Source organism: Stegodyphus dumicola, chromosome 7 (genome assembly GCF_044657685.1).
Source record: "Stegodyphus dumicola isolate Sdum_Otavi_A_Nest chromosome 7, ASM4465768v1".
Classification (NCBI taxonomy): Eukaryota; Metazoa; Arthropoda; class Arachnida; order Araneae; family Eresidae; genus Stegodyphus; species Stegodyphus dumicola.
In genome coordinates this window covers 7,320,351-7,442,246 of record NC_140774.1, presented here as the reverse complement: position 1 = coordinate 7,442,246, position 121,896 = coordinate 7,320,351, and the positions used below count along the sequence as shown (strand labels likewise).

General features: G+C 33.3%; 1 protein-coding gene across 1 annotated transcript; it reads left to right on the top strand.

Annotated features, from left to right (window-relative positions):
* The first annotated feature begins 213 nt into the window (after positions 1-213).
* LOC118192377 (acetoacetyl-CoA synthetase-like) lies at positions 214-59,304 on the top strand. Its single transcript, XM_085819855.1, has 18 exons — positions 214-351; positions 3,927-4,043; positions 10,998-11,101; positions 11,867-11,984; positions 15,799-15,909; positions 19,630-19,727; positions 23,625-23,739; positions 26,600-26,681; positions 27,004-27,157; positions 29,428-29,505; positions 31,490-31,682; positions 33,869-33,991; positions 38,821-38,934; positions 42,577-42,702; positions 50,369-50,438; positions 51,216-51,274; positions 52,957-53,159; positions 58,889-59,304. The coding sequence occupies exons 1-18, from the start codon at positions 342-344 to the stop codon at positions 59,027-59,029; spliced, it is 2,016 nt and encodes a 671-aa protein (XP_085675981.1). The 5' UTR covers positions 214-341; the 3' UTR covers positions 59,030-59,304.
* The last annotated feature ends 62,592 nt before the right edge of the window (positions 59,305-121,896 follow it).

The window sequence follows — 121,896 nt, the reverse complement described above, 5'->3', positions numbered from 1 at the left end:
TTGATAGAATTTAGACAATATAAATGCCATATGTAATAAAATGAAGTCAATGATTTTTATGTGGTCAAATTCTTCCGTGATGGAATTTATTTTCTACTGATATACTTGACGTCCTTGAAAACGCAGACTTTTCTTTCTGGATGTTTCATCGCAATTGTTCTTATTTATATCAGTTGCTATCAGTATCATCGTTGTTTTGGTTAAACAGTCTTTGTTAACGTAACGTATCCAACTTGATAGTTTTATCTGATATTGCTGCTGTTTGATCCCAAAACACTGAAATGAGTTAAACGCATTGTTTCTCCGATTAATACTTTTGTCACTTTGCCGGAAAGGAGACCATGGAGAAAGGTGAGTAAAACTCATTTAAAATGATATAGATAGATTTGTGCGCAGTGGTAATCGATGAAAAGAAATAGAAAGGGAATAAAAGGCACAGATTATTGCGGGAAATGTTTTTTTTTTTTGTTATTATTCATTCTGTGTTTTATTAAGTTCCCTGCAAAGACTTTATTTCTGTCGTCTCACGTCATGATAATACAGAAACATACTTTAAAAGAGATATGTGGTTCTAAATAATCTTTCATTAGTAAGTCCCTCCCCATTCTCTAATGAATCGAATAAGCGTACTTATGGATCTCGCTACGACGTGAATTCTATGGGAATGAGAAGGGGAGAATTAAAAACAAAAGATAAATCCAACTTTAAAGTTTTATGTATAATTTGAAATTTGGTAGTAAGATTAAACAAAAATTAAACAAAATTAAATAATAAATAAATAACATTAAATAAAGATTAAGCGAATGTGGATCAGTTATTTTACTATTTTATTTTAGAACATAAACTTTGCGCAACAATGAGCAGCATAGTTAACACAATAAGTCAGGTCATAAAATTAGATAAATCGTCTGAAATCTCGCTGTTTGTACTAGCGTCTAAGAGCTTCGGATAAAGTTAGTGAGTAAAATATCTCAAATTTATTAATACATATGAAATTCAGGTAAATTATGGACATTATTAGTTTTTCGAAACAGAAATTTTGAAAACGTAGTTGTGCCCTCGCCGGGATTCGAAACACACTTCCATTTATTAATCGGATGTGATAATCACTTGCACTATGTAATCATTCCTTGATTCTGCCAAACTTAAGCAGAGTTGTGGAGAAGTACGAGACCCAGTCGGTGAGGAAGTATCGTCTATAATTGTTCCGTTCGGTAGCAATGGGCATAATAATAAGCGATAAAAGTGAGAAATCACCGGCATTCTCATCAGGATTCTAACCGCAGATCTGTCAGCTGCTTTAAGCAGTATAACGGTTTGTGATGCTAATGGTTGTATCGTTGGGTTTGAGCTCAAACCACGGAGAACGCTTAGATATTTTATGTATGTAGTGTCTGTGTTGCATTTAAATTGTGGACTAGCCGAAATTTCTCTGGAGAGGTATGTTGGTAGGATAAAGAGAAGTGGGAGAGTTTCATATCCGACCCCAAGGGCAGGGGAGATTTTATATTTGAATTCGATTTAACACTTGGCTCCTAGACAGTTGAAAAATTTCTCAGAAAGTTTTAATAAAATAATAGAATAGCATTCTGGAGAATACATCTAAGCCGTTTATTTCATTTAATATTATATATATATATATATATATATATCAGTGTGATCCAATATAAGATCGATGAGAATAAGATACGCATCGGCAAATAAAACTCGTTACTAACAGAATATGCACTTATTTTAGATAATTTTGAATCATTTTAAATTGAAAATCGTCCTCAGTTCACCCGCATTCATATACGCATGCATCAATATTTATGCACTCGCAGATTTATCGAAAAGTATCGAAAGAAATTAAACAGATATCCTGAGTCTTGACTGTCAATACATCGTCTTTCTCAAAGAACCTCTACTTGGTGTGAGATAAAGATAAAATAAAATATTTTAAGTGCTGTCACTGCGAAAATTACAGAAAACATATGTGTGAGCGTCTTCCATTAAATTTAAAATCACGATGGATTCAAAAGCAGATTTATACATTTTTTGTTATTTCACCTATACTCGTACTGGTCGGAATTATTTTCGGGTAGTTTGCGCTTAATCTATTTACTTTAAATGTATTACCACGAATGTATTTAAGACACTTGCGTGTTGTTGACTAATTATGTATTACATATCTCAAGTAAAATTAATTTCATTACTAAAATTATTATCGAATGCAAAATTAAGCAAACAACTTTGTTTTGATCCATATTTTAGCTTCTGAAACATTCACAAAGCGTTTTCCTCTGAGAAATTGAATTTGCTTGAAGAGCTTTCATGTTTACATTTTGTAAACATGCACATTATTTGAATGCAGCTCTTCTCAACGCTTTCAGTACTTTTAATAGCTTAACTTCCCCCTTTTTGTGTGTGTATGCCGAACGGCGGACGACCACTGGTAATCACTGAACACTACGACCAACGTTGAAAATCCAGCAAATGGGCTTCCTGCTGGAGAGTTTCATGGTTTTCTCTATACGTAATGGTGGCCGAGTGCCAAAGTCGCTGAGCAAAGGCATGGCCTGGGTTAGATTCTAGGCAAACGGACTGGCTACGTAGGCGTTTTTGTTATTTTCCCCATGTGTAACGTGTATACGAGGCAGCTTCCCTTAGAAAGTTCTCTTTCAAGGCATCCCTTCCCTTAAGCATATAGCTCTGGCGTGATTTTTCATAATTAAATAAATCAAACAAAATCCTAGTATATCTGTACCTCATCCAGTGTTACCACAAATTTTCATTTGCCAGCAGCTAGGTGTTGGTATTTAATTTTCAACAACAACAATTTTTTGCTTTTTCTTTCCGAAATATTCTTTGGCAAAATCAGATAAACTTACGTTTAAAATTTTTTTTAAATTTCAAATGAAATTTTTTTAAACTTCAAAGAATGATTTTACAGACAGGGCCAAAAGAGATTCCTTTACGAAGCAATGGATTTTTGATTCTGCGAAATTTCTTTCAGGATCAGAGACTTCATTCTTTGATATTTACCTACGTTCGAATAGTCTTAGGATGAGGTTTTGCAGCCATTATTTCATTTTGACTTCAGTTAGACACTTTTCCATTTCAAATTTAATACACTAAAAATAACTTCCTCTGAAATGCAATAAATTTTGGTACCGCTTTACAATTTGCTGATGTGAATATTTTCCCGGGGAAAGTGCATTAATGTAAACTTCGAGCCATATATTAATTTTAGGAGCCATCTCCAAAATAATTCTCTTTCCCTGTATTCCACTCAAAACAAAAATGTAGCAGACGATTAATACTGAAAACGCCAAATTTTTATCTTAAAATACTAAAGGGAAAATTATGCTTATACAGGAAGAAATACCTTTTGTAGTAGGTGATATAACTTACAAAAACCATTGTCAGAGAGTACAAACTTTTGATCTCCCTCATCGTACGTAATATATTTATGAGTTGCAATAATGTCCTGAATATTCAGAACAATTTTCATGTAGGTGTAATATAAATTATAACATAATTAAATAAAAAATCTAATTTTTCATAATGAGATATAAGTATACATTATTAAACAGTATACGTTTATTACTTTGAAATCGCACAATTTGTTAAGCAACTATAGTCGCAATTTAAAAGGTTAAATTATTTCATTGTGTATGCCAGTTCTTTGAAAGCTGACTAGTTTTTAGGCTGCTGGATGATTGGATGATAAATGCTATGGTAGTATAACATAATGCAACGTAACGGAACGTGACTAAACTTAAAAAATTCAAATATATGCTTTCCTAGCATAAAAATGTAAATGTTTATCAAAATGTAATGTATTGTCATCTTTATCAATATACAAAGCATTGTGATATCCTATTTTGTTTAATTTCTCACCATAATATTTTAGTAATAATAATTTTTATGCTTATTTCTTATAGAAAACCATCCAAAACAAATGAGATCTCGACCACCTATTTTGTGGAACAAGAAAGTGCCAGATACAGAACTTGAAAAATTTAAGAAAATCGTTGAAAAGAAGTACAATCTACATTTTGGTAAGATATATGCGAATAAAGAAAATGTAAAAAACTGACATTGGTAACTGCAGAATATCTACACGCTGTTTAAAGAGTGCAATCTTAAAACAATTTTCATTTCTTACGTATGTCTGGCAGTTTGAATATTTTTTAATTAGAAAGAGTTACGAGATTTTGATTATTTATACTTCAAAATACCTGAAATATTATTTTCACAAAAAGTCAAAAATCGCATTTTTGGTTTTCTCTCTAATACGTAAAAGAAAAAGGAGGACGAAAATGCTTATTTATTTAACTTAACTATAATATAAAATGCAAATATTTCCGATCTAATGTAACTGTAATATAAAATGCAAACATTTTTCATGTAATGTTGCTATAATATAAAATTCAAAAATAAAGTATAGTCATCCAAGCAATGTGGGGTGAAACTAAAAGAATTTAATGTTTTCAATGCTTAGGCGTTTTATACAATGGTAATGTTTTTCCAAAACCCAGCTTTCAAGTTTCCGCGTTCTTCATTTTTCTTCGATAAAACCTTTGATTATCACTTGTGTCACAGATTGCATTTCATCAGGCAATTCTTCGGTAGGTACAATGGAACCTCGATTATCCAAGGTAACTGTGACCGTTATCACCAAAGATAATCAGAAGCTCCCTAAGTCATTCCAGGTTTTATTTTGACGAGATTTTTTGAAACTGGGTTATCATTTTTAGAATCTCTTTTATCAATGAACGGGAAGATTTTACTAACAAATAATCTATACTAAATTTAACCTTCCAGCGGGCGCGCCTTCTGCACCAACAAGAAAGGTCGCGCGTATTTATTAGATACGCTATTATAAAAAATAAATTTTCCAGAGCAAAAATATTAAAATTAGCTTGTAAATAGTTAAATGTTAATAAGTACAATTGAGTTAAACAATATTAACTCTTAATTAAGGAAAATAAAATAAGTATAAAGGAAAAAAACAATATAAAAACAATACTTATCAAACTAACTTGAAAGTAAAACAAAATTAAACTGCGAATATTTCAATTGAACTTTTATATTTTTAATTAGTAAGTGAAAAAACACATTAAATATTACAAAACAAATCAATTTCATAGTCACTTCATTGCATCGGTGCAGTCTGAACAAATATGTTTACAGTGCTCTAGACAAATGAATTTTAAACAAATCTCACAGATGAACCTCGTAATTCCAGTATGCTTGTCATTTTGGCAGGGTTTGCATCTTTTTTTCCCTGAAGTCATTTCTTCAACAACAGCTAATTCTGCTTTTCGTTTCAACAATTTAAATTTCAGCTCACTTTGAAGAGAGTTAGGGATTCTTCTTTCAACGTTTTCCTTCACAAGAGCATTTGTTAGCTTTCGCAGATATTATCTTCTAAGTAATTTTTCACTATTATTCGTTGAATGAATTATGTAGCTGTTGATTGCTGCTATATTCAGCATAGGGAAGAAAACTACAAGAGTCCATACCTCCTTTGGTACGATTGTAAAATGTGATAATCTCAGGCTTTTTTTGGTCTTGGGTATTTTCATCTATTGCTACGTCATCATGAAGATTTGAAATCAATATGACGTTTCTATAACGTTTGGGTACATAGGAGAGAAGTGTCATATTTTTTCTTAATCCAAAAAGACTCGTATTGGGTTCCCGAGTTTTCGCCAGCTTGAACTGATCCGGAATTTGAGGTTTATTGTTTTTCAAAGTACCTACAAATGACAATTTTTTTTCATCTATTTCTCGTACTAACTCAAAACTTGAAAACCAGTTGTCTGTGGTTACATTTCTTCCAGTGTTATCAATAGGTTCTGTCAACCTTTTTACAACATCTTGTGGTTTGTTGCTTACGTAAAAAGACAATCTGGCTGCGCTCCAGCATAAATGTCCATATTGTATGTGTAAACCATACGAGCGTCTACCATGGCATAAATTTTTATGCCATATTTGTTCGGTTTTTTTGGGAATGTATTGAATGACACCATCTCAAAATCCTTCTAGTTTCTCATCGGTTGTGACAATAGCACTTCTGGCAATTAGAGACAAACTTTTCAAAAATGTTTCTTATTGGAGCCAAGCGGTCGACTTCTCTTCGTTCTGCTCTTGTGTTTATGTCATCATACCGTAAAGCTCTTAGTAAAAACAAAACACTCTTCAAGTTCATTACTACTTTAAATTCCTCCATTCTCCACAGTTCCTCAAGATTCCAGAACTCTGTTACCATGATAAATACCAGCTAAGTAAAGTAAGCCAAAAAAAGCTTATTTCTGCCCATTCGTTTCTATACTGTCCCTTATACGAGAATAATTAGACTTCACAGAAGAAATAAACTTATTCGTATCTTCAGCGATGATTTCTATCAAACTATCAGTAAAGAGGCATTTCGATATATCCAAAATATCTGTTAGATATTTAGCTTCACCGATAACTCCAGAAATATGAACACATATGTTACGAGGCGCTCGTTTAGTTTTCTTTTTATGCCATGTCCAAGAATCGATGACTTTTCTGTTTTATGAACTATATACATTTCGGAAGAATTATCATCATTATTTCCCTCTTCAGAATTGCCCTCTGCACTTATCTCCGATTCTAAATCACCTTTTTTTTGAAATTCGCTCTTCTTCATCTGTAATGCTTTCATCTAAAATAATGTCCTCATCGTCATCCCTGTCACATAAAGGCATATTTCTTATAATCTCAAGATCCTTCGGATCATTCATGTCGAGTATTTTACTTTTATTCGCCATAACTGAAAAGAAAAGAACAAAAATATGGTCGCGCGTATGTGACGCATACAGTGCTTCTATTTTATCATGAAAAGAAATTATGCACACAAATTATACAAAATTATAAGATTTAGATGCAAAAGAATAAAGATTTTCTATAATAAAAAAGGAAATTAGATATAGCAAAAACTTACTTCAACGGTCGCGCGTATTTCTGGAATACAAATAGTAAATCTGCAGACTCGCGTTAACCCCTCGAAATCCAGCAGACGACTGAAAGAAGGGCGAACGAAGAGGAGAGAATAGCCAAGAACACGCGGTCATAGCGCCTTCTGGTCTACGAAAAAAATGCGAAATTAAAATCTAGTGTATGTCACACATACGCGCTCCCGCTGGAAGGTTAATTTTGTGATAAAAATGTGAAAATTGGAATACACAACTTGTATCAAAATGTATGCAAACTTTGAAATTTTCAAATTTCTTACATGCATTTTAAATAAGATAATTTTATTTTGATGATGTATGGTAACACTTTTGTGACAGTTCTATAATTCTATCAGCTGTAGTAGGGCCGTTCTCTGTTTTTCCACATAAACTAAATTAGGTGATGCAATGAACCAGGCGAATTCTCGTACAGGCGTGAATAAATACCAGCAGAGGAGAAAGGTGAAAGTAACCCCTTATTAAATTCAAAAATAGTTAACAGAAAGGCACGATCTTGGTGCCTTACAACAGTACCGTCAAACTTGCGGTGTGATGATAATCCGAAATTGCCAAGAAGCTTACTAGCGTAACAGCGAAACAACAACAAAACGTGTGCTGGCTAGCGAAAACATGCTCTGAATAAACTCAGAGATTCACCCTTTTAAATACAACTTTAAATTTACATCCTGGTGAGAAAATATGAGGAGAAGTTGAGAAGTTTAGTAAAAGTATCAAACTTATAGCAAATTTGTTATGCAAAATAATCGAAACCCTACACAGCTACTTCACGATACTGCCGCTTTTTGATAAATAAGAGATCCGACATCGTTGCATTTAGTTGCAAGTTTAGCTCAATGCTTTAGGACCTATTATTCACCAAGTGGTGAAATAGCTGAAAACTGGTAGTTCGAGCCGGGTTTAAATCTTGGCAAACGGGCTAACTAAATGGTTAAATGCATGGAAGGTTTCATGGTTATTCTCATATGTGATGTTTATGTTATCCAATTTCTTTAGAGACTTCTACGAAAGTGCCATTCCCTTTAGGTACAGTGTTCTCATATGCCTTGCGATAGTGCAAAATAAATCAAGATTTTTATCATTGCCTAATTTTTACATTTTTTTATTTTATCGTCATTCTGAGCATTACTGCAAATTTTATTTTTCTCCAGGTTTACAATGATGGACAAAAATGAAAGCGCAACTGGCATTTTTTCAAAAAATGGGGAAAACATTTTTCAAATCATTACTTTTATGAAACATATATTATTTATGTTTTTTTAAGATATTATAAAGTTAACGACAAAATATTAAACTAAAATTAAAATTAATAGATTTGCAAACATAAACAGAACATTTCAATTCATCAGAATGAAGGACAAAAGTGAAAACTTAATGTTGAAATTATCAGAATAAAATGCAGTCAATACTTTGTGGTAAATCCTTTGTTTTTCATAACTGCCTTGAGTTTATTTGTCATGGAGTTCATCAACTACTTCCTTGTTAAGAAGAATCTTTTTCCATTCATCTACGAGAAGCTCTTTCACACTCACTATATCGTGGTTCTTTACTCCGTTGTCAAGTTATTTTTATAAATATTCGATGGGAATTAAGTCAGTGGATTGAGCTGGACGATTGAGAATGTGGGCGTATGATAGAGCAACCACAGGCGGACAATATACAATACTGCATGCCGGGTGTTATTTCCTGTTGCCAGGAGAATGTATTGCATAAATGAAGCTTACGGCCGCTTTGGTGAAGATTATGTTCAAAGATATTCAATTAGGCAATGCTCTGTCAATGTGTCATCAATGAACTCAATGTTGCAGAAAGCTATACTCAACACGCAGCCTCAAACGCGTACACTTTTGCTCCCATGTTTTTACTGTTATTTGAATATGCTTTTCTTGTAGATCAATTTTCGGTTGTATTCAAACTATATCCTTTCCATTGCAACGAATAAACAAGATCTGCTTTCATTGGAAAACAATACAATCGACCATTACCTTTATTTAAATGCTCTCTTGGAAAACAAGCATGTTCTTCTTCGATTAGTTTTTCTAATTTGTGGTTTTATCCTGGCTATCCTATATTTGTAACAGGTCCGATAAAGAAACCGGGTATTGATTTTTTGTTAAATTTCTTTGTTAAAATCTTTGAGTGTTGTCGCGTTAGCATATGAAGAACGTTTTGGTTTCACACACAATGCTGATAGATTTTCGCTCAACTCTACGGGTCAACTTTTTTTTGTGTTGTCAATTTTTGATCCGTTTACCACACTGTCAGACGATCTGAAACTTGTTATCACAGTTCTGACTTTGTACCAATTCCTAAACACTGTTTCACCAATTTCTGTCAGTGATTTAATCTTACTATATAAGCAAATAATTATTTTCTTTAATAAATCGTAATTCCTATACGCTTACCAGCCATTTTAAATTTTGCACCAACTAAGCAGAAATAGTCAAGTCTGCTTCAGATAAAAACAAAACTGTTACCTGTCTCAGAGCACTCAGATTGGTGTCTACAGAATGACACAATAAAACTTAATTTGCAAAAAACTCAACACCGCGCTTTCACTTTCATCCTTCATTTTGATGGGTTAAAAATGTTTCGTTTACTTTTGCAAACTTATTCACTTAACTTTGATTTGACATTTTGTGGTTGTAGTTGTAATGTTCTAAAGCTTATATAAATAATATATGTTTTGGTAAAAGTAATGCTTTTAAATAGGTTTCCCGTTTTACAAGAAAATGCAAAAAATATCTTCCCTTACATATTTTATGCCGCGAATTACTTTTTCATCTCTCACAATTTGAAAATTTTTAACCTTTCCGAATCGTCATAATTTTATCCTCCGAAACAAGTCTACGAATTACCTATGAGTTAAAGTTGCTTTCATTTTTAACACATGAAGGCCAATTTGTTACATCAATGAACAATAGGAAGGATATTAAACGACCCATGACACATAGCAGGGTCAAAATCACGGAAATCTGCCGAATATAAATGATATTTGTTTTGTTCTTTCTAACATTACTGCATTTTACTGAAATGTTTCTTTACATAGATTGCTGGCTCGGTTAGCAGAAGCCTCGGTTGATAGAAACACGATCAATAGATATTCTACTAGGTAAATCATACACTGTCAAAATTAACCAAATTTATGGCTCAATAAATTTGCGTGAGAAGATATGGTTCTCTTAGACAATAAATATATTTTATTCTTCCCGGTGATTAGCACAGCCACCATATATTTGGGCACTATTTCGAATTGTGAAAAAGGCATGAATTTTGTAAATGTATAGTTTTTACGGTACCAAGAAACTTCAAATCCGTCAAACCGAAAGTCGCTTCAGGAATTGAGTTTTACCAAGTCTTATTCTTCCCTATAAAGTGCCAAGGATTTGCTCCACAGTAGACTCTCTCTTTTTTTTAGGTAGGATGAATTCGAAAACTTAACCTGGCGTATGGTCAATTCGAAAAAATTAACAACATACAATAATAAGCAATGTAACAAGTTGGATGGAAATTAAATTGGGATATAATGGTGTTAAATTTGGCTACGATGGATTATGGACTTGATCTAGCTTATGGTCAATCACAGCAAAAATAACAACATACATTAGTGAGCATTTTAACAGATACAATGGTAATAAATTTGGTTAGGATGACTCCGCGGACATGATGTAGATTATGGTCAATCAGAATAAAAGTAACAACGTATATTAATGAGTATGGGAACAAGCTAGACGGCAGCGAAACCGTTATAAAAGTTTAGATGATTTTAAATTTGTATTCTTACACATAAATAAAACTATAATCTTCTCAATATTTCACCATCTGAGCTTTTAATTCTGTTAAATCATATTAGATCTTCTAACATTCTATAGTATTAACTAAAATTCTTATTACTGAATTATCTGTATTGTTCTTCATTGTAAAGGTTATTTAATTCTTTCTTTTAACCGCAGAGTAACGATTTTACTCCATGTTATTAAGTACAGTAATAAATTATGGGTTATATTACAGATTCTTATTGGGATCTCCATAAATGGTCTGTAGAAAATTACGCCAGTTTGTGGGAAGAAATATGGAATTACTTCGGCGTTGTGGTATCCAAAACTTATGACAAGGTATTGATATGTTTCCTACGTTACGTGCATATTTAATCATTTATCTCTTAAAAATAAACCATTGAATGATTTTATGCTAACAACCGTTTACCTTTAAGCAGTTATAATTACTTTCAGATAATTATATTGCGCTTTACACATTTTATTTCCTTTCAAAGGTTATGCATAAAATCAACACATTTTTTCCTGTGGTTTTGACAACTAATAGAAGAAAGGATAATTTTACCGACTACGGATACGGTATATTACGATATATTATGAAAGGCACGCAACATGCGTTTTTTATAATTCATCCTATTTCAATTCCTTTCCATATATGAAATTGGTTTTAGAGAGTAATGTAACACAGAAACATTTTGAAACTTAAGAAAAGTAAACTTAATCATAATTTTAATATATTTTAAATGTCCTCTTTGTGAATTTTTCATTAGTGCAGCAAAGTGATTTTTAATTTTATTTTTATTGCGTGCAATTACGCAAATTTATGATCAATATCACTAATTGAAAGCGCAAGGATATAGAGAAAGATTAAAATAAATCTCTGAAAAAAATGTGTTATCGGATATAACTCTGTATCATATATTGCTTTTGAAGCATTTTTACCAGTCGTAATGTTCTAACTTACTTTTATTACACATTCCTTAATTACAGTTAGCCAATTATAATAAAAACGTAATTAAAAAACAAAAATTCTATAAAGCTACCTGTCAAACGCACGTTTCCCCTTCCTCTTCAAAGGCATAAATATTGTTATTTTCATTTTAGGTTGTGGTTAAAACTGGTGATGGATTTCTGGATTACGATTGGTTCCCAGGCGCAAAGCTTAATTTTGCTGAAAATCTCATGCGGATAAGAGATGACAGAATTGCAATCATTTGTGTCGGTAATTTGACTAATAATTTGCATTATATGATTAATATAACAAGTGATAAGAAATAGTTTTCAGTATGTAATTTCAATGAAAATTGCATTATAAAGAATGTGTTGAATTTTTGACGGTAAAAGTCTTCCCATTTAGGATCACGAATACATGATGATGAGAAATTATAAGGAAAGCGAAATGAATAAACATTCCATCATTACTTATTTTAAATCTTTCATTTTTTTTTACTTTCTCTTATGATAAAATGTTTTGAAACATTTCTCAAAAAATGAAATAGACCTTTTCTCGGAAACTTTTGCTTTATTCAAAATTCCCCAAGGATAATAAAACCATTCTTTAGTGCTTTTTCAATTATGCATATCTGTTTTCGTTAATTTTCTGCTTTTCTTACATCTATAGGTTGTGTTTAGAACTGTTTATGACGGTTTTTTATAATTTAAATCCGCATATTTTTGCCTATTAATTTCTCTTCTTCATTATTAGAGGTCTATATATTTTGAAATGCAAATATATATATATTTTATTTCGCTATTTTTTAAAGTTATCTTTTATTATTATACACTGGCTTTTGTTTATTATGGTTTACCGTCTTTCAGAGCATTTGAATCTGTTTCCAAGCTGTTATGAAATAGGTTATGTAACTATTAATATACGGAAAGAATTTTGATTAAAGTTGTGGAACAGTTCTCTGTTTTCTCGTTCCAAATGTTAAAAAATATTACAAATATATCATTTTAAATATTAATTTTATTCTTGTAACCTGAATATTCCGTTACAGGTTTTGTAGATACTGCAAAAATCTGAATTTATAATGCTATCCGCAGCAGAAGTTCCGATTTTTAAACTTCCGAAAGAATGTGAAGTTTTCTTCTTTAATAAAAAATATACTTCTCTTATCAAGCAAACAGTTTAAACTAACAATGAAAATTTGATTTTCAGTTTTTGTTTGTTGAGTTCTGTTTATCTCTGCTTCAATTCCAAGTTCACGATATGTAGATTTTGCTATATTTCTAAAATAAAATGTTCTTTGATTGAGTTTTATTAAATGAATTTTGGAAGACCTAGAATTCAAGGAAAAGGCTGTTGTACAAAGGTGTTTAAGAGACACATGTCCTTAACCTTGGCCTTTTTTGGAGTAGGTCAATATCATTTGAACGAAATTACTATATTACAAACAATTTAGTGTCAGCTAAAATTTCTAGAAGAATCTCTTGCAAACAAAATACGTTATCTTATCGAACTGACAACGTATATTTGATAAGAATTTTCCTGGTTCGTTTAAGGTGTATTTCATACTCCTCTATGTTATTGCGCAACAAGTGTATCAGCATGAATTCCGGTAGTTGCAACAGATAATATTCTGTTACCAGCTTAACAATTTCTCTGGAAAAAAAAAACAAACAAACATAAAATTAAAAAACTGAAAGACAAGTGTTATTGGAATAATGAAATTCTGTATGGTTTGTAAACCTGCTTCTCTTCCCTTTATATTCGCAAATAAAATTTAGATATATAGAAGGCCATTTCAACCATTTAAACAAATAACTTTAAAGAAATTTATATTACGTAACATAGATCAGTATTGATCTTCTAAAATGCAAGAGTAATATCTTTTAAACTAATGCCGGCAACAAATGCAGATTAATATCTCTCAATAAATCAAAATAAATTTTTGAACAATATACAGTTTATTTGAAATTTTTATGAACTTTAGAAGCCAATAAAGACACAAGTGGACAATAAATTCAGATACTGCCGAATATAGCTACCCAGTTAACCGTTGTCCTCTTAAATGCTCACTGAAGGGACGAAAAATATACTTAATCGAAGACAATATTCAAGAAACAGCCAAAATACCTCCCAAATACAACATTAACAGGAAAACATCGTAGCCTAAAGGAATTCTACTACCGTACCAAAGAGTATAGAATTGCAAAGGATTTGACGAACAACACTGGGAATTCTGTTTTGATGTTTTTGACTGTATTTCTGTTTTGATGCTTTTGATTGTATTTCTGTTTTAATCTTTTAACTGTATTTTTGTTTGTATGTGCGTGCTGCGTTAACCATGAGACCGATTATTATCGGCCAGGGGGGTTGCAGCACAGTCGTATATTACATTGCAACATTAACAGCCTCTTTCCAGTAGTGCGAGGAAGATCCATTTGCCAAACATTATTCTAAATACCGTAATATTATATCTGGAACGCTAAAACAAAGTCCTCTGCAGGAGGAAGCTAGGAGTATAAGCACTAAGGCACACCGACGTAGGGTACAATTCACGCCACTAATCGTGTCTATAATCTTCATTCCACCAAACCCACAGAAACAAAATTCATCGCCATTTTGTTTGTCTATTTCATCTGTTGTGATAAGCATATTGTAAATAATTACAGACGTGGTCTACAAAAAATATAGCATCTCTTAATTGAAGATTTAGCTCTTAGCTAAGAGCCGATTTTGAACCTTCTCACATATTTCTCTAGCGTTTAAACTCTCAGAAACATTTTTAATAACAAATATAACATGTATGCATAAGCTGAAAAATTTCGGCTATATGAAATTTTTCGTCACACCCTATACTAGTTTGAGTTGTCGCTTATGTTCTTTTATTCTGCAGTTTTCTCTCCATTATTTTCCGAATGGATGCTGAAGATGAATTGGTACTTACTTTCAGTTTGCATAAAGTCCATAAAAACGTTTTTAAGAGAAATTCACATTAATGATATTGGTCAAGTTTTAAGGTATGTCTCCCTAGCGTGCCTTCGTGGTGTAGTGGTTCTGCACACTGGACCGGTATTCCAGAGGTCCGTGGTTCGATTCCCGGCGAAGGCGATTGCTCATTTTGCATCTTTCCTGCTTCTAATTAATCCTAATGTCTCTAAAGTGGCGCTCGAACTAAAAGGGTGTTGGATGATGATTTTCCTCACCCAGGATTTGGTGATTGTGTCCCCTAAAACCCCCAGTCGCCTTTTTAAAAAAGGGGAGCATATAAGATATTTCTCCCGCCTTCCAGCGTGCCTTCGTGGTGTAGTGGTTCTGTACGCTGGACCGGTATTCCAGAGGTCCCTGGTTCGATTCCCGGCAAAGGGCAATTGATCATTTTTCATCATGCCTGCTTTCAATTAATCCTAATGTCTCTATAAAATTTGCTTGCAAACATTGTTGTTTATTACCATTTATCACATATTTTCCTCATATCTAATCATGCTTGGTCTTCCGTTATTAACAGTACATTCTTTTCGTTTTTAATACCCATTTAACTTAAGTAACTAAATGAAATTTCTTTTCAGATTAAACTGCTTGGAAATGCGTATAAATTTTAGTATTTATGTTTCTGTTAATTTTATAAGGATTACAAATATTTCTTGCATGTGTTTAATTGCTTTCCCGCTACTATTTATATTTTTCAAACTGTAGTTCTGTAGCTTGACTGTAGTTCAATCTGCAGAATATGAAGGGAGACTTATTATAGTTTAAAAGAAAATAAAGCAACCTTTGTTCTACACTGAGAGTAAAAACTTACATTTCATTTTTGCGTACCAGCAAGAAGAAAAGGAATGCATTAAGCTGCCGAGATACAGAAAGCTTCAGAATCAAAGGTCACATTCTTGGGAAAATGTATTTAGAGATTTTATTTCAATGCTTTTACATATATTTTACAAGTTGCTTAAATTCTTATGAATTTGTTAAAAAGAATAAACAATATTGTTATTATCGTTCGGATCCAATAAATTATCAAATTATAAGTTTTACATTTTCAATTTTGAATATTGCTATTTTTATCACAATTATTGATCTTTGCTTTTTTCAGATGAGACTGGTTTTGAAGAGACAGTCACGTACGCTCAAATGTTTGAAGAGGCCAAGCTGTATACTGCAGCGTTCAAAAATCTTGGCTTACAGAAAGGCGACACACTTGCTTGTAAGTAAGAATAAAATGTAAAGCAAAAGTTAAGGAGTATATCAACGACGGGACATGGCCCATAAATGAGCTATTTATTTCGTTTCGGCTTTCGGAATCGTTCGTATGTGCAGGGGTTAGAGACACTGACCATTATATTTTTGACAGTCCAGAAACTAGTCCTTATCATCACAGCATTCCACAACTGAAAACAAACATGTATGTGCAAATAATTATCTCCTGCAACACGTACACGCTCAATACGTATCCAGAAATGCACTGAAATAGCTCTTAGAATCTCCAATTGGCTAAATAACTAAATGGAATTCTGCTGTAGCTAAGGGTAGTAAAAGGAAATATGATGAAATTGAAAAATTGCATAATATGCATATTTTTTCAAGATACACTAAAACCCGGCTTAACTCTGTTTCGTTTAGCGCTGTTTCGATTTAACGCTCTTTTATTTGAATTGTGCGAATTTCCGAAATTGCATGCAGCGTTACGCTTCCCGATTTTCGAAGCACTTTATCTGTGTTTCTTCTTTTCTGCGGTGTTATACGAATGTATTTTTATCGTTTCCAACATTTGTTGACGTTATTGTAAGTATAAATTTATATAATATAATCATTGCTATAGTGAAAAATATTATGATTTTTAGTTTTTATCATGGGCGATAATAAAGAACACGAAAATAAAGCAACAAGAAAAAGCATTTCATTAGAAACTAAAATGCAAGTGATTAGAAGATTAGATACTGGTGAACGTCATTCTCAAATTAGTGCTGCATTGAATTTGGCAACTTCAACAATAAGGATTATTCTTAAGAATAAAGAGAAAATACTGTCATCGGCAACTGAAACTACGACAAGCTCTGCAACTAGAATTACCCGGTCTAAAAATAATACAATAGAGGAAATGGAAAAACGACTTTCTGTATGGATTGACGACGAAATTCAACTCAATATACCATTAAGCCAATCTATTATAATGGAAAAAGCAAGAAGAATTTTTAATTGCATTCAGGTTGAGGCAAGTGACACAAGTGAAACTTTCGTTGCAAGTCGAGGACGGTTTAATGGATTTAAACATCGAAATAATCTCCATAACATACAGATTAAAGGAGAAGCAGCAAGTGGTGATTCGAAAGCGGCGGCTGAATTCCCAGCTACAATTAAAAACAATAAGTGAACGAGGAAACTGTCCTCCAGAATTGGTTTTTAGTGTTGATGAAACAGGCCTATTTTGGAAAAAAAATGCCGAACTCTTCTATCCCGGGAAGAAAAACTTGCACCAGGATTTAAAGCTTCAAAAGATCGCTTAACACTTCTACTGGGTGGTGATGCAAGCGGAGATTTCAAATTAAAACCACTACTTGTTTACCATTCCAAAGACCCAAAAGCAATGAAAGGAATATCCAAATCAACTTTACCTGTAATTTGGGAGTCTAATAAAAAATCATGGATAACTATGAAAATTTTAAAGAATTGATTCACTGAATATGTTTGCCCGTCTGTTAAACGCTATTGCGAAACTGAAAAACTTGAATCAAGAACACGTTTTTTAAATTTATAATGCTCCAACCCATCCAACGAATTTATCTGACTTAATAACATGCATTCCAGTCGAAGTGATTTTCTTGCCGCCTAACATAACTGCCTTAATCCAACCAATGGATCAAGACGTTATATCAAATTTAAAGGCTTATTACCTGCGGTGAACATTTAGACAGATGTCTGAAAAACAGACGGAGAAGAGAAAAAATCAATAAGAGAGTTTGGGAAAAATTACAATATTATAAATGCTGTAGAAAACATAAACTTTTCTTGGAATGAGGTAACAGAAAAATATTTGAAAGGGGTGTGGAAGGAGATCTAAACAAGGGCGTCGATATGAATGAAATAATGGAAGAAATAGCGGAATTAGCGAAACAAACCGGTTTAGATAAGATAAATGTGGAAGATGTCGAAGAAATAGTACAAGAAACAGCAACAAGTCTTTCAGTCTTTCTAATGAAGAGCTCAAGAAATTAGCGGACTAAGAAGAACACAAAAACATTGAAAGTAGTGATTTGAAGAAGAGCAAAAAGGATTTTTAACAGCGTTTCTAAAAACCAGTTTGACCATTATAACAAAAATTATAGACCAGTTTATTGAAAATGACCCAAATTTTGACAGGAGTTCCAATTTTGACCCAAATTTTGACAGGCAAGACCGGGTGTTATGGATGCCTTATACACTTACTAACAACTTCTTACAGAGCGCAAAAGGAAAACGCAAATTACATTAGATACCTTCTTGATAAAAAGGCAGAAAATTGGAAATACAGAAGAGATTGAATGATCTGAAACGTAAACATACTTCGAATTTTATTTTATATTATTTGTATATTCGTTTATTATGCTTCTATATTTGTAAGAAATAAATTTTTGTTTTATTGTTATAAAAAACGTAATAATAAATTTAATGGGAATATCACTATTTATTTCGAAAAAAATTGCTTTTTTGTGTTTCTGACTTACTTTATTTCACTTTTCTTTTATTTTTCCACGACCTAACACTTTCTCATTGAGCATTTCTCCGTAATGGCAGAATCCATAGTTTATTTAGCAGTTCTATGGCCAAGAGCGTTACCCAGTCCGCACAATGACAAATGACATTACAAAATCCGCTATAAAGGGGCAACTCTTTGGTTTAGGGCTAGGAGTCTAGCTCCACTAAGCATTACAGTGAATGATCTATAGTGGAATAGCTGAATTCCCTATATTTGCATTGTTTTAAATATTTATCCCAGTCTTGTGAGAATCGATGCTACTTCTCGTACGCAATAACGTGTATTATCAGAACAAAAATATAATTACTTTTAATATTCTGCCAAGATAATGTTAACATCGAAACATTTGTAATATATGATGTAAAGCTAATGAAATCATCTTTCTTCTGTTATTTTCCATTACGCCACGTTTTCAACATCTCAATAATTCCTATTTGGTTCCCTATAACTTTCATTTCATGCAAATGGATGTTTCAGAATTTTCAATCAGTATATTAACTCTACAGTTTCCTATAATTACTTACAGTTTTGTAACTACTACAGTATAAACTTACAGTTCCTATTGCCTTTAACTTACAGCCGATGGATAAAAAAAATCTTGTTCATAATTTATTTTTATTACAAAAATTATATTAATAGCAGCATTCGTTTCGTAGCATAAATGACAAAAAATGTTGTCTTTTGCCTTGGCAGATATTGTCTTATCTCGTAGTCAAGATTATTTTTAATTATGAGAAAAGCATTACTAAATTATGCGAAATGAACAAAAAGGAAATTTAGTCGATAACATAAATGACTATCTGATTATCTACTTGTGAATTATTACAATAGTGCAAAAAATTTGGAAAGTTTCTAAAATGCATATGATTTTCAGAATTTTCAGATAAATTAACTACCTCAAAAACGAGAGAATACGTAAGAATTCCTTGAACAGAAAACGACAGTGATTTAGAAGAATTTATTCTTGAACCTAAAAAACACTTAACATTTCAAGAAAACTGACGAATATTTACGCCTTTGAATCTAGAACGAATAATAATAATAATAAAAAAAAAAAAACTTTATGTATGCAAGCAAATTTAAATTATTTAATGAATTAATACTGCAATATTATCAAAGAAATAAAAATATTTTATTGTTTTTATATGTTAAGGTACAAAAAATGCTAAAAGATATCCAAAACTTTTACAGGTTACATGTCTAACAGAAAAGAAGCTGTCTTTGCCATGCTGGCAGCAACGAGCATCGGGGCTATCTGGGGTGGACCACAGCCTTACTTTGGAGGACGAGTAAGTAATGTGCTACTACAATTCCATTAGTGAAATGCCATAATATATTTTACGAGCTCGTTTTCCTTTAAACAATCCAGTTTATTTACCACTCTGAAGTTATGCTCGCAAGCATTTCGCAATTAGAAAACACTGAAAAATCATTTTTCTTTGATGAATGTCTTTCAGGTAGACAAAACACAAAATGGCAAGAATATGTTCTCTCTATTCAATATAATCTGATTAATGTATAGTTTTAATTCAGCTATCTCTTTCTCTCGTGCTTTTATTTCTAAGACCGATCTCTCAGACTTTTCAGTTTAGATAAGAAACACTGTTTAGAGCTGATTGCATGTAAATTTTTACATTTACCTTTGTTACTTTTCTTTGTGTATTCAAAATGCGAATGTTATGATTATTCTGCATATAAAACATGTAAAAGTTGCATGAAACATATAAAAGTAAACTTTAAATCTCAGCAACACTTTTCGTGTATATCTTATGAAAAAAAAACTTTCTTTTCCCTTATTTATGCACCATCTCTATAAAAGGACCTATGAGACCTTTTTTTTAAAAAAAACTGTCTTGAGTACAATTCCAATTACAAAAATGCTCTAAACGACGATCTTATATTGCTTCATTTTAAAAGCAAAACATTTTATATTTTAATTTTTGGTTAAAATGTAAGTTCTATTAAATATAAAGACCAGACAGCCGAACAAAAAATTTGACATTCGTAATATTTAGAAAAGTGATTTAACTTCAAAAAGTATCACAATGTCAATTTCTTTCGTATTCCCTAATTCATTTCTCTATTATCGATGTCTGCAGTCAATGATTGCGAAATTAGACGTAGCATAAGGCCCTTTGTTACGAATATATATAAAATATTTTGGTTTCCTGCACAATGACGAAAGACCAAGAATTTCGATAGTTTAAATGCAATCAATATGCATGCAGGAAAATAAAAGTATTTCCTAGAAAGGAATTCATAAGCAGATTCATTTATGCAAGTGTGATTTTGCGAAAGATCAGTTCTTCATTTTATGTATACTTTTATGGAAGTGTTTTTGAACAAACAGAACAGGATCGCGAATGAAATCGGGTTATGGAAATCCATTACTAAATAGCGCATATACACTCCTCAAAAGTGAAATTGCAACACCAAGAAAGAATGCTCGTAGCATCATGCAGATTGCAGGATCGAGAGTTGTGAGATAGATATGCAAATGATTAAAAAAATAGACACATAAAATCATTATAAACCAATTTATTTAGTATCTAATGTGCCCACCTTGGGCAGTGATGCAGGCCGCAATCCGGCCAAGCATGCTATCAATGAGTTCAACCAAGCCACATCAACTGCTGTACGCAGATCATCCAGGGTTTGCGGCCGTGGTCCTCGGTAAATGTCAAGTCCAGTGACATCCCACAGATGTTCGATGAGATTCAGATTTGGAGTGGCTGCAGGCCAGGGTAGGATGTCAGATCCTGTCAGGCTGTTAAGAGTACGCGGTACGACATGCCTCTTGGCACTGTCTTATTGAAATACCGTGTTGGATGCGCCATGCAACCAGAACAGAGTAACAGGCTCCACAACTTGCGTGATGTAGCGGTCCGCTGTCAAACTGCCGTTTATGTGTACCAGGGGCGTCTTGTGATCAAACATTATGCCACCCCGAACCATAACCCGGGCAGGACCGGTATGACACTCGACAAAATTGGCTGTTTCGTAGCGTTCTGTACAGAAACGAGATTCATCCGTGACCAAAACCCAATGCCATTCGATGGTCCACGCACTATGACGCTGACACCACACCGGGCGTCTAGTCTTGTGTTCAGAAGTCAATGGTACTTTTGTAGCTGGTACCCGTGAACGTAAGTGTATTTCATGCAATCTGTTACGAATAGTTTGGGTGGACACAGATCCATTTGCTCGTGGAAGCAACCGGCTTCGGACGTCATGTGACGTGGAGTAAGGGTCTGCAATATTTGACCGCCGAATACGCCGGTCTATGCTCTCTGACGTGCACCTGTGCGCACCATTTTCTCTTCGATGTGTACGCACACCTTCCTGAATCCATTGTGTGACACAGCGTTGGATGGTACTCACATTGTGCCCAACACGGTTGGCTATTGTGCGCAGGGACAAACCAAGCTCATGGAGTTCAATAATAAGGTCACGTTTCCAGGTCGTTAACTGATGGTATTGAGCCGATTGAGCTCGGCGACGTCTCAGAGACATTTTCTGTGCTTCTTCTAAAGTCTCCAATGCTCCGTAAACCTTCAGATGCTGTTTATAAGAAGAGAAAGTGGCTGACTTTTATAGCCCGCATTTGCATACCACGTGATCCAATGTGTGCGCAACTTTTATCATTTGCATATCCACCTCAAAACTCTTGCTTCTGTAATTTGCATGACGCTACGCGCATTCTTTCTTGGTGTTGCAATTTCACTTTTGAGGAGTATAATATAATTGCAAATATAGGGGCATTACTTTTCTCGTTTGATTTATTACGAGATATTTAAAAGGAAATCAACATTTAGCTACATATAAAATATTCTAAGCAGTGTCAATATATATTGTTGTATACTGTTAATGTTTAGAGAATGAACGTCGCGTCCACAAAAGTTCTTACAAGGCCGCTATTTTCGCTGCTTATAGACATATAATTCTAGTTGGAGAAATGTTTTAAATGACGCAAAGATTCATATTTTTCCATTTTTAAATTTAAAGAAAATTTTCTTTGCAAAATACGAAATAAAGTTTTACACGTTCCTCCGTTCCCTATACTTAGGTATTGTAGCTATACTTAGATATCCTATACTTAAACAGAGCTGGCTAAGAAGTATAAGAGCGCTACGCGAGTGCCAGAAGCTCTCTCTCTAATATTTAAAAACCTCAGCTTAAATACTCTCAAAGCTAATTTGCATTCTGGTCAGAGTACAGAGAGAAGCTATAGTAAAGATCAAAATCATAATAAATATTTAATTAACATAAGAATCTCACAATCATTCTATCAGAAATATTAATGCTGTATTATTATCAGAAATACAAGAATCATACATCAGAAATTGTATTAATGCTGAAATATTAATTCTGCCAGAAATATCAACAGCATTAATATTTCTGACAAAATGATTACATTATTCGCCGATAATTTGTAGAGAAAAATAAAAATATACTAACGTGTTATTTTGTGTTATTTTTGACCATTTAATAGCATAGAATAACACAATCTACTTCACATACGAATTCAAGTCCAGAACGAAAAACCTCACATCACTAAACTTAAATATCAGTATTTATAATTGATATTTTAATCTTTGAAGAAAAACTCTAAAATAAAAATCCGTCTCTTATCTGTACAGGGTAGCATTATTATAAACTGAATAAGGTGCACTAAAAAAATTGCACTGATTATTACGCTTGCTTTTCTTTTCAATAGAGGTGTGCCTACAATACAGATCTTTTTAATAAGAAATCTAATATTACATGCAAATAAGCACCTTACCAGTCATTGATATGGCATAAAACTGTAAATAAAAGAAATACGAATACATTTGCTTAATTTGCATCGAATGCATCATGAAACATATCTTTCATTTTTTAGTTGCTTTAGAGATCTATTTACTAACTTAATTTTAAAAAACTATAATTTAACGTAATTGATTTAATCTAACAGTGTTTACATGCTAATTTAATTTAATAATATCACAATTAAACGGTATGAAGGATTGACTTTCAAATTATAATTGGAATTTCAAACGAAATTGAAAGAAATATATAGAGAAGTAGAACAATATGATAGTTTGTATTTGAAAACTTGAATGGAAAGTAAATTAGCAAATGTCAATTTTAGATATAACTAGCTTGTTTAAAAAAATTCCTTTTGTGTGTCTTTGTCTGAATTTTAGGTTGCATCAAATATCATTACAAAAATGGAAGCAAAGTTTCTAATCACTGTGGATCATCATCAAGACAATGGAAACAGTTATAATATCATGGAAAATTTACCAGTTATAGTCAAGAGTAAGTAATACGTGAACTCAAATATTGCTTTCAAAATAAATTGAATTTAATTCAAAATAAATTGAACTCAAATATTGCCTGATAAAATTTGCAGTTTGGAATTGGTAATAATTTAGTTTCTGAAAAAATATTGAAATGCATTTAATTTCCTTGCGTCGTAAACTTATTTTCTTCATTAAAAATATTTTATCTAAAGGTGTAAGATGAGTATCTTTGGAATGGAAAGGATACTTTAAAATCTGTAAATGGCTGAGTGTTTAAACTGCTGAATCTTGGTGTAATATGGGTTGTATTTATTACAGAACAAGATCACTACTATATGGGTGCTTCCAACGTCTTCTCTGACCCACCAGCGTCCGAGCGGTAAAGTTGCTGAACACTGGTAGCTCGGTTCGAAATTCGAAACACGCAAACTGGCTGGCTGCTTGTACTGATGGGAATTTTCGCGATTTTCGCCATGTTTAATCTGGATACGAGCCGGTCTACATTAGAAAGTCCTCCACGAAGATGTCCATTTCCTTAGGCAGAAAGCCCTAGAGGCTTTACAAGTAAGCCAAAGCCAAGCCATTGCCTTCTTTTGGGTAACACATACGCTACTCAGTTTTTTAAAATGTTCTGCACTAAACAAGCGTGTTTATTTAATTTAACATAATTTAAAGTGGGAGCTACATTCTTGATTTCTTATAGATATTTAAGTTAAATGTTTCGCCGGTTAATTTAAAAGTTATGAAAATAGTATGACTGCAGATGGAAAAAATATGCAGATATGACGGTAGTTACCTATTATCGCTACAAAGTTGGCACAGTTTGGCGAATTCTATTAATTTAATAATTACTTTTAGTGTAAATCCTATACATTACATTACATTAATACATACATACGTACGTATGTACATACATGCATACATACATACATATGTAAATACGAAAGTACGTATTCTACGTTTTAACTGTATATTTATTCGAAAAGATAGAGAGCAAACCTAGTTACAAAGGGGATTTTTTTTTTTTTTTTTTTTTTTTTTGTTTTTTTTTTTGTGGTTGAAAATTCGTAGCAATCGCCTTGAGAAAGAATTCGAAGCATTGTTCCTTTAGCGATTTTGTTCGAAAATGCTTGCAGAAATCTCACCTCTCTTCTTTTATAGAAAAATCTTACAGGCACAAGTTTTGAGATCGAATTTAAAACAAAAAAAATAATCAGAAGTTTTCCATAAAAATCTTTGGAACTTCGAACACAGCAAAAAGGATGCATATAAAAATGGCGACTTTGGAATGTGAATATTTGACATGTGCCAATTCATGGCTGCCTGATTAATTATTATGCGCATAATTACGAGCGTTCGGTGTATTCTGAAGTTTGGCGACTTCTATTAATGTGGTTACGATAATACATAAGTATCTATGTGACATATTAAACTTTATATAGCCGAACACACAAAGACCTTAAATTGATAAAATTTTGCTTTAATGCGTTTAAAAGTAAGAAGTTATAAATCATCATGTGTGGAATTTCCTGAGATATAAATAATTAATAATGTCAATGGGCCAACTACAACCTTAATAATAAATTCTATTTCTTCAAAGTTATATATTGCTCAAAAAACAGCATAAACTTTGCTTTTGCTTCCTAAATGTGGAATATGTTAAATTTCCGTGAATATCATATACTGAAAAATGAGCTAAGACAGCGAATTCGCTTTCGAAAATCTCAGCGAATTTTATCCAAAACATTTTAATGCTTTAACTCACTGGTATATTAAATGTTTTGCATATTGAATTTTGTTTTTTCGTAGATCAAATATACGGCTGGATTTTTATGTTTCTCAAATTTTATTACCCACAGAGTTCTTTTGACTTCCAGAATTTATAACCTTATTTCAAGAGCTTTATGATTAGAAGTCATGTCTGAGAGAAGTATCTGAGGTATTGAAATCGACGCCTGCCTTTTATGAATATCTTTTATATTCAGTTCCAAGTCTTAAACTGAATTATTTATTAGAGGAGAAGTTATAAAAATGAAAATTATAAGGCTTTATGACTAAGAATCGTTTGAAATTTATTTACGTGCAATCCTAAACAGATATATGAACATTTGGTGTTATTTATTTGATTATGGCAAAGCAAAGTAGGGCTATCTGCGTAGGGAAAGAATGCTTTCTTGGATGACTTTCTAAGATAAATTGCCTGGCATACACGTTTCAAATTAGGGAAAACCTCGAAAGCGTCCATGCAGCCAGCGCACTCTCCGGGATACGAACCCCTGACCGAACTTTTTGATACTTTGTTGGTTACTCTGGCATCCAGCGGGAGATACACTACTCCTGCTCTTTCCAGATTCCTGAATGAGTTCTCTTAGACTTCTGATGTATGTAAAAGTCCAAAGATGAAGTTTTTCCAGTTGAGGTAGCTATGTAAAAGAAAAAGAGAAGTGAAGCTCTGAGCTTCGGTGATCAGCAAGCTATATCTGGGACAGCTGCAGAAGGACTGGCCGAGAACACATGAAGACCTGACAGAACTACCAGTGTTCAGTAACTTTATAGCTTAGTCACTGGTGGGCGGTATATGAAAGCACTGCGCCACCACAATGGATATATTATAAGAAAAGCAGGCACGATTTTGTTTTCTTATCGTTGCAAAATGTATATTAGTTAACAGAAGCAAATTTTCAGCTTGGTGTTGGTAGGTGTAATTATTTACTCTATACTTCAAACAATCACAAAGTTTCAGTTGCTCACTTTTATTATCTGGGAAATGATGCTTTAAATTTTATCTAATTTCTGAAAGCCTATTTGTTGTATTTAAAGGTTAATAAATATTTATTAATTATCAGTTCGTTAAAAGCCATTTTTAATTTTTTCAGACTGTCCAAGGCTAGAGAAGATAATCATTATTCCTTCCAAAGAAGAAACAGTAGCCAATGGTATTTCACATATCAAAAACGGGTAACCTTTTATTTGTCATTTTTTTCTAGACTATGGTAAGATTTATATGTTGTACATATAAAAATATAAAAAAGCCTATAAATCGCTTAAGATTTTCAACAACAAATTTATCATAATAAATCTTCTCTTTTGACAATTAAATTTTCTAACTCCTTTGCCTTCAAACATAAAGGGAAACAATTGTAAAATTCTTTGACAAGTTTGCATTAAATTTTCTATTCAGCGCAACAAAACTGAAATAATACCCCATTGTATCCTATATAACTTTTTGATATTTTCTGTTTATGACAGTAATGGATATTTATCTCCTTTTTTTCCACAGTATATTTCTAGATGAATTTCTGGATAGTGGTCGAAATCCAGATGGTAGCATTCCAGATATACTATTCGAACAACTTCCCTTTGGCCACCCAACAGTTTTAAATTTTACTTCTGGTACCACTGGCGATCCGAAAGGAGTAGTGCATTCAGCAGGGGTATCACTAAATATATTTGGTATTCCATTATGTAATTTCCATAAAGCTGTAAGCTAGTGGTCTCAATCTGAATTCCTGAGGCACCCCAAGCACTTTTATGTGACTCTCGAATATATTTTTCGTATATTAATTTGCATTTTTGTGACAAGAATTTGAAGAAAACGTTTCAGATTTTAATCCAATTTACATCAGCTTCATTACTAAAATCGCTCTGTCAGCAATATTTAAAATCCAGAAATGAAGCTTGAGGTTAGAAACTACTCAAAACTCAGGAGAAGGGTTAAAGGTACCCTTTATTAAACTCTATAAATTCACAATGCGTCGACTTGACGCTAACATACTACGCCTCACGCGGGCGGTAACTAAAATAACAAGAACTAAACTAAAAACTCGAAGATACAAGTTGCATTACTTCACGCGATCTACCTAATTTAAATATTCTGGCAGATTAGGGGAATGGAGTCTTATAGAAAGAACGTAAAATTAAATTAAATTGGTTATTTAAAATAAATATAAATCCTTACAAGCTAATTAATTTTACTGTGATATAAATCTCATTCAAAAATATGAAGATAAAAATTTGCTTAAATTTTATTATTACTTATCAAAAAATAAATAATTTATTTTGCGAATTTTTACAATAAGAGTCATCACTTTTTTAGGAGTGTGTATACATGTCAACAGATTTTTGTCATATAAGTCTGCGAAAACGAAACGGGTGAGGAAGATACTTTTTGATAATTTTCCTCCAAGGTTATAAACTTTGTGAAAATCGAAATGCCATGAGGTGTTGTAATAAAAAATGTAGTATAAAAACAAAGAAATTTATAATTCTTTGCGTACAAATACGCATTATTTTCGTTGTGCTTTATAGAAAATTGTAACGAATAACAGAAAGGGAATAAGTTGTTATTTTTTATTCACAGGTTTCGTCAATTCAGGGAAATTTTGTATATTTCTTTCTAGTGTAAATTAACAATAAGTTATTTAGTGGTTAATGCTATATAATTCAATTATATGAATAAATATGAAATTGGAGATTTTAATTTTAGTTATCAAGAAGTTTGAATTACAAATTGAGACCAATAAAAATTTCTTTCAAGTAAATAAGTAAAAAAAAATTCTTCCTAGTTATTTTTTTAATTTAGCTAAAAATTCTATTTCATTAATAATTTTTTTTATTGTTGCCTTTGGTCAGATACTTTCGGGTGGTGTATTTGGCCCGCGGGCAATTTGAGTTTGAGATCACTGCTGAAATCTGTAGAATATGCAAAAGTAAAATTTCCTTGTATAATTATTTGTACAATATTAGAGTATAATATAATATTAGATTATTGTAATATTATTATAATATTATTATATTATAATGTAATGTTATTATTATGTACAATATTAGATTAGTCACTAGAGGAAGCATTTATGAAATACTGAATTGCTGCAATCTATAGAATATTCAAAAGTATAATTTCTCTGCATAATTGTATTGTAACCAATACTAGAAACTTACTCATTCATGCAATCACGAAAGGAAGCATATATCGATTACTGAAGCATATAACGAAACATATATCGATACAATCTGTGAGTTTTTGGTGGCAAATTTCCTGGTCAGTTGAGCGAGGAGAATTTTTCGACGATTCAAACTACAACAAAAATGTATTGTCAAAGAACAGTATAAATCTGGATGAGTACAAGGGCTGAAAAAAGTTATATTTAGGCATTATGTGAACTCTTCAAAATTAATAGTACACTTTTCCTTATTTATATTTATTTAACAGAATAATAATGCATATATTAATGAGCATGTAAATAGGTAGGATTTATTAAATAACATAACGTGAAATTTATAAATACAATTATAGCTACCTTTATAACTCTAATGTTTAGACTATTCAAGTAGCAATAACTAACGTTACTTCTTCATTACCGCCGACTTAACGGCCTAATGCCGATCAGTTTGCACCCACATTATCGCATTTCCCAGTGCGTGCTTTTGAAATGCAAGTGGTTAGCACGTTCAATTAGCAAAGTGCAAGATTCATTGGTTGAATCTCGACGAGGATATGGTAGAATTTCCCTATTTTCTGGTTGCAAATAATCTAATAGCCTCTAATCAGATGGGAATGGCAAAAGGATAATAGTTAAGTTGTTCCGTCTATGAGCATGTTGCCAGGTATTATCTGTTGTTCTGTGCTACGCGAAGTAATATTTTAGCGTAAAATAATTTCAGATTTACTACTTCTTCCTAATACATACTTATTTTTTTTCAGACATTAATAACTCATTTTGAAAACATCGGTTTTAACTACAACTTGAAGAGTGGTGACGCCCTTTTCCAGTGGTGTCCGGTAATCATATTTTATAGTATTTCTTTTAGTAACTTCAGAATAATATTAAAAAATTAAATAGATCAGGCAACAATCAACAAATACATAAAGTTATAAACCTGGCAATACTCAGTTATTAAATCTAAACATTTTGTTTATCATTTATTATTTGAATTGGAACCACAGTTTTAAATATGGAGCTCTTGCCTAACTTGAAAAAATTAAAAAAATTAAGTAATGAATGTAATGTCAGAGCTGTAGCATTTACAAAGAGGTATTGGGATTATTCAATTATGGGAAAGCACACTAGGGCTATCTGCCTGAAGGGAGGGATGCCTTCGTGGAAGACTTTCTAAGGGAAATTGGCTCGTATACACGTTACACACGGGGGAAACCACGAAAACGCCCATGCAGCCAGCCTGTTCGCGGGATTTGAACCTCGGACCGAACTACCAGTGTTCAACGTCTTTAACTCTCGGCTGCTGGTGGGACATTTACAAAGAGGAACTGTAGGATTAAATAATAGTGTAATTTTAAGCATTTTAATGTAAATTTTTCATACAAAACGTAAAAAGGTTTGACTGTCATGATGTGTGTTATTGACACAGGACACATATCATGTTATGAGAAGTATGCCATTAACGAAATGTTAATGAAAAGCACACAGTTGTAGGAAATATTAAAAAGCAAAGCTAAAAATAATGTGAATAACAATAAGAAGCTGCGTTTTCATTTGAAGGACACAACGCATAATGGAGAAAATATGCAGGTGTTAAAATTGTCAGATTGTTGAAAATTGTTGCTAGCCTAAAATATGAATGCAAATATAACTGAGTTCTATATAAATATAACTGAGTTCATAATCAAAAATATTCCAAAATAATACGATGCAAATTCAAAGGATAACGGGAAAATGTTAATTAAATAATTATTATACCTGAACTTAAACGGACCATCTGCTTGATTCGGGTTCAAATCCTGATGAAAGAAATGGTTGTGTGGGAATTTCCGTGGCTTTCACCGTGTGTCACATTTTCTATTAAAAAGGACTCCATGAAAGTACCTATCTTAGTAGGCAAATAGCTATAACATGCCCACCAGTGCTTCAGCGGTAAAAGCTGCTGACTACTAGTAGGTTGATCCTGGTCTTGAGCCCTGATGAACAGGCTGGCTGCGTGGCCGTTTTCCATGTGTAACGTTGTTACAAAGCAGTTTCCCTTATAACGTCCTCCACCGGGTCATCTCTTCCTTGCCATAAAGTGCCTAAGAAATGTATTAAATAAATAGCATAACTCTAAGAGGCCTTTGTCATAATCTAACAAGAATACTGGCATATGTAAAAGTAAATAGTGCGGTAATTTGGTAAAATAATGAGGGGTAGCAAAACGAAAATAGAATTATTTTGATAGTTTTTAATGTAATAAAAATGAGTGGCTATTTAATTTGTGGGTTTAATACCCTATGTAACAATCTTTAATATTTTAAATTTTCTGTGCTATAATGTACAGTGAACTTCACTATGTTTCACGTTATATTGGAGACAACGAAGATAAGAGTAGGGGTGTATGGGCGGCTTCCCAGAGCACTAAATTTAACGGGTTGCGAAATATGTTTAGAATTATTTAAAATAAGTTATTCTCCTAGAGCTAAAATTAGGTGCCAGACGGACAATAGCTTCATGCTGCGCTGATCGTAGATGAAATGAAAAGTCATTCATTGATGTTTGTACTTGTTTAAATGATTGAAAATATGAATGAAAACAATGTTTTATTAATGTTTTGCACAATCAATTTTTAAATTATTAAGAAGCCTCTATAATTTAATTTTTCTAAATTTCGAGAAAGAATCCTTTCAATATCCCATTCTGCAATAAAATCCATGTTTGATCTCAAATATTGCATTGTTAATTTATAAATCTTTCTTTTTCCCCATTAAATATCACTGTGTTGCATATGTATTATATTAACATGAATGTAATCAAAATTTATTCTTTTATGCACATCAGGTTGGTTGGTCAATGTGGGACTGCTTCATTCCAAGCCTAGCATTAGGTATAAAGTTAGTTTTGTACTGTGGCAGCCCATTTTGGGTGAGAGATGGAATCAACGTATGGGATTTAATTGCCAAATACAAAGTGAATTACTGTCCATTTTTACCCAGTATGCTGGATAAATTAGAAAAATTTCAAATTTTACCAAGTAAGTCAGTATTCATTGCTTGGTAAGTTTTTGTTCCTTATTCCCGTAAGTTAATGTATCATTAATAGAAAATTTAAACCTATTCCATGCACAGCTGTCAAAGACATTCAGAATATTCCTTTATGCTTTTAAGAAAATCACGAAAATAATTTTGATTGAACTGTTATATGTAGGTGCAAATCACATTAAATAATGAATCAAACTTTGCAGGCAATAAATTTGCATACAGGCAGCACTCGACAACATTTTCTTATATACATAGGTACATTTTTTGCTAGGAACGCTCATGTGAATACATTAATGCGCATGTAAAGAAGGTGAGGTATAAATTAGGGTTCCTTAATTACATTGTTAACTGCCCAGGAGACTGTACAACTGGAAACGCATATATGCGAGAAACTCCTTTTAAAACCACAAAATGGGTCATAAATGCGACACACTCAACAAATAAAGATATTTCGAATCTATCATAACACGGCTCAAATAATTATTTTGAGTGAAATACACTCGCCAATTTGATAAAGCGAGAAAAATATACTTTCGTCATCAACTCTTTTTCACTGATGTTAAAGTTTTCTAAGCAAAAGAAATGTATCTCTCAGCTTAGTTATTTCAATATAGGTGACAGGTGACGGAGGACGGGGACGCCTGCTGTTTAACAGGGGTAAGCTGGCATATGTCCCACGCCCTCCACTATCCAGATGCAACAATTCCCTGGAGCCGCACAAGGTCGCACCGGGAGCTAATTGATACTTCATTCAGATTAAACATGGCCATACAGGGGCGACATTGTGCTACATTGAATTTTGATGTACATTTGTGAGTGGGGTAGTCTTGTTTTTGCATTAAACAAAGCATAAACACGCATGAAATATACACATAAAAAGAAGAATACATAAACACTAAAAACATCTATAGCACTTAAAGACCTAAAACATTTTTAAACATTTAGTTATTTCAATATAAATAAATAATAATAGTTAATCTTTTTTCTACTTTGAAAGCATGAATAATTTTAAAAGAATTGCGAATAACATTTTCAATTTAATGGTGACCAAAAGCCAACGTTTATGCATATATCTTTCTGTCGAAAATTGTTTCACAGGTTTGTTCTGCAATGGAAAAGATCCCATATTTCTTACTGTTATCTTATCATTGAAGAATCTGATGTCTTTGCTTGACCAAGAGGCCATGAGCAAGTTCTGAGGGAAGTTTCTTCTGGCTAGGATTAAGAAACTATTGAGAATCCTCTGATGAAATGAAAATAAAACTCACTTTTTTTGCAAAGGAAATTTATTTAATTAGAGCTGGGAAGAGGTTTAGGCCACAGGTAAGCAGTGGCTCTATGATTATTCTCCATTATCATTACCATTATAATGATAATGGACGAATTGTACGAACTAATGTTTGAAATTTAACTTAAAGAAGCAGCTCATGTTTGGACTTGCACGTGTTTTTTTTTTTCTGATGCACTAGGCGCATAGCGTTGTGTGTTTGTGTGAGTCGGAACCGCCACGCACAGATGATCTTCAAGCCGGATAATTCGCACACAAATAATCGAGAATACACTGTACTTGATTATGATAACTAAGAAGCTTGGATTATTTGATTATAATAATTATCAGAAGGCCTATTTGTCTACGGCAATTACATTCTAGGCATCACTAGCCCATATCTAGGTTACATTTAAAGAAAATGGGACCACTGCGCAACGGTTCTCTGTCATAAAGATGCAGGCACCCTTATACAAGTTGATAACTGTTTGAAAAGAACGGTCATAAGAGTATCCCCCCCGCAATAAAAGGCTGATGGATATCAATTTCCAACTTATTAAAGGCAAAAAAGAAAAAAAAAATAAATAAATAAAATAAAATACGGGCACCTTTTTTTCTGCGTCACCACTATGCAAATGAAGTATTAGTTCTTTGTTCCCGATTTACAAGGAAACGCAGCTTCTGCTTGCACATTGATACCTCAGCACTAAGGTACTTTCACTTCCGTGAAGGTTGGCGTGTTCAAGTAAGAAAATAAACTTCATAAGTGTAGGAGCACCATTATGCCTCAGCACGATGATTTATCTTTCCAAACACTGCCCATGTGTCAACACTAATTTAAACATTGCTGACTTTTATTTGTGAATGTATTTTATAATCAATAAGGAGACTGTAGCATTCATATCTTTCTAGGCCCAGGTTCTAATTTAGAATGTTTGAAAGCAGTGCTTATGGGAGGAAGTCCGGTCAAAGTTCAGAATCTCAAGTTTGTCCAAAGAGTAGCTGGCGAGGATACGTTCGTCGGTATTTTATACGGTAAGCATAATTAAATATATTATTGTATAATCCTACATATGTATTATTTATATCTGAATTACTCATAAAGTTTATTCATGAATATGTAGGCTATATCAAGCAACATAATTTTGCATTCAAATATTACATAATTTTCTTTATATCGTTTACAAGTTTATCTTCCAAATTCCAAAACTATAAATTGTGTATTAGTTATTGCGACTTTTGAAAAGTAGCGATATAGCGATACTTTTATTTATTATGATAAACTTATGTACAGTGGCAACGGAAGCATAATCTTATTTAAAAGCGGTAAAAAACCCGTACAAATTTTACATAATTGAAAATGGAATCTCATTTAAAATAAAATATACCGGTACTTCCTTTTTATTACAGCTTCCATTATATAGATACCACCAACATACATCGCAAACTGTCACTAAATGATTGGCAGTCCTAACTATGGTCTCTATTATTCTGTACACAACGAGAATAGGGTTGAAGTTTTGGGCGCAGTTCATTAACAATGCCGGGGATGCCACTCTATACTACGAAAGCTACTATTACCAATATACACTCATGTCCATAAATTAAGGATAATGCAAAATCAGGCAAAGGAAGAGTTAGAAGCAAAACAAATTTGACTTATTTGTAAAGCGTATTTATTAAACAAAAGGTAAAAAGCAAAAAAAAAAAAAAAGATGCTATATGTCTGATATTATTAAAAAAATTAGCGATTTTTTCTACATGGAACAAATTACAAAAAAAAAAAAAAAAAAAAAACCCTATTTACAAAAACCCAATATTACATGGTTGGTATGATTGTTAATACATTGTATGTCTCCCAGACGATGAAATATAGTCCGTACAACGCCTAGGTATGCTGAGTATCAAATTATCGATCTGATCTTGGGGGATATTACACCATTCAAAAAGCAATGCTCTCTGAAGTTCCGGTAGACATGTAGGAGGAGGTTGACGGGCTGCTACTCGTCGGCCAAGCATGTCCCACACGTGCTCTACTGGATTCATGTCCAGTGAGAATGCTGGCCAGTCCATACCGGTGATATCCTCCGATTGAAGGCATTCGCTTACGATGTTTGCACGGTGAGGACGGGCGTTATCATCCATAAACACAAATTGTACGCCCATGGCGCCCCAAAACAAACGTACATGTTGTTACACAATGACGTCCCGATAGATTTGGCTTGTAATGGTTCCAATTTGAACATGCAGGTCAGTTCTGGAACCCAGAATAATTCCACCCCAAACGAGCACTCCTGCACCACCGTAACGGTGTCGTCCAATGATGTTTTCTTGGTGCTAACGGGTACCTGGAGCTCTCCATATGAAAATCTGGCGAGAATCAGACTGCAAGCTAAACCTGGACTCGTCGGAAAACATCACACAAGACCACTGTTGCGATGTCCACTATGCATGCTCTCTACTCCAGGCTAACCGCAGGAGACAGTGAGTTTCAGTAAGTGGAACTCATCTAACATGTCTACGAGCATATAGACCAATTTGCCCTAAGCGTCTGTACACGGTCTGCCGTGAAATTGTCGTACCAGTGGCTGAAGAGAGCTGACGAGACAGGTCTGAGGCTGTGCTCCGCCTGTTTCTTTTGGCAGTAACTGCCAAATAGCGGTCCTCATTTGGCGTTGTAACTCTGAAGCGACCTGTGCTGTAACGTCTACTCACATTACCATCATCTTGGAATCGTTGCCAAAGCCTGGAGATGACACTCTGGGCAATTCCAAGTTCGTCTGATACTTCCAGTTGGGTACGGCCACATTACAGACGGCCGATAATTCTATCACATAAAAAATCATCCAAATGCGTCCTCTGTATCATAACTATTCGGTTATTGCACTGAAATGCTTATAAAGCGCCTGCGAACAATTTTACTTCTTTGCCTGTATTCCTTATATATCACTCTCTTACACTCTCGTCATTGTGACGTACCATCGGTGTCATCTGGTTACTTCCTGAAATTTGCATATGATTCTTGAAGATGCGTGTAGTGATTTTACAGGTGATATATTTATTTTAGAGTTCGATTTCCGCGTGACTCCGAATTATCCTTAATTTATGGACATGAGTGTAAAAGCCAATAGCTAGGCAAGATCTTGTGCTTAAAATATATATACTCCTAAGGGCGGATCTCTTATTGTCCCTGGGAGCTGTTGTTCTGGATTGGAGAAGGCGTGAGACAAACACCTGCTTATGTTAGACATTAAGTGACCCCGTCCCCAGTCTATTAACAAGGGAGATAATATAGGTTTATAGGCGAAAGTTTATGGGTCCCTAGGCACACGTCCTAGGGAAGAAAAAAATATTTCGCTACTAAAAGTAGTTGCGAAGGTATGGCAACCACAAACTGTATGCGAGATGTAAACAAGCTTCTCGTCTCCATTCTTTAATTAAAACTTAATGGTAATTTGTGCTATCTACGTAACAGGATCATAATAATAAAGAAGCTCCAATCTGGCATTTAATATGGATTTTTTAAAATTTCGAAATGAATAATTAACTATTTTCAGATTGTTGAAAACAATATAATTAGAGAACGTAATTTTGTCCAATTAAGAAAGATTAAGCACAAATACTCGGTTTTCGTTTGAACTGCGTTCTTAGTTGTCGAATTAAGGCGATTGGTTTAGACGCTGAATGCAATAATAAGCGTGGAAAAACAATCTAAATCAATTAATTCATTCGGAAGTATAGTGGCGAATCCTGCAGAAGAAGTGATGGAGTTAATGGTATTAATTATGCAATTAAATTACTAATTACTACACTCAAAGAAAAGGAAATTCTTGGGTACTAGCAAATTATTCCATAAAGTAAACTCTTTTTAGTCCTAAGGGACTTTGTTGCTGAAGGACTATTGTTCTCGTTTAGCGATTTTGCGTTGGTTCATTATAAATGTCCGTTTCACTTTTCAAACTGTTGCCACCAAATGTTAGAGAGTCCTGCATTATATTTGAAGAAATTAAATAAATATTTGAAGAAATCTGCATAAATGTAAGTATATTTCTCGCACTGTGATATAAAACAACGGTACATAGGGCCATCGAATTTTGAATGACGTAATCCTACTGCGAATATGGGCATGTGGAAGCCCAAATTAGAAATTTGGAATTTGTTTTTTATCGATTTCACATTTTGTAAAACTTTAACGAATTTTTGATTAACAACTCAAGTATTTCAAAGCAAGCAATGGCAACGTCGTACGGAAAAAACATTTTTATCTCCAGCGCGTGAGACTGCTTATCGGAAATTCTAAAGGGTATGCTCAAATTAAAACTATTTTGCGATGTTGCTCTTCAACTGAATTTTATCGTTTTATCGAAGAACGTGATATTTAATAAATAAAGGTAACAGGCAAAATGTTAAAAAATCTGATGTGTACACCACATGACTTCCTTGCACAGAATATTAAATTATATGCATTTTTTCTTGCATTTCATTTAAACTTATTGGATTAAATTAAATATACTTCGTCGACAGCGCATAAACCACAATAGAATAAATGAACTCTTTAAAATTCACTATATTTGTTTACCATAGCGACACTCTGGCTCTACGTTCACTTAATAACGTTATATTTTGTCCATATTATAGCTCAGAATGCATATAAATTTGTATCATTTGAAGAATTATCTAATCGTTGCCACATGCTCTATTCAAATACTAAAATAAATCTAAAACGATATATAAAAGAAATTAAGCAAACAAAACAAAAAAGAAACAGTTTTTCGCAGACGATTCAGTATTTCTCATTCAGTTACTCCAGTTCTCACTTTCCGATAAGGCAAAAACACATAAAAACTCAAAATATCTATATTAAAAATTACGAAGTAAATCTGAAACACTTATTTGCTCGAATAAATTCCAGAATGGACTAAGCATAATTTAATTCGTAATATAAAAGGAGGCGTTATCTGTGTTGCTTAGTTTCTCTAGATTGGCAACAAATCCGCTTTTTGTCAAGTTTGAAATGTAAACAAACATGTCCGCCATCGCAAAATCCATTAGGCTTAGCTGCACTTAAACAACTTTTAAACTGTTGATAACTCCACAGATATTGCATATTTAGATTTACTAAAGGCATAAAAACCTTAACCATAAGATAGGAACAGCATAATTCAATCATTTTTTAAAGCAAAAAATGCACAATTTACAAACATATAAAGAAACTGAGCTCACTGAACCGAGTAACAGAGTGGATAAATAAGATATATATATATATATATATATATATATATATATATGTAATAATAAAAGCACAAGGAAAAGCCGGAACACTGTGGATGCGTGATTAGATCCATATTGAAGAAGAATTTTGATTGCGTAGTATTTAAAGAACTTGGCAGTCGAGGCAGTTTTAATTCCATTTTTATTTCCAACTGATATTTGTGGCCACAATCACTTGGCACTCTAGTCGTGCCTTTCCACAGAAGATTTTCATTTTTGATATTGTTGAGATAGAAAGCAAGCCAGCGAAATTACATCTTAGCACAGCACAGAACAAAAGCTGAAGTGCATCGTTATGCAAGATGGAGGCACGCGAAGAGGAAAGTTTTGGTTTACAAGGACAGTTTCAGTTCCCAATGATTACGTCATCAGAGCTGCGCCGATCATAGAGTGATCTAGAAATGACGCAATGCAAAGAAGTTATTACAATTTTAGAATAGAGAGGAAGAATTTATGTTTATAGTTATATTATGATTCTGATTCATATATTTTTATCTTACATATATATATATATAATGTCAAATGATCCTGACCTAATATGAAACCATTTCTATGGCAGTTATCGCTAATGGAAAACATCTGGTATATTTTAGGAGCTACTGAAACATTTGGATGTTTCACAGGGGCCGACATGAATTTGCCTGTTTACGCTGGAGAACTTCAAGTGCCTGCTCTTGGAATGGATGTTCGTGTAGTTGATGAGAATGGTAAGCTTCTGTTCAGTTGGTAAATTCTCTCTCTCTATATATATATACAGTGGCTAAAAGAATTGAGAATACATCGTACTTGTTAAATCTAACTTTCAATATAAATAACACATTACCAAGAAGCGGAAACATGTTTTTATTTTTACTCATAAGATTTGATTTAGTTTAAAGTAAAAATAAAGAACAATCAAAGAAAAAAATTCCTAAAATGAAAACCTTTTCAGAAGCATTTTAAATACAGCAATAAAAATAAATTTTATTGGTGTATTTTATATACACCAATAAAAAAAACCTGTTAACTACCACTATATTTTTTCTACGTGCCTATTATTTTAATCTAATGTTGCGTAATCTTACCTTAAATCTTTTCGCTTTTGTGATGAAGTTTGTTATATGAATTGAAAGCCACACTTTTAAACAGAAAATGGTTCCTCGAAGAGAAAGCAGTATTGGTGTAAGGAATTCATACTAAGGTTGACTAAAAAAGGTAATAGATAAAATTGTTGGTAGGTAATAGATAAAAGGTGAAATAGATCAAATTGTTGATAGAAATCACATGTGTGTCCAGAAAATAATTTTAATATTTTACAATTATTTTACAATTATTTCTAATTAAGTGATTGAAAATAAAGGCGGAAGTGGAAGAAAAGGTACTCTGAGTAATGACCTCCTAAGGAAAATTTTGTAAGATATCAAGATTGATCCTAAAGAAAGTGCAGTCAAACTTGCTGCAGAAACTTCTCAAATTATTGGCAGAAGTGTAAGTGCTGAAACTGTGCGAAATTTAATTAGACAAGCTGGATGTAAAAGTTAGAAAGAAACTATGCATAAGCTTGCAAACTGAGAAAAAGCGTTTGGAGCTTGCAAAAACTCATCAATTGAAGACGAATGAATTTTGGAAGAAAGTTGAATTTACTTTCATCTGTAAATATATTATATTTACTGATGAAAGTAAATTCAACATTTTATGCAGTGACAGTCGTCGCACCATGTGGAGAAAGCCCAACACCGCTTTGCATCCAAACAATTTACGTCCTACAGTTAAACATGCTCCGTCATAGTTTGGAATTGTGTGGCTTCAACTGGGACAGAAAATTTAGTTTTTATAGATGGCATTATTAATCATATGGTTTACTTGGATATATTCAGCAATAATATAAAAGAAAGTGCTAAAAAGTTAGATTTAAATGGAAATTTCACATTCCAGCACTAAAATGACCCTAAACACATGGCAAGTAACGTCAAAGTGTGTTGTCGTTTTTCATTGGAAACAGCAGTTACACACATTAACGCAGTCCCCAGACCTCAATATCATAGAAAACTGTGGGTCACACTCAAAATAGAGGTCTAAAAACACAAAATAAAAAACAAAAGGCACTTCAAGCAAGTGTTGCAAGAAAAATAGGATAAAATATTTTTGTATACGACCAAAAGGTTGGTCGAATAAGTACAACGATGTTCGGAAGAGATTATAAAAGTTAAAGAACATGCAAAAAAATATTGACAATTTTTATGGGACATATCACAAAAATTCCATTGGTGTATTCTTAATTTTTTGAAGCAAGAATTTGCATAAGTTTATTTAAAATGCTTCTGAATTTTTCATTTAAAAATGTTTCGGTTGATTGTTCTTTATTTTCACTTTAAACTAAACAAAACTAAACTATTTGTTATGAGTAAAAATAAAAACGTGCTTACGCTTCTTGGTCATATGCTACTTATGTTGAAAGTTAGGTTTATCAAGTAAGAGTAAGATGTATTCTCAATTGTTCGAGCCACTGTATGTATACTATACACTTTGATACACAAAAGTCCTTACCCGCCTTTACTTTCGCAACCGTTGGTCGTAGCCATATACTTCAAATTACAAAAGTATTTTAAATGACGCGAAGATTTATGTTTTAGCATTTTTTTAAACTTAATGAAATCAGTTTTATAAAAATTAGGAAATCTAACGTCTTACACTTTTCTCCAAGAATCTTTCTTATTAGCTATAAAGCAAGCACAAAAGGTTTCCGCTTAAGCAAATAGTTCTCGTGTGCTTGGTAGTATTCAAGTAACCTAAACTATTATTTTCATTGATGTCGTTTTGTTCCATTGCCTAATCATTGCCGCTGTCAATTACGTTGTTAAAAGACTGTGAGGAAGACATTTTGCTAGAACGAAAAGTAAAACCATGATGATGATTAATTTACTGTTTTGGTGACGATTGTTGGATCCACGTTGAAAATTTTCTAGCAGCATAAGAATTTCAAAAATATTTCTCACCAAACTTTTTACAGCAGAACTTTAGTGTTTTGTAGGTATGGTATAAAATTAATTTTGAATGAGAATCATCGTTATAAACTAGTGTTGTCATTTTGCATAATAATAATAATAATAATAATAATAATAATAATAATAATAATAATAATAATAATAATAATAATAATAATAATAATAAAATGAAAAACATTTAGTTTTAATTATCCTAAAAATTGTTCGAAGAATATTATTGTAGTTTTTAATATGTCGAAACCGAAACTGCTTTTCTTTAAGACATGTCTTGTGGGATAATTCCTTTGTTCTAATGAGCTTAAAACAGAAAAGATTTGCATAATTTATAACAGCATAACGGTATATGAGAGAGCGGATTATATATAATAAGTGGAATTTATAAAAGTGTAATGGTATATAAGGCAGTTGAATATGTAATAAGGGGAATATATAGGAGTATAGCGGTTATATAAGAGAGAAGAATATAGTATAATAAGCGTAATATATAAAAATATAGCGGCATGTAAGAAAGCGGAATATACATATAAAATACAGAATATACTATAAGAGCATAACCGAATGTAAGACAGTGAAATCTATAAGAGTACAACGTTATATAAGATAACGGAATATATAAGAGTATAGAGGTATATAAGGACAAGGGATTTAAATATATAATAAGCGGATTATATTAACTAATGTTTCTGAAGATATCATAAAAAGCTCTTCCTGAATATAACATTTTGACGAGTTTGCAGAGTCATTAGGTTATATCGATTCTGATACGTGAAAACTATGCAATGCCTTCACCGGTACTCGAACTCCGGACCTTCGGAATACGCGTCTTTTATGCTTCCAGTTAATAGACGCGTAGAGAATGACATGTGGAAAGGACGGAGAAAATATCTTATAAACTTAATAAGGACATTTATATACTTCCTAAAAGAATATCAGCAGATTTCACTTGCAATTAATATTTAATAAGGATATACAGTTTAGAATATAATGTGTATAACTGTTTTAATACTTAGGAAATTCCTTTTTTCAGCAGTCATATGAAAAATGTTATTAAAACAGCGTTAATCCAAAACCGGTCTTACTTTTGGTCAATTGTTAAGGTTGCTTTCTGGTGTATTTTAAGTACATAAAATCCTAGATTTATTTCTAAATAAGTGTAAAACGGAAACCCTTATGCGGTATTCACATCAAAATGGAGGGATTTTAATTTATTGTCTTATTTTTACATACATTTTAAAATTTTTTTTAACTAACTTTTAGCTAACCGGTTATTACAAATTTGCTTTTTTGCCTTAAGATTATGTGTATAAGAGTTGAATAACTTTTACGAATTGAAATTATACGAGATTTTTAAACTTTTCTTCCTAGGTCAGACCATAACTGGTAAGAAGGGCGAAATAATATTTACAACGCCATTTCCAGGTTTTCCTCTTTACTTGTGGAAGGATATCAATAATAACCTCATAAAGGAAATATATCTCTCTAAGTATCCAGGTAAAATAACATTTTAAATTCAGTTGTTGAAGTTTAATAGATTTCTCAATGTTGAAATTGATGATTTATGCCTAACAAGCAGTTTTTGAATTTTAAATAATTTGAATGTCCGTCATACATAATATTAGTTTTTCTTCTTAAAAAGAATTTAAGTTTTCCTTTTTTCTAAACATTCCGATGGAAAATGTTATAGAAAGACATGACAAGTAAGACTTTTGTTTTGAATTGGCTGGGCCTTTTATTAATAGCCTTGCGCCACTACAAGGGCTGAAACTGGTGGCCATTTCATTATGGAAGCACTTAATAAGTGGCCACCGTTGTCTCCTATGAAGTGAACAGTTGCAAACATGCCTTTCCCGGGATTTGAATCCGGGACCATCGCTATGACAGTCAGGGTCAGTAACCACCATACCAGCTGGACGGCAAATAAAACTGACTGCAAGAAAACGGACTTTGATTGATGTTGATTTTAGCAGAAGCGCTTTTATTCGACACAGTTATAGCCGATATTCATGAATCGTTGAAAGCACTTGTGTTAGAACAATATCTCTGTCAATTAATACTAGTTTTTATACACTGAACGTTCCCATACTTTGCTCTGAGAAGATAGTCAAACTTGAAGTCGAATCAAGTTGAGCGTCTTCTTATATATTAAAACAAGGTCTGTGTTGTTGTACCTTTATGTTTCCTTAATCAAAGTATATGCTGACATTACTAATCTAAACAATTCAGACTTTACCTGAGGAACAGTCTTATTGTATTTCTATCTCTCCAGCTATCGTGCTATTTGAAAGCCATTTATTTGCACTCTTACTCATAGAACTAAGCGCATCGCCTTCCAAATGGCAAATGTTTTAGAGTACAAAACGTCTAGGAAAGTTTAAAAAGAGCAAACAAATAAAATAATTAATATTTACGAACTGAATCATATATAAAAATTAGATTCCTTCCCGTGGAATATTTTTCAAAAACAAAAATGTTCCAGGACAAATTTTGTTAAGCAAATACATGGTTTCGTCAAATTTCGAAACGCAAATACATGATTTTGACTAATAAAAATTGCAGATTTTGCGTTAAAAATGGATACATATGGCATTAGAATATATTCATTAGTTTTTCGTCTTAGTTTTATGTAACTTCGCTAAATTCTTGATAAGCGAGTTTAGTATCTGCAAAGATGGATATAAAATTAAAAACTATTTATGTGTTATCCTATCACATTTTGAAAGAAATGATAAAGTTTTGGTACCAGCTTTAACGGAGCAACATTCACTTTTTCTAATTTCAAAAGTAAGGTGTGCAATAATCCTTGACCCCCCCCCAAAATGGCGCGTTAATAGTCACGATAGATAACTTGATCTTTGAAAAGGGATAAATAATGGCAATGTATAAAACACATATTTATTTAGTTTTTTAAATGATATATACTGAACTTGTACCTGTTGTCATTCTAACTAAATAAACAGCTGTCTGTACTACTAACTTCCACAAGAGAAATTACCGCAGGTTAATGCCAATAATTCCATTATAAATTCACGTGAACATTATAAAACTTAGCAGCCTTTTTAACAGATTTAAACATCATCCCATCTTTGGAAGCAAGCCTTAGTAGACCGTTAGCTATCGCAGCTTTTGCAGGATTGCTGGAATTCAACCGATGTAAAAGTGCGTAACATTCGATATCTTCATTTCTACTACATAAAAACAGAATTGGAAAAAAAAAAAAAAAAAAAAAAAACTATTATAATATTTAGACAGAAAATTTTATCGGTCACCATAGAAAATTTGAATATCTGATAAGCAAACTTGTTTCAGAAATTATTTTTATGTTACTGCCCGTTCACTTATTGAATGATCATGGAAGGAAGGAATTGAGGTCTTGACGAAGATACCTACAGACATGCACATTCCATGTCCTTAAGAAAGTAAAACCGCTCGTTTGAAGAACTGCAAATAATTCATTGAGGTCTGCATTGACGCCCTAAAAATGGTTAATAGTTCTGGTGTACACAGAAATAATAGTGTCTATCCGCCATAGACAGAAAAACTGAAGACATCCTGGATAACTACAACTGTAGCCTGACCGGAACTAATATTAGAAACTACCGACATTCCATAACAGTACTGCCGGACTTTTGAGACGATAAATAATGCAGAATACTTGTTAGCATTGTTGCCATTGTCATCTAGTAGAGTGTGTTACGACCATCATGAAAGTGCAAATAAAAGAGAGATAGGGTTTTAAAGACGATGCTCATTCGTATCTACATTTATGTCTTCCAAGGTGATGCAGAAGCCTGATGCTGTAGACGATATTGAAGAACACCATATAAAAAAACCTGTTGTTGCTCAACATACTTTAAGCTGAGGCATCAACATGCTTAAATTCTTGAGCTGAAGTACTTCCATAATAGCAATGCGCGCATGAAATCTCATTCAGTGCTCTAAAAGGGCCATTGCAATTTTCTCTACTTTCTATGGATTACATACTCGCATCACTGCAACACGATGTAGTTCTGTGCAATCTGAGTACCAATTTCTTGAACAGAAATCCCATATCTTGCAACCCGAGTACCGATTTCTTGAACATAAATCCCATATCTTGATATGTCATGATTCTCCGGCTATCAGAACTACTGGTGCGGCTGCCGTTTTCTTTCACGACGCACTATTTTAATTCTTCGGTTCACTTAAAAATCTTTCTTTGTTTGTTCTTTTCGTTTCAAAACTCCCAAAATTATAAACGTTTTATCTATACTCATGTGCAAAACTAAGAGAAATTGCCCATTATGTCGAATTTCTGAAAAACTAATGGAGAAATTTTAATGAAATTTGTTATGAATCTACATTTAAAACAGAAAGTGTTGTACCATTCAAAAGTAATTTTATGTACGGATGACTATTAGTGAAAATCATTGTGAAGGGGTGTCCAAAATGCACTTCGTGATATCGAACTGAAAAAGAATATGATATGGGGTATGGTCTCCACTCTTAGCCAGACAGGCAGAGCAGCGTGACGGTATACTCGACAGGAGGCAGTCGAGGAGACCTTCGGGTAGTCGATCCCACTTCTGCAAAAAGGCAATTTTCAACTCTGGGATGGTCCTCTGAGGGGGACGGCGAGATGAAATTGTCCTGCCAAAACATGTTCTGTAGGGTAAGGTCATGAGATCTGGTTGGCTAATCCATGCGGCGAATATCCTCACTTCCCACGTAATCGTCGACCAGCTGAACCCAATGTAGACGATTATTGTCATCCATTAACAGGAACCTAGGACCAACTGTGCGCCTGAAAACTCGAACATAAGACTCTATCTTCCCTATATCTCATAGTTAGAGTTTGGAACGAGCTTAGCCTCGAGCTTGATACTCGATAAATTTTGGTCATTTTCGAGTACTCGATACTCGAATCAACGCCCGACCGGCTTTCGAGCTTTGTACATACAAAATGTTTTACGTTCTATATTTTATTTTTAATTTATTTGTTAACATATTACTTAAGAATTCTAGAAGACATTTTATTGGTGTCATAAAACTGCTCCTTTTTAAATACATAAAAACTAAAACTTTTTTAATTGTATTAGGGATAAGTAAAGCTAAAGAATAAAAGGATTATAAATATAAACAGTAAAATAATGCTTTTATCAGTACTTTTACCTGAACAGTGTTGAAACTTATTTTGGTAAAGAGATGAATTTGTTGCCTCCTACAGTATATACAGTACAGTACATAAAAATGCAAGGATTTTTAATCTTTACCGATAGAAACAATATACTTTTAATTTTAAGTAGTAACGTGTATGTAATATTAAACAATGATTTTCTTAGTATCATTAAAAAAACAAAATTACAAATTGTTGAACATTGAAAAGGCCGTGTTTCGCAAAACAAACATTTATTACAGAGTAATACGCAAACAAATACACACAGAGACATGATCAGAAATACAGAGATACAAGCAGATCATGTTTTAATAAATCATAAACAAATAGAACGGGATTAAGCTTCGGAATACTTCGGACCTGACAGAAAGCTAATGCATCGGACGTGACAGAAAACTATACTTCCTTTTAACCAACAAGAATGCGATTACTAATATCGCAACACAAATTTAGTCGAAATTTTAACAATATTTCGCTAAAAATGGTTAATATTATTGGAGGTACAGCCGTGAATACAGGCATATTCTAGAATAGTATTTTCTATTTTTTTCTAGAATTAATAGTAATCATGCCGAAAAACAAAAGATCAACCGTTTGGAGTCATTTCGCCAAGGCAGACCAAAATTATGCAGGCTGCAGTGAATGCAATAAAAAAATTTCCATTTTAAATGGAAATACGTCAACAATGCGTCGTCATCTAAGCAGCGTTCGTAACATTGACGTTGACAAAGCAAAGGTACCAGCTAAAAACACAAAAACTTTGGATAATTTCGAATCAAAACATCAATTGAAGAGATTGTTGCAAAAATGGCTGCAGTAGATGGTTTATCAATTCGTCAAATCACTCAGTCAGAGTTTATTCGACAAACATTGGCCTTAAGGCATATGAAGCTTCCAGCCAACGAAAAATCTGTAATGGCTCTTGTTCATAACCATATGGAAACTGTGAAACAAAAAAAAAATGATATTAAAAAAGATATTGCCTAATCAAAGAAATTCTCCATTACCATGGATGAATGGACCAGCATCGGTAACCGGAGATTCCTGAATGTAAATCTGCATACTTTCTTCCAAAAAAGCATCAATCTTGGACTGGTAAGAATTTTTGGAAGTTGCGATGCAAAAAAAAAAAAAAAAAAAAAAAACTTGTAGAAGAGCACCTTGAATATTTCGGCCTATCATTTAAGCACGATATTGTATTGTACTGGGGATGGAGCAAGTGTTATGATCAAGTTCGGAAAAGACTCACCTGCTTTTTATCAGACATATCCTGCGCATACCTTGCATTTGGCTGTTACAAAATCCTTTTATAGAGAAAAATCAGGGACAGAGGAAAGTTCATTAGAGACTGATGATTTTAATGATGTTGATAATGGTTTCAGCATTAATGAAACTGAATTACAGAATGAATCGTTCAAGGAAAACATAAATATTGTGAGACAAGTCGTAATTGTTTTCAAAAATTCTATTGTGCGTTCAGATTTGTTCAAGTCTAAAAATTGAGAAAAATCACAGATAGAGCAACAACTCTCTCTGAATTGTAAAACCAAATGGAATTCAATGCTGAAATTGCTTGAAACATTTGTAAAATTGTATGACGTTACAAAGGATGTACTCATTGAACTTGGATTTGAACGTCTTTTAACAAATTTAAACCTGGAAATAATAAAATCGATAGTCTTGGCGTTAAAACCAATTGAAGTGGCAGATAACGCTATGAGTGAAAAACAAGCCACTGTACGAACAGCATATATTTCTATCAATTTTATGCGAGAGAAGTTAACTGAACAAGAATCTGAAATAAGTAGTTCTCTTTCTGAGAATATCGATTTTTACATCAATAGCAGGATCAACAAAAACATCATAGATTTGATGAATTCACTAAACAACTTAAAATAAAACGCCATCAAAAGCTTCTATAGAACTAGCAGCTGCTTTGATAAAGCATTTATTTCCGTCACCAGATTCATCACCAAATTCATCAAATGAAAAATCAAGCAGTGAAGCAGAAACAAATACCAAAGTTGGTGCTTCTGCCCTTTGAAGAGAGAAGCAGAAACAGCTACCAAAGTTGGTGCTTCTCTTGAAGAACAACTTAGAGTACTATTAGAAGCTCCAACTGGCAAATTACCGGAAGGTGACCGCTTTAAAAAAATCAAGTTAAGAACTTACTTTGCCAAAAAGTAATGATGAATTGATTGTAAATTTAAAGCGGTTACTTGAAGCTATTTACAGTATAAAACCAACGTCGATTAATTCTGAGAGGGCGTTTTCCGTGGCCAACAATTTTTGCACCAAAATTAGTTTGAAGCTATCAGATTAATCACTAGATGCACTGGTGTTTTTAAAATATTTTTGCATTAATATAAATGCATAAATAAATGTATAAGTAAAGAAAAAGTTTCTTTTAAATTTCTAAAAAATATTTTAATTATAAGTCTATTATAAGTCTTTTGGTAATGCAAGTATGTCAACTTCAAATGCTCGAAAGCCCGAAAAAACAATCAAGCTCGAGCTCGAGTTTAACCGAGCTTCAAATCATCGAGCTTTATCAAGCCCTACTCATAGTAGTGAGGGAGCCTTAATCTCATATTAGCACATACAGGATTGTGCAGCTGTCCAACATAGTGTCTGAACTAACTCTTACACTTCCAACGCTGCACTGATCTTTTCCTTGATGAGGGAAGGGTCATATCGTGTTCCAGATTCTCTCCAGATACAGGAATGCCGAGAATAAGTGTCCAGACTGAATCTAAACTCCTCTACAAAAAGCACAGTGTTTCATTGAAGTCTGGTCCAAGGCACATGTTATCTGCACTATGCTAAGCGTGCTCGTTTATGGTCTGGATTAAACGGAACGCAAACAGCGGGTCTTCTGGCGATACAGCCCGATCTCATGTAGTCTTTCGTCAACTATAGACCATGATTCAATATATAGCTCATGTGAGAGCTTTGAAACTGTACCAGTGCTGTGTCGCCTCGCTGAAAGTGCCAAGTAACGATTCTCATTCGCTGTTGTAGACCTTGGTTGATCTACGCCAGGTCTTCTCGATATGAATCCAGTGTCCTGAATATGTTTACACAAACTGCAGATATTACATTGAGCTCCGTAGTCACCTGCGCTTGTTATTGGCCTTATTCTACATCTTCTGGCATCCGTACGTTTGTGAATACTCATTTTGCCTGATATTTTATAAAATTTACCTACCTGTTGTGAGAAACACGGCAAATGTCGTGGAAGAATGCGTGAGCAAAAATCGCCGAAAAACTCTCATGCACTTTTACACCTCCACAATCACAGCTCCGCAGACACACTTGTGTACGCTTACACGTTCGACTCTTAATATTAGTATAATTCTTTGGCGGCATAATTTTAGTTTAATATCTTTCGTTTAATAGACATAATTTGCAAATTCTCTTAATTTTGTGCACGGGTATATCTTGCACGGTTTCCAGTTCTGAAATGAATGATTTTTTTAACCAGTTTAAGTCATAACCCAGTCAGTTTTAAACCAGTTTAAGTCATAACCCAGTCAGTTTTAAACCAATTTAAGTCATAACCCAGTCACAATTTCATCAAGAATATTTTTATATTATAAAGCTTTCCTTAGTATTCCCTTTCTAGGATAAATGTTAAATGCAGGATAAATGTCTCTTGCAGACGGCTCTCGTTAAAATGTAAATTTTCTATATATCTGCTAACCGTTACCAACCGACTAAAACTATCATAATTAGTAAGCCTATCGATTTGGTTTCTTTCTAAAATTTATATCGTAGGTCTGTGACCAGTATTCTCAATGTCCCCAATGAGAATTTCGTACAAATTACTTTTTTACATGTTAATTGATCATCTAAATGTTCCAGGCAGGAAAGCAAAATAAAAAGGATTATTAATACAAAATTAGAAGCAGGCTGTCTCCTTCCTTCCCAAAAATTCTTTATTCTGCCTAGGATTTTGGAATTCAGTCCTTCCTATCATAGAATGAATATTCTCTTTTCTTTCAGGTGCCTGGTGTCAGCATGATGAAGGTTGGATAAATCCAGAAACGAAGGGACTGCTCGTGATTGGAAGAAGGTGAATCCTATGTTTATAATATCGCTTGATGCAACACAAAAGTTTTAATTAATTGTTTCGATTTAGAGGTGAATTCTACTCAGTTTGAATTCGTCTGTTTAACCTAAACATAATTGTTAGAGTTAAGTAAACTGAAATATTTGACGTGAAGTATTAAGTTTCAAAGAAAGTTAAAATTCACTCAAGGTAATAATGTTAGCGATTTTATTTCATTTTAAATATATGTTAAACTGATTTAAAAGCAATTTTTTTAGAAAACATTAAGTGCCTCCATTTTAAAACTGACATAAATGTTCAATTTAAATTATATTTTTGAAATTCTAAATGCAGTAATTACACATTTTAAAGTGGTATTGAGATTTAAGTTTTATTTTGAATTGATATTTTTCCTCTTTTCGCAGCTTAATAGCTGTTAGTTTTAGCAAATTTAAACTTTGTTTTCCCCAATTGTATTGCATATGTTGTCTGCAATATGAGAGTCATTAGTTAATCTAATTTATCTTAGTTTTTATTTGCTTTGAAAAATGATAATAATAGTATCTGTTTTATGAATGATTGGTTTCATTCCTTAATAAAGATGAAGTTTTTAATGATTACAGGAGTTTTTACACTTTTGTTTTTGCTATTTATCATACTCTCAGTGCAAAAATGTAAATTATCTGACTTAATGCTACATTCTTTATTAAAAGAAAATATAAAAAAAACATAATCTATTAATCTGATTACACGCGTCGTAATTCTTACATTTACTTTATCTTAGGTATTAATTTTTTTCAGTGATGAAATTCTGGTACAAAATGGAGACCGGTTTGCCCCTGCCGATGTTTATTTTGCCAGTAAGTGTGCATTTTTCTAAACAAAGATAATAGTTTTTGCTTTTAAATTCGGTTGCTAAGATTGAAAATGAAAATTTCAAACAGAAAACATTTATTTTAGGTACTGTAATGATCTTATACTTCTAAATCACCCTTTCCTACACGAAATCTTAAACATAAAAAAAGGATTTCACCATTTTGAAATAAAGCCCTTAAACATGTGTCATTTGTGTTCTGCTGCTAGTCATTTCATGTGAAAAAAGTATGATTTGGTTTCAGTTTCGTAACCTAAGAAGAAAGTGTTTCTTTTAATAGTTTTGTCTTCAACGGGTATAATAAATGAAGTCGGAAATCAAATTTCAAATTTCTTGGGTCTACGTTATAATGGGCAGCAAACTTACTAAACAGCAAAATATGCAATACGAGAAAAAAGAATAATGCAGATTTATTCCTCTCGGAAATGCTGGGAAAATGCAGCTTAAGAACAATAAAAATGCAGATTTGGCAAGACGGATAGTATTTCCAAAGCTTCTGTGATAAAAAAGTGCCAAATATTGCTGCAGAAAGGTTGCTTTGAAGAAGAAGGTTTCCACTTTTTATATGACTGTTCGATTTTGGAAGAAATGAGACGAATACTCTTTGCGAAACCATTGACAATTATATTGATCAAAATGTAACTTTTCGTTCAGATTCTTGCTTCAAAGAACCTATGATATTTGTTGCAGAAAATGCATGCAACGTAAATGTTAGCTTATAAAACTTATCTATGAGTAATTACACCTTCCTTTACACCGGGGAGCTCTGTTGCATTATGTGAACCCTATTTCAGTTTTTATTATGCATATATTAGTCATATCATACATTTATATTACTTTGTTCTACCGTCCCTCTGTATATTTCTCTTCATAACTGGGGCGGAGATGGACAGTTAGTGTGATGGGTCAGGTAGTATCTGTACAGCAAATGGTGAAATTTTTGTGTCCCAACCTCCTGTTGCTAAACTTATACTACAATATTTCCGATTATACGTAACACAAATAATTATATAAATGATCCCGTTTCGGCCTATAGTACTTTTTCACAGTGCGAGAAACAAAAACATATTCATGAAAATTCTTCATTATTTAATTTCTGAAAATACAACGCAGGGCTATAATATTTGGTGGCAACAATTTGAAAAGTTAAACGCCGTTTTATATAGTGGACGACCAGATGTATTAAATTGACCTTAAAAGGAAAATGGAATAGATAACTTTCACCCCTTTCGCAGAGACTACTGAGAACTGCTAGAAAAACTGAGAAAAGTTGTATATGTACATTAAGAAACTGGATTAATGTATATAATATGAAATTAAATAATTTTTTTGATGTTTAATGCAACATCTCTATAAATCATTTTGAACTTATGTAAACCGATCTTTAAACTTCAGTAATGAAAGATTCCTTAAACTTTCTCAAATTGTACACGATAATACACGGTAATTAATATACAATTCGAAAAAACTTTTTTTTTTGCACGTCAGGTTTCTGAAGTTCTTACAGTACATGTAGTACATCAAACAGTTTTCCTAACAAAGTTTAAGCATTAAATTATATCTTTGGGTATTTAATCTTAACTGTATTTCAAGTTGGCGTGTGAATGAATATCTGAATGCCTATATCGTTTTGCCTTAATTGTTTGTTATGAGTTTATTTACTTACAGTACACGGAATGGAAGAGATCATGGATTATATATGTGTAAACCAAAGCAAAGAAGATGGCGAATGCAGAGCGGTCCTATTTGTCAAGTTGAAGCCAGGTTTCATGTTCACTCCTGAGCTCAGGAAAGAGATAGCCCTCACCATCGAAAAAGAATTGTGGGAAGACTGCGTACCTCAGGTCATATTAGAAGTCCCCGACATTCCCGTAAGTGAAAATAAAAATGAAAATTTAATCTTCAGATAAAATTAAGTAACCGAAAGTTACTTCATTACAGGGAATTAGGAAAAAGATTTCCATAGTAAGATTCCAGAAAGCAAATGATCTTCTTTTTTTTAAATTAGTTTTTATCCCATCTAATTTTAAATGAAAAATTGATTTTCATATGTTTACAAATTATTTGTATTAGATGAAACTAGTGCATAATTATATAAACGTTTACAGCAGACTGGAAAGGTACATATTTAGTCTTTATTTACACACTTTTGAAAGACACAAAATTTGTTGTTCCTTAAACAATCTATTCGGAAAAATATCTTAAACTTTCATTTATTTTCTTATGTATTCTTCTTCCATTTCACTGTAAACATTTTTCTCCAACAAAATAACTTCCTCAAACTAACTTTTACAGAAGTGCAATGAACTGTTGAATTAGTAGAAATCATCGAATTTTGTTTTCTCCTCTTTTTCTTCATTCTTATTTGACGTACGCTCTTTTTGGGGGAAAAAAAGCCCCACCATGCAGAAAGTGACTGTTTTTATTGAAATTAAATACGCTTAAAGCTCATATACAGGTAAATAAATAATTAAAAATTCAAGGCCATTACACCATCAGTAGCTAGCATTTGCACATTGAATGCTCGGATTAGTAATTTGTGAACCCCCTAACGGCGATTCGTATTTGTATGCCTTTTGTTCTTATCACAGTTTGTTTCAGATAAACTGTTGTTACAGCTCTTCGAAACTCCTTCAAGTTTAGAGCTTCATTTTTGTTCAGAGTTTTGTGAATTATCCAGGCGTTTACCATAGTCATATCCAGAGAACGTATAAAAAGTGGCCAGTACCACATTTTGCCACGAATTTTAATGGAATAAAGTCCAGCCAACCAGTCATGGTGATCCACACCGCCCATATGTTTGTTGTAAGAATTTATCAAATTTGACATCTTCACGGTGTCCTCTCACTCGTCTCTTCACATCAAAGAATTCTTCTAAAGTGCTGAAATTAGTAGCAACATTTACAGTACTATTATCCTTCTATCGCCCCAGGAAAATCTCAGATTTCTCGTCAAATGCAAAATCAGACGTGCATCTTTCTTTCTTCTGCACAGACTTAGATTCTTCTAAGATTCGTTCTTCTTAGATTCGTGGTTTATCCGATTTTCTCGTATGGTAGCTCCTGTAGCTCGAAAACCCTGTTCACCAAGACTTTTCAAAAAATCAATGCTAGTAAAAACGTTATCAAAATATAAAGTGTAGCTTGAAGGATTCGCAATATTCTCTATTAGTTTCATCACAACCCGAGTACCAAGAGGAGTATCATTTCTTGCATCAGATTCTTTACCACAATTAGAGAAAAAATTGTAATAATATCCCTTGCTCCCACAGAGAGCCCAAAGTTTATATCCAAAACGTATAGGCTTACAAACGTTTGGAAGCGGTGTCGTGACATGGCATTTTTCTTTTTCACCAGGGTAATGCCAATGACTTCAGCATCTGACCAGTAGTCACGTTCGCAGGTATTTAAATGATAACCAGTTAGAAGCAAAATTCCGATAAAAACACGTATTTCGTTAGCAGTGGTCAAGAAATCGTGATCGTTTTTTACATCTGTTGCATATCGCACAGTTTCTTTTACAATGAGATAGTAGACTTCACTGGAATAAAACTGCTCAAAAAGCTCTGATGGAGTTTTATCTTTCAATGCAGTTTCCATCTGATTGAGCAAGTCACTTGCAATTGATTCATCCTCAGTTTTCCCTTTTGTATATCGTGGTGATTTATTCTTTATCCAAGATGACTGGTGTCATTTAGCGTTTTTTCTACTCTTTGTTGTGGAAATACTAGACGGTTCAGGCTGGAAACTATCACCAGTTATAACCTTCAGAGACCCAGGAATATCGTTTACAATAATCTCACCAGTATTTACTTCAATCTCATCCCCTTCATCTTCGTCAGTTAGTTCACTGGTAACACAGCAATTTGAACGTCGCTCTCATCTGAATCTAAACTATTGAATAGTTCTAATGCTTCCTCTAACTTCAGAAACCTTTGCACTGATATAACGCAGAAGGGGTGGAACACTAGAATTTTTTTACTCTTATTTATAAAGAGAGAAAGAACGCATCAATTGCATACTTATCGTCCCATTGTCCTATTTAGAGGACAGTTAAAAAACAATGCGCTAAAACTCACCTAATCACAATATAGCTTTCATCAATCACCAGAATGATAAGGAAAGAGTACTTTCACATAAAAAATGCCCAGCCGAGTGTCCAAAGTAAACTGAAAACGAATTCTACAACCACAAAGAGATAATACAAACCACGCCCACTAATGCGATGAATAATCAAAATGTCCAGAGAAAGGGGGAGGGGGCGAGACATATAATTCACCCTAGCAGATGCTAATACATATCCCTACATATTCCAGCTGGCAAAATATTCGCACCAAGCAAATACTGATTTCTACATGCTATTTTTCAGCTGTCCTTTAAATAGGACAGTGGGATAAAATGGGTTAAAAATAAAATTCAAAATTTCCTTTGAAACATGCACAAATTTGTGGAATAATCATACGTTCCTTAGCTCGTACAACCGCCAACATATTGATGCGCTATGTTTATCATTTTTAGAAAGTGTTTCTATAAATGTGGACACAAAACATACCTATTACGCTGGATTTCATAGTTATTTTTATGCAGGTTAATTCTATTTTTGACTATATACATATAGACTAGCATATATATATGTATGTTGCACTCATATTTGACTTTAAAATTTGTTTAATACTATTAGTCAAACAACAACTCCATTCCTTGTTGAAATCAGATGAAAATTTTATATGTTCTTTGTGTTTTAAAAGAAAACATCGCTCACTAATTGTAAAGATGTATTTAAAAATGCAACATGATTCTCAAGAAAGTAAAATTTATATATCTATGTGTGTAAGTGTATTTGTACAAGTGTGTTTTGTATAAGTGTGTTTTGTGTAAGTGAGTTTAAAACTGTTTATGCAAAAGCATTTCAAATCTTATTGAGCTTTTAACAGTAGTTCCTCAGAGATGTTAGAGGAATGTTCATGAGAAATACATCTACTGAAAGTGGTAAACACGTTACACGACATTGTTTTAGTGCGTAGAAATAGCCGTTTTGTTAATATCTTTCTAAAGAGAGTTTAATGCGGAAGTAATCTATTACGAAAAAAACATGTGATGATTTTACTATCAATAACTGATAACCACAAAAGTTAGAAGCAGTTATGAAGACAGTATTTTTAATGAGGGATAATTTAAAAGTTAAGAAGATGAAAATCATATCATTCTGTTTTCAGTTTTTGAAAAGGGTCAGTGGCAGTTTTAATACTTTTAAGAAAATTACTATTATTCTTAATAGAAGTATAAAAATTACTTCTAACTATAATTTTAGTAAATTAAGTCAGTCACTGAGCATCATATTTTAACCCCTAATAAGAAATGAATCAAAACTGTAAAAATGACTTCCACATCGAAATGAATAAAAGCAAGTGAGAGCTTTTAAGTCAGCTTGAGCAACAAAATGTACAAATCGCTTTGTTAAGAAATCATTAAGGCCAAACCTGCCTTGGACAAGAGTGAATAGGAATTGCTTTGCTTAAAGCTAAAGAAACAACTCTAAAACACCAAGCTCAAATTTATAAACATCGAAAAGTTAAGTCATTTATTTTCTTGTTCCTTGTTCATTGAAGCTCATCATCTCAAATGGCAAAGCGAAAACTTGGATCATTTCATCAGCCCTCTGCAAGCAAAGGTTCATTGCAAAAACATAACAACCCTATCCCGGAGGAGATTCAATCAGTTCCAAGTTTCCAAAAAGTATTATCTATTTTAAACGATTTCTATATAGTTTCTACCAATGAGATATAAATTCGCTTCTACTAGAACTCCGATACATTTATTTGGATAGGCCAGTGCAGCCTTTTTTTTTTTTTTTTTTTTTTTTTAAATAAAATTGTCGTTGCCCTATTTTACCCAGTACTTGCCAATAATTAATATACCAGAATTTAGAAAACATTTTAAACACATCTTTTTAGTTCCATATATCTACAAATATCTACAAATATGTGCATACCCTAAACTGAATCTGCTAATCGGTGGCAGGGTTCGGGCGTTACCATCTACTTTCACTTATCACCTGTCAAGAGTTTCAGAAATATTTTTGCAATATCGAACTCGACTTCAGCAGAACGTGCTGGCAATAGTTTTATTAGGGATTATAGAGGCGACATCCGAGTATTAAACATAGCTTGAAGAAGCCTAGGTATGGCATTTTAACAGAAAAATCCTTTTTTCAAAATCTGCGGATTACTCTAATAGGAAGCCAAGCAATTAACTTTAATAAAAATAGTATTCTAAAAAGACGTCCTAGATTATTTTTCAAATACTAGTTTCAGAACGCACTAAGGTTTGGCACAGTATCTGCGGATTATACGTTTACTTTCTGGTGCCACAGAGAAAAATTAAAATGGAAAGCTAAGCGATGCATGAAAAATATATTTTGAATATAGGATACTGAATAACGAGGTATGAAGTTATTTTCAGGATATTTTATATAACAGTGCAGATTATCAATTGATTATGAATAATTAAAGATAATTACGTAATGAATAGTTTCCTTTGGGAAGCATATCACGGCAAAGTCAACTAAGAATTCCGAAATTTCATCTTCTTGAGCGTAAAATATATGATTCTAACTAACCTCATTCTCATTTGCTATTTGTACAATGTGTTAATGATGAGAATATACAAAAGTAGTTTTTACCTTAATGTTAGCCAAGCTTCCGAAAGATTTCAAAAAGCCTTTTCTTTTCGTTTCTGGAGTAAACCGAATTATCATATTTTCGCTTTCTTCAGAATGTTTTAGTTTGTAAACATTAGGAATGTAGGAATTTTTTTAATGTAGGAACTGTAACTGGAACCGAGTAAGATAATTGTAAAAGCGCCATCTAAATGAGTGCGCAATGAGACGAAAGCTAAACGACGGCAAGAAAAGACGTATCCAAAATGTTTTGATGATTGTTCCATTTCCTTTCATTCTAATGTAAATAAATGCATGTTGCATTAGTATTACTTCATGTATTATAATAATGCTTATTCATCATCAACCTTTATGTTCTGATACTCGTCTGAATAACAAATAGTTTCGATTACAGTTATAAGGATTACAGTTGCAGGAAACCGAAATAAATAGAAAACACAATTCTTTTATTTTTTCATTGTATTGTTCCGAGAAGAATTTAAAGACAGTTCTCATAATTTTCCATTTTGGATATCTTTACTATGCTTCATTGCTAAGTTTTTTTTTTTTTTTTTTTGCAAAAGGTGATAGCTGCTATATTATATAATTTGACTTAAATTTGAAACATTTTAATCAGAAAATTGAAAGATTTCTAATTTCCATTATTCATAGATGTAAAAACATATGCTATGTAAGCATAAGAGTGTGAATACGGATTTCTATTGTGATGAGAGCACCCATCACGTTATGAACGCAATTCTCATTACTGACAAGAAATTAGCTAAAGCTAGTTAGTTAATATTATAATTCTGTGATATAAAATTAACCTATTAAATTAATTAGTTTGGATATGATTTACATTTTTTATGATTGTTTGCATACTTCATCAAAAAATTTTCAGCATTACGTTACCATTTTTTGAAACTACATTCTTTCTTTTCAGTATAATATGAATAACAAGAGACTAGAAAGTGTTATTCGGAAGATCGTAGCAACCAATCACATTCCGCAAGTGAATAATGTGAAGAATCCTGAATGCTTAAAATACTTTTGTGACAGACCGGAGCTACGCAACTGGGATTGACGTCTGGTGTTCTGCAATGATATCCAATGAAAGCCCTGTACTCTGTACTTTTAATATATCGCAATATATTGTGATAATTTGAAGGCGTATTAATACTAGCGGCTTTCAATACACCTTTTTATAGGGTTAATGCATTACTTTCAAAATGCGTACTCTATTTACGAAAATATCTTTCTCCTAAATGCTACTAAAACGCATATGTCATTCTTAAAAATTGCTTTATTTTATTTATTAAAATAATGCATAAATTTTATTATTAAATTTATGAAAATATTTTTACAGTATATTTGTTCTTTTAAGCTTTAGTTATTTATGCATACTCAAGTAAGAACTCATTTTCAAAAATTTAGAATGAGCAATAAAGAAGCTAAAAGGAAATTTATTATGAGCGCTTTATATTATAATTATTACGTAATATTATAGCGATTAGCTGTGATATTATAGCAGATTTGCTTTATAGCGAAGACTTTGCTTCTTAAAATGGAACATTGCATACATACATCAAGGTGGTATTTAATATAATATATATCATTTTAAAGTCCAAACTAAATTTTAATATTTCACTGCTGCCATCTATGGTCCATAGCTCGAACTAAAAGGCTGACAGTTAGTCAAAACCAATCACTGCGACACTGCTGCCATCTATGTACGTTAATACGAACTCTTTTACACATCTTAAAGTATCATCTACAAATAAGGTCAATGCTTAATCTTGGTGCATAAAGTTATTACCTACAATCATTAATTTAAAAATAAGGAGAGCTTAATTTTTTCTAACACATTAAAAGAAAAAGATTTAAATATTCGACAAAAACTTTAGTTACTTTGATTTTACGCATTGGAACATAAATTCCCCCCATGCTAAAAAGTATATAGCTTTTTTGCAGGTTAAACTAAGAAATTTAAAAAAAAAAAAAAAAAAAAAAAACCTCTGCACAGCCTATTGAGCCTCTCATTATTGTTTGCTTCTTGCATTTCTGACCGGTATCATTATGATATTAGGAAAATCATTTACTAATTACAATAGAGTAAATATTGTTAAATTTATAAACACAATAAACAAATTTGACTTAATACTCCGAATAATGATTATTAGGAGTTAAAGCAGTAAGCGTTATATTACGCTGATTCTTGCTGCTTTAACTCCTCAAATAACTACAAACAAGGTTCAGAATTATTCAGATACTATTATTTCTATAAATTATTAAGCTATAAACTGTTTTAAATAGCATACTTTTTTGCTTTTACTATAATAATGCAATCACATTTCGAGGCCACGAGTTTGATCAATGTTGTGATAACGTAAAATAGCACGAAGGAAAAAAAGTAATAGAAAAATCAGACATTTCTAAATTTAGTATGCTACATGCTTCCATCAAATAAATTGTTCCATTTTTACGTCATCACCGTGGTTCTTACTCAAAGCAGTCAAATCATCTCCATAAAAGTAGGCAGATGTACATTTTTTTGTTCTTCCTGAAGACCTAATGCAGTCTTTATAGTGTCTATGAGAAGCATTTTACTCGGATTTCTATTGGTATCTTAAAGAAAATTCATGCGTTTCAGAGAGTATTGAAGGTATGTTTCCTTTCCGACTAACCCAAAAAAGAAAAGGTAAAGAGAACAAAAAGTACGTTTCGTGTTCAGTTTGTATAATAACGAATTATATCAAAACGTTCTAAACATTAAAGATAAAGCGTACTCTAAATTTTAAATTTCATAACGATGTTGCTAAAGACAAAAGTTTTCTGAAGGCAGAAGAGTTATAGATATGCAAGAAGAAAGTTTTTAAATTGAAAAAAAGGTATGAGGTATAAATAAATGTGTAAACGAAGGATTTTGAAATGATGTATAAAAAATTTAAAGAATTTTTATTTAAATTTAGTAAATGAAAATACCAATAAATTCTTTAATGACAAAAAAAAAAAAAAAAAAAAAAAAAAAAAAAAAAATCAGATCCGTGTTCTCAGGATCCATTAAGGACACTTGAAAAAACATTTTCTTCTCTAGAGTTTTATACCTTCCTTTCATATATGAAAATATGTTTCACTTTGTTCGTATTACTCCAAACAGCAAATGTACTTTGCTTATCCACGGTGCAGACAAAGGCGTAGAAATATTATTTCCAGATCTCCGCAGACATGTCATAAACAGTGCACCTAATTTAGTGATGTGTTAAAGTTTCATATTTACATAAATTATTTTTTGCCTACAACACAAGCAAAAGACATTGATGGATACGCATCTCTCTTATTAAACTCGACTGTAGTGAAGAATGTTTCAGAAGGGTAAATGAAAAGTCTCAACGTTCATGAAGTGCCTGGAAATCTTCAAACAAACCTGAAAACTACTTCACTGGAATGGTACAAAGTTAGCTTTTTGTCTAATAAATATTGTGGAATTAAGCATTGCTGCTTCTGACGAAATTTGTACTTTACGTTTTAGGACAAATGACATCATTTTGAATAATTCATTATTTAGAGTCTATAAGATATTTAATGTATTAGCATTTCATGAAAATTAAAACCAGATGATTACTTAAAATTATAAAATTTTAGATCTCGTACCTCAAAAAATTTCAGTTTGTTACCTTTGCAAATATATTTTACGATTTTCGACAATATTTTTAAATTTCTTTGCTATCACGCTAAGAAATAAAAGGAGGGATCGTACTATTTTATTACTCTTTTCATTGTAATTTTACACAAATCTTTGGACAGATCAAACAAATAATTTTGTAAGCCCATCGTTTCTGTATATAGTATTAAAATAAAATCTTCTAGAGATTATTTTAATTTTCTAAAAGTCATCTTTAACTTTGAAAAACTTTCCTTTGAATTATTGTTTTCCACCTACAACTCCTTACTAGAATGAGATTTTAGTATTGCGCTTTATGTAAATGAAGTAGAACCAGTATTTAATGGGAACTTCAGTCACTTCCATGGAAGACTTACGTGAAAACTTGTCACACCCGGTCACCTTCAGCGCTGTCCCTTTGGACCCATAGCCATGCATTCTTCTACCTGAAGCGCCAGTCTAGGTAAATTGATGGCAGCCGGAACATGTTGCGCGAAATTGCACAATAATCGTGGCTTACAGTGACACTAGGAACTTGGAATTCCGGAGAAGAGTTCCGAAGTTCTCAGGAAAGCGTGTTCTGCCTTCGAGCCACATCACTGCTATCTTTCTACGTTCGTCCATAGTCTTAATTGCCTGTTAGTATTCGCCGGTGAGGTTTAATTACAGGCCGACTCGGTTGGTTATTTTTGCACAGCTTTGGCTAAAGCTTGAATTAGTTCAGTTCCTCGATTTCTATCTTAAGTTAAACCCTAGATGGAGGCTTTCCTGTAAGCCCGGACGGGAAGTATTATTTTTGTGACTGAATAAAAGGATATTTAAACCCTACTTTGGTCTCATCCTTATAATTGTAAGAAGACCAGAGAATAGTCATTAAACTCTTCACTAAATTTCGAGTAGCCAAGGACACGTAAATTGACTAGAACTGTATAATCTCATTCATCAGATCGAAGCCATAACGTTTGATTGACTTCTTTATCATTTTATTAATTTTCACTTTCTTAGAATTATTATTTCTTGGTATTTAAAATAAAAATTAAGGTTCTCGCATTCCGAATCATCTATATTAAAAAGTTACTACTAGGAAAAATATGACATCATAAACTAGAACATATGACAGTCGAAAGAAGCAAGATCCAGGCTTATGATGGATAAGACAAAATTTTTATTTAATTGAAAGCAGTTATTTTTAGATAAGAAGCGCTGTACAGTGAAAGATCAGTGGTTTTAATGGGGGAAAACAACTTTTTTGGGATCAAACGGGTATTTTACCTTAAAAAAGTGAACCTCCTGTTTAACTTTTGGCGATAAAGAATGGAAAGTATAAGGAAATTATTGATATAAAACATCTCCATAAAAATTGATATAAAGATTAAAAACTCTATTTCAAATATATAAATTGCCTTAAAGTTTTCCAACAAGGAAAATAAATTTCCCTAATAATCTTTATTTTACAACTTTTTTTAACTAATTGTCCACAAACCAGCCATTCTGTTCAACTGCCTGAACTGCGCAGATGAAGCTTCTACTCATCACATGTCATTATACTTACGAAAACCACAGATTCAAGAAGACTTTTGCAAAATGTCACCTTAAGATTTGCTTCATCAGTAAGAATCATGAGGAATAATAATTCAGTTTCATAAAGATTCTCTTCAGTAGTTTCTTTATTTTCTCAAAATCACAGTATTACATTTAACCAATCAAATGCAATTGATTTGAATTTATTTAACCATTATGCTGAAGCTCAGTCATTGCATAAATTGTTACCCACGGTGTAGAGTTCCAAAATACTTTAGAGCCTGAATTATTCTGAAATATATTATGTGAACTGAGTTTATGTAATCGAGCTGAATGCATGTTTGATTTTCATGTTTTTCCCATATATAACGAGCCAGTCTTCTTCTGAAAGCCCTCGGCATCCCTCTCCTTAAACAAATATCCTTTGTGTGCTTAGCCATATTTAAATAATCTAGTCCACCCTTTTTATGTTCATAAATTTTACTTCTCATAGCTGCATGTTTATAGCTCAGAGACTTAAAATATATTCACAGAGTCCATGAAAAATTTTACTTATTATTTTGAGCACCCTGCAGGAATAGGTGCTGTAAATTTTTGTGGTGTTATTACGCGTATATCAAAGTTTTTCTCACTAACAATTTATTTTCCTATTACAGCTAAAAGTGAATGAATAATGTGTTGTGCTGCATGAAGAGGTTTAAACTATTTTTCTTCTGTGAAAAAGTAATAATAGCCGATACGTTGATTAAGTAAAATCACCCAAACTTTCAGGACCAGAGGTCATTTTTCAGTTTTATGGCTCACCGCTACTTTAGGGCACTTTGCACAAAGACTTTGAATCTTGCTTGTGAAAGTGTGACCATTAGCAAAGGCAAATGTTGTCCATTTTCAAACAAAAAGTTGTCAAAATTGCCCAGGCACTTAATGAACACCCGGCACTTTAGTTAACCTTAGAGTATTATTCATCATATTTGTAACTTATCCTTAATTATTTCCAAGAACGCAGTTTCATACAAGGTGCTTTTAAATGAAGGTATGGTGTTCGTCATGTGCATTAAAAGTAGAAGTTGTTTTCCACAAAAGCACAATAAATCTTCCACAAAAGCATTGATCCCTTTAAACAACAAACCTTAGATTTTTACTGTTTATCAACATCAGAGATGATTTAATCCTCAAATGGTATGGAGAGATAGGGTTTTTAATTAATAGGATCGACATTTCTGGATTCAAAAATAAAGTTGCCTGATATATGTTTAATTATTATCAAAAACGATCACGAATTTCGTTTTGAAATAAAATGCTTCGGTACTTTCATTAACATTCTCAAGATGCTGACATACACATATTTGGCACGTTTTTACAAAAGAAAAATCATCAGATAAAATATTCATCTTTGGATTTATTAACTCTTATTACTGAATAATTGGGTTAACAGCTGTGACGGATCGCAGGATGCGAATTGTTACCGCAGTTGAATTTTAAATAATGCAATATTCAGTTAAATGCGATCTATAACTAGTGATTTTATTGGCTGCCCAATTCTCACCGTTTTCCTTTTTAGCCACTCATATTTTTTTCGCTGAACGCTTGTAAATATATTAGATATTTTGAGGAAGGAAACATGAAAAATAAGCAATACCCTCGGCGGAACTCGAACCCGGTCCTCTCGGATGCGCGTCGAGTGTGCTACCATTACACCAAGAAGGCATGCCGGATGGAGTGAGAAAATGTAGGCTTATCAATTTAAAAACAAAACAACAAAAATTAGCGTTAAGTTTTCAAATTTTCACAGGACTAGTTTCGATGGTTTTACCGAACCATCATACTCAGCTGCAAAAGCTATTGGCGCCATCTATTGATGAAACGCGAACAATCTGTTGATGAAGGCAAAGTTGGGTTGGAATTAGGGTCGTTAACTAGAACAGAAAGGTTTTCTTGAATATGAAACTCCTCTAGAAAATCTAGTTTACCAATGGAAGATGTTTTTTGAATAATTTTGACTGCATAAAAATTGAAAATGTGATTTTCGGACCAAGAATGGTGGGCAATAGAAGACATCTGTGTTTCCTTTTTTCTAACATATGCCTCATGTTCCTTAACGTAAAATTTTAAGGCTCTCTTTTTGACCAATGTAAATTAAACCACACTGGTAAGGAATCCTGCAAATACTGCAGGAATTCATATCCTGAATGAAGTCCTTTAGTATGGAACTCGGAATTGTATTTATGGGAAAATAAACTACCCGAAAGTTAAATTTCTGTAAAATACGTGCAATTTTATAGCTAATTGATGGAAAGAAGAGAATAACAACAGAATTCTAATAATCTCCTAAAATAAGAGTGTGCCTTTTGGTGTGTTGAGGTGAGAATTTTTTTTAACTGCTTGATTAATAATATTGGGTGAAAAGCCTCTGTTAGTAGCTACTCCTTTTAAATAATTTAGTAGTTTATCAAGAGACAGTTTGGAAGAGAAAACCTGAAGTGCACGGAGAACATAGGAATAAAATGAAGCTAACTTTTGTTACATTATACGCTTATTTTAAAATGCACACTATGGGCAAGAATTGTATTTTAAAATTTATAAATACACACATTACACATATGCCGTTTTCTATTAATAATGCACAATTTCTCTATCATGTGCATTCATAAAATATGTTTTCAAATTTTTTATCTAACATATAATATGCTGAGTTATTGTTCTTATGTAGCTATATGTAAGCAACACCAGTCAAATAATAATGTTGATTCAGAGAATTTTGCTTTTGTGAATATCTGGAGAAGAACATTTATCAAACTTAAGCTCATAGGTTTCTGACGGAAGTGGGGGAAACACACTTGTTTGTGCTGAAAGACAATCAGACAAGTTTATCATTTGCTGGAAAGCTCTGTGGTTAGGCTGTGAGAAATGAAGCTCCTTTGATTTCCTCAGAGACTCTAATCAAAAGCTGAGAGCATGGATGTTTGCCAAGTGTCATAAGCGTGAATAGCTGTTGAAGCACTGTTGTCACTAATTGTGAAAAAGCTTCGTAAATAAGTAATGTAAGGTGACAGGAGGAAGACAAACAATTATATGCTTCCAAGTGTAGCTACACTTGGAGTTAATAAACAAGGAGTGGAAGAATCTAGGACATAAGAATTAGTAGGACAGTTTTCCATCTTTCTTGGATTAGTGAAATGTTTCTACCTGAAAGAGAGTTAATTCAGAAATATTGCCTAGTGAGAAATTTTGCACGAACGTTAATTGCAAAAGTACAAGTTGGTTTCCACAAAAGCACAATAAATCCTCCACAAAAATACTGATCCCTTTAAACAGAAATACTTAGATTTTTGCTGTTTATCAACATCAGACATGATTTAACCCTTTAATGGTATGAAGAGATATGGTTTTTAATTCGTAGGATCGAGATTTCTGGATTCAAAAATAAAGTTGTCAGATATGTGTTTAATTATTATAAAAAAAGATCACGAATTTCGTTTTGAAATAAAACGCTTCGGTACTTTCATTAACATCCTCAAGATGCTGACATACACATATTCGGCACGTTTTTACAAAAGAAAAATCATTACATAAAATATTCATCTTTGGATTTATTAACTCTCATTACTGAATAATTGGGTTAACAACTGTGACGGATCGCAGGATGCGTATTGTTACCGCAGTTGAAATTTAAATAAAGCAATATTCAGTTAAATGCGATCTATAACTACTGATTTTATTGGCTGCCCAATTCTCGCCGTTTTTCTTTTTAGCCACTCATATTTTTTTCGCTGAACGCTTGTAAATATATTAGATTTTTTGAGGAAGGAAACATGAAAAATAAGCAATACCCTCGGCGGAACTCGAACCCGGACCTCTCGGATGCGCGTCGAGTGTGCTACCGTTGCACCAAGAAGGCATGCCGGATATCACAAATATCGTATAAGTCAGCTTAGCTTCAAAATTCCTGCAAAAGAAAATTATTTTTGAAGGGTGTTTATTGCATCACTCTCTGCAAAATAATGATGTAGGAAAAATAGATGTAAATATTTAAAAGTAATATTTTTCGGATAATTACTTAAAACTTGGAATTTTGCAGAGATTTAGAACTATAGCTATGATGATGATAAGGTTATTTTGATTATGGCAAAGCACACGAGGGCTTTGCCATAATCAAAATTATTGCTCTTATATAGCTACGTGTTGTCTGAATAAGAAGGGGGATGCCTTCATGAAGGAATTTCTAAGAGAAATTGGCTCGTATACACGTTATATGTGAGGAAAACCACAAAAACACCCATGAAGGCAACCTGTTCCCCGAGATAAGAATCTTGGAACGAACTACCAATGTTTAGCAATTTTACCACTCGTCCAACGGTAGGAATGCGATGATACGAGTAGTCTTAAAAAGAGAGGGAGAAAACATTAAAGGAACTAAACACCATTATACAAGAAAACTGGAATGAAAAATGCAAGTATAGTAATACCCTGTTTAACGGGGGGGTTGCATTTTAGCAAACTCTAAGCTAAACATCATAAACACTTAATTAATAAGGATAAATGAAAAAGAACAGAGGATATTAAAAAACTCCTAATGCATGCATAATAATTGTCTTTTTTTTTTGTTTTTTATTGAAAAAATTATTGTACTTATTGTTAAACACATTTTATTACATTAATTACAGACTTATTTATTGCTGATACCGAATTTTATTCATTAAATATTTATGAAATTCAGAAAAAAAAAAAGCATTTATCTTTTCCTGTTTCTTTTAACAAGTAGTTATAGATAGCAAGACATTGCATTCATGACGCTTCATCTAGCCTTTGAACTTCTATCAGAATTTAAATATTTTTTTATAAACTAATACATAATATCCGTTTTAGTAGCTAAGCATTATTTTACGTAAAATATCCGCTGAAAATTACTTTTGCTCCTCATCTTCAGGAATGCCAATTTTGTCATCTTTATGCTAACAGACTTGTTGTTCTACTAATTCTCTATGATCGTCATTAGAAAACTTCACTAATTGTAACTGGCAATATTCTTCAATATCCTGCGTATTTCTGTTGTTCAACCCTCTTTCACCTAGCTTGATTATTTCGTCGATATGAACAACACATTTGCTTGTGTGGACATCCTTGTTTAGCCTCGGCCATATATTCTTCCATACCTCTTTCAGTGATTTCTTGGTTACCATATAAAGTTAGTACTGTTTTGCATTGACGAATTATTTATAACTTTAGCCTTTATTATAACTTCTCCTTTCCGTTTAATTGCCAGAAATGCGCATAAGTTTGAGAGTATTTAAGCTGAGGGTTTGGGGTTATACGACAGGTCTTTTTTCAGTCTTTCGAGGCCACGTTTTTGTAATTCTGCCATTCCTGTTAAGTTTGTAATTATTCGGAGTAAGGTTATTTGCTGCCAACATTTTAATTATAATGTCGGTTAGAGTTTTGAGCCAACTTCGAGTTAAATTTAATTGCGCAATCTTTGATTTCTAGCCTAAGTTTAAATTAAAATTTGACTGCTATTTTAACGCAACACGTGATTCATCGCAACAAGTGATGGTCGATCCTGTAAGCACGAGAAAAGCACTTATGTTCAGAATTTATGTCTAAATAAAAAGGTTTTAAACCTTTTCAAGTCTTTGTTGTTACTTCAGATGCAGCGATAAGTCACTCGTACATCTGCTAGTAGTTTGGATTTAGTTTATGCCTCAAAACAAACCACACTGTAAAATTTCATACCAGGAAATAGTGATGTTGTCTAATGCATCCATGATATTTTATTTTTTTCCCCAAATCTCTGATGGAATTTTTTACCTTAACCTGATGGAATTTTTTACCTTTTCCATCGGCTTTAACAATCAGTTGTCGAAATGCCCACATATTTTATGATTGAGCATTGTTTCGCTACGACAATTTCATTCGCGAAAACATCTTTCTCGTACTCTCGTGAAAATTTAGGAATAAACGTTGGTGATTACAGCCTTTTATTCTTGGACTTAATCCATTTTACCTAAACTCAGAAGAGATGAGCGGTCACTTCATATTCTATGGCAAACGCTTCTAATATTTCGAGATCAGATTACCGATTGAAAATTAATTTTCTTGTTAGGTTCACGAAAATTTGAAGAGTTTTCTTTAAATGATTCAGCAGTTTTCGTAAGAATGCGTTGCGAAGTTATGCTCAATTATAAAAATTCGTACTGCTTGGAAAGACTGGATCTATCTTGCACCAGACGAACGATGGTTACAGTTAATATCATAAACTGTAACTGAAAATTCAAATGATATATCACTTGTAACAATATATATACAGATGCCGATCATGGGAGCCATTTGCTAATAATACCGACAATTTTTTAATTTTTGCTATGTGCGACTTTATGATCACCCCTTACTAGTCAGAAGCCGAAAGTTACAAATAATCGACATAGAAATACCGCAGGTACATACAATCTGAGACTTATAACAAATCTTGGCTGAAATCGCCCACATCAGCTGTATTGACAGTCGTCGTTTAAAAATCACTTGATCAATTTAACCTTGCTCACTTTGAGACAATATTTCTGTTGATTTGTGAAAGAATAATAAGAGGACTAAAGATATTTCATCGTTACGGATGTTTGTCAAGTAAATTTTAAGGACTAAAATATCAGATGAAGATAATATGAGATATATTATCATTCTATTTGCTAAAAAAATTGCCTTTGTTAGAAAATATTCAATGCAAAACATTGCTCCGTCTTCTTCTTTTCAAAAACCTAAATCCTTTTACTTAATTCCCTTTACAAATCCTTTTACTTAATTCCCTTTACAAAAATATTAGATTACTTCGTAACCTTCTACATCCAAAATAAAAACAAAATACCTACGCATAAAAAGCGATTAAGTTATCAATAAATTTCTCATCGTAATGCAACATCGAAAATCCTTCGCCTGTTTTTTAAATCGTTTTAACTTACAAACCCAAATCGTTCTTTATAGATTTGTGCCGCCCATAAAATATTCAAAGCGCCCGACGTCTGACACTGGAGCTCATTGTTCTGTCATCTATTCTCTAATGCTCGATTGTTCCGGTTCCTCTCTGAAGTGACAATGATGAATCGTTTATGGGCAAAAGAACCTAGTTTCAAGTCAAATCAATGCTTACGAGAATGAGGAAGGATCTTTGAGTTTCCAAAAGATAAATATTGGACCTTGATACCTGAAACCCTAGGAGGAATTAAAATACGGAAATAACTGTTTACCAACTAGGCGACAATTTTGTAAAGGATAGATAGAATGGAATCTTAATTCAAAGCGTTTATTGGGAGCAGTGGGATTGGGAATCCTAGGTAGGAATGTTAAAACAGAGCATTTAAGAAAAAGTTTCACGGAAAAGTTTGGATAAATGTGCATGTGATACCGTTCACAACTTTTCTCGTGTTGATAAAAACCTTACCAATGTAGCACAAAAATTCACTTAAAAAGAAATTTCAAATTATTTGATATTAAACTCCACCGAAATTTATCTATTTAGAAATTTACTGTGTTTTATCAGCAACAGGATAAAAATCATCAAAATGCTCTGGAAATGTGTTTAAAACACTTCGTTTGAACTTGTCAGTGGCTCTGTATTTTTCTCTCTGCATTATTTCAATCTAACTGCTTAATTTTAAAAGCATTAAATTGATCTGGTATTCTATATAAAATCATGTTTTCGTCAAATCTTATTGTAAAGAAAATTGTTAACGCAATTTTAATGCAAAATCTGTTGTTCATTAATATCGAAATAAACGTTAAAACGAATGTTTTCTTATTATCAAGAAAATTCATTTTATATTTCTAATATTTGTTTCACATATGGCACAATCTTTAACATAATTTTTGCCATATTATGTTAGCATATTTGGTGCTGACATATTATACCATCGACTGCTGAAGTTGGTAACTATCGAACTAAAACATTTTCGGCGATTCCGTCAAAGAAGAGAAATCATTCCTGCGAAATTTTGAGAGAACCGCAGCCTTTTTATTTAATAAAGAATCTGTATTCAATACGCTTTTTTTTTTCGGTTCTAAGAAGGCTTTTGTCGATTACTACTATTTTGTTCGGCCTTCCGATTTTATCGAAAGCTTTTTTCAAAATGCTATGAGATACAAACTTCCTACAGGCAACTGTTCCAAGCTATTGAGGCCCACTAGCGGCCGAGCGGTAAAGACGCTGAACACTGGTAGTTCGGTCCGAGGTTCGAATCCCGCGAACGGGCTGGCTGCACGGGCGTTTTCGTGGTTTTCCCCATGTGTAACGTGTATACGAGCCAGTTTCCCTTAGAAAGTCCTCCACGAAGGCATCCCTCCCTTTAGCAGATAGCCCTCGTGTGCTTTGCCATAATTAAATAATCCAATCTACTCCTGAATAAAAGTAAAATTTAGAGGAAAAATAGTTAATTATTCCGTATATTAGCTCTGATTACCTTTACAATACATTAAAACTGCATTTAAATAAACATTTGCTTCAAATATTAATATTTCGCAAGATTAGTGAGTTAAATATCGTTGACATGTTAACGTAACTCACTTTCAATCTTTCCAATAAAGAATAGAGTCGGAAATATGAAGCAAATCTCCCTCCTGTATTTCCAACCTGAGATTTGTTTCCAATGACACCACGAAAGCACGGGTTAGGAGAGCGAAAATTCCTCACATTTTTCACCACTTAAAGGGCAACTGAAAAGGCTGGAATCTTATCACCAAATCTTGGTGGTTAATGAGTTATCATTCACCACATCTTATTTTAGGTGCCACTGTGGAATCGTTAATTTTGTCAGAGCAGGAAGGATGAGACAATTCGTTATGAAGAGATTCGAACTCCAATTATCCTGATTACTGGCCGGATTGCTTCAAATGACACCACAAAGACATGCTTTAAGAATGGAAAAAAATGCTTGCAAATTTACACGAAATTTAGTGTGAATAGTTATTTTACAAGAATGTTACGTTTAATTTAACTAAAGTGAAATAATTTTAATAATTTTATAAAGTCATTACTCATTTTTCGATGTCCAGAAACTGAAGAATCGAACTCTGGACTTCCGAATACGTGTCGAACATAGTTCCAGTTGCACCACCAAGCCATGTGGAAAGAAAGGGGTTGTGGTGTATTTAACTATGGCAAAGCACACTAGGGCTATCTGCCTAAGGGGAGGGATGCCTTCGTGGAGGACTTTCTAAGGGAAACTGGCTCGTATACACGTTACACATGGGGAAAACCATGAAAACACCCATGCAGCCAGCCCGTTCGTGGGATTCGAATCTCGGACCGAACTACCAGTATTTAGCGACTTTACCGCTCGGCCGCTGGTAGGCTCTGTGGAAAGAAAGGAGAAAATACCTTATAATTTTATGAGTTGTTATTGTTGAGTTGAATTTGCGTTTGTTTAGAAGCAAACTGTAAGATCAATGTTCATATGCAAATTCTCAAACTTCAGGAAATTAATAATTAAAAACTTTAAAATAAAATAAATTAAAAATTTTAAAACCTTACTATTTCATAACAACAACGTTTTCTGAAATGTTGCCTTAACACGATGGCAGCTGCCAGAGTAAAATATTTTATGCAACGAATAAATATTCGTCATTGTTAAATAATACTACTTAGTTCCAAGAATCATGATTTAAAAAAATGCACTGGTATGGTGAAAAAATTTAATTTTACATTGTAAAAGCAAAATTAACCACTATGATATAACATGTCAACGATATAAACTTGTTATGGGGAGGCAGATTTAAATTACTAAATCACAAGAAAATCTCTTGTTTAATTCCCTTCAGGAAAGATATTTTGTTTTTCTAAAAATTTCAAAAAATATAATTTTTTTTAAATAAATTAACTTTTAAGGGAATCATAATAACCTTAGCCTTCACCTCTGTAGGGGTGGCACGTAATAAAACATGCAAACATAATATTTTCTATAAGAACATAAAAACTGCCCACTAATTTATGACTTTAATTTCCTCCCTGTTATTATAAATTTTATGCCTAGGTACTTAAAGTGACTTGGCTGTGCATCTACTAATAGAAGACTAAATTATCTAAAATCACTTTGCTATGCATCTATTAATAGCAAACTACGAAACGCAATTTTATTTCATTGCGTAATCAGCTGTAATCAGCAAAAAAAAAAGTTACTGTACTTTACCGCCTACCAATTAGTTTATCAGAAGAATTTCATGGAAATGCCCCTAATAAAAAGTAATTTGGATTTCCATGTAAACATATCTGGAAAGTATATGTGCTCCAATTAAGCCAATCCTAGTTTAAGAAATTTCGCTTCTCGGATTAGAAAAAATATCATTTTGGAGGTATTTCGGCATCGAGAATAAATATATAATCAGAAATGACTTATTCTAAAATACGTGTACTTAAATATCCCCTAAAATCATGAAAGTTTCCAATCAAATGTTTTGAGATAATTTGTAAAGTATATGAAATATATAACTTAAATATGGACAGAGTACTCTACTATAGAAATTTTCGCAGCTTATAAATAATTTTCCTAAAATATGTATATTTAAATAGCTTCAGAAACTAAAAATGGTTTTGATCAAATCTAGTGAGACAGCTTGCAAGGCATATGAAATACAAACTTAAATATTGACAAAATTTAGTATTACAGAAATTTTGAGCGATTATAAATTATTTGATATAGGAATCTTAGGTATCTCGAGTGTTGAATATTATAGCCTCAGAGATGAAATATTCATCTTTTTCTCATTTCGAAGCCACATGAGTCAGATCATTTCCAACCTATCAGCGAATCGTAATCAGGGGTATCCCCCCCGGGCGAAAATTTTATAGTTTCAAGAACGAACGGGATCAGACGTTTATATAGCTGTTACGATTTAGTTTTAGTTTATAAATATAAAAAAATCTGATGTGTACACCACATGACTTCCTTGTACGGAATATTAAGTTATACGCCTTTTTTCTTGCATTTCGTTTAAACTTATTGGATTGAATTAAATCTACTGCGCCGACAGCGCATAAACCACAACAGAATAAATGCATTCTTTAAAATTTACTCGATTTGTTTACCATAGCGACACTCTGGCGCTAGGTTCACTTAACAGTATTATATTTCTTTCATATTATAATTCAGAATGCACAAAATTTATATCATTTAAAGAATCATCTAATCGTTGCCACATGTTCTATTCAAATACTATAATAAAGCTAGACCGATGTATAAAAAAATTTTAGCAAACAAAACAAAAAAGAAACAGTTTTTCACAGACGACTGAGTATTTCTCATTCAATTCATTCAGTTCTCACTTCGCGACAAGGCAAAAATACATAAAAACTCAAAATATCTGTATTAAAAATTACGAAGTAAATCTTAAACACTTATTTCCTCGAAAAAATTCCAGAAACGATTAAGCATTATTTAATTCGCAATAATAAATGAATGCATTATTTTTGTTTTTGCGAAGCTACGTTTCTCTACATTGGCAACAAATCCACTACTCTGCTGTTTCAAATGTAAACAAGCAATGGCCGCCATCAAAAAAATTATTAGGCTCAGCGGCACTTAAACAACTTAAAAATTGTTGATAATTCTAAAAATATCGCATACAGATTTACTAAAGTCATAGAAACCTTAACCGGAAGATAAAAACAACATAATTCAATCATTTTTAAAGCAAAAAATGTACAATTTACAAACATATAAGAGTAAAGAAACTGAGATATAGTTTACTAAATATATTTATTCTCCAGATCAGATTAATTGAAATTACTGGTAAACTGGTAATAGTACTGCTGTAAATTTTGCAAAGAACTAAACTCAGTTTATTGCATTGTTATTTTGGGTATTTTTGTAATACGGTGCAATGTTTTATTTAGTTATTTGTTTGCTTGTCGTATTTAGAGTAGTAATTTTAGAGGGTTTTTCCCCCTTAAGTAAACTTCTTATCACATGTTTTACATACAATTGTGCCCCTTTCTTATATAGAGTGGTATATATTTTAATTCTGAACCTAACAACTTTTAAAGTGTTAAAAGAGCGAGATACGGGCTATGGGCAAAAACGTTCCAAACAGGTATCGACAACGATTGTTATAAGAAATTTGGCGACTTACGGGAAGTTTCAGGAAAACGCATTTTCGAAGCTTAAGAAGCGACTTCCCTGAAGCTTCCAGAAGAGCGTGAATGCCATTTAAATATCATTTTGAGAGACAGGACAAGTCTAGTTGCGGAAAAGTTCTGAAAGTTTGCTGTCCAAAGAGAGTTACCTGAAATGTGCTTTTGAGTTTACCTTGCGAGTGGTATCGTAAATTTATGAAATTTCTCATACGTGAAGGAGGATTTGCGTGTTATCCGAGTTCTCTTCGTGTTTTTTACAGCTATTTATTTTGCTGTGTTTTATTTTTTGTTGCAATAATTTTATTTATTTCTTCTTGTTCATCTGAAGTGATTATTTAAAACGACCACCACGAACCCGTAGCTTGCAACAGTAATTTCTGCTGCCATTTGCATCAGGGATTCTTATTTTTTGTTTTGCTTTTTAACTGCTCTCGCATTAACCGTAGTTTCGAGTTAATGGTTGACCAGTTCCCTGGCCCCCACGTTCACTGGATTTATCGAGCCTTGATATCTTTTTGTGAGAAGCCATCAAAAGTGTCGTGTATAACGATCCTGTTGTGTCTAAAATGGATCTCGTGGCAAGACTCGCTTGTGCAACTACTACAATTAAAGAAACTTCCGGTGTATTTGAACATGTCCGGCAATAAATGGTTCGTCGGTATCAGGCATGTTTGGCGTCTGATGGTGCAAACTTCTAGCATCTGTTGTAACATTCAAGCTGTCGGAACACCATTTGTATTCATGACCAATAAATGTTTAAAATTAATCACTCGCTTGTTTTCTTTCCCTTCGTCTACCTCTGCTACCACTTACCCTGACATTTCCGGTCATGGGTTCCTATGCCATTCTTAATCTTTATGATGTGCCCTACTTCCCCTAGAAGTTTGTCGCAACATTTACAGTACACACTGTATACATCGCGTCCATAATTGTCCTCACCCGGCCTTTAGTTTCGCAATCATTAGCCGTAGACATATAGTTCCAATTGCAAAAATGCTTCAAATGAAGCAAATATTCACGTTTTGGGCATTTTAAAATTTAATGAAAGAAATTTTGAAATTTTGTGAAAATTATGAAATTTAACATTTTGTACATTCCCTGTATTTATGTTTAGGAAAATGTTGCATACGTTTTAAAAATAAAATACAAAATATGTGACTCCCGTACGATCAAAACTGAGGGAGCTTCCCAATATAATCAGAGATTATATTCAGGGGCCACACATAATTTTAAACAATAAAAAGTTGCATTTATGTGCAACTAAAAATAAAATATCAGTATAGGAAAACGTTTCAGATGCTAAGAGACAAGAAGACGAGCATTTCTATGCAGATTAATGGGAGAAATACGCACCAATATCCAGATTTTTCAAAATGGAGACATTTTTTCACAGAATTCGTTTCGAAAAAACGCTGGTAGGCATCAGAATTGCAACATACCCGATTGGTCATATTATTTGCATTAAATAAGTAAAAAAATGTATTATGATGAATGTTTTGTACTGATAACATTTATTATTCTAAAGCAATAAAACTGTTGTTATTGTGGTAATTTATCTCAGTTGTCTGACAGTAACATCAGAGCAAGCCCACGAAATTCTTCGTGGCAAGGAAAGCAAGGTTGCGCTTGCCGTTGGCAAGAGCCTTGGTCCAGGTGACAATAAAACATCATAAGAATATTAACAACGTAATTTCAGACTTGAAAATTTATAAATTACTTGTATGTAAATATTTTAGGACAAAAAATGTAAAAATTTACGAAGGCAACACACCAGCAAATTATCAAAGAATAATATTGAATGTGACTTAATGGGAAAAAATTAACCTCGAAATATTCTAATTTATTTAGCAATTAACCTCTCAATGCAAATTAAAACGTGATGTCAAGAATCGCAAATTTTGATATTTAATATCTAGGTGGTTAATTTGGGGGTCTACTTAAGTCGAACTTTTTTTAAGCAACGAATATAAATATTTTCTAAATACAAGCATACTGGCCGGAGGAATTTATAAAATTTTAGATTTCGTAAATTAAAAATAATTACTTCTTTATGTTTTAAAAATGATAGAAGTTGAATATTTCTGTCATTTAAATCACCTTTGTGATTGGCAATAGCATATATTTACAACCAACGGTTGCTAAAATAAATACGGAGTAAGGACCTTTGTGGACGCGTGTATAGACGGCACGCGCTGTTTGCATCTAATAACATCATATACATATTAGCATCTAAAAGCTAGTGAATGTTTTAACCTATGAACTGAATCATTGTTTATGTAGTTCGTAATATAGAACCATGCTTTCAATTATTCTGCCTCAGATCTGTTTATGACAGGTAATTAGAGTTGAGCTATTTCAGATCATTTCTATAATGGAAGCAATACCTAAAGCTCTATTAGATACTAATACCTACGATGCCTCTCATAGATTTGCCTCTTTTCCATTAAAAACTTCCCTTGATAGAAGCTGAAATTCTAATGCTTCCGTCTTACGAAACATCAGCGCGTGCATCTTACTATAGGAAGCTTAGGGATCAAGTATTCATTTTTAAGTTCAAGAAGCCTTACTGATCACGTGACGTTTTGAAAGCTTAAAAATTAAAAGCGAGACGTATGCTTAGTTTGAAATTAGGACTCTTATTTTAGTGGTTCAGATAGGATGTTTACTTTCGCACGGGTATTTTCGCAATCATCTTAACATTTAAAACTTGCATTTCCTTCTAAATATATCAGAAAATGTATGCATATTTTCTCAGTTAAAAGCCAGCGCTTTCTTAAATATCAAAGTTAGCGTAAATATTCATCAAGGTACTTATTAGCATTAGAATTAGAAATTCTCAATTTAACTTAAAATAATTTAAGTCAATTCAACTGCTTCAAATTCAGCGACGACTTAAGTTTTGAAATGTCTTAGTAACTTTTAATTGCTGTTAAGCTAGTTTGAAATTACTTTCGAGAGAGATGAAAGGAATTTAAATAATATTTAAATGTAAGAACGTATAGAGTGTCAGCTGTGGAACTTCATTAGAACTTGAAAATAAATCCATTTTCCATTTTATAATAAACACATCCATCGTAAAAGTAAATGCCGTTGGAAAATAAAGTAAACGTAAATATCATAGCATCCTGAAAGCAGCAAAATGTGACATTAAACTAAATTGTTTATTTCAAGATTAGTAAGCTTTAATATCAATAATGCCATTTTTGTAATTTCAAAAATGCCTGAACTGTCGAATGTTCAACGCGAAATTCATAAAGAATGCGTTTTCAACATAATTGGTGATAAATGTAGTTCAAGATTAATGTTCATACACGCGTTATTAAAAATTAAGGAAAAGTCACAAAAATAGCCATAACTTTTCAAAAATAATCAATTTGTATAAAATTTGCTGTCAAATAAGAATTGCTGAGTAAAATTGCAGCATGCAAATTAGTGGCGCTGCAATCGAAATATGTTATCTGCTAGGAGCATAAAATTGCATGTTACAAAGCAAGCTTGCGAATTTCCTTGTGATAGTGGGATAAGAAATCTGGGAATAGCCAATTTGCAACAGTGGCCTCCAAGCATCATTTCCACAAAAAACTGTTATGAAGAGCCAGTGAGAGCCTAGGGATAGGACAGAACTACCCAGATGTCTAAATGTGAATCCTTCTGTGGTTCAAAGACTGTGGCAACAGTTTGTGACCACATATTCGGCATACCGAGGGTTCAGCCAAGAACGGCTAACCAGTACGAGGAACGCTGATGACCGATATTTGTTGTTATGTTCACGAAGGAATAGGAGCTCAGCTCATACTCAACTCAGATCCTCCCTTGGTGCAGCGACTGGAAAGATGGTGTCAACGTCAACCGTGGCTTCACGAAGGAGGTCTGTACGCGAGGAGATTAACCATTTGCGCTCCGCTCACGTTCCGTTATAGAAGGGAACGTTCGAGGCGGGCACGTCGACATAGCCACTGGACGGCTGACCAATGGAGGGCTGTTCTCTTTGCGGATGAGTCCAGGTTTAGACTCCAAGGTATGGAAACAAGGTAGGTGTTAGTTGATTTGGAGAGAGCATGGAACTCTTTAACTCTTTATCATCCATCAAACATCCATGAAAGCGATACATATGGAGAAATTATAGAGATGACATCCTTGATACTTATTTGCGCTCTTATGCTGAGGCAATCGGTGGTAATTTCCTGCTGTAGGACGACTACGCTACATTGCACAGGGATGATCGTGGATGATTATCTTCAGCAGTAAATAATTAAGGACACGAAATACGCAGCTCGATCACCGGACCTGAATCCTATCGAGCATGTTTGGGATGCTTTAAGAAGACGTATAGCTATTCTCAGTCCACCTCTTCAGATCTTTGTCACGCTTGCAACAGCTTTGCTAGAGCAATGGCTGTCACTTCCTAAGGCAATGATAGACTGCATAATTGACAGTATCGCACATCGTTGTATGAATTGTATTCTTAATTCCGTACGGTCCTAGGACAGATGTCAACTTCGCGGCATTGTATTATGTTTGTTGTGTTGCTTCTAGAGGAGATAAAACTCCACATTGAAGGCAATTTTCCTATACCAAATTGACGCATCCGATTTGTTCATTTTATACATATGCTGATTTCTATAAGACGATAATTGTCTGGTAATTTTTTTTCATGTTATTATATACCTTACTATGTGTTGTATACTGTGGGTCAGTGTCGTCAAATTCTACGAGTAATTTGAGTAATCGTCAATTTTGTGGTTTTTTCCTTATTTAATGATAACCAATGTATATAAGCAGTGCAATACATTTTAATATTATCTAAAATAACAAGCAAAAGAATAAGTTAAAGATACTACAGTAACAAAACTTACAGGACTACATTTTAAAATTAAGTAACTGAAGGTTTCGAATGTTTTATTTAACCTTCGAAAACATACAACTGGAAATTTGCACAATTTAAGCTGATTTTTTGTGGCTATCCTAACTTTAATATCCTATACATTTCATTTGCTTTTAAAAAATAACAGGATGAATCAAGTCAATTTAACATATTAATTTTGGTCTCTATACTGTGACTTTCGAAAGTCATGTTGGCTCATAGGGGTCGTGCGAATAAGACCTCAGAATAGCACGGTCATTTTGTGAGTCATCAAGACACATAAGTAGCATAAATAGTCTGGAGTTATTGAAAGTCATCCAGTAAGGCATTGTTCCAGTTACGCAATGAACCTCGGTGGGCCTTTTTCATACATTGATAAATTGGAAGACTTGGAAATTAGATGCTCTAGATCAAAATTGCTTTTTGCGGTAGTCAAGAAATAATCCGAAAAAAACAAAAAGAAAAGTTAAGAAATACACTCTTAACCATCAAAGTTAATAAAGTTAATATTAAATTCACCATCAAACAAAACTAAATTTTATGTACTGAAATAACACCATATCGAATGATATCAAAGATTATTTCTTTCTATATTTCCTTCTCTGTATTTTATTAAAATACAACATGGGAATAATTCCGACATATAATTTGACAATGGTTAATATAGAAGCGTATTTTTTTTTAAAGTATTTATTTCATGCAACTAATAATGAAAATGTTGTTGATTCATTCCTACACCTTAACAGAGAAATTTAAAAAACTTCTACATTTACGAAAAAATGCAATAAATTGCTTAAAGATTAACCAGTAACAATGAGAAAATTTCACACTGCTCTCAGTTTTTATTACTTAGCTTATACATCTCCATGTATGCTTTCGTTTTTCATGAAATTTTTTACCACTCAGGGGTTTCTCAAACAAAATTTTGGGCTTGACGTATTTAAAAAAATTTTAATTTGAATGCATGAATCGGTCATCAACATCCTAAAATTCGATCTGCCTTAAGAAGCTAGATCGGAGAGAAGCTATTTTAGGTTAAAATTTTACATAAAATGATAAGGTTCCATTTTTAGACCCCGAAATTACATTTCATTTGATGAATCTACCTTAAATTAATATATTTGATGAAATAAAGTAATGAAAAATTGCAAAGTAAATCTTATGCGGACTTCAGTCTCTTTTCGTTCTAAAGGTAACGCTGATGAACTCAAGAAAAATGCTAAAACGACCACGTCTAAAAGCAGTCATATCATGACGTTTCAGCGACGTCGACAAATTGCCAAGATGCAACGGCAAATATTTTGCGTCTTCGCAACGTTGTAAAGACATCGTAAAAGTTACCTTGATCACTTTGCAACCTCTCGGACCAGTTTGCAACGTCGTGTGCTATTTGGGGTAACTCTTAAGCTAGTTATTTCAATAACCAAAGAAATGGAATGACGCATTTTAGAAAATATTTTATCGGTATTTACTCTGCAATTAGGTTAATCGATTTAGGAAAACCAGCTGGACAGCTATCTTTCAAAGACATCAGAAACAAGACAGTATCTATAAAATTGATATAATAGATTTTCAGCACATGTACTTTGGTTATTTAAAACACACTTTCCAATGTTTTAGGTATCAAAGTTTCTATTCAGAATTTAGATATATTTGAAAAGTTAGTAAATTGCTCACATGTCGATATTAAATATTTAATACTCAGTTTCAGTTAACGGCTATGCTTTTTAAAGCAAACTCCTTATAATTAAGTTTAAAGAAATCCTAATGTTCTTTCATGTTAACAACAATGCTTTGCAGTTTCTGAAATAAGCTGTTTTCTTAATATATGGAAGTGTTTCATCTTAATATATGGAAAAGTCGTTTAAATTTCTGGAGCATATAATCAGGGATTTTAAAGAAAATCTCCTTATAGCATTTAATACAGAACTGAAATACTCTTTGAAGTATTTTTAGATTACTTATTCATTCAATTCTAATGGGTTCTGAAATTCAAAAGTGAACATAAACTGGTTTTCCACTTAAGCACTTTAGTTTAATGCTAGACTTTTATACTTTTATACCGCGTGGAAATATTCTTCCTTCCAAACAACAGCCAAAAGCTTACAAAATTACACCACAAGAGAATCATTAAAAACAAAATAAAGGCGTAATCTAACTCAAAAGACCTCTTTTCTCTTAAAGGAAAACACTTTAGAGCAAGCTATGCACATTTCAAAACGATCTGCAATATCATCTGGAGCAAGCGAATTCCATACCTATGCTTTAAGAAATAGGTTCACTGCGCTAAAAACAGTAACATTATAAAAGCCGCAGGTGGCCTGAAGTTTTTGTTTTGTTTTGTTTTGTTTTTTTCTTACAGAAAGAAAACTTCTAAATAATGTCCTGAATTCTTTCTAGTCCAGACTTGGGATATTCCCGGGAAAATTGTTTTATGGCTGAGGTCGGCCTTGGAGTATTTTCGACAGGAACATTCGCTAGACGTTTTCTCAGTGAAATATGAAAGTGAATATCTCATCGTTTTGTACTCATATGCTTTAAGTAGTTTGTGACCCAAGTTGCTGAACACTGGTAGTTCGGTTAAGGGTTTGAATTCCAACGAACGGGTTGGCTGCATGAGAGTGCTTGTGAATTTCATGAGCCAGTTTTGCTTAGAAAGTCCTGCATAAAGACATCCCTCTCTTTGGGCAGATAGTACTCGATTGCTTGCTACAAATAAAACGAACGAAACTAAATCACCTGTAAACCTTTTGCCTGCAACTTCTTTTGTCTTTTTTTCTATCAATTTATCCTTTCAAACAGGTAAATTAGTTCCCTCCGAATAAGCAGAAAACTTAGCATTACAGTAAACGATTGCCGAATGCTGATTTGCGGAACGCGATTTCGGATATAGACGTTTTCTTAATCGTTTCCATTTAATTTCTCCAACTCAAGAATTTTATTCGTATGTGGTTCAACGTTCATTTTTCAACACTGCTTTGAAGAACTGGATGATTTTATAATGCCAGGCTTGAAAATATGCACTAAATATTTGTTTATTTTGTTCTTGGCATAGTTAGTTAGAAAATTAATTTTGCGTATAAAATTTCTTCTCCCAACTCTAAATTTCTTATTCTCCAACCTTGAGCTTCGAAATGTTAAATATGCATATTCACGAAATCCTGTACATATGCAATTATAGTCAACATCTTACATTTTCCAAATTACTATTTGAATAAACAACACTAGCACATCATTTCTGTCATGAAAATTATATGATTTAACCTTTTCCTTCCAAAGGCCCATTATCGAGAGTTAGTATCATAGAAAATAACAGCTCAAAAAATTATAATTCTGATAGACTGAAAATTAAAACTATACATAAAAGATCTTGAATCTTTGATACGAAAATCCTAACTATACACAAGTGACTACCCTATTTTTATATCCTAAAAAGTCTTTCTGATTCAAATTATAAAATATTAAAATAACATTGAAATATCCTGCATAACATTACTGTGGTCGACAGTAAATTCGATTTCTGCTCATAAAATGACATTTGTAAACCTAAATCCTTTGATATTACACGCATTTCTTTAGCTTACTCATGAAATAACAGTAAGCTAGCACCTATCGCAAGCAAAAGAGAGAAAAATGGAAGAAAATAAAGTCTGGGTTTTTGAAGCTGATAAAATTTTGAACATTTTTTAAGCTAACCAATAAGACAGAATTCCGAGAAAGTTGAATTTTTCCCTAAAGTTCTGCATTTAACAGCTTGCGTATCCACAAACTAGTGCGTTTTTTATCCTGAGCAATATTTAGACATCGACATAAATTATACAGTTCGAAATTCTCCTTAAAATTCTCTTATCTCTTGGCAGCAGACACCTTGCAAATCGCAATGTTGAACATATCATTGAAGTCTTAATACCAGTCATAAAACATCTTCACTGAACAAGATTACGGAAAACTTTTTATGTACAGCGTCTCTTATGGGAAGCTTTTCTGTAAACAGGGTTGTCTGAACTGTCTTTAAAATTATATTATGCTCAATCTTTGACTAATGCAATCTTCAAATAAAAGATTGCATAAATATCGAGGAATAATCCTATTATTTTAGAACCTTTACTATTGGCAGAGGTTTCCATTCTTCTTGTTTAATGAGGAAGTTTATAGAAAGTTTCTTTTCGTAGTAGTCGATATTTTGTATTAAAAACATTCATAAAATTCTGCATATCATTTCAGTTTCCATTCTATTTGTTATCACATTGCTCTGGGTCTTTGTAGATGTAAACTTCCAAATTATTTCTTATACGGTTACAATTCATATTGTTATAAGGAAACTAATTCTCCTGGTCTGCGCATAATCGAGATAAGGGTTATCAGGGTCAATGTTCCTTTTTACCTTCTTCGGGAACATACAAGGACCTGACTCGGAACAGAGAGCTTACTAAAGCTATGTTCACTAATTGTGGTAAGTAGATAGGATACAGACGAAGGGTATACAAAACCCTTTATTTTTCTCTATAACTCCGTTTCTCAATAACTTCCGTACTTCGGAATACACTGACCCGCTACTTGGGGTCTAACGTAAAAGTATAAAAATAAAACTAAACTCTAATTTAACTTTAGAATAATAAACGTGGAAGATTGGCCTTATATTAACAGGAAGCGTATGTAGTGCAGAGACTGTGAACACTACAATACGTTTAAATTTATCAAGAGGATTAAAACCTCTGGCCTGGAAGGCAAACAGCAACTAAGTAACTTTTAAGGTAAGCGGCCTCCTTTGACTCACTGCTTCCTCTCTCTTGCTTGGCAAAAGGCCACAACTTAAATACTTGGCGTTCGCCAGACAAACTTTGCATAAAAACCTTAACGCTTATAATTCTGGCCGGAAGTAGAACATAAGAAGTGATAGTAAAGATTTAAAATAAAATAAACGTTAGTAAAACTTAAGATCCTTACAGGGTCACATACTATTCACTGAATACAAAACGCAGAGGGTTGCACCTGTCGTTAGCCAAGGTCTTGGGCACCATGTAGATGACATCATGAGTTTGCTCAGCTTCGTCCCAAGTTTGATGGAGAAATTCCGGAGAGCAAATTCAGGGGTTTCCTACCCCCAACCTCTTAAGAAGACTTTTGTTCCGATACTACCTTTACCTAGCAAAGGCGTTATAATCTACAAATATCTCCGAGATCCGATGTCCTAACCAAAGGCATGACATTCAGCACCACTCAGCAAGATATCGATTACAGCAACTGCTTGTAAATTGATTCCTTAAAGCTTATTTTGGATTTGAATTTGGTCAAATTGTGAAATGCTTTCCAAATATAGTTCAGTAATTTTTATATAGATTAAAGAGGCTATTGAATTTCGCACAAACGATTATTGAATATTAGTATGAGAAATACATTAATCTATATAAGGAGGGAAACGTAATTAATTTTAATGCTGTTTAGGTATTCTTACAAACATTGCCTGTTAATCTTATTCATTAAATTCCAGATGATGCATTGAGAAGATTTATAAAGAATTAGACATGCCTCTTATGGTCAGTAATGCATATTCAGTGAACTAAAGAGCTCAGATCGACTCATCGCGAAGCACAGTTTGTTTCCAAGGATTTTTCTCTTAGACTTAGACTGTAAAAAATCCTAATATATTTTTACATTGGCCACCAAGAAAAAGTGGTGAACAGTAATTTGCTGCACACTTGGATTGCTTGACTAGGCTAATCTTTCCCTTACAGTTACTTATTAGATGATTAGAAATGTAAACATATGTTCTATTGGTCCATATATATCTGTCTCATATTGTCCCATAACAGCCCGAATATTCTGTTGGTAAAATACTACTACATACCAATCCTGTATTCCTATAAAAATAATCCTATTCCTGGTGACAATGGAATGGATTTTTGTAGGAACACTGCTGCAGTGTAAATGATATTTCTACGGACAACTAAACTGGTGTGCAAAACTTAGCAACAATGTAAAAATTTAGCAGATAGCCATGAAATTGCAGAAAAGGAGGTTTGGAGATCAGTAAAATGAACACGTAAGTCAGTAGAAACGTCAGAGGCGACGTGAGCGTACACAAAACGCGTGATGTCGGCGCACGCAGCTCAACAGTAGAATAAAAGGAAGGACGGAGACGCAATTCAACATATTCGCTGCAAGTGCCAGTGAGTCAGTTCGTGAAATATGGCTATAAGAAATCACCTGGACGACTTCACAAGTGTAAGAATGATCGGAAAGCTGGAGGAGGGGCGTACTGTCACCAGTGTAGCTGCAGAGTTCGGAATCAACAAAAGTGTCGTTTCGCGAGCTTGGAAAGCGTTCCAAACCACAGGTACAGCTATTAGAAAGGTTGGTGGTGGCCGCCCGAGGACGACAACTGCAGGGGATGACCGATATATCGTCCTGCAAGCGAAAAGAAGCCGACGGCAGTCAGCAAGCGCCATTGCTCAGCAACTCTGTACAGCAACGGGGCGACAAGTGTCGCGGTTTACTGTGGCCAGACGCTGAACTGAACCGCCGTACTAAACGCTGCCTCCCGTTGAAAGTTGGCAACCGACGCCAAAATCCGGACAACTGATCAATGGAGTCGTGTCCTCTTTACGGATGAGATTCGGTTCAGTACCAGAAGCGATTCTCAACGCATTTTGATTTGGAGAGAGGTCGGAACCCGGTTTTATCCCAGTAACATCAAGGAAAGACACCGTAATGGTGGTCCTGGAGTTCTTGTCTGGGGCTGAACGGGCAAACTGAGCTCCACGTTTTCGACAGAGGATCTGTAACCGGGGATCGCTATTGTGAGGAGGTACTCCTTCCCCATGTGCGTCTGTTCTGAGGTGCCATTGGCCCAGACTTAATTTTTATGGATGACAATGCACGGCCACATCTGAATCTTGCTGTTGAGGAGCTACTGGAAAGTGAAGATATCACTCGAATGGATTGACCAGCGTACTCCCCAGATTTAAATCCCACCGAACATGTGTGGGATGCTTTGGGGAGATGCATTGCAGCACGCTTTCATCCTCCGGAGAACAACCAACAATTCAAACAGATGCTGATTGAGGAATGGACAGTCCTACCACAAGAAATGTTGCACCAGCTGGTTTTGAGTATACGGAGACGGTGCGAAGCAACCATTGCAGTGAAGGGAGGGCATATCCCATATTAAGGAACATCTGCTTGTTGTTCTTCCTCTTGGATAGACAATCATGAGTCACAATACTATGCGTTCAATAAAGCTTGTTTTTGTTTGATTCCATACCGTATGCATTGTATTCCTTTTTCAGCTCCGATGCTTTCATCATCCTTCCGTACATAATACTCTCCTTCATTTCTGCATGTCATGTCTCTCAGTTGACTTCTCGTGGAGTTATGGCAAAAACCCTCCTGTTGCTTAACATTTGCGCACCAGTGTAACATCCCCATATTCACTCATATCTACGGAATGATCTTTTTTACCATCGGCACTTCTCACAAACATTAAAAAGCATTTACAAGTAATCTTACCTCCGATTACACTTTCGTAAACAGATAGCTTCAAGTATACATTGTTTTAAAAAGGTATATAACACCTGCTGTCCTTGAAAATAACTTATCTAGCTGAAATGTAATAAAAATCAGACGTTGCATGTGCTCTGTGAGGTGCACCGCCATAATTGCAAATTTTAAACAAACACACAAAGAGGTAAAATCATTTAAAATTTATTCTACCCCTCCTCATTCACTTGTGAGCGATTTAACTAAAATACGCAAACCTAAATATACCAGCCAACTGGACCTGACATGCTGTTTTACATAATATCTAACAATTCAACAGATTTAATATAATCTGTGTAGAGACTAGAGACTAAAAACTTTGCCTCGATTGCGACAGAAATTTAAAACACGACTTACCAAATGTAGATCTAAATTCAGTTTGCAATATTCTAATCAAGGCCGGTGTTCGAGAAAAGACTAAGAAAAATGAATGCCTACTTTAATGGCAAGTTGATTCAGCCGAAATAGTTTACCACACTGTGCTTATTTTTTTTTCTAATAAAAGGAAACGTCTATTGTTAGGCATTTGAACTATCTATTTTTTTAATAAAACATATTCAACCTTCCAATCCAACATGTGAAAACATTAACAGTTCATTTTTTTTCCAAGGAGGAATGGGCGGTTTAAGCAACTTTAAAATTTGTGGATTGTTTCATATGTGAAGCCATTTTATATTATTTGAGCCAGTATCGTGTATCTACATACAAATATATGAAACTTACGCTGAGGCAAGAACAGTACTGCACTCTCATGATCTTATTCTGTATGAAAGAATATGCATCCATTATTCTTTCAAATTTAATCAAATTTATTTATAATTATTTCCCATTGAATTTAGCTTGTGAAACGGAGTACCTGCTACGCAAGTTCCACAAAGAATGGTTTCAGTGTGTTGAAATAATAGGTAGCGATCGATTAAGTGCTTTTGGTTTACCTTTTGTAACTTTCAGATTTCACTTTGCTTGTGATAAAAGGAAAGCTATTAATAGTCAAACTTCACAAAACAAAAAGCATTCTCTCATCTAGTATAACATACCAACGAATTCATTGCTAGAACTTCGAAATACACTGTCTTCATAGCATTGTTTTTTTGCAAATGTAAGTATAGACTAACAAACACGGTTATTTTAAAATTTCCAAGAGATTTCCAAATCTCCGTAAAATTAAAAGAATAACGAATGTTATTGAAGGGACTTCTTCAACCGAAATCCCTTTTGTAACATTTCTAAAAAAAGTCTGGCGTTTACAGTTATTTATGGAAACAATATTTTCTAAAGAACCCAGATCTTTTCGGTAAAAATTTCTCTTGGGATGAAATCAAGAAACCATGAATGACTTTATACGTTTCATCTTTCGAATATCTTTCTGGAATTATTTGTTAAGGCGTGCACAGACTATTTGCTACAGCATGCAAGATTACAATTTGGGTACCAATTGTTATCTTTTATTTTTTAATGCAATAGTTCTCAAAAATGGTTTGTACTAAAGAGATTATTAACAACCATATTGTTCTTATCCACGGGAAAATATTTCCTTTTTTATCCGATAAACGCACACTGTTGCACATAAATTTATAATTCATTCAGAGAGCATCCCAATTGTTTAACCCTATGACATACAATGACATCTAGATCTTTTCCTTTATAATTAGTGTCAAAACATATTTTGACACTGTCCAAATGTCACGTCACGAAAATGTTATTATTTTCATGCAAAATTCCTTCTTATGTTACATTTTAAAAATTTAAATAACATTTCTAGTGGCCTAATGTTTGAGGTTAATAGTTATTTAAAAATCATCCAAATCTTTTTAATACTGAAATCGTGCTTTTAATCATAAAATCATTTTTCATTTCAATGAATTTCAGTACGTTGTACTAAAGATCCATTTTAAGTTCCTCGGGCAATTTTTGAATCTATTGAAAAATTATTAAGTGAACTGAAATTTAGATTTAAGTAATCTAAAAATTACATAAAACTTCTCATTATTCTCAATGTTCCATGCTGACTGTAGAGGGAACATCTAAGAGCATCCTTGGGATATGATAAATAAATATTTAAACCCTCATATTCTTATACTCTGTTAAAAGATACCTAACAAAAATGTCCTGCGAATAACATTAAATATTTAGGACAATCAGTTTTAGAGGTTAAGGGAATATTCCGGGATGTGCTGAGGACGTGATAAATAGAACTTTAAATCCTAAAAGTATCCTTACTCTGTCCACAAGGCGAATCCGGGTTGTCCTAAGTATATACTGGGATGTGGCATTAAGCACTCGGAAAGATATCGTTAGGAGGTTAGGGGATGATTTGAGATGTTCTAAGACATGGTAGGTAGGACTTAAAATCTTAATTATACCCCATACTCTTGTCGATGGAGCGTAGAGAAGATGTCCTGAGGATATATTGGGATGTGACACTAAATACTCGAGAGGATACGTTTAGGAGATTATTTTGGATGCCCTAAAGACGTGGTAAGTAAGATTTTAAATCATAAAAAAAATGAAAATCTGATAGGTTTCAGATTTTAAATTGCGTTCAAAGGGGCTTTTTTTTAACATTTTGTTTGTTACCTTTATTTATTAAATATCACATTCTTTACACTTAAACCATAAAATTCAGTTCAAGAGCAATGTCACAAAATGTTTTAAACTGAGCCTATCTTTAGAATTTCCGATACTGAGTCTCGCGCGTTGGAGATAAAAAGGGTTTTTCTGTACAACGTTGCCATTGCCTGCTTTGAAATCCTTGAGTTTCTTAATCAAAAATTCGTTAACGTTTTACAAAATATGAAATGGACAATAAAACAAATTCCAAATTTAAAATTTGGGCTTTCACATGCCCATATTCGCATTTCGATTACGTCATTCAAAATTCGATGGCTCTATGTACCGTTGTTTTATCACAATACTAGAAATATACTTACATCTATGCAGTTTTTTCATTATTTAATTTCTTCAAATATAATGCAGGACTCTAACATTTGGTGGCAACTGTTTGAAAAGTGAAACGGACACTTTGTGAACCAACGTAAATTCGCAAAATGAAAAAAGTAGTCGTTCAAGGAAAAAGCCCATTTGGACTAATAATAGACCCTACTCTGTTGCTGGAATATAGCGAGGATATTAGTTAGGATGGACGGAGGTCACTCTGAAATTTTTTGGATACGCCCAGACGATAAGTGGCAGAGAAAAAATTAACAGTTAGATTCGAAAATATGAACTATTTTTGCATAGCAAATGAGTTGGTTTTTGACCAGTTGCAAGTAGTTTAGCATAGAATATATTTTAGGCTGAAGAAAAAGTGGAGTTGACGACAGAAAATTATCACGCTGTGATTTTAAAGTGGGATTAAATCAAGAAGAATGCATTCAACGGCTTCAGTTAGCATTTGGAAATGAAGGTCTATCTCGCGCTATTGTATTCAGATGGTTTACAGAATTTCGCAGAGGTCGCAACACTCTTCAGGACGAAGAACATACAAGGAAAGCCGTTGTCAGCAGAAATCCCGGATACTGCGTCTTCCATACGGAAAGGTTAATCGATGATAATCGCTATACCTACCAAATGATACAGGAGGAACTTAACATTGAATCCGCAGCCATACATAAAATTATTCATGAAGAATTGCATATGAAAAAATATCTTTGCCGTTGGGCTTCCCATAATTTCACCGATCACCGAAAATAGGAGAGTTTTATTATCAGTAAATAAACTCTTAAATTACTTGACCATGGTGGGCACTGCATTATTTCTAAAATCGTAGCCAGTGATGAAACGTACATACCATTTCTTGATGATCCCATGCCGACAATGGTAAAAGATAACTTTCCATGATATACATAATGTATGCCGTTTTATTCAGAACTACAGGACTGGTCAAAGCCACTAAACTGGAAGGACAGAAGATGGTCACGGCTAGCTGGTACACCACTGAGTGTCTTCCAGAAATTCTTCAAGGAAGTAATGTTAGAGGACTCTTTTCTCATTCAACGAGTTTGACAGCTGAGTTTCTTGAACAAAAACATTTCAAAGTGATAGAACATCCACCCTACTCACAGTCTATATGTGACTTTTGGCTATTTTTTAATCTAAAAAAGAACTTACGTGGTCATGGGTTTCATTCCAAAGAGGAGATTGATGAGGCTATAAATACATCTATTCTACGATTTTCATCCAAGATTCCAAGATAAATTGCAAGATTTTCCATAGATTCCAGGAGCTGGAGGCATTTAATCACTGGAAAATTCGTCTACAGAAGTGCATTGATTCTGGAGGAGACTACTTTAAGCACTCCTAAAATTTAGTAAGTATAACTTGTAGAGTTCCTCACTTTGTAAGTAACTTCGTGGTTTAAATACCGCTCCTCCTCTTTAAATATTCAGCAATATTTCAAAACTACGTTCCAAAACTACGTTCTGGCCATAAGTACTAAGTTGAAGTTAAGAATTTGACAGGAAAGGAACTTAAAGTTTAACTGAGGAATTGTGTACTAGTAATAACTACCATCAGCGTATCTGTAAATATCGTGTACCTGCTCCAGTCTTGTGCACTTGTAAGTACTGTAAGTACCGCATCGGTGTAGCGCAAGATTTTTTTTGTCATCCTTTCTCCTGCCTTCTCTCTCTGTTACTCTCCTATGCTTATTTATATTTATATGCATCTATGTACAATCACAGCATTATGTAATTCTATCACCAATGTAAAGCTGAAACCGCTCCAGTATGACACTGTAACCTCTATGTTTCAAATCATTATAAATTCCCGGTGGAGTTTTCTATGGCTCCAGGGAGTCGTAGCTTCTAAATAGGGAAGGACGCGGGACACATGCCTGCTTACCTATGTTAGACACCAGGCGTCCCCGTCCTCCATCACCTGTCACCTGTTAATAAAATTAACATAATCCTTACAAACTTTAAAATCCTATGTGTAGGATGTGACACTAAGCTCTCAGGAGGATGTGTTTAAGAGATTATGGGACGTCCTGAGGACGTGTGCGTATCCCGTAAGCAACACCTTCAGGATACCTCTAAGGAGGTTTTGTGCTACATGATACATTTCTGAACTGGTGAAATGGATTATATTTATCCGTAGTAGGAAATAATGAGGAAACATATGCAAGTACGTTTCGCGCACTGTGGAAAAACGACGGTGCATATAAGCATCAAATTTGGATACATTTAGCCCTGTATCCGAATATGTGCATGTCGAAGTATGAATTTTGAATTTCGAATTTGTGTACTTATATCTTATCTTATGAAAATACATGAATTTTTATTAACAAACACAGCGACTCGAAAGCAAAGAGAGGCAGCACGGTTCGAAGTAAAATATCTTTGTCTCGGGTTGGCTAAACTGTTGCCATTTGACAATATGTAACATATTTACTATCAATTTAATTATCAATTTAAATCAGTAAACTTGGATATTCAAAACAATGAGTTGCCACTACCTTAAATAATACTTTAGTCTTTCATGCGTTGGCGTTCTGCCATTCATGAAACCATAATATATAATCTATCTGTTACTGAGTAAAAAGCTAAGCTATTTAAGAGGAATAAGACTATTTTTTTTTGGCTTTTTAATCTGATTAATTTAAATAAAAGCGCTTTTGATTCACGAAATGTCTAATTAGAATATTAAATATTTTTATGTAATTACGCAAACTGTGCTTATTAAAATAATAATATATCTTTTTCTTGTTTTGAGGCAACGATTTTAGGGAGCTGGTTTAAAAAGCGACTAGTTTAAAAATAAAAAGAACAGTGTGCAGCCTAACAGTGTATTGTCACCTAGTGATTGTAAGACTAATTTAAGCATGATATGTAAAAAAGAGAAATAATAAGCTTTTATATGTTTTTGTAAGGTGTATAATTTAATATCGAAATGTACTCTACCAGCTGTCAAGCGGAAAAGTCATTGAAACCTGGTAGTTCGGTCTAGATTGGAATCTTGGGAAACGATTGGCTGCATGAGCGTCTTCCTGGTTTTCCCCAGGGGTAACCGTTTATATGAACTTATTTCCTTTACAAAGTCCTTCACTTAGGCAGATAGCACTCGTATGCTTTACTTAAACCAGTACTGAGATATAACATTTACAGCTTAACAGCAATTAGCTTTTTTTTATTATTAATTAATATTCCAAATAAATAGTTTTCTTTTTCGAAGTGTTATTTTTTAAATACGAAAAATTACTTATACGATTCTATTCTAGTTCCTTTCAATTCTGATAATTGATGCTGTAATGCATAATAAAGTGTTTGTTTCATAATTTATGAATTTTATTACACTGATATTGTATGGCCAACGAAGAAATAATAAATGCATGTCTTAACAGAATAAAACTACAAATGAAAAATGGTATCTTTCATCACTTTATTTGTTATTAAAAATTACTTACAGCGATTTGCGAAACTGCGAATTTAACGGTCCCAATTATTATAAGTAATAATTTTGTATTTGTCCTCCGTTTCCATTTATTTTGTTTTCCGATTAAAACTAAGCCTAGTAAAGTTGGAAAGAGACTTTCAGACTTATCCAAGTAGATCAATTTTCCTAGCAGCAATTTTTCTAATATTTATCTTATTTTAAAAATTCTTTTGAAACGAATGCTGTAATTAATTCCTTCCAAGATTTACTAAAAAAGGAGAATTTAATGAGAAATTTTCCAGGGAGAAAAGAATTCAAGATATTAATATTCCTCTTTAGGCACACAATTTCTTAACGCGTAAATGAATTTCTGAGACAAGGCCTGATTAATATTACGAAACTCCTGCGGTATTGTTTTGATTCAGGCTTAGTGCTTCTTTCCACTGAAAATTTCCAAACCAAAATGGAATGTATATTAAACTGTTCACTGAACTTGCAACATTTTAAATTGCTTTATGAGAATCACCGAACTCGCTTTGTCTAGTTCATTAATTTCTAATAATTTATCTTACACTCGGCAAAAGGATTTTGAGTGCAATAAACAGGCTTCTAAATAACGTAAAAATAAAGCGATGATTGAAGTAATCCTTTGAACTACGTAATCTAAAGCTGTTCTTGGGTCTTTCAATTAAGAGCTGTCGGTTTTGTTGTAATCTCTTTTACATTTGCGCTGTATAATTTCGTAATGGTGTCATTATGTGTATCAGGACCTTAAAGCCCAAAGTATAATACTGTTTCGAGCTATGCGTTCGTGGATGACTCTTTGAATAATCGCTTCAGATAAGCAGGAAGGAAGTGATAATTTAGCATAAATAATAACAGAAGAATAAGACAGAAAGATAAATAGCTTAAATAGTTGAAGAAGAGCACGAATAATTGGTTACGCCGACTGAATATAGTAAAGGTCATAAGGGCTATCTACTTACGGGAAGGGATGCCTTCGTGTACGAATTTTTAAGGAAATTTGTTTGTATTCACGCCACGTATAAGAAAACACATGAAAACCAAACATGAAACAAACTTGTCATCAGACTGGGATTGAACTCCCATCATTCAGAGGTCTTAATCACTCACAGTCACTGATAATAACGAATAATAGTTAAACCCTTCTTACCGCAAACCAAAGAAACTTCCTCATATCAGATGGAAAATAAGTTTTAAAACTCAATTAACTGATAGACTTTAAAGGGAAAACCAAATCAGTTGTTAATCAGACTCGATTGACAAATGATTTGGTTTGGTACATTTGATTTATAGCAAAGCCTGCGAGAGCTTTTGCCTAAGGAGAGGGATACTTTTATGAAGATCTACGAAAATTAGGTCGTATACGGGTTACAGCTTGTTTGGTTTGGCTCATCTGATTACAGCAAAACTCGCGAGCGCTACCTAAGAAAAGGAACGCTTTCGTGAAGATCACTCTATGAAAACTGGGTCGTAAACAGGTTACAGCTGGTTCATTTGACTATAGCAAAACCGAAAGAGCTATCTGCTAAATGAGAGGCACTTTTTCGTGAAGGTCTTTCAATGAAAACTGGATCGTATACAGATTACACAACTGGAAAACCACGAAAACGCCCCTGCAGCCAACCTTTCACCTGTCGAACTTAGGTCGAACTACCAGTGTTCGGCCACTTTACCGCTGGGTAGCTGGTGGGCCTGATTAACAACTGGTTCGTCGTACGCTTTTAGCTTTTATGAAATAATATAGCCAGATTAGGCTGTTAATTATTCATTTACATATTTTTCTGTATCTGAAGGAATAATTTTTTACCTCAGAAGACTCGTTACATCAATGATAATACAGATTTGCATATACACTATCTTCTGTTAACAGAAATATTAAAAAAATACTTAAGGGAATAGCAAAGACTGAAGTTCTGGAAAAGTTATATGTATTTGAGTTTGTTCCATTTCAAATTTTTTTACATGTTATGTATCCTTGTCATGCAAAAGTTTCATTTTTAAAACGCAGTTTTTTAATAACTCTAAAAATAATACCTATCGCAAAATGTGGATTAATATTAATAATTTCCTGAAAGTAAAGAAATTCTTTAGAAGTCTAAATGTCACCACGAACGCATATGTAATTGCGCTCACATAGAAAAATTTGAGTTCTTTCGACATGTTGAAAACATATTTAGAGCCTGAGGCTAATTTAATAATATCATAAACATTTCATTCACTGGAAAGGGGAGGAAGAGCTGTGGCCAAGTAAAAAACTTCAAATCATCTCGTTGATATACAAAATGATTAAAACTCAGAAACTCGCATGCTTACGAAATGTTTTCGATATTAAAGTGGATACATTTTAATTTTGTTCTTGAAGTATGGAAGAAAGGCATAAGATGAAGGATTATTAATATTGCGTCATAATTTTTACACGTATTTATTAAGAACTGTTAAAATTACAAATCAAATTATTAAAAAAACAATCCTGAAGTAATTTAAATTTGGACAGTTGAAATTTAAAGTTTGAACATGTTACTAAAGTAATACCTGAAAACAAAATTCTTGTTTAGTTTAGAAATGTAAATTCGTAAATTAAAGCATTTCCTTAATTAAATATAAATTCTTAAATTAAAGGTGATTTGTTCACAAATATAAACTAATATAGACTAATCACAGAAACGTCCATAAAACCAGCCAGGTAGCCATAGGTAGGATTTTGGGATGAACTAATAGTGCTTAGCGGGCTTATCCACTGGAACAATTCTATAGCAAATCAGAAACTAAACTAATTTAATCAATCAAGTTGGGACTAATTTAAATTATTTAATTAATTCAATCTTGCAGGTAGAATTTTTACAAATGGCTAAAAATTTCATTTTCTGTCAAATACAATTATTTAAGTTTTTCTTCGACTGCAACAAAAACACAGTACTTCTTAGTAAAACTTGCAAATTTTTAATCTTTAATTAAAATCCTTTGTTGGATTCTTATAGAGATTCTATTTCTCACTTTGATTTTTGAGGAACTTATAGCATTTCTTTTGAATGTGGTTTGAGATATATCACCCAAACTAAAAGATTAATATTGATCATCAAATTATTATATTGATCAAACATTAATTATATTGATAATTATCAATAATTATATTGATAATTATATTGATCAAACATTAATATTGATCATCAAACAATCGCGAATCTTATGTCCGAAAAGAAGAAACAAACAAATCTTCGATAGCTAAGTCTAGTTGAAAATTTAATCATTATTGCATTGATCCTGCTATTCAGTTCACTTTGAAACTTGAAACATGTAATTATCTTCCGTTCCTTGGCATTTTTGGTCACACGTAACATATCCAAATTCAGTACTACTTGTTTAACGTAAATCTTTACCGGTTTGCCTTCCACCACACTTAATCATATCATCCGACTAAACAAAAGTTAGCTTCATTTTATTCCTTTGTTTTCCATGAACTCCAAGTTTGCTCCTCCAAATTGCCTCATCATCAAGAACTAAATTATTTAAAAGTAGTTGCTATTGACAAGGGTCTTTCACCTAACATTATTAATCAAGCAGTTAAAAAATTCTCTTCTTAACACACCAAAAGGCACTGTTGTTTTAGGAGATTATGAGAATTCTTTTTATCATCCCTTTCTTTCCATAAATTAACTATAAAATTGCACGTATTTTACAGAAATCTAACTTTCGGGTCATTTATTCTCCTAGCAATAAAGTTCCCAGTTCCATACTTAAGGACTCAAATCCGGATATAAATTCTTGGGCATTTACAGGAATCCTTGCCAATGTGATTTAATGTACATTGGTCAATCTAAGACCGCCTTAAAATTTCGCTTTAAAGAACATGAGGCATATGTTAGGAAAAATGAAACACGGAAGTCATTTCTTGTCCAACACTGTTGGTCCCAAAATCACACTTTCCCTTTTTCTACAACCAATATTATTCAAAAAACATCTTCCATTGGTAAATTAGATTTTATAGAGGTGTTTCACATTCAAAAAAATTCTGTCTGTTCTAGTTAACAACCTTAATTCCGATTCATTTTTGCCTTTAGCCTTTAAGGAAACTACGTTTTAGTTTTTTGTTTTATCAATAGATGACGCCAGACTCCTGTCCAGCCATTCTTATCTTATCCACATATTTTATCTCGATTAGGTGCACTTTGGTAGCTGAGGAAGATGGTTGGGTAAATCGTCGAAATTAGGTTTAGAAAATTTGCAAAGATAACGCTGATTTCTGTTCTTTGACTTCGAAATTAATCTTTTTTCTGCGTGTTATTTTAAACCTAAATTTAATCACAGCTTTGTCTTTTGTTCGGAGCTCCCTTTCATTCTTTCTCAAACTTGAATTTGATTGTGAAATAACCTGTTCGTTAAAAGAATTGCATTCAATTTAAATCATGCTTTACAATTATTACATATTTCCACACATTTCGGTTTGAATGGACACTTTTCTCTGCCTTTGAATCGCAACAAGAAAATCAATAGAAGCGCTTTGATTTAGAGAACGCTAAGTGGAAACAGTCTGAACTTTTGAACATATTTTCGATTTGTTTGATGCAGCTCGAATTGCTGCTGACGAGAAGTTAAATAGATTCTAGAATAGATTGATTAATTTGGCAGTCTAATAAACTCCTTTTAAACTAGACTAAATGTTGATTTAGATAGAAATACCGTTAAGCCACACATTTAGAAATTTAGATTTATTTTACAACTTTGTTAGATACGCCACGCCATTATTGTTATAGATTTATTGTACATTTTAGCACAATGTTAGAAGGCCCAATGTTTTTAATTTAGAAGGATTAAGAAGAAAACTTAATTATTATTCGACGAGTGTGTCGAAAGAATCGTTAAGTGTCAAGATGCCGCCCAACCGGTATAGTGGTTAGCGTTGCTGACTACCATGCCGAAGGGTCCGGGTTCGAATCCCGGAGATGTTTGTATATGTTTAATAAAAATTTGTAAAAACGTTTGTTGTTAATTTCAATATTAACCCTCACGAATTGGAGGAAACGGCGTTCGCCAAAGTCCTCATCATCTTTCTTCTTGTCTAAAAGGCAAGATTGATACTGATACTGATACTGATACTGAAGTGTCAAGATTTAGATTCCATTAAATAGCTGAATATACATCTGAACAGGTAAGAACATTTATTTTCTTTGTTTGCAATAGAAATAGAATAGTTGAAAAATGTAAGTTTATTCGTAAAATAGGTAAGAATATTGAATAAAAGAAATCAGCGAGTAATTTAAAGGCATTATTAAATCGGTTGAATTCTAAAAACGAAAATAATCAAATAAATTTTTTTTTTTGTGCTGAAAGAAACGGATTTTAAGAATTTTGATGCTGAAGTTTATTCCGCAGAAGAGTATTACGATCATCTATTAGATTACAAGAGTAATCTAAATGTTAAAATAGAAGAATTATCAGAAAATTCTAGAGATAATAATTCTAATGAAGAAGTAAATGTCTCCAGTTCTAGTTATTTTCTGAATTGAAGTACTGGAAATTCATCTAGAAAACTATCTGAATTGATTATAAATAAATTTTTTGGTGATTCAGTATTTGGCAGGAATTTTGGAGTCACTATGGAGCAGCTATCCATAACAATGACTCATTATCAAAAGTAAATAAATTTAAACCTTTTACACGCCAATGTTCCATAAATGGAACATTATGTTATTGATAAAGAACATTGTTTCACCATATTCGCTTTCGTCAACTTATAAAGAAATTAAGTGGAGAGCAGAGATATAATTTTAAAGCCTTTTGAGAAGTACCTCTGAAAATGTTTTCATTAACAGGAAAATTATTTTTATTGTACTTCACAGATATGAATCTTAGTTCCCACAATTTTCCTTTCTTATTTCTCGAGAAAGTAACGAGTAATTGACATCTAAGCACAATAATAAACATTTAAAACATAAATTTCAAACATAAATTAAAAACATTTAAGCGCAATAATAAACGCATGTAGAGACAGACATTATTTGACAGGAGGGCAATGTGAAAATATATTTGACAGAATCATGATAACTGCTTCCCACATATAAAGAATTAAAGCATATATCAATATGTAAAGTATCAATGTCAGCCGTCAAGCTTATTCGACAAAAAAGCTCTGCATAGTTTTCATTATTCAATTTTTTGGCAGAGTGATTGGATTAGATATATTAAATTACTGTAAAGCACATTAAGGCTAATGGCCTGAAGGAAAGATTGCCTCCTTGGAGGTTTTTTTTAAGTAAAACTTATTCATATTCACGTTATATATGAAAACATTCCGCACAAATGCTCCCGTAACCAGGCTGTTTGCTGGGTTTGAGTCTGAGTCGAACTACTAATGTTAAGCGTTCCTCTCCATAGCGGGCAGAATGTTGATCTGTAATCTAAAAAGTATCGTATCACATGATGTCACTTGTTGTAGCATATGAACTCCTCGTCGGGAACATTCAATATTAAACATACGTGAAACAAATAAATTACTTGTTTTTATTATTAAAATTTCGAGATGCTTAAATAATATTATTTGCAATTTTTAGGACTTCTTTTACTGATGTGTTTGATAGGCTATGTCCTAAAACTGTAGTACTTTATCTCATGTATTATATTGCAGATATTAATGCACAGAGAGATCTCGGTTCACTTTATTTCGGTCCTGAATTTCGTTCGTAAACCGAAATAATTTTCTCCTTGGGAAAGGATTTAAAATGAATTAATTCCTTTATAAGGTATTTTTCCCACTTCGCTAGCGTGCCTTCGTGGTCTTACGGTAGCTAGCCCGCTGGGCCGGTTGCATATTTTTCCTCTTTTCTGCTTCCAATTAACTAATGACTCTACACCTTCCTGAAACACAAAAGTATGTTTACTTAAACCTTGTAATAGCTATAACATTACTTTGTGCACAAGGTTGTAATTCAAAGTCGATGGAAATCTGTAAATAATTTAGTATATATATATATATGGATGAGAGAGGAAAATTAAGTGAATTTCAAAATTTTATTAAAAATGATTAAAAAATTATATCTATCTATCTATCTATCTATCTATCTATCTATCTATATATATATATATATATATATATATATATATATATATATATATATGTAATTTATATCAAAATATGAAGCAAACCTTATTGCCAAATTAAACTTAATTGGAATAGTCCTTTAAATTCTTACATTTAATTGCATGCATCTCATCTTCAAGGCTTCATATTGGTAATGTTACATAACGCTTTTCCTGCAGTAACCACAATGAGAAATCTTTTTTTGCCAGTCACTGCTCAGGATTAAAACAAAGACTTCCCAAACTTATCCATAGTATATCCTAAACTTACCCAAACTTATCTTATAGTACTGCTTCTAGCTATTTTATATTCCAAACTTATCTTATAGTACTGCTTCTAGCTACGCATCCTCTTTCGCCACTTTGTCTTCCTCCCGGCAACTTGTGACGTAGCCTCTGATAGCAATTCTCCCTTATTTGAGATGTAATTAATTACCAATCTAAATTTCTGGCGCACATTTAGCACACCTACTATTCTATCAATTAAAAGGATATGTGTTGGAAAGTTCGTCATCCAGAAATAAATGGCATTTAGCTACCAAGCTGGTAGTGCTTCTTCTAAAATTCCATGCGGTGATCCAGACTACACCGCAATTTCTAGTCAACTACACAGCTGTGCTTTTCTCGGCCATGATTAGAAATTGAAGTGGCACATTCCATATTCAAGCTCTTCCAATATGAAGTTATCTACAACGCAATAAATCATTAAACACACACATATATATAATGAATAAATACAAAGCAAAAAGCAGTTCAAAAATCTAACCCCATTGAGCGCTGTTTGTACACGTTAGCCAGTGATAACAAAACACTGGTGATCTAAATAGTGGTTTTACATGTAAACTGTAATTTTTTATTACCACCAATGTTAGGTGTGTCTTCCATATGAAACTGTAATTTTTTATTACCTATTATGTCAGTGGAGTCTTATAATGTGAAATTGCAATTTTTTATTACCGAAATGAACTGAACGGGAGCGAATTGTAGCATCTAGCCTTCATTTTTTCCGAGTTGCGAATCGCTATTGAACTACGAGTTACCGGTATTACCACTTGGTCGTTATTGGTGTTTAAGAAAATTGCGATGGAATGAATATGGCAGTGGAAATAACAAAAAAAGGAAAACTTATTTTGACGCTTCTGTGGTCTATATTTAACTGAAGCTTAAGTTATTATAGATTCGAGTACCGGCTGAGACAGAATTTCACAAGAGTGTGAAATATAGCAGCCATGTCTAGAATTCATTTCGTTTAAAGAGATATTCATCTCAAAATCGGACTTATTTTGCAATATGAATATTTTCGAGTGTTTTGTCGACCAATATTTATTCTTCTTACCATCCAAATTTCTATATATTGCATCGTTTGGTTAAAAAAATTTTGCCTATTTCATATTTGATAAAATAGGGAAAAATTATAAATGTTCACATTTTGCATCGTCTGTGAGAAATTTTTATAGGTCAAAGTTATCTCATATCAATTACTTTAGGAACTTAAAAGTGGAATCATTTTGTTTAAAATACGTCGATTTTAATGCTGACTTTAATTATAACATTGGTATTTTCTTGCTTTGAATTTCAGTTTCGAAACGATGCAAAAGTAAATCATCAAAAATCTTAAAGTCTGAGTTGAATTATGTTTACATTAAGATGAAAACAAATTACTGCAATGAAGAAATTCAGCTTAGAATGCACACATTTCGTGAAAGTTTCCAAATGTTTTCAATGTCTACAAACATATCTTGCTCATATTTAATGTTAGCGTTCACGCGAATGCTATCTATGCCATGGTTAGAGAAATTGACTAAGGTAATTCGAACAAGGTGTCATTTGGATTCTTTGATTATTTCAAAGCACTCGACGGTTACCTGCCTAACAGGAGGGATGTCTTCATGGCAGACATTCTAAAGGACACTGGCTCGTATAGACGTTGAACACAGGAGGAGACAACGAAAACACGAAAACAAGCATGCAGGCAGCCCGTTCTGGGATAGAACCTAGGTTCGAACTACCAATATTCAACAATTTTACCGCTCGGCCACTGGTAGGCTAAATCACAGAAGAACTATATGCCTCAAGACAGGGATATCTTTGTCGAAGGCATTCTAAAAGAAACTTATTTGTATGCATATTACAATGTAGAATTCCACAGAAACGAAGATGGAGTCAGCCTATTCTAAAAGTCTAGGCAAAGGATACCTTTGCCTAAATTAAAGCTTTCATCTAGATCAACTAGATTAATGAATACATACTTAGCAAGTAAAAATAATTCATGGATACATTTGTTTATTCATTAGATTACAGCAAAATACATTAGGGATCTCTGACTACAGAAAGAAATACCTTCGTGACGGTATTTCTGAGGAAAGGCTCGTGTTTATGTTACACATGAAGAAATCCACAAAATCGTCCATTCAAATAGCCCGTTCTTAACAACTGTGCCCACATTCAGGGATTATGCCTATTGTTCAGAAATCTTAACCACTCTGTCTCTGTTGTCCAATTTCATGAACATATAATGTTTATGCATATGTACTAGGTTTTCTCATGATCTAGGTAAGGTGATCTGGCATATAAAAGTAAGAAGTTTACTAACTGAACGGCGGTGGAAGGTTAAGCGAATAGTGAACTTTCCTAAAGTTTTAGAATGATTAATTTTTTATTTCCTCCAGGAAAAGCTTACGCAATTTTGACACTGCCGTTTGTTTCTTTTCCTTGTTACACTTTTCCGCATAGCAAATTTCCGCACATGTCTATTGGAATTCTTGTTGGTACCCCGTGCTGTATAAAACATTTTGCATGCAGTTGCTTCAAGAAACGATTACAAAAATTTTGAACTGGGGGTTTTTGGCAGGATGGGTCTTCGTACCATGAGTCCTATTTTTCAGATCTCTAATTCTTTGTTGCAAAATATTTTCAGTGTAGCTTAAATTTACTCAAGGAGGCTACCATATTTAGCAATATCTTTAATTCCTTTATTTATAAATCATATTTTATGTATGCCAGATATTTGTTTAAAAAGCGATTCTATAAACTGTACTTTTTTGTCGCAGCCGTATTTGTTTACTCATTCAACAGTTCATGTTAGTCTCTAGCATATGATTTAATGATTACAATCAGTTAAACTAGGTTTGGTGAGATTATCTTGGTTATCGAAAAGTATACGTGATGAAAAGTAATGCTTTTGGGAAGAACTTTCTGAGGATAAATATCTCAAATTCCCATTACATTAGGGTACAGCCACAAAACATCACGTACAGCCATCCAGTTTGCGAGGATTGGATTCGAGTCGAGATACCAGTGTTCGGCAAATTTATAGCTCCGTAGCTCACTGCTGGTTAGATATTAAATATATAAATTAGTTAAATTTTCACTGACTCTCCGGCAAGAAGATGAAATTTTACGCGATTACAGTGTATCGTTGCTTTTAAATTTCTGTTTAATTTTAGCTAGTCGCAATCAAAAAAGTCAATACCCTTAAATCTAATTGCATTATATTTTTAACTCTTAAAAAAGTACCTTTAGTAGATATGCAATGAAGCTACACTAACATATATTTTTGCCTGTTTTTTCCGCAGTTACCAAAAGGCGAATTCTTTACATACAATGAATAGTCAGTCTTTTATACAAAGAGATATATGTGAAATTGATACTTCCAGCGAGAAAATAACTTTTTGGCTTCAGCTCATTTCGACTGAAGTAAAATGTTTCTAAATGTAAGAAATATCTCTCTTAGGTTATTTGTTTCAGTAAAAAAATATCGAAATAGAATGATTCACTTTAATACTTTTATTCAGAATACTTTTACTTTGAGAACATTTTTGACAGCGATAAGAATAATGCATTTAACTTAACGGTAGAAAAAAAGCAATGCTGTCCCATATGGAAAACTAGATTCCATGTGATTATCCGCAACCTCCTAGAAAGTATTCACACGGCAACGCTCTGTGTCTCCGAAATAGGCAAAGTTCCCCCCTCCCAAAGACGGGTCCAACCGTCCATAGACGTTGGGCACTACTAAGGTCAGAAGCGGTGATCACTAATTACAGAGGCACCTAATAGATGGACCACCTTTGCCTCCTGTGAGGGGACGGACTTCGGCTCTTGAGCAATAAATCGTTGTGTTCCTTCAGAAGTACGGCAGTTTTTCAAACAGTAGTGTGTGCAAAATTTCACAGCACATGAAGATGTGCTTCATCAGCTATCGAATTCTATAGATCAAAATGTTGCGCACCCCTATGCCGAATTTGAGCGATTTTCTGATACTCCTTAAGCAGAAACTGATCGCTGTGTACATGGAAAACAAAAGCATGAGCTTTGCCAAATTTGTATAATTCTCTAATTTTTTTTAATAGACAACAAATCGCTGACTACGCGGGGAGGACTACAGTGTGAGTAGTGTCAAAATATGCTCTATGCCACATTTCTGCAGGTCTCTAATATTAGGAGCTAAAACAAGTCGCTGCGTACATGGGGAGAATAGCGCAAAAGAGGTAAACGCTTTATTATGAACGTTTCTGAATTTTTTAACTTTGTTAATTGGTCGCTCATTTATGAAACTCTTGGTGTGCTGCCATATTTCAAAATGTTTTTTTTTTTTCATTCGTACCTTAGCTTATCGAAAAATTAGTTGCCAATTTCTGGAGGGGGTGCTGATAATCAGAAAATACCGAAAACTAATAGGCGAGTTTAACAGAGAAGATCCCAAGACAAATAGTTTAGTGCGTATAAGGTAAATGATTCTAGAAAAGCTTAACTATAAAAATTAGAGATAGAAATTTTGCATTGTAATGATTCTGTTGCCTAAACAAATACTTACGTATCAACCCGTTCAACGTAACAGAAAGTAGTGGAATATTTTTAAAGTTATGGGATAGTACTACTCCCGAGATATTGCTAAACATAATAATGGACTCAATATTGTCAGCTGAATATAGCGAACAAAATAGAAACAGACTGGAACAATTACCAGCTGGAATTTTATACTGACAGCGTTCTGAGTTGCTGTAAAATCGCGGGGCCTAACAAAATAATTGAAATCGATGTAAGCCTTTTTAAGAAGCGGAAAAGGAAGTGTTTCGGCTACTGATTTAATTTCTTATTAAATAAACCGGTGTCAGTTTCTTCAGAAATTCCCAAGAACAGTTAGAAGAACCATAGCGGATGACCGCCAACTTTGTTGTTTGATGGTAGTGTATTTTCATGGTGAACGGGATGGTACCCATCCTTAAGGTATTAACAAAAAATTCCTTAATCCATCATGTCTAAAGTTTTATTCTGACCATTAAAAGAAAGATCTTTGCCATTTCTTAGGTGCCACTTCCTCTGCCATTTCCGTTGCTTTGCTAACTCACACTTATCTGACTTATAGTCAGCCGAAGCCAAAGAAATTTCTCACGGCAAGAAGCGCAAGTTTACGTCTGCCGTTGGCAACATCCTTAAGCACTTTACAGGTGACATTGCTATTTAGCTCAGTTCCGACCCCGATATTTAGAGAGCACCCCGGGAAAGGACGGGTCCGAGGATCTCCCACCATTCTTCTTTTACCACAAACTCTCGAGAGGACTTTCGGCTCGCCGCATATTCGGAGTGCCCCTACGACGCCTTACAAGCATCCATGCCTTCTCCGGGATTCGAACCCGGGCCCTTCGGCACGGCAGTCAGCGACGCTAACCACTATACCGTTTGGGCAGCTTCTGCCATTTCTTCTTTACTATAAAACCTGTTAGGGATTTAGGCATAAATCGTGTAGAAATAACTCTAAAGCATGACATATTACATAACCATATATCTCGGACGATACATTTTTAGCATTTTCAGTAATACATTCTTCTATTTTATATGCCCAAGAGTAAGTTATGAAAATACAGAAAATAAAGTATCGTATTCATGACGCTTGTTGTCAAGATATACATAAAATGTGTTTTGCTAGAGAAGCAACTGTAAGATAGATTAACGGTTAAACAAAATTTTAAAGCTTAGAGATTTAATTAACTATTACATGTCTGCTGTACAGTGAAGGGGCACTTTACGAAGATCATTTATTAAAAAGAAGAACATTCAGCCACTATATAACATTCCTTATCATGCATTTTGAAAGCCTAACACTGGATCAGTTTGAGCAAAGTACTTGATAGAAATTATTTTAGCTTGTAAGATTGTTGTCCCGGGAAAATTGGTAAATCACATTTCGTTGCACTATTTTTTGGCCCCTGCATTCAATATTAAGACTCCTGTTTACTTTTAAATGTTTTAAACCAGAGAAATACAGTTCTTAAAATTGCAAATCTGGAATATTAAACTTTTATTCAATTCTCCTTCTTTAGTACCGAGTTTATTAATATACTTCCCGATTTTAGATTGAATTTCTATCCAGGAAAAATTCGAAAAATGCTATTTATAGCGACTGAGAATACTTCCGTTATTTGTGAAGGAATCTTTCATACGATTTAGGTATTGAATTTATACAATATTTTAATGCTTTATGAAAATACCTCACATTTCTAAATAATCCGATTTCGAAACACGGATTCCTTATATATTTAATCCACTATGGGCAGATAACTTTAAAGAGAAGAATAAAATTAGAAAATGTATGCAAACCTTTTACATGCATTATTTGGTTTCCATATAAACCACAATCGATATTTTATTAAACTAAAGAATGCGTTTAAAATAATTACATGAATTCTAGTCCGATTTCTGTTTAATTTTCAAGTGGAATTTCAAGTGGAAAATGTGTTTCGCTTGAAAACTATCTGAAATAAAAAACAGTTTACTTGCTTTTTTTAACAGAAATATTTTATGCTGTTTAAAGAAAGCTCTGAAGTTCTTCAATTTAGTGAATTCACAAGTTAAAATTTGGGAAATGTGGAATATATCACTTGAATTGTTTCTTTGTTTTCTCGAAACATCGAGCAATAAATTGCCATGTAGTTGACTCATGACATTAAGAACCTGAAGGGAAATTCAAATTTGTTTCTTAACACGAAATTTCTTACAGTCAATGTTGGTACAGAATTTATGAAACTTGTGGGATTATTTGTAAGAACGAATAGTAGTCAAGCATATATCTTTTACTTTAAGAGTCCTTTATTGATGTCTGCTTTTTACTTGCAAGCACTTACCATTTCTGCTTAAGTTAATGGAACATTGGTTGGGGGTGCCAACCAGAGGCCGAGCGGTAAAGTCGCTGTACACCGGGAGTTCGGTCCGAGGTTCGTATCTCACGAACTAACTGGCTGCATGGGCGTTTCGTGGTTTCCCCATCTGTAAGGTGTATACCAGTCAGTTTCCCAAAAAACGTTCTTCACTAAGGCACCCCTCTCCTTAGGCACAGAGCCTTCGAGGCTTTGCCATAATCACATACACCAGCACCAAAACATTGGTGGGATCATTTTCGTTATAGAGCAGCACACGCCAAGAAATTTTCCGCAGAAAGACATAGAAGTTAATAATGCATCTCGGCCGCCGTTAAATTAAATGTATTTTTCTTTTCTTTTATAAATATGATTTTGCTTTTTAAGCAAGTAACATTGTCAGTAAAAGTTTTAAAATTGGTTATTTTGTTTCAGTGTTTTTTATTGATATTATTGTAAGCGATATGTTTCTTGCATTTAGAAAATTTTTTACCATAATCGAAATGAACTGATGACAAAAATGCATTATCTTGCCGAAAGTATCAAGTTTCGGCATTTATTCATCGGCAGGAAACTGCTTGACGATTGTTTTCCTCTAAAGATTCTGGCTGGTTAGCGGAATATGGGAAAGCTATCTGCATATGGCAAAGGATGCCTTCGTGAAGAAATTTCTAAGGAAACTGACTTGTACTGTTACTACGTACAAGTAAAACCCCGAAACCCAACTATGCAGAACAGCCAATTTGCCTGGGATTGACCCCGGGTTGAACTTCCAGCGTCAAACAGTCTTAACCAGTCGGTTATTGTTGGGGTTTTAATATAACGGAACGGATCTTGCTTTCCTTCCTCTTATCTTAATGATTGCTATAATACGATATTATTCTTTTCGAAGAGGTATTTATCCTTTGCTTTTCTGCTCTTTGTTTCAAATTGCCTAGTTTTATTCTATGATACTCTTTTCACTTTAATCAATACGCTTAATACTGACCAATTTTTTCTTTTCCTAGGACTTATCAGAATTTAATTTTATGTATCGGCGAATATTAAACGTATTCAGTATTTTCATAGACTGATGTTGTGTGTTTTTTAGTATTTTTTCATATTTTAAAAACTTAAAAAATGCACATTCGATTAACAAACCGAGCGATTTGAAAGCGAGCGGTTTCAATACTATACGGAGTATAATATTTTTATCTCTAACGAGCGAGACTATCTATTGGAAATTCTAAATATATATTTTTTTTGTATATTTTATGGTTTCGCTGTTGAATCGAATTTTATGCGGCTTAAGTGTAACACACAAAACATTAATAATAAAAAAATGGTTTGCAACCATATTAATAAGAAAACTGAACATTGATATGATGAACTGAGAACAGACTGAAGGGAACGCAAAAATCCAGGCCAACTTTTGGAATCACATCTAGAATTCTAAACAAATGCTGCTGTAAAAATTTTTGTGATTTAACTTTTAACTGTATATGGCGTAAGTGAGAAGAAAACGATGCCTAATAATCACCTAAAAAGGTGGGGAAACCCCTTTTTTCCCTACAGTTTCCTACAGTTTTTTCCCTACAATTTCCCCTTTTTTCCCATTAGTTTCACTTTAGGGGGGGAACCCTTTTTTCCTAAAAAAAAAAAAAACCACCTAAAAAGGTTGGGGGAAAAAAGAAGAGGGTTGGTAGGAGCAAATGCAACAACAAGACTCAACAAGAAGACTCAACAAGACTCTGGGAGCCCAGCAAGAGAATGACCTTTAAAATCAACCGTTTTTAGACGAGCATTAAAATCTGAAAGCTTTCAGATTTCCTTTTTTGTATGATTCATATTTTTACTTTTTTCTTTTGTGTTTTTTTTTTTTTTTTTCTTTCCTCTCTCCATATTTTCCGTTTTGTGAGACGAATATTGAGAACATGAAACTGAGTGAAATGTTTATTAGTACTAGTGCTAGCAATGAAGTACTAGTGCTAGTGCTAGCAATGAAAATGTACCTCGAAACTGCTACTGTTCCTTCACCTCGAGTCGAAGTGCTTTCCTTTTATGCATGTAAGCATTCATTGTACATTGCAAACTCTAGAGTAGCTCTCCCGTGTGGAGAATGCATAAGTATTTCGAAATGTATCCTTTTCGTTTCTTGTCCTACCCATTTCAAAGCGATATTGTTAAAAAAATTCTAGAATGACTTAAAAACATTTCATATTTTATGTTTAATGAATAATGAAGCAGTCAATCAAGAATTCCGCCTCGGCATCTTGTGCATTTCGAAGAAGAAGCTATTCTCCAAAGGGTGGGAAGAAAGTTAGGAGAAAAGAATCGTTAATGTAAAGAATAAAATTGAATTTCTTATTCCAGATTTCCATTGTCAGTAAGCGTCATTTCTAGTTTAGTTTGCGCATGACTTTTTTTCTCTAACATATTTCTTTAAAGTAAATTTTATATCCTCTAGCAAAGCCTTTTTTCGTTTTTATACCTGAGAGCTGAATTCTGAGGGTTGTAATATGTATATAACTTTCCTTTTCAACAATGCAAAATTTCATATCCGAGTTTAGCTTGAGAATCGTCTAATGTAGTTGGTTCATTTTACTGTTAAAATCCTCAACAAGATGAGGTTATGTTAACAGTTTTTTTTTTTTTTTTTTTTTGCAATGCAAATATTTTCCATTAGTAAAACTTCTAGAGAAAATTAATCATTGTAATGTAAACATTTCTTGAAGTTTTTGTTTCTTTAAATGTCGCTGGGAAATTTTGGTTTTGCAAGAAATTTTCTCGCATTTGGCTATTTGTATTAGCTGACAACACTTCAAACTATTGATATACCGTCCAGTTTTATTTGATAGTCAGTAAGAATAGGGAGTTTCATGAGAACTCAGACTTTCAATTCGAAATATTTTATTCACAGTTTCTCTGCATAGAATAAACATAAGGAAGTCATTAACATACAGACACTCTGCATAGAGACATTGAGTATTTTTGAAGCAAGAAATATGAAAAATTAACAACGCCTTTCCCGGGAATAGAACCGCGGACCTCTGGAATACCGGCCCAATGTGCAGACCACCACACCCCGAAGGCACGCCAAGAAAGTCGGAGAAATACCTTATAATCTTACGCAGAGAGAATATGCTAACTTTTATTCGTAGAAGCCAATCAGTCTATCCCAATATCTGTTTAAATGTTAACTAACACAGTGCGCCTTCGTTTAAACATAAGGTTATTTTCACGAAAGTGAAGCAACAACTGTGTTATGCGTAGAATTTCAGCATAGAAACTCAGTTGAGTTGAACATGAATTACTATAATAACAATCTACGTATAACACAGGTTCTGGCTTCCCTTTCATGATTTATTTGAGGCGTGTTTCTGTTCTGTATTGATAAAGTCATTTCCCTATTAAATTTTCATCACCATCCTTGAATCTAAAGGTACATAGCATAAAAAAGGTTGCAAGTTCTTTCAAATCCTTTTGTCATACAACAGAAGAAAAAATAAAGACATGCAGTTAAAGACTGTAAAATTTATTTTAGTTAACTGATTATTTTATTACGTTAAAACGTTCCTTTATTTCTACTCCTCTTAACCTCCACCAGAAATGCAGACCACCGATAACTTATAAATTTATTAAATAAAGATCGAGGCTCTAAGTTAAGCGAGAAAGCACTGGCAACCTACATCAGACGCATTACCGGCAGAAATGCTTTTCCGATTTTCAGCAAGTTTAATTTTCATTTTCAGTTCTGTTACTAGATTCCTTAGTATAGAAAATAGATCTTTAGCCTTCAATATAATATATTTTGTAAATAATTGAAATGCTTATAGCAAAAAGTGCTCATTGAAGAACAAAGGAGAGTATAGTAACAAGAATCAGCCAACTGTGTATAAATTTGCCGGACAGTAGTATCGACCGCTAAATAGGAACTATCTTCTTTCGTTGCGGGAATACAGATGAAGACGTAGAAGCGTATTTACGGGATAACGACCGACAAAAAAACTCGACGAAGTTTCAGCTAAGACACAAAAAATACGATACAAAGCCACTGGTGTCATCTATTGATAAAGAGAGAAAACTTCTGTGAAATAATTTTTTTAACGCTGAAGATAAACACAAATTAGATTTCGGATAAATAAGCAGAAATAAAAGGTTCGTATGAGTGTGAGATGCTTCCAGGAAAACTAATTGCTAATGCAATATGTTTTTTAAATAATTTTGACTGCAGCAATGGAAGTGTTTTTTTATCAGAAAATTTGAGCAACAGTGGATTTACGAGTTTCATTTTTTTCTAGTCTATGTCTATGTCTCTTTAATGCGCGATTTTAAAACTCTCCAAATTTGCCTAATGTATATCGTATGAAGGAAACGAATATCCAAAAAGTCAAGCAAGTCTTCAATAACTAATCATAATTGGAAATTTAATCATTAGTTTGACTACAGGTCAGCCAAAATTATCCAAAAAGCTTCTTCAGTTTGTGAACTGGATTTTCTGGATTCCCGTTCACAAAGATTTATCTTGTTTTTAATGTAAATTAATGACTTTAATGCAGACCTTCCTAACGCTTTAAAATTCCATTAACTTGATTTCCAATTTTATTACTATTTTTGCTGACAGATGGCGCTAGCTTCTCATTTGCTTTAGTGCCGTGGGATATAAATACGACTGTTGCGCCCACTGCTGTCACTGTTGCGAAGTTTTTAAAAAATAATATTTCCATTATCGTAAAGATTCAGGCTGCAAAATCCCCAGCAGACAAGTTAAGACTTCGATTTCAGGCAACTATGATGATCATTAATTTTACCGAAGCTAAATAACTCAGTTCCAGAAACCAACACCTAGACCTTCAGCTAACCCTAAATCTCGATTTCAAGACCAGTTGCGAAAACCAGCACCAGATGGCATTACGTTCAACCGCCAGCTAACCTTAAACCTCAATTTTGGGCTTACTTTCCACGACTGACAAGAGATGGCGCCACCCAATGCGATTAGGGTTCTACATTTTCACCTTCATGAAGCTTCTACAGCTTTCTCCCACTAATCATCTTCACTTCTACCGCCTCAGAGGGCGACCAGCTCAGCATTTTCTCTCTCTCTCTTTTTTTTTTTTTTTTTTTTCCTTCTAGCTTCCTCCTGATTAACTCCTGCTACAGGTCCACTTGAGTTCTCCACAAAGCCAGGTCGTTCGGGAGTTCTCTCATCGCTACTGGAAGTACGGCCACAGTGTAGTAGAAACCCAGCATACCACATTAGTATCTTAGTATCTGCTGCTCAGTCTTTCAGATGTCTTTGCTCCTGAGGAAGAGGGAACTGCATCTGTTTGCCCTCGAAATCGTCTGAGTTCTTCACTTAATCTACGCGAAAAACACGGTTGTTGCTTTGCTAATTTCATTTTTTTTTTTTTTTTTTTTTTTTTTTTTGTTGTTGTTGTTAAAGAAAGAGCCGAGATTTCACTGTGTAGGATATTCACTAAAGGCAGTTAGAGTGCAACCATATAACCAGGTTCCAACCTCACAAGTAGACTTGTGGGAGCATTTTTGTGGTTTTCTCCTTGTATACGTTTTATATGGTTCGAATGTTTCTTAGAAAGTCCTCTACGAAGACATCCTTCCGTTAGCCTTCGTATGCTTTTCTGTAGAGAAATAATCGAACAGGTCACATTTTGGGCAACCGAAGAAAATACTTTATTATTTATTATATATAAGAGTCTCAGTTACCAGTTCAAGATCATTGAATTTCGAAATATCTTTCGAAACAAAACGTCGAAAAATTCCAAAAGCTGGAAAAGATTTCAAATACTTCAAAAAACCCCAGATAAAATATCCTCCTTAGCACACCTACGCACACTAAAAGTATATCCTCAAGTAATGCCTATCGTAAAAAGAATAGCCCACGAAATAGAGGTCTCTTGCCATACCTTACTTAGAAATATATTGCATTACTTAGAAATGATCAGATTACCCAAAATCTATTGCAAATATCTCAATAGGAAAGAAAATAACGTAGATTTTTCTATTTAACTTAAAAAGGCGCGTCATTTCTATGAAAAGTTTTCATTAAAGGTAATACAAATTTCTTATCTTTTAGCTTATCTAATGCAATATTAATATAACAAATACCATTTCTACGAAGAGTATGTATTAAAGACAGCCCAAAGTTCTTCCTTTATGTTTACCTTACTGTTATCCTGGTTTTTTTAAAGGGATTAATTGCGCTCAAATTAAAAAATTTATAAACTTTTCTTTCGTAAAGTATTTGCACAATAATGCGAGCTCTAAGATGAGTTACATATGGTTTTATGTAGAATAAATGGAATCCTAAATATAATTCGGGAGCTGTTTCTACTTCTTTTCTTTTACCTGCTATTTCTGGAGAGCTAAATCCTGATTTCGAAAGGCTCTTCAATGCAATCCACTTCTACCTTTTTTGTAGAATTTCATTGAAACTACTGAAATGAGTGGATGAACAAAAAACGAAGTGAAGCCTAGAAACACCAAAAAACTTGAGCAGATATCTTAGAGAACGAAAATAGGTTTGTACCGTATATACCTTTCATTTTTTTAAATGATTTAATAAATAGAGTGCTCTGAATACAATTGGATTAACTTTATTCATGATAGAAATGGGTTATTTGATGCATTAGAAAGTAGCATATTTTTATAAAATCGTGTCATATATGCATTAGAAAATTAAACATCATGTTGTTTGTAACGACATTACTCACTGTCTTCCTCTGCTTCAGTTCGCCAGTGACCGAGCGGTAGAGTCACAAAATACTGGTAATTCTACTCAGAGTTTCGAATCCTGGTGATCGGACTGGCTACATGGAGAAGTTCGTGGTTTTCCTATGTGTAACGTGTATACGAGTCATTTTACCTTAAAAAGTACTCCACAAAGGCATCCCTCCCCTTAGAAAGATACAGGGTGATCAGCGAATAACCCCTGATTTCAAAATTAAATATCTCTACAACAAAGATCGATAGAATTATGCGGTAAACTGCACGTTCATTAGCAAAACTGTAAAAATGGTGTACAAAAGTTTAGAAAATTTAGTTAGGAAAATCGTTAACAGATGGCTCTCTGAGCTGAAAACTCTTTTTCTCTGAAAGGAGTAAAAAAATAAATAAATAAATAAAATAAAGTGAAGCATCCTTTGCAATCAAAATACAATTTTTTCAAAATGTTCACCGTTCGAAACAATGAGGTGGCGTAAACGAGCAATGAAATTTGACATCACGTCTTGCAGTGTCTCAGCGGAAATGGAATCACATGCAACACCAATCAACGATTCAAACTCATCTAAAGTAGCGGGATTGTTTCGATAGACAGTGTCCTTCAGTGCGCCCCACAGAAAGAAGTCACAAGGACTCAGATCGGAAGAATATGGAGGCCAAGCTGTTCCTGTGTCAGTAAACTGCGGATAATGTAACGCAATTATTCTATTTCCAAAGTATTTATGAAGAAAGCGAAAAACTTTATCTGTTCGATGTGGTCGAGCCCCATCTTGCATGAACCAGTCGATACCTGGTCGATCCTCCAACGCTAGTTGGGTGCTGACAAATTGTTCCTAAATCGTAATGTAACGTTCAGTAGTTATCGTTTCTCGTACGAAAAAGGGTCCGATAATGCCTCTGGCGCATACCGCAGCCCATGCAGTAACTTTAGGCGAATGCAGTGCTTTCTCTTCACACAAATGAGGATTTTCGGAACCCCAAAATGTCCAGTTTTGTTTATTAACGATTCCATTCAAATGAAAATGTGCCTGAACTGTGAACCAGATGCAGCTCACATCAAATCTGTCGTTGTCGACCACTGTTAGAATTTGATTCGCAAAGTCAACCCTTTGTTGCACAACTTTAATGGGTATGGCCTGATGAGTTTGGATTTTGTATGGAAATAGCCGTAGGCTATTTTTTAATATTTTTTGCATGCTCGTATACTTCAAACCTGTCTCTGATGCATTCCGTCGGATGCTTTTCCTAGGATTTTGCTGAACAATTCCAGAAACAATGGCTGCGTTTTCAGGAGTGACTACAGTTTGCCTAGGCCCAACATTTCCCTTTCGATCATCAGCCACGCTGCCAGTCCGTTCAAATTTCGCGAAGAGCATGCGAATGGTTTTCGCATAGGGTCCAACTGGAACATTGAATCGGTTTTGAAAACTGCAACGTGTTGCCGTAGGACTGTGTTCTAATCGGTGAAATTCCAGAACCAAAAAAATACGTTGTTCAATGGAACACATTATTTCACTCTCTACACTAGCCTTTTTTCACTAGCCAACAGTCGTACTGATCACTTTCGAATTTAAAGCACATTTTTAGAGGCTATTGCGATTAGAGCGCCATCTGTTAATGATTTTCGTAACTAAATTTTCTAAACTTTTGTACACCATTTTTACAGTTTTGCTAATGAACGTGCAGTTTACCGCATAATTCTATCAATCTTTGTTGTAGAGATATTTAATTTTGAAATCAGGGCTTATTCGCTGATCACCCTGTAGCTTTTGTAGGCTTTGTCGCAGTCAGCTAAACCAAATAAAGCTCGCTTTACTACAACTCACTTAACGTCATTTTGTTTTCATGAAAATGACTTACGCATGATCTTTTGCTTAACGGAAGAATCCAGAAATGGATAGTCTGAGCTGGCACTCTACCACTCTGCTCTTGCACTCACTCTTGCCGGCCCATTTTTTATTATAAAGCATCGTGTTTTTCTCACTTACGCCACATACAATTTAATAGGAAAGTCAGAAAATGTTTAAAGCGTAACAGTCTATATTTAGAAACATACGGTTGGAATTTTAAGTGTAGCAAGTAGAATATGTTTAGAATACCCGATGCAGTCATATGTGTTGACATATATTTTTCTATTTTTTTCAGTCTTTTCTCAGTTCATCATCAATATTCAGGTTTCTTAGTAAGATGGTTTCAAAAATTTTCTTTTATTTCTTTTTCTTATAAACTTTTTGTACATTAACTTTATTTAATAAATGTCACGTTCTTCGTACTTACGGACCATAAAACTCAATGCAACAGCGATATCACGGATATTTAAAAACAGAATATTTTTAGACTTCTCGACAGAGTGTTAGAGCTTTCCATACATATTTTTACACTCACTAAATTATTTCTTCAAAAGCTAGTTTCTTGCGTGACCAGCCGCATGAAACGGTTATCATGAATACGAAAAATTGCATAATAATAATTTCAATTAGTCAAGTCATTGTAATTTCATAAAAGTATTGAATATTTATAATTTGACATTTTTTTTTATATTCATACGCATTTATTTAAATAAAATACATTCAATAGAAAAAGAAATGTCAAGAATTGTGTTTATTGTTTTTAAATTGCTTAGTTTATTGTTCGCTAACGTTCCAGATTAAATGTGAAAGTATCTTACTTTGCTGATTGGCTGAATCTGATTGGCTGGCGGGTAGAAGATAAACATATTTTATTTCCGGTGGCAGAAACATATTACTTTCATTGAGTCGAATTTGTAAATCGAAACTGAAATATAAACATACTGACACCAGGGGTTCCCAACCCTATGCCCGCGGGCACCATGGCGCCCACCAGTCGTTTAATCCTTTGCGGCATAGTGTGTCCGGTCTGGACACACCTAAAAATTTCCTTCTGTACGCACAGAAAAATTGAATCAAAAACGATTTATAGGTTACTATAGGTTATTCTGAACCTTCTTTATTTATAGCTGATGGCAGCTCAACACAAACCAGTGAACATACTTTAGATATGTTTAGTTTTGTAAGACCCTCATTTTTGAAAGAAATCTTCCAGATGTTTTTTAGGGTATAAAAGGAATTGTTTGAAAAGAATTTTTTATGTTATTTTTTTGGATGTATGCTAACATACTTATTCTATATTAGTTTGAAATTTTTACCTTGAAATCTTGCCTAAAATCAAACGGCGAACCCCAGGTGTGTCCGTACCGGGCTCACCGATAATCTAGGACAACTGAGAGTCTGTATTCTTTGTTTCTCCTCATCTCATCGGTCAGTTCATTGACAACAATGCTCGTTTCAGCACTTCGAAGATCTATTCAATCAGTGTGCCCTCTTCGGGCACGCCCACAGAAATAAACGATAAGTGCTATCTTCACAAAATTTTACTTCTGTATTCCTCTAGGCCTAATTAGACTGCCTACCGATTTTTTTTTTTTTTTTTTTTTTTTAATCAAAATTCCGACTTTAAAAGGTAGCGTACCTGAAAGGGTTAACGTGTGCCCGCCGCTGCGCGCACACGTTAATAATGAACAATAAAAATGTTTTAGTTTTCAATAAAATTCTACGTGAAAGTTTTTTCACTTTTAATGAAATAGAAGCTGCATCCAACACAGATACCAGACGGAAGGGAAATGCAAACGATCTCTCTTTTTATGTGAATGTATTGTTAACTGTATCCAACTATAAATTCACCTTGAAAACGTAATCTACCCTCCAACAAGTATTCTCTGTAAATTGTACTCTTAGGGACCCTTGTCTTACTCTTTTTCGAACGGTAGCAGTCTCGTGCGCTGGAGATAAAAATGTTTTATTTCAAACAGTGTTTCTACCGTTTTGAAATCATTGAGTTTGATAATCAAAATTTCATTAAAGTTTTACTAAATGTGAAATAAGTAATGAAACAAATCCGAAATTCGGGTTTCCAGGTGCACATGTTCAGGTGGAGGACTACTATTCAAAACGGGATTAAAGGGAATCGACATTTATAATGATACACCGGAAAATGTCGTTCCAAGTCGATTAGCCCTTTTTGGGCTATAAATAAAAAGAACCAAATGGAAAAAAATTACTAATCACATACTAATGGGAACAAGCGCTTAAATAATTCTCTTTACAAACTTTGTCTACAATTTTATCTCACGAATAATAAAAGCATTGGGTATCGTTGATAAATTTATAAAGGCTCATAAATTTCGCATATGCAATTTGATTATTGGATTGGGTTATTTAAGAACTCACGCTTTTTCGTTTCGTGATATAAAACTGCAGAAGAATTATATAAATAGGATTATTTAATTTCTTATTTTCTTTAAAATGTAATGAAAACATTTTTAGCCTAAAGGGGCGTTAGCTTAATTCTCGAAAACGCATTTTGTGTCGAATCATTATAAACGGTTGTATGATTTTTTTAAAATTGTTTTCACCAAGTATTATCCCCCCCATTCAAAGAAATTAAATAATGATAAATCAGCATGAATGTACATATAGTTCTCGGATTGTGAAAAAATGATACACAGAGACATCCAATTTTGAATAATGTAATCCCCCAGTCGAATGTGGGCAGAATTTTGAATTTCGAAATTGTTTTATTATCTATTTCATACTTTGTGAAACTCAACAATTTCAAAGCAAGTTGTGGTAACACTGTAAAGAATAAAACATTTTTATCTCCAGCACGTGAGACTGTCTACTAAAAGTTCTGTCTGTGTGCTGTTTTTAAATATTTTTAGTCGAAATGCTTTCGAAACAGCTGTCTTGGAACGAGCGTCTCGTAATGTGTGTAAATGAAATAAAGGCCCCTTTGGACGTAATATAAAATTTGAAAGCTTTCAGATTTTCAAATTTCATATAAACGCCTTTTAAAAGATATCCCCCTTCTCTCCAATGTTGCAAACAGTAAACGTTTGAGAGATTATCTTCATTCATTAAACGAACGTAAGCTACAAAATCTGTTCGATATTAAATTTAAAACCATCTGAACCGAATTTTGAAATTTTCTCTTTACCACACTGTATTGTTATTCATCAGCAATGTCGGCACAAAATTCAAATAAGTTATCTTATCACGAATTGCATGAAAAATCAATAACAAACGCTTGATCATAGCGACAAACAACGTGACTGAAGCAAATAAATTCTTATAAACATTTTAAATAGTTTTCGTCGTTTATTTGCGTAAAGATAACAAAACCGATTTATTGGAATTCGCTTGTTATACTCTTCTGCGTATCAGCTTTCTTGTAACGTATATATAACAATATTGTTTTTTTTTTTTTTTTTTTTTCATGTTTTTCATTCAGCTTTACTTGATACTGAGCTTGTGGGGGAACGCGAAAAAGCGTACTATTTAATATAGAGGATATTTACAAAATTTTAGAAAGGGTTCACTAAAAGAATTAAACAAAAAAAGCAAATTTTTTGGAATATAAATTTCTGGCAACAACTCTGAAATCAGAAATATCGACTGCTATTTTTAAATTTATTCCTCTTTCAAAGTGGCACATGTAAACAAGCTGAGATTTGTAACATATGCTTTGCACTTTTCGATAAAAAATATTCCTTTCCGTAATTCAGAAAAATGTGAAATGCATTTTATTAACATTTCTAAGGGTAAAATAAGCAGCATTATTGAACGGAAAAGGAAAAAGCGCCGGTCACTGCTTCTACATAGAATGAAACCTCTAAACGAATACCCGAAAAAGGCACATACTGTTTCTAATGTTTCTAAAGCCAAATCTTTGGCAACAACAGAAAAATATGTCGATGCATAAATTAAATGAAAAGCATTTAAATATGTTTGTAGTAACAATAAATAAAATAATGAACCAAGATTTTTCAACTTAAAAAGCTTAAAAATAAAATGTTCATCAGCCTTTGCTGAACTTAAAAAACTTAATACTAAAATGTTCATCAGCCTTTGCAAAACTTAAAAAACTTAAAATGTTCATCGCTTTTGTCGGAGCATGTGACTCAATGCAGAACAATATGTAGAAACTTGTATGAAAATGATTTAGCAGGAGGTAAATGGAAATACATTGCGACCCTTGATGAGGTCTGGGTTTACCTCAGGCACTGCAGCAAAAAATGGTATATTTATAATCGAAAACGAAGAGAAAAAATCAGATGTGGACACCACCTGACTTCCTTGTACAGCCTAGTAAATTATACACACTTTTTGCTGCATTTCATTTAAACTTCTCTCCTCGAATTTCATGAGATATGTTTCTCCTTCAATTAATTTAGTTCCCCTTTCCTGTCAAGGCAAAATACATTAAAAACTCAAAACATCTTCATTCAAAATTGTAACATACAGAAAATGAAAAAACACTAAATGGAATCAAAACCTTTGAAAAAAAACAGTTTTTATAATTAAAATTAGAGTTTGTATGCGAAAACAAGCAATTCGGTAGCGGGTAAAAAGGAAGATTTTTCGGCGCAAAAAAAACTATGAAATTGCAAAAATTGACTTAATTCACTGTTCTACTAAACGTTTCAAATGCAAACAAATGTTGGCTTTGCTAGGCTTAGCAGAAATTAAACAACTTTAAATTGTTGATAATTCTACAACCATTGCATGCAGATTTACTAAAGATATAAAAACCTGAACCTGAACATAAGAACAACATAATTTTATCATTTTTAAAGCAAAAAATGCACAATTTAACAGCGTATAAGAATAGAAAAACTGAGCTCACCGAGCTGAGTTACAGAGTGGGTATATTTATATAAAGTATATATATATACATAAGGTATAATCTTAAATTCATTTAGTGCGAAAACAAGCTACTACTACTTGCACAATTGCTGCAAAGTAAGTTAATAATAATTTATTTACTAAATAATATTGATTAATTGATTATATTATCTCCTAAATTTAATTATAGTAGGATTATCTTAAAAGAGTGAATCCATACTAGTAAG

Excerpts from the sequence above, each read along its gene's own strand:
- LOC118192377 (XM_085819855.1), top strand. Across the intron at positions 4,044-10,997 it reads GAAGTACAATCTACATTTTG|ATTCTTATTGGGATCTCCAT; the intron begins GTAAGATATATG and ends GTTATATTACAG. Across the intron at positions 11,102-11,866 it reads TATCCAAAACTTATGACAAG|GTTGTGGTTAAAACTGGTGA; the intron begins GTATTGATATGT and ends TTTTCATTTTAG.